Consider the following 144179-nt stretch of genomic DNA (forward strand, 5'->3'; position numbering starts at 1 on the left):
TGGCCAGGCTTGCCCCCCCCCAAAAATGCCAAATGGACACTAATTCCAAATGGCTATGAATTATCACACACTGTCACTGCACCCTACTCCCAGTATAGTGCTGCAGGGTCGCTTTTTCTTTTTACTTGTTTTTTTTATTGTACCCCACTACCATCTAATGGAAGTGGGGGACACCCCCATAACTCCCGACCCTCATTACACCAAGCGGAGCGGGGTTCTCCCCCGCAACCTCCGGTCTCCTTAGTCGGCATAATGATAGTCAGGATTTTTGTTCTGTGCAAGGCACAGTATTTGTAATGTTGCCACAATAATGGTGACATTTTGGTACGTTCTGGCTCGGACTGGCCTATAGGGAATTAGGGCAATGCCCAAACCAAAAACACAAAATGCTAGTGTGAGCTAGTTTTTTTGGTTAAAGTGGGCCACTTTTTCAGTTTGATAAATCACTTCACCATTCAGCTTGTAGTTTTGACCCGTGTTACTGAATAAATATTCTTTACAATGCACAATTTGCATCACGTTTCATCAAAAACCTCCCCTTTTCCCCCTTCCCCTTGCGTACTACTCAAACAGTCTGTCAGAAAAGGAATTAATTGCCATTTGCAGTTGTGGGACACTTTTTCACTTGTGCCCGAGACACTTTTATGCCCCAGTCCGACCCTGGGTACATTTCCCTTTTCCTTTAAAAAACATTTTTTAAACCTTTCTTTTTTTTTACATTTCAGGCTGGGGTTACGCGCCACCCCCACCCTCCGGGAATGCGGCCGTGCCCTCCCCCATCCCCGGGGGTAGGTGCGTCCCACCGTTTGAAAGACCCTGCCCCACAGTTTGCAGACCTTTGCCCTGAGCCATGTTTTTTTTTAGGAGGCCGAGCAGCAAGCATCGTAAGAGCTGGATTCATGAGCTTTGTTGGTGCTGGAGCCATGGACCGCCATGTTTTTTTAGGAGGCCCGAGCAGCAAGCATCGTAAGAGCTGGATTCATGAGCTTTGTGGTGCTGGAGCCATGACCGCCATGTTTTTTAGGAGGCCGAGCAGCAAGCATCGTAAGAGCTGGATTCATGAGCTTTGTTGGTGCTGGAGCCATGGACAGCCATGTTTTTTTAGGAGATCGAGCACCAAGCATCGTAAGAGCTGGATTCATGAGCTTTGTTGGTGCTGGAGCCATGGACCGCCATGTTTTTTTAGGAGGCCGAGCAGCAAGCATCGTAAGAGCTGGATTCATGAGCTTTGTTGGTGCTGGAGCCATGGACCGCCATGTTTTTTTAGGAGGCCGAGCAGCAAGCATCGTAAGAGCTGGATTCATGAGCTTTGTGGTGCTGGAGCCATGACCGCCATGTTTTTTAGGAGTCCGAGCAGCAAGCATCGAAAGAGCTGGATTCATGAGCTTTGTTGGTGCTGGAGCCATGGACAGCCATGTTTTTTTAGGAGGCCGAACAGCAAGCATCGTAAGAGCTGGATTCATGAGCTTTGTTGGTGCTGGAGCCACGGACCGCCATGTTTTTTTAGGAGGCCGAGCAGCAAGCATCGTAAGAGCTGGATTCATGAGCTTTGTTGGTGCTGGAGCCATGGACCCTGGCATTGTAAGCGAGTGTGTGGTGCGGGAGGTTGGGACATGCATATGAGGCAGCACCTGCAGATGTGATGTTGCACCTCATATATGGTGACGTGAGCAGGCACATGAGGCATTCACTGCCCAACAGCGTTTTTGTGGCATTTGCAACTTGGTGTATGTCGTCAGCACCTGCACAACGGAGCCCACACATTATATAAGGCAGTGTCGAAGTGTACGAAAAGAAGTAGTGGAACCATGTTCCCTGCTGGTCTGTCTCGCTCCCCACAAACCCCATCCCTGCTCCCCTCCCATACACAATCCAAACACCCAAACAAACCCACCTGCTATTTATGGGAATGTGCAGTGCAGTGCACTGAAGTGCAAGCTTCAACTTCTTCCTACACTTTTATTTTAAAACTAAACCATTCCAGAACGGTTTCATTTTAAAATAAAAGTATAGGAACAGTGAAACTTTTTCTTAAAAAATGTAGGGGAGCAGCACTCCCGACCGCTCCCGCCCACTTCGACCTCTGATATATGGTGACTTTACAATGCATGTGAGGCAATAACTAGCAGTGGACCACAGCACTGGAACATTTGAGGATTGGCATGTGATGGGCACATGTACCTCTGTCCTTTACATAAAGCGGCATATGCACATACAAAGCATTGGTAAGATAGCTCAGCGGGTTGAGCTCTCACTGCTGCGATCTAAGAGTGAGCTACAGGTCGCAGGTTCAAATCCCGGCAAGGCCAACTCAGCCTTTCATCCTTCCGAGGTCAGTAAATCAGTACCAATTTCGGTTGGGTGATATTGTATGTAAATATGCGCTCTGTAAAGTGCTTTGGATTAAGGTGCTTTATAAATAACACATCATTACCATTATTATCATTGGATGGCAATACTTTGGCCCTGATTCATGGAATTATTTTGCGAATGGGGATTTGCGGGCAGAATGGCACTCAAATCCCCGTTTTACACGTAAATAATTCCATGAATCAGGGCCCATGTTTTTTAATGCTGCCTATGCTGCTTATGCCATGTAGTGGCAGTACCTGGGAATGTGGCACTGCGTTTGGCATATAACGCCTATACCTCATGTATGAGGCCATAAGTGATATAAGGCAGCAATAACCGGTCATCTGATATTGCCCCAGGATGTGAAGAGGGTGGTCCTTTCATTGATGGTTCTGCTGGGTGCACCTCTGTCAAAGCATGACTGCACGTGTACCACTTCAGGGAGCCCCACGTCAAAATACAAGTCTGGATTGTAGGCCTGGGCAAACTAGTTTTGGCAACGCTTGGCGGAGGTTCAAGTCCTGTGAACTCTTCAAACATTTCCAGAGATCATCCCAAAAAGTTTGAGGTCACCCGGGAGTAGGAAAACATGGCCCTACAAGGCAGCGCAAGCTACTGCCTTATAGGGGTTGACTGGGAACAAAAGAAGTCCTTGAAATAATGTTTTAAGTGGCCCCAAGTTACACATTTTCAGCAAGCCCAACTCTTTTCCTATAAGAAAATGTTAAAATATCACACAAAAGAGTTCCAGGATGCAGAGGCCTAGCAGGAAATCTCCAGAGTTCCCTAAAGGCCAGGTAACCCCCACTGCAATCCCTCTCAGGCCCCTATAACATGACCCACTGCCCTTCTGGGGTCTAGCAGCTCTCTGCATAGCGTTGGGGCAGTTCCATGTTTTCGTTTTTCAGCATTCTTGTGCACCCCTGGGGTACTACAGTAAGGGAGTAGGGGCTGAGAAAAGGAGGAAGTCCATTAGGAGCAGTGTGGGGGTTAGGGGTGGCTGGTCCGTACCACCAAAAGTGACATGTGAAATGTTAAGGTCCAAGAACTTTTGGATTAGTGACCCACAGTTAGCTTACTTGAAGGTAAATATAACAAGTGCCGGGGCTATCCGCGGCACCCGTGTATCTACATGCATATCAGTGGCCCCCACCTTTCCACAACTGTGAATATGAACAATGCTGTAGATATAAGGGTGATGTTAATGTTATTTGTACTGTGCACCGTCACCAACGAAGTTGGTCCCCAGGCGCTCAGGCGGATCTGTAAACGAGAAGGTGGGTTGGGTTAATAAGGTGAAGAGGGAGTAGGATAGTGAGAGAAGTGATGTCCTGTTGGCAGCTTCAGTTCGGTTAACACTGTGCTGTTGGTGCTGCTTATGTGTTGTTTGTTTGTTGTTGCGGTGTGGTGAAGTGCGTGCAGCTTGCTGTGCAATAGGTGGTTGTGTGGGTTTTTGTATGAGTTAAGTTTGCAGAGATTTTTAGCTTTTTGGTTAGTGGTCTATTTGTCTGGCAGCTGACCTTCGTGGTTTGGCTAAATGCCTAGATTTGAGAACCCTGTATAGTGGGGGAGAGGCCCAGGTCTCACTGTACACTGCGTTTCACCATACAGTAGACAAAGATATAGGCCTCACCTAGATTTTAGTGTCCTGTAACGTGGTGTGGAAGCCTAGGTTTCATGGTATATTACATTTAACCATACATTTAACCATAGACTTTCATAATACATTACATTTAACCATACAGAAGACAAGGATGGAGGCTATACCTAGATTTGAGAGTCCTGCAAAGTGGGAGAAAGACTAAGTTCCCGCCACACACTACGTTTCACCATACAATAGACAAAAGTGGAGGTTACCCCTAGAGTGGACAGTCCTGCAGAGTGGATGCCATGCAGGCTGATGTTCACAATTCTAAGTGTGGCACTTGCTAACATTCTCAGTTCTATCTAAGTGTGGCACTTGCTAACATTCTCAGTTCTATCTAAGTGTGGCACCTGCTAACATTCACAGTTCAATCCAGGTGTGACATTTGCTAACATCATAGTTCTGTCTGGGTGTGGTGCAGGCTAATGCTCATAGTTCTAAGTGTGGCATCTGCAAACACTCACAGTTCTATCCAGGTGTGGCATTTGCTAACGTTCACGATTCTGTCTGGGTGCCGCGCAGGCTGATGTTCAAAGTTCTATCTAAGTGTGGCACTTTCTAACACTCACAATTCTATTGAGGTGTAGCACTTGCTAACACTCACAGTTCTATCCGGGTGTGGCATTTGCTAACGTTCACGATTCTTTCTGGGTGCCGCGCAGGCTGATGTTCAAAGTTCTATCTAAGTGTGGCACTTTCTAACACTCACAATTCTATTCAGGTGTAGCACTTGCTAACACTCACAGTTCTATCCGGGTGTGGCATTTGCTAACGTCATAGTTCTGTCTGGGTGCCGCGCAGGCTGATGTTCAAAGTTCTATCTAAGTGTGGCACTTTCTAACACTCACAATTCTATTCAGGTGTAGCACTTGCTAACACTCACAGTTCTATCCGGGTGTGGCATTTGCTAACGTCATAGTTCTGTCTGGGTGCCGCGCAGGCTGATGTTCAAAGTTCTATCTAAGTGTGGCACTTTCTAACACTCACAATTCTATTCAGGTGTAGCACTTGCTAACACTCACAGTTCTATCCGGGTGTGGCATTTGCTAACGTCATAGTTCTGTCTGGGTGCCGCGCAGGCTGATGTTCAAAGTTCTATCTAAGTGTGGCACTTTCTAACACTCACAATTCTATTCAGGTGTAGCACTTGCTAACACTCACAGTTCTATCCGGGTGTGGCATTTGCTAACGTTCACGATTCTTTCTGGGTGCCGCGCAGGCTGATGTTCAAAGTTCTATCTAAGTGTGGCACTTTCTAACACTCACAATTCTATTCAGGTGTAGCACTTGCTAACACTCACAGTTCTATCCGGGTGTGGCATTTGCTAACGTCATAGTTCTGTCTGGGTGCTGCGCAGGCTGATGTTCATAGTTCTAAGTGTGGCACTTTCTAACACTCACAGTTTTATCCCGATGCTTAGCTGTGTTGCCTCTCAAATGCCAGGCGTGCCAGAAAATGTACAGTTCTGAGATATATTAATTTAAGCAGGAATGTTGTTTGTTGATGACTTTAGTTGGTTAGATCCTAGCCAAAACGAAAAAAGTACGTTTATTTTGTTTAACAAGGGTGACATCCGGTCCTGTGACGCCATCAGAGCTAAAGGTCATGCAACGCCACTTCCTGTAACTTCATCGGAGTTAAAGGTAATGCTCAGTCATCCGCCTTTTGATGTTTATTCAGCTACCCTTTGGCATTTTGTGGAATTGATGTCTCTACCTACAAACACATTCGAAAGGTAACTTATTCCCGCTGGGCTGCGTGCAGGATTCTCTTGCTGAAAGACAGGAAACGATTCTTTATTGTATGCAAGCCGCTTGATGACTACTCGGGAGGATAGCTCAGGGGCAACGCACTCGTCTTCCAAGCAAGATGATGCGGAGGTTTGGGCTTAGAAACCCCTGAACTATCCCAAAACAAAAAAAAATAAAAAATAAAAAATAAAAAAAGAAACCCCTGGGTATTAAGCGCGTTATAAATGACCAATTACAATTATAAATTAAGTTCTGCTGTCATGTAATCTTGAAAACTGATGCAAATCGATTTCTTTTTTAAAACGAAACAAGCCACACTCGTGTTCTCATATTCGTAAAAAGTTATGCAATCCATGTATTCAACAATAAATATAAAAAGTACACCAGAAGTTAAAAAAATTGGTTTTGTTTTCCAACTTTTCCTACCAGAGAGGCTGGTTCTTCTTTTATTGTCTGCCCTCCCTACACTCGTTCCGTATAAAACGCCCTTTATAGCGCCTGGAGACCATGCACATGGCAGCGGCGCGTCGTCTAATCCCTGAAACACACCCACAGCAATACTGCAGCATCCATCGGATGTGCACAGGATTATGAAGTGGGGCTCGAGCCTCTCCTTAGAGCGCAGGCTACCTTCTTCTTTCTGCCCCATGGCACTACCCTTATGCGGTTTGAACTTATGCATTTGCTCTGAGTTGTTCGCTGCAAGTCAACAGAGTCAGATCCACAGTTCAGTCTTTGACGTGTTGCTTTGAGCTGTGTGCCCTGAGGTGTGTCACAAATCAGGCCCCTATCAATTGCCTTCAAGTTTCGGGTGACACCGACAAACAAAATCACTTGCCAAAGGCTAATGACTTTTGAACGTTGCGGCCCTTTGCTAGATTTGAACCGATGACCTGCGGGTGAAAGGTCACCACTGAAACGTAATCACGGCTGTGGATGGCTGGGGCTTGGACTGAGGTTAACTTTGTCCCCCGGGGTTCGTGAGATTCGAGGGAGCTTTGGCTGCGTTCACTGGGTGCAATTTGAGACCATCAGAACAGTTCAGTAAGGCGATCTGTGCTTTTTTGGGGGAGTACAGTATTAAGCAGAAACAACTGAGCTTTTGTCACTGGAAAGCGAACAAAAAAGCTCGACTGCAGACAATGCACTGGGGTGTATATACATTGTATAGCACACGCACTTTTGGAAGGTTTGTACACCATAATGAAATCATCAAGAAGTTGTAAACTCAGGCAATAATTAGCCTGCTCGTCTTACTGTATACACTCTGTACCCTAACACTGCAGCCATACCCCCCGACCGCAGCAGCATTACACGTTTGCTCTCAAGTTACTGTTTCTGCGTTGTACTTCCAGACACATGCACTGGATTTAAAAGCACGTTTTAAAATAACACATACTTCTCATGCATGCGATTTAAACTCCTTTTTCCATGACAGAACTTCAGTGTCAATGTAGGAAAATTGCAGACAGGCTTTCGCGCTTATAGACAGTAATCCTTCTGCCCCCTTGGGGAGCTGCTATCCAGATGTGCCTGCGTTTTACATGGGAACGCCGCAGGGCGCCGTACCGCTTCTCTCGGGCACACCAGACAATTGCAACTTATGTTTTGTTCAGCAGTAGCAGCGCTGCACAGCCTCATTTCAAAGTAAGGGTGAATAGCTAGCGCGTGAGTGCTCTGGGGTCCTCTGCATGCAGTTTGACACAATCAGGAGTCAGAGGGGCGACAGAAGAGTAAAACGAAGGACAACGTGAACAAGTAAACACCGCCTGCACATGCGCTTTGCTGGTGGAGTTTACTCATGGATTCCTATGGAACCCATCTGGTCTTGACCAGGTGCAAAACCAAGGCGGAATCCATTTGTTGTATGCCTGAATGAACACCTCATGGGGGCGTGCAATAAAGCACACTGAATAGACTCAGGAGGGATGCACTCCTTACCTCCACTCCTTACGCCTCCCCTGCCTCGTGGCTGCTGGAAGATGGGCAGAGAATCAAATGGAGGCTTAAAAGCAATATGTCTTATGTCTGCAAATCCATTTCTTTATTTATTTTTGACATTTGTGAAGAGCACACAACCCTGAGGCATCCGAGCACAGTGGTTTTCTTTTTTTTCGACAATACAGCATAAGGTACATATATAGATACGTAACGATTCTTAGTGATATATACCGTTAGCAGTTCCGTGGACAGTTCAAAGTAATGGATACAGTTAGCAGTATTAGTCATAGTACATATTTCAAGCAGAATATAAGAGAGAACTACTTTAGCAGTTCTTGTGTGAAAAGCGAGGTTTTCAAGCTTTTGCAGAAGGACCAATAGGAAGATTCAGATCTTAGTGGTGGTGGAAGAGCGTTCCAGTGTTTGGCAGCTACCACTGAGATGCTGAGAGCCCCCACTTTCTGTCGTTTGAATCTGGGTATGGCGAGTAAGTGCGAGTGGGCGGAGTGAGTGGGTCTCTTGGATTGGTTTTTAGTGAATTTGTTGGATAAGTACTGGGGGCTGAGTTGGATAGACATTGTGTGTCAAAGAGAGGGTTTTGAACAAGATTTGTTTGTGGACCGTCAACCAGCGATCATTCCGTCTTGCCAAGCTAATGTGTTTGTTTTTTGGGATGCTGAGTGCTGCTCTTAGGGCATTGTTTTGAATCACCTGGAGTTTATTTTTTATATTGCGGTTGTTTGAGCTTGCCTAGAGGGCGTTACAATGGTCTATTCTGGATAATATGAGAGCTTTAGCAAGCGTGATACAGCTGTCAGAAGGCAGAAAAGGTCTACAGGCATTGATGAGTTTAGAGATGTAAGCTGCCGCCGCCGAGGCCTTGGCATTAACTTGTCCGGTTAGGGTGAGTGATGAGTCGAGGTAAAAAGCCCAGGGTTTTTACTTCCTTAGAGACGTTGATCATAATCGCATCAATAACAAAGGATTTGAAGGAGTCACACAGTTTGTTTAGACCGTTTAGTGAGCCTATGTGGAGTAACTCTGTTTTTCACCATTTAAGCAAAGGCCATGCTGTGCCATAAAGCACACCAGCCATTTGAGGGTGATCGGGACAAAAAACGTCAGCTATCAGTAATCAGTCATTTCCAATCAACTACATTTTGGATGCAAATGAAGGGGTGCATAAGAGAGCTCTTAGAACGATAGAATGCCATGCTGAAAGCTCTCTTTTAATATGAGCTTTTAAATAAGCAGTTTTTTTTGCCTATCATTATGGTGTAGGCCGGTGACCTTGCCTGGTCCGGTAACAAATATGCATTTTGAAGATGCACCGTTTACACCTTTAAGGAAAATTAATGAAGAATGTTTATCACATTTTAATTTCATTTTATTTATATTTTTAGTGTCGCAATCAAACCTATGGGCAGGCAGATTTTAAGAGTCAAAGTTGGTAGCAGGGACAAAGAGTGGGCACAATAAATGGAGGATTGGGGCTAGAGGAGCAAGAGAATAAGCGTGATACCTGTAAACACATGATTTCATTGTCAGTTTTCCCTACTAAAAGGGGGCTCGTTTGCAGCAGACACACACTCTTGTGCCACATTAATATAATATTCAATGGGCCAATAGAAGAAAGGAAGAAGGCCCAAGTGGGTTTGGGAAAGTGAAGGGAACATACCCTGGGTATGTTTTGTTTTGTTGTGTTTTACTACTTGTATTGCGCACCAGACCCGTGGGTAACAGGGCGCATTTTTATGACCACTTACAGCTTAGTTACAAACACATGGTAAGTAAAGGTACATGAAACATATACAAAATATACATAGAATATACACAAGAGGCAGAAAAAGTGGTACACGTATTTACAGCCCTACTCAGACAGGCAGTAACTGCTGGGAAGTAGGTGTGTGCAAAAATGCAGGAGGTGGAGAGACATGCGGGATAGGTACAGGCAAATAAGTGGTCTGTTATTTGTCTGCGTCTTTGATCCACCTAGTGATGTTGTGTCGGAAGGAAGGGTATGGTTGATCTGTCCGCAGGGTGTATGGTAGGGAGTTCCAAAGTTGCACTGCTTTAACCTGAAAGCTACAGCCGCCGACTCTGGACAGTTTAAATCTAGGTGTAGAAATATTGTTACAGTTAGCGGATCTGGTGAGTCTTGTTGCTTTTGTTCTCATGAATCTCGCAGAAAGGTAACGTGGCGCGGCATTGTTTAGACATTTGTGAACAAGTGAGGCTACTTTTAGCTGGATTTTTTCCTGAGTAGAAAGCCAGTTATTGGCTCTTCTAAGTTCGGTGATGTGGGCTCTCCTAGGAATGCCTACTGCTTCTCTAAGCGAGTTATTCTGCAAGATTTGAATTCTTTTGATAATTTCCTTATTGGCCCCTATGCAGAGCGAGTTGCAATAGTCCAACTTTGATAGCACGAGCACTCTCGCAAGTGTGATGCAACTATTGTTGGATAGGAAAGGTTTGCCTGCTTTTATCAATTTACAGGTGTAGGCGGTGGCAGAAGCCATCGCATTGACCTGCTTGTTGAAGGAGAGGGTGGAGTCCAGGTAAAAACCCAAAGTTTTTACCGCGTGAGCGGTTGTGATTTGGTTATTGTCGATGTTAAAAGAGGAGTAGTTGGGGCCCAGTTTTTTGAGGGTAGAGGATGTGCCCAGGATAATGATTTCTGTTTTGTCATCATTCAGGCATAGTCTGCGAGTGGCCATCCATGCCTGGATGATGAGATACACCCTATTCACCAAGGCCAAATCCTTGTTGTAATCACTAGTAAGTGGTAGGAGAAAATGAGTATCATCTGCATAGTTAGTGTAGGTGATACCAAGAAGGTCCAGATCATCGAAAAGGGGCTTCGTGAAGGTGTTATAGAGTGTAGGAGAAACGCACGATCCCTGGGGCACGCCGCATGTAATGGGGATAGAGTCTGCTGCCGCAGTGGTGGAGAAGACTCTCATGGTCCTATTATTGAGGAAGGATTGGATCCAATCTGTGGCTTCTTCAGAAAAGTGTGCTACCATGTCCAGATGCCTACGAAGGACCTTGTGGTCAACAAGGTCAAATGCAGCTGATAGCTCCAGAAGGAGGAGTAAGGCTAATTTTCCTTGATCCCTTAGCTCGTCGATTTGCGCTTTTAGGTCTAAGAGTGCTGTTTTGGTCCCGTGCTGAGGACGGAAGCCAGACTGCCGTACTCCTAACAAGTTGTTGGTTTCAAGGTGTTTCTGAATTTGTGAATACGCCACCTTATCTATGATTATTAGGAGGAATGGCATGGTGGTGATTGGGCAGTAATTCGTAGGTATGGCTGGGTCTAGCGTCTGTTTTTTAAGCAGTGGGAGTACCCAGGATTCTTTTAGATTACTTGGTATAGACCCTGTTGTGGATGAGGCGTTGATGAGTTTTGAGATAAAGGGAGCCAAGTCTCTAGCTGCGTCCTTTATCAGTTGTGCTGGACATTGGTCCCCCTGGCAATTTGAAGGTTTGAGTGACAGTATGATTTTTTCAGTCTCAATAATAGATACTTTGGAGAACTTGAAGCGAGGAGTGTCAGTGTTATTTTTAGGAGAGGTGGTAGTAATTTTGGGCTGAATGTCCAGGGTAAGTGAAGATTTCTTCTTGGCAATTTTGGATTGGAGAGTTGTCACTTTGTTGGCTAGGGCTTGCTGAATGTTGGTGCACCATAGTTTATCTTTGACACAGTTGTCTGGCACTGGGATGGGAGATTTTATTTCCTTTAGGATAATGAAGAGTTCCTTCATGCTAGAGTTGGCTTGGGCTATTCTAGCGTTATAGGTTTCCCGTTTAGCCGACAGTATTTCCTTTTTGGAGGGTGGATATATCCCTTAGAGTACTTTTATTTTCTTCTGAAGGTTGTAGTTTCCATGCGACCTCACATTGTCTTTTTTTGGTACGAAGTGTTTTCAAGTAGGGGGTGTACCAGGAATTGAGGTGGGCTTTGGGTTTGCTTTGTCTCATTTTGAGCGGAGCAATTGAGTCCAGTGCAGAAGATATAGTTTTGTTATACTCATTCACTAAAGTTTCAGGGTTCAAGTTGTCTGGTAGTGAATTAAGAGTAGGGAGGATGATTGGGAGTAAGTTACCTGGGGTAATGTTTTTCTTATTTCTTGTCGGGATGGACAGAGCTGGCTGGGCTAGGGTAGGAGTAGGTCTGTCCGTTTCTAGAACAAATGTTATAAGGTGGTGGTCTGTCCAATCTGAAACCCTGTGTCAAATGATGCTGTATGGTTGGAGTTTGCTGGGAATTCGATCGTAAGGTAGACTTTTTTGATAAACAGAGAAGCAAGAGAGTCTGTCAAACAGGAGAGCACCGCATTCGGATTCCATCTGAATTTAGAGGATAGGGAAATCTCTTTAAAAGGGCCTTATATGATCGCTGGAATTAATGAAAAGGCCTTTCCCAAAAGCAAGACCAGATTGCTTGCGATGTTTGGAGCAGGTGGACAGATTGGAGGGAAAGCTGACCTGACTGAGCTGCCTGAGACCAGTCGGTGCCCTTACCGGTCCTGGCCATTTGAAAGGGAAGCTAAAAGTGAGTACCCATGACCTGAGGTTATTTAGACTTTATTCATAAGAATTAATTCAATCCCAGATAGCATTTTAAAGTATTTTGGAAACAGTGTTTACAAGTGTGTCACTGAACAAGGGAATATAGCGCAAGATATGTGTGCTTTGTGATGTATGAAACACATTGAAAGCCTGGCATCATCGTCATAATCGGAGGTTTTTCCTGGAATTTAGGGTATCTGGAAGATGTGGAAGTCTCAAATGGGAATGTTGAATAACACATTGTTTATGGGTGTTGGTTGTAGTCAATAACTTATTTGAAATCTATTCCTTAATGAACATATGGAACTGGGGTGCTAAGTTGTTGAACCGGATTCCTTGAAAGCAATGGGTTGCACTCCACTTTCCCTGCATTCCAAAGGCAACAGAAATTCTGAGAATCCAAGCCTTTGCAATTGTTTGGATCAAATCCAACATCCTAAAAGATTATACCAAACAGTGTCTAACCCCGAGCTAGGTAGCAATAGTTTGTCAGAGATACTGTCCGACATTTTAGATTTAAATCAGGCCAAGAATTGGAGAACCATGTTTGAATGTAAGCATATATCTCTGATGCCAATACTTGTAAATTGTTTCAGGTAAAGTTAAGTAAGTGATTTGTTTTCAACTTTATTCTGAGAATGGCTTCATTGTTTGCTTTTACGGGGAAGTAGGTGTAAGGTAGATCTAATTCTCTACTGTAACGTGCTTGTTTTTGTGTGGAAACCGCCAACATCAAGATGCGTGTGAACATGTACTAATGTATCGAGCCCATTTTATAAAACACTTGTTCATATTTGTTTTTATATGTATGGATGTCTGTGCAAAGATGCAAAGTAGACAAATATGTAGGACTTAAGTCGGTTGTTCCATACAGCCGTGCTAAGGCTCATACAAACAGCACAGCAGCCCAAACAGCTGCGATCTTTGCCACAGGTTTTGCCGCAGGTGGGGTAAGACGTTCATTTGTTTGGATGGTCCTAGAGGGTTCAAGTTTGAAAATGCAGACTCCCTCTGGGGTGCAGAGCTCCAGGAAAACACAAATAATGTGGCAGCCCAAATAGCCTTTGCTTTACTGAATTGGGTCGACTACAGAGCCCACAATGCGCCTTCTGCCATTTATGAAAACCTTGAAAAACACTATACAAACTATTTACTAAAAAGGACACACGGGCTTACCCCCCTTTCAATTTCCAAGACTCAAATGGATGTTGAATGCTGAGTTACTCTGCAGACATTTTCTTGTCTTTTGCATGCAGTCAATTGAGACATAGTGAAAGCTAATTGTTAACAGTGTAGTGGTTGCTGTTTTTTAAGAAGCATCCATTGCTGTGTTTCTTCTGGACCCCCATACCGTCTGCTAGTTCTTGAGCATTTCTTCTAAGTGCTCTCGGGTCCAGCAAACCACTCTGCACCTTTTCACCCTTTGGTGTATACTCCCAATGAAATCCCAACATGTTTCTTTTTTTTGTAATTCCTTACTATGTTTTAAACTGACTTGGGTCTTGTCTGTGCTTACTGCATATTCTCTTGAGTCTGCAAGAATGTTTTTGTCTACTACTTACCCCACCTCCCTCCCCTCCCACACACACACCCAGCATTGGGAGCCCTCCCCCCTGAGCCACTGACAGGCTAACTGTGTTTAATTTAAAGCAGCTCTGTTGGAGCATCTAGTGAATTGAATGCCATCGCCTTTCCAAAAAAGCATTTGGATTGGGGAGGGAACGGTCTGCAAAACGATTTCTATAAGGACAGTAACCACAACTTGTGCCCTATATCATAAAATCTACATGTATGGTCTTGGATCCCCCTAACTCAGAACCACTGAGCATTTTTTTATCCAGGTGTATATGATGGAAGCACAAGATAATTCACAAGATAATCTATTTTCAGCGATGAAAACAAACTCAGCATATCTTACACTGCAGGAATTCTACCGCCATAAACCAATGCAGTGCAATGCAATACGATCAGGCCGGGTCAATGTCATGCAATTATAGTGCATGGAGCAAGTCTATTGCAATTATATGTTGCGTGTCCAGGAGTCAAAAAGGGAAATATGCAAGGTTCCTTTCTCTAATAGAAAGCGGCGAGTGATGTTAGCGACAGAATAAGGGAGAGAGGCCATAGTTAGAAGGATTATAGTATGACATACACAGTTATAGGCGGGGAACTATCAATCACAGGAATGTATTTCACCGAGGGGTCCCGAGTGACATCTGAAATTGAGAGCCAAGCTTGTGTTATCTTTGATGCCACTCAGAGCTCTGAGTTGGAATGCACCATTTAGTTGAAAGCTTACTATCTGTTGTTATTATATTTACACAGCACAAACGTACCTCTGAAGCAGCGGAGCACTGTACTGAAGGATCAGGGTAACATTAAACGGTAAGAGTGTTGAGGGTCATGCAGTAATGCAATACTGTGTGTGTACACACAGTTCACATGGTAGCACTGTGTTGAGTAGCAGTTTGTCGCACTGTGGCTGCTGAGTAGCCTCAGGGTCTAGGTCATGACAAGGTGTGACTGAAATAGGTACGTTTTCAGCTCTTTCTGGAACAGTCTGGATTGCTACTGGGATGGAATTCTGTAGTACCGGAGCATAGCCGGAGAATGACTGTTTCCTAGTTTTCTCCTTGCTGGCCTGCCTTCTCTTGGGTCTAGCAATGGCCCTATTGTGTTTATCTCACAATCCTTCCTGTGGTATTTCATTTAGCCACCAGGTAAGGTGGTGTTTTGGCTGAGGTAGCGTGGTAGGTGATTGATGCATTTTGAACAGGTTCCTAGTTGATAAAGGTGACCAGTGCAGCTCCCGCAGGGCAGAGAGGTAGTCGAACTTGCGTGCCTCGGCGATGAGGCACACCGCCGCGTGATGTGCCACTGTGTGTGGCACCCACACTGCATCTCTTTTGCACCCACGACGCTGTCCCTTATGGACCAGAAGCGCAGGGGGGTGTAGATTGCAGTATTCGTGCCAAGTTCCCTCTCCCGTCACCCCACAGGAAACAAAAAACGAAACTAAAATTGCTAGCAGGGAAAATAATGTAGTCCCCTGCTGTGATGTCATAGGGATCGATTATACATTCAAAATCCTATTCTCTAACGTCACAGGAGGAGGGAGGGAGGGTATGGCTCCCAGAACGGGAAATACCTGCTAATGGGTACCTATGAAGGCTGCAGTGGGAATGATTCCTGCTTTTATATAAATAGATCACTTGTAACCCATTGCTTTGTTTTCCAAACGATTCCTTAAAAACACATTTGGCAAATACGGTAACAGTCAATGGAAGTAAACGCAAGGGGGTAGGCGGGCTTGTATGTGTGAGCAGTGCTGGAATTGTGCTGGATTTCCCCAGATTAGGAAAAATACAAAAATTGTCTCCCCAAGTTGTCTGAGGGAATGTAATATCTGTGCCCAGGTGCACCAGCGGTGATCAGCTGTTCCCGGCACCCAGAGATGGAGTGTGGAGCTCATGAGCGCTCTGCCCAGTTTGCCTCTATTTAGTATTCAGGTACATTAAAGTGCTGTTAACCTTAGATGGCTGCAGACACAGCATGGAGTGGGTAATTGGGAGTGGGAAATGGCCCTTAAGAGGTGCCAATGGTGGGCATTTACAATGAGGAGGGTGGCATGCCTGTTCCTTCAGTGTGTTTCTTTCAACAATTGATGGTGGGCCCCAGCTCTGAATTGGGCTGGGATGTTGGTGACACGTGGTGGTGGCTGGGAGTCTTACGTTCTCAGTATAGAGGGGTGGGGCATGTACGGTATATGGGCAAATATGGAATGGATTCCCAATGGAGAGGTTAGTACCTCACGGGTAAGTACTGGGATGAGGCAGAGGTACACAGTAGAGCAACTTTGCTGAAAATGTTGGGGGTGAGGGGGTACATGACGTGAAGAAAAGGCGCCCCAGCCAAATGAATGGGGACGCAATGGTGTGCCATGAGGGTTGGGGGGGGTACAAACACCCCTATCCCCCCTAAAATTACGCCCATGGAGGTACGCGCAAGTGATATTTGATTTAAGATATGTCTTTTTACACTTTTTGGCAAGCCTGTCAATTACTACCATGACTCTACTCTAGGACTGTCTCCCGAAACACCCCCGCGCCCCCCTCCCACGGAAACCAAGAGTATGTTTTGCATTTCCCGCAGTGTGTGTGAGAGAGGAGTGCTGCTGCATTTGATAAACTGCTACTCGTCACTGTCGTCCAGGCCAGTACCCTGGCAACGAGGCCTGAAGCAATGGCTTATTAAAGTGCGGCACTGCGGCCGCGGCTCACTTCTCCCCACAGGCCAGGGCAAGGAGTGAGACCACGGTCTTCTAGGCTGTGACTCTTGCGATATCTAAATAAGGTTTTCTTCTATCGGTATAAACATCAGACTGCCAGCCCCGGTCCACTGCCGCAGAAACGTCTTTTAGAGGTTCAGGCAACCTTTGTTTGCTCTGGGGCCAGGCGAGCTGCCTGGATTCGCACACACCGCGGCCTATCTTACTCCCATGTGCCTCCCGGTGACCTTTTTTTCTCTGCTTCCCATTTATAGGTCATCCGTCTGCTTCAGACCCCGTCCAGCTGCCAGGAACACAGGTCGGTTTTCAGCAAAGTGGCTGGCTCCTGGCCAGGCCCTGTTCACAGAGGGCCTGCTTTACTGCCTGTCTGGGCCATTCAGCGCGCGATATGATCTACGAGGCAGCAGAGATGGATTTCAAATCCATCTTTACAAGGGTTTCGGATTTCTTTCATCTAATTGCAGTTTTTTTTTTGTTGCAGTAATGGAACTTTTTTCTAGGCCACTTTTTTCTTCTTTATGAATGTCTTTACAAAGGAGACAAAGGGAAACGGTCACTTGTCAGGGTTGCATAGACATCTGCACCTTCATGTTATTAAAACAATATGCCTGTTTTATGTTGTGTATTTTTTACACTCCGTAGACTCAGCCCAGCTACTGGGATAATTATGCTGGTCGTGCAGGCCGGGTTTGCTTTTTTTTTTTCTGAGCCATGGTTATTAAGCTACACAGTCTGGCATTGTTTAATGCCATGTCAAGCACTTGCTTCCGCACTCTCAATCTGGGCTGTGGATATAGCTCTGACGCTGCAGGAAAGCAGCCCCCCCACAAGTCTGTAACAAGAAGGTGGGTTGACATCAAACTATGCAGCTCAATGCACCGTGGCCCCAACATCAAGAAAGATAAACAAACCACTAGAATGGACCTTTGGCTTCGCCTCGAAAGTTCCTCTTTTTTTTTAATAGCGCGTAAATAATTTAAAACCTATAGAAGTTTTAAGTTAATAAAACTGGCTGCACAACTGACAGATGTGGGTTTAACTTTGGGGCCCCAGAGAAGTGACTACAGAGGGTGCCAATAAACTTCCAGATCTCAATAAGAGGAAATATTCTAAAGAGAGATACCTCTCCAATCAGAACAAAATTGAATTTTCACTATCTATGAAAAAAAACTCATAAACATATTAGAACCTAATCAACAAAGAATGAGATTTTTTCCAGAATATGTACACATTCAAATAACAATTAAAAATAAAGTTCATTTTTTGTCGGTTAGATTCAAAATATGTTTATGGTCCACATTCCAAGTATGGCGGCCTGGAAATAAGGGTGCCGGTGGCAACGTACCAGCACCCTTTCCGGACGGCCATACTACAACGATGCCGGTAGGGGCCACGGATCTGCCGTCAGGCCTGACCTGCCAGGAGTTCAGGGCCCTACGGGCATGATTGTCATGCAAGCACCACATTCCAAGTATGGCGGCATGGAAATAAGGGTGCCGGTGGCAACGTAGCAGCACCCTTTCCGGACGGCCATACTACAACGATGCCGGTAGGGGCCACGGATCCGCCGTCAGGCCTGACCTGCCAGGAGTTCAGGTCCCTACGGGCATGATTGTGATGCAAGCACCACATTCCAAGTATGGCGGCCTGGAAATAAGGGTGCCGGTGGCAACGTAGCAGCAGCCTTTCCGGACGGCCATACTACAACGATGCCAGTAGGGGCCACGGATCCGCCGTCAGGCCTGACCTGCCAGGAGTTCATGTCCCTACGGGCATGATTGTCATGCAAGCACCACATTCCAAGTATGGCGGCCTGGAAATAAGGGTGCCGGTGGCAACGTAGCAGCACCCTTTCCGGACAGCCATACTACAACGATGCCGGTAGGGGCCACGGATCTGCCGTCAGGCCTGACCTGCCAGGAGTTCAGGTCCCTACGGGCATGATTTTCATGCAAGCACCACATTCCAAGTATGGCGGCCTGGAAATAAGGGTGCCGGTGGCAACGTAGCAGCACCCTTTCCGGACGGCCATACTACAACGATGCCGGTAGGGGCCACGGATCTGCCGTCAGGCCTGACCTGCCAGGAGTTCAGGGCCCTATGGGCATGATTGTCATGGAAGCACCACATTCCAAGTATGGCGGCCTGGAAATAAGGGTGCCGGTGGCAACGTAGCAGCACCCTTTCCTGACGGCCATACTACAACGATGCCGGTAGGGGCCACGGATCCGCCGTCAGGCCTGACCTGCCAGGAGTTCAGGTCCCTACGGGCACGATTGTCATGCAAGCACCGTGCCGGTAGCATAGGTGCCGGTGCTTCTGTGTCCCCATCTCCATGGAGTCCTATAGGACTCCATGGAGATGGGGACAAATCCTTACCACCGCCGCTTGTACTATCCCAGTGGCACTGGGATTTCAGGTCGGCAGTAAGGGTGTTACGGGGATGGCAGCAACCCGCCGGTAGCACGGGCATGTTACCCCCAACCTCATAATGAGGCCCAATGTGTTTTTGTTAATGTATAGTGGTGGAAATGAATTTGGATGCTCAGTGGATGGTCAAATGCTCACTGGGATTCCTTTGCTAGCCCAGCATCTAACACAGACCGCGACAAGATCATGTTGAGGGAGACTCATGTCTCCACTATACTTAAGTGTGTACTTGGGATTGCAGTCTCAGAGTTTCCGATTGGCAGAAGGAACAGAGTTACATGTTAGATGTCCCCGAGTTTGCATGGTGGTTGTAGCCATTCCAATGTTGCCAGTATGTCCGGTGGTGGTGGATAGTTACCTGAATGCCTTCACTCAGATGCTAGGTTTTTTTGTCGGAATTGCAGTGCGATACATGATGCTTTGGTCTTCATTAGGGAGAGGTACAGCTTTGCCTTGTGTGTGCAGGGGCTCACAGTTACCAAGAGGGGATAATCTTCCCTTTCCCCCTTCGAGGGATGCATTTACGGACCTGCAAAAACTCTGTAAACTGTAGTTGTGGGAGACATTTCATACAAGATATCCCGTTCCTTTAATAGAAGGATTCGTTTAATGTAGTATGCAATGCGAGTTGGACATAAGAATGTCTGCGCAAGTGCATCTTGCCAAAATCTGACATATAGTTCATTAGTACCCGGCGAGGGGGTTGTGGTGGCATTTCCAGCCAATGAGAAGGCTCAGAATGCGGGTGTTACCAGATGGTAATCCCGCTGCCCTAGCCTCCTCAGGGCTGACGGCCACCATCTCCCCTCACCAGGGAATGAGGTAACTCTTCCCTTTCCCCCACCCCCATCCACAGAATTCCCTCCCCGTCCACCCACCCCCACGTACTTTTCTTTGTACCATTTAGTGAACGGACACGCTGGGAACACTTGTGTCTCCAGCACGTTCGCTCCCGATCTGCGGCAGGCCATCATGGAAAGGAAGAAGGGACTACCGTAGTCCATTCTCTCCTTTCCATGGTGGTCCTTTTTTTTAGTGGCACTACTGAAAGAGAGAGGGATTACGCGTAGTTCCTTCTCCCGATTCCATGGCGACGATTTTTTTTGTTTACTTTTTTAAACATATTTTCAATGGCCATCATAGAGAGGGAAAACGGGCTTTGTTTTCCCTTCCCTGGCAGCCATTTTTGTACCATTTTTTTGTTCTGTTTCGAAAGGCTCTGGTGTTTCTGAACAGAAAAAAAATGCTTTTAGTACCCCAGTCTTATGGCTGGGGGACTAATATCAATAGTCCCCTCACAGGGGGTGCTTTACCACTTCAGGTAATGCACCCCCTGCTCAAGGTCTATTGCTTAATTAAGTCAGTTTTGGTTTCTCCGGTGAAAGGCTTGCTGAAGTAGCGTGTCCATATTGTGCAGGGCTCGGTTGCAGAATGGTACCAGGCTAGAGGAAGCCAGTAAATATGTGTTTAACGTTGAGGCTTGTAACTACACCACCAGCAGTTAGATTTTCCCTCAAACATACCTTGATGGGAGAACAAGTGTCAGCAGTGTAAGAGCTTTATTTGGCTGAGTTTCAATCTACCTTCAGGGATACTTTGGCTATGGATCAGTAGAACACTTGGTCACTGCTGGTCCGAAGCAAAGTATTGGAGGACTCCATCCCATTTGACTTCGAGCACTTTGGAAATGGGATCATGATAACATGGTTGGGGTTTAGTTGGTGCCTCACTCAGCAAAGCTATCTGACAAGAGCCAGGGGCTTGCCTAGAAACAAGAGGTTTTTCCATGTGACTTTGAGGGTTTTACCCCAAAGCATGTGATTGAGGGCATTGATGCGTTGTGCATTAATTATGTCACTGTGGTAGTTTCTCCGGTAAGAGCAAAGTTAAGTTTTCATTTTCATGAGTATGTACCATGCAGTCGATCCTCACACTATATGTAACACCCCACTCTGAGAGTTACAAGGAATGCTAAGTAAAATTACACAAAATGTAAAGCATTTAATCTACCTCGAGGGCACTTTGTGCAGAAATAAGGATCTGAATTTCTCCGTGTATAAAGGGTTAATTGTGTTCGAGCTGGTGTTTGGCCTTCCAATGACTTTCACAGGCACAGTTTATGCTTTTCTCCCAATACAACTGTCAGAGTGGCCTTATTAACACTTTGTAAAGAGGTTTTGGATGAAAAGATGGGAATTGCGAACCTAGAACAAGAAACAGTCCCCACTGCATGTCTATCCAAGCTGCAAAAAGAAGAAATGCAAACCCAAGAATACTCTGAGAGTAATGTTAGTTTTCTTACAATGATGATTTGGTGATACAAGATCAAACTCAACCAGGATCTGTATACTACGGTCCAGGAAAATATGTCCAAACACTAGTATCAGGTCCATAGATCGATCCTCAAGTTGGCTGCACACACCACCGCAATAAGTCCAGGGAAATCAGTTTGCAGAGCCATAGCCCGATGGTACAAAGATGCTCCAATTCTCCAAAAGGCTCCACAACGTGAGTAGGAGGGCACAACTTTAGGAGGTCAATGTGAGAAGTAGGGCAGAAAAGATGGTTCCAATCATATTCCCAAAAAACAACCATTACAAAAGGATGAGGCATTGGTAGTCCAAGATACCAAGCCAGAGTCAGAAAACCTTGTACACCGGAGATCGCCAAAACAGGACAGGATAGGCAGAAATAGTCAGTAGAACAGGCTGTTGTCAGGAAAGAACCAGGACCGAATGAGTAAGCAACACAGGAAATTCACAATAGACAAGAGAAACGTAAAAAAACGAGCAACTCCAGTTGGTACAGGACAAAAAATACCTGGATTGAGAAGCGCTGATCACGAGTGTCTGAATGTACTTATTTCCTGATGACTGGAAAAGAACTCTTGTCATTCACTAAAGTCAGTCGGGCGCGTTGACGTAGCGCACTGTTCTCTGGCATTTGATTGCGTGTCGCTGTATTCCATTGGAGTGGTGAAGTTTCCAAGGCAACTGCTAACTCTGACACCAGGCATCCACACACGGGCGACGACGAGTGGTCTGTGTTGGAATCCGCATGCTGCAGCGCTGGCGGAACCTGATACCTGTTTTGTTTTTGCTCGGATATGGATCCAATTTTATTTCCCCAATTCCAGACTGACTGAACTGTAAACCAGACTTGTCCATTCTGTTAACATGAATAGAACCCAAAACCCCCAAAACAATCAACTAAAGCAAGTTTCTTCACATGTGATACAAATTATTCAAATGGATGGAGAAATGCTGCATGATAAAAGAAGGGACGAGGGGCTTCCTTATGTAATGGACAACACGTAACACAAGACATGCAGACTTCCTCAATGTTAAGCAAAAGGCACCAGAAAATGGCATTGTTTTATTCATTAACAGTTTCACCAGTTAATTGCTTACATGAGAGACAACACCTGACAAATGGTGCAGAGTTTGCCAGACACCAAGAACATTTGAAAATAACACTACATTAGGGGCCATAGTGTTGAAAACATTAATAAGTACACTTGTCTGTGTCACACTCGAACAATGCTTTCAAAGCTAAAGAAAGCCCACACCAATCACAGACCAGGAAAACATTAATATGGAAGACAATACTAGCATATGTTTTTAAGTGGTAACAGAATTACTATCTGTTTTCTACTGCACCAAATTATGGCTTTGGCACCCAAAAGGAGGAAATACCACCAGCACTTGCATGGAGGTATTTGCTCCTGAAAGATGGTACCATTACATTTTTACATTTAGTGGAATTACACAGGCAGTATTTTCTCCAATCACCAATGAACTGGTGTGAGATACCACAGCAGGGGCTAAGCACTTGCAATGTTGCGGATTTACTGCAAAATGGGGCAGCAATATCCATAAATGAGTTTGGTGATATTAGCAAGGTGGCTGTCAGTCTTTTCTATTTACATGGCCCACACTGCAAGGCAATTGAATGTGGCTTACCACTACTGTGTTAAATGAGATATAGCGCCACATACCGACAATCCACAATTGAAACACTACCTTGAGTAATATTCCACCTATAGGGTGATGGATAGAGCTTTTATCCTATTTCCAGATTTTATGCCGAATAGCTCAACTAACACTCACTCTAGCAATGGGTAATTTGTCTGTCTTTGAAAATAGCTACAATGTATTGATCATATTTCATCTTTCAATGACCTCTAACTGGGGGAGGGGCTACAGCCGAGTATCCATCCACCTCTATGTTTGCTGTGTTCTGACCTTGATCTTGGCAGGTGAGCCAGAGTGCCTTGAATCTAAAAAAATAAATGATAAAACAATTACCTGTAAAAAGCTGTAATTAACAAATATAGATTGTCAAACTCAAACCTGGGAAGTTGGTGAAACTCATATGCATACAAATATTGAATACACAGAATTTAAGGAAACTCATGTTATGTTAATGTGATTTAACAGCACACCGCTGCCATTTTTATTGTCTCCAGGTGCTCTGGCGGATCTGAAAAAAATTATGGAGAGGGGAGGGTTTGTTAGTGGTAGAAGACGGAGAGCGCAAGAGTGCTTTTGCTATTCTGATGGTAGTTTCAATTCAGAAAAGGCGGTAATCATCTGTATAACTATGTAAAATCTAAGAGAATATTAACACTATAAATTTAATACCTCTTTCATAACTGTAACAGTGTTAGAGGTAATAAAATGTAGCAATAGTCAAATGTAACACTGCTTCATTCATTCCACTAGGGAACATAGAGTGCAGTCTACTGATCTAGAATGCTTCTCTCTGTTCTACTTTAGTAGTCATGCACATATTGAGTACTTTTTGCCATAATCAAATGGGTACAGCATATGAAATATTCCGATGTTATGTCAAGGCAACATTTAACATTAGAGTCACTATGCCATCACCAAGAAAGGGTTGTGTTTGTTGTTACTGAGACTGTATCCCGATAATGTGAAAAACCTGAAGGTGTTTCACCCGCTAGTCCCTGGGAATCTGTCATCCAGGTGGCCAGAAACGGGCCATTGCTTTTGGATCCAGTTCCTGGGGGTGGACCAGTGCAGGAGGATCACCTGGATGAGGGGTCTTCAGGGAGTGGACGTGGGACACCGGACGGCGAGACGAGGTATCCCCATCCCTGTAACACCTTTTCCCCAGAATACTTAGGAACTCAACCCCACTACCCCCCTGTTTCCCAACATGAGCACTTTCCCACGGACAGCTCACTGTGAGAGAAAACAGACTAACACCGGAGCTGTATACCTGAAATGTCCCAACACAATGGTCTGGCAACTACTGATAATTACACACACCTGCAGCTTTTTAACATGGCCCAGGTGTATAAAGATAGGGTGCATAAGTATTTATGGGGTATCTAGGTTCGGAATGTACAGAGGCTAGACATATATTTGAATGCCTGTAACAAAATAGTATGACGTTGACAGCCGCGATTAAAGTGGAACTCAAAGGCTACCACAGCTGATGACAATTATGATAAGAGTGCACTAGCTCCACATATACACGCTATTCCATAAGTATACTCATAGAAACAGTTTTAACTTCAATGAAATTATTTTTTTAATATGTAAACAATTAAAACTGTCAATTCTGATGATACTGCGATTGCCAACACGTGTTTCGACTTGATAGGACTTCCTCAAGGCACAGTATCTAATAAAATTTAATTCACAATTAATCATATTCCATATGTCATTTCAACAAACCAGTGCCATTTGTGTATAATCAAAACCCAAAAATATTGAGAGAACAACAAGAGGTAAAGAGGAGAAGGGAGACAAAAAAGAGAAAAATAAGAAAAATAAGAATGAGTGTTCTTTTACACTCGTTAAATCCATATGTTATGTTCCAATTCATTATGGTCAATTATAAGTCAAAACTCCAACTAGTTCATCTTGTATCCTATTTGATACAGAACTCATTCACAATACTCATGTAAAGTCAGTACGTTAAATTACACCTTATTCATAAACAAATCTGGTCATCCTCACTCGAGATCCTGGCAAATAGCTACTACAATTTAGTGACGATCATGATAATCACATAATCGCATATAGTGTGAACAATTACGTATATTTCATCAACATTCCTCTTAACACATCAGAACTAGAGTCTGCCATCTTCAAGGGGTCAGGACATTGTATACACCCATGTTATCATATTAGGAATTAGGTTACCCCTAAGGCCCATCTGTACTGTAAGTCACCCAACAGACTTGGTGAAAGCGTTCATCGTATTGGTGTGTACAGTGAAGCTGAAGTTAGTATGCTCCTAAAGCAATATTCTATGGTGCATAATTAGTAAACACTAAAGTCAAAATTGGTTGGTTTGCTGTTACCTGATTCAATTCCTGTATTATGTATAGCTCGCCTCTCATAGGCATTTTACTCGAAAATTCATGCTGTTTCCGTGAATGAATCAAATCTTAAAGAAAATAAAGACACAAGATTTAGCCATGTGTTCATTCTTGAGTCTAAGGCCCAATAAAGCATAATATTGACATAATATTGAATTACCTCATCAAATTACCTCTTTTCTGGTCAATGATGCATCTATTCAGAGAGGATTACATACAAATAGCAATGAACACTTACAAACACCAGGATGTTATAAGAAATTGACTGGCATCCCTACCAAACAAACAGTTCAAGCATTGTCAGATGCGGTACAAGAATGGTATGCTACGGGCATGTTAACAGACAATGAAAGAGCATTTCTTAGAACATCTAATCCAGTGATGCCTATGACGTTCTTTCTGCCTAAGGTACACAAACACTATGACCGCCTCCTTGTGGTCCGTCCCATAATGAGTGGCCTAGGTTGGGCAACGGAAGGCTTGTCACAATATATTGATTCAGCAATTAAAGATTTGGTACCTACACTACCAGCTTATTTGAAAGACTCAACTCAAACTCTCAATTTATTACATAACATTTCTTGGCAACCTCATTTCTATTTGGCAACACTGGATGGAAAATCCCTGTATACGTCTATTCAGCATAAACTACAAATGACCAAATCTTATTAGAATTTACCCTCAATCACAATTATTTTCTCTTCAAAAAACATTATTTTCTTCAGACAAGTGGTGTAGCTATGGGTGCAAAGAACGCGCCGTTCCTTGCAAATCCGTTTATGGGTTTCTTTGAGCACATGTACATCTACAATAAGCATGAATTTTCCAAAGAAATCAATTTATGGAAATGGTACATTGACGACATTTTTTAAATACGGAATAGATCTAGTGAAGGATTTGCCTCTTTTGTTTAATATCTTAATGCACATACCTTTGGTATTGAATTTACCGATCAATTGGATGCATCAACCATTGACTTTCTTGAACTTCATATTTTTATAGATAACAATATTTTGCATATAAGGACACACAGGAAATCAACAGCAGTCAATTCAATCTTACATGCCACTAGTTGCCATAAAAAATCAGTCATTAACAACATCCCAATGGGTGAATTCCGTTGTGCTAGACGAAATTGTAGCTTGGAACAAGCATTTCATCAAGAATGTCAACTGCTCGGACAAAGGTTCAAGGAACAAGGTTACCCTCCCAAATGTATTGAAAATGCTTGGTTTCAATAAAGTCTTCTAAATGGAGATTCTCTGTTGAGTAAAGAACCTTTACAGTGGGCAGGATAACCAGAAGAGGTTAGTTTCATCACAAGGTACTCACAGAATAGCAATCACATCTATAGGTTACTAAATAAACATTGGCATCTCCCGAAGCTAGATAAAAATTTGGCACTTTATATCACTGTCACACACCTGCCTTCCTGGCGCTTGTGGCATTCCTGGAGGCTTCACCGCCATTGACTGTCCCTTTACGTTTCTCACATTTCTGCCTCGCTCGCTCTAGCTTCTGAGTACGGGTGCCTGCTTTCCCTTCTTAGCCCCGCCTTCCATTCCGGGCTTCGCGTTGCAACCCCACTGTGTTTTGCTTTCGCTTTGGGTCTGATGCTAGCAAGTGTTTTTCCTCTTGCGGCTGCTGCCGCCTACTTTCCTGTCTTCCTTTCTCCTGGGTGCTTTCTTGTCCTTCTTGCCCTTCTTCCAGTCTCAGCCGGTCTTCCTCGTCCTTGCTTCCCAGCCAGCGTATGCTGCGGTATCCGTTCGGTACCACAGAGTTCTTTTCTTTCTGTCTTTGTCTTCTCTGACTTTCTCCCCTTCGCCTCTCTGCTTTCTGGTGTTCGTCTGGACACTGTTTCTCTCTCAGCGGTCCCCTCTTTACGATTCTGCTGGTCTTTTCCTCCTCTCCTTCATTCTAGTTTTCTCTCTCTTACCACGGACTTCCGCGGTATTCGTTTTTCTCTTGTTGTTGTGCGCTCGCACGCTTTACTTGTACAGCATCTTCCTGTACTTACCTGCAGGCTCTTGCCTCCCCTTAACAGCAACTTGAGGATTGTTTTGTACCTTGAAGCCTCCACGTACCTGAGGGTCCTTCGGAATCACCATACCTGTTCCACTGAACTCCAGCTTCCACAATCCTTCAACTTCTACACCTACCATCAATCAACTGGATACCTACAAGAGGTTTGTTAGCCTTTGGCTTTTTCCTCTTTTCCCAGGCGCTCATGGGAGGGGGTCCTCTGTCAACTGTGCTTTGTACAGTGACATTGTGGCTTCCATCCGAGGGAGGCCGTATCTCTTCCAAAAGAAGAGGGTATCACGAAGAAGAAAAGAAAGGAAACCCTCATCGACTTCGGAAGAATCAGGTGAGGAGAAGGAGGAAGGGGTACCAATTGGGCAAAGTGAATCTACAGAGGACATTTATGACAATCACACAGCCTCCGAAAATAATCTTTACCAAAACACAGACTTTGAAAAAAAATGAAGTCCCTTGTTTCTTGAACCTAAACCCGATAGCAGGAGGGTTCTCATTTAGCTAAGTAGCCAAGTTGTGGGTTTTCACAAATGTGGAAACTGCAACTTTTGTCAATTTGCACTTTCACTCACAAGACATTTTGTATGTCATGGTGGTCTACACATTGAAATACAGGAATTCATGAATCTCAAGACTAAATACGTTGTATATGCGGTGGTATGTGTGTGCAAGAAAATCTATGTTAGATGTACCATCCGTGAATTACGGATTAGAATACGAAAACACTTAGCAAATCTTAACAGTCAGGATCCTAAGCTTCCTTTTGCCTCCCATTTGCAACCCCCTCACCAATTTGATAATAAGAAAGATATTCAGTTTGTGGGCCTACAACATGCACAAGCCCACACACAAGCAGGTGATCGACAACTGCATCTTCGTCAATTGGAAGCACTGATGATTTGTAAATTGCAATGCACTAAACTTGGACTCAATAAGGAACATGAACTGAACATATTTTTATAAAATATTTGTGATAGGCCCCAGAGGTTTTTCTTTGTGTGTACTCCTGGTGTGAAACGGGATAATGATGGCATTGGGCATTTTGTCCCATCAAAATTTGTTTTCAATCATGTGCACATTAAGGTGTATATGTGCTGTGAGAGCTGTCAGATTGAAGGGAGCAACAGACATTGAACAACCTTTCAGTGGCATTTGGTGACTGCCATACAAGCAGGAGCTGCACAAATTTGTTACCACTAGCACGGTTCTGGTAATTCTTAGCCAGCCGTGCTAATTATTATTAATTGTGAATGAGAAATTGGGGTTGGGACTCTTTGTTGACTAATTAGAATCAGCGATTCCACCCTGAAAATTTTTAACCGGATGTCTTATCTAATAATAATTTGGAATAAGCAAAAAGCAAAAGGATTTTGCACTAAAAAATGTGTTACAATAAGTTCTGTTTTTCAATTCCAATTATAGTTTTAGCCAAGACAAGGTGTACACAGTAAAACAATGGAATTCAATAATGTATTATTTCAGAATTAATCAGACGTGTTAATTCAGGTAGCGTGCACTTTAAATAGGACAGCGTCCTTTAGTGGTCTCATGACAGGCACTTTTCAATGTAAAATCGCGTGACACATGAGTTATCACGTGACTGACCGCCGAGTCTATATCAAAAAGGAAGTAGCTAAAGACAAGCAGTTGCCCCTGTTACCTGGGGAACTAGGATGCAAAACGCGTGAACATGCTGTTTCTGGAATGAATATCAGTAAGAATGCTTAATCGAATGGATACTTTGTATGAGTATCATGGACCATTACTCGTGGTCATAAGTCTAATGCAGGCTCCATGTGTTTTTTTACAGCACTTTCATGATATCGTTCATTAAGAGATGAGGCAAACACGCAGTCAGGGTAACAGTGCCAGTGACTTTGACTAAGAAAAAGAAAAGATTTGAATTATACACCGCAAGTTTATGCAATCTTGAATAGATGCATCATTGACCAGGAAAGAGGTAATTTGATGAATTAATTCAATATTATGTCAATATTATACTTTATTGGGCCTTAGACTCGGGAATAAACAAACGGGTAAATCTTGTATCTGTTTATTTTAAGATTTGATTCATTCACTGAAACAACATGAGTTTTCGAGTAAGATGCCTATGACAGACGAGATATATATAGTACAGGAATTGAATCAGGTAACAGCAAACCAGCCAATTTTGACTTCAGTGTTTACTAATTATGCACAGTAGAATATGGCTTTAGGATCATACATAACTTCAATTTCACTGTACACACCAATAGGATGGACGCTTTCACCAAGTCTGTTGGGTGAATTACAGTACCGATGGGCCACCGACTCTCATGCTGGAAAGGCATCAGAGAGACAGGGCCTCTGAATCCTTGTCCTTTATTGCTTTATCATGTATGTTCTGTCTTGTTTTCTGCGCAGGAGTTAATGTGGGACTCCTGGTGGTGTGGCTCTTCCTATTTCTGGTTCAGTGATCAGATGCTTGGGATACCCTTATGACATCCATGGGTGGGAGTACAACCCTGTACTCCTAGTGTATGTTTTTGGTCACCTGTGTGTGGCCCACCGAGCAGGGTAAGGGCTGGTGACAGCTCTGTGCTGAACTGACAGGTTACCCTGGGCCTCCTCCATTTTGGGATGTCCAGACCCTGTCATTGAAACCAGTGGATTCCTGATAGGAAACAAGATGGCCCCTGTGGCCTCTTGCTTTCGATTGCCTGTTACCTTACTTTTCCAGAAGTGTTGGAAAGCCCTGACTCTGTCCCTTCCCCCTGACTGGCTGTTGGGTGGAAGTTCCATATATGGTGTTGTGGGGAAGCCCAGGCCAGACTGGCTGGAGCCTTCCCAATGACTGTGTGTTGTGGGTACGCCCGTGGGGTGGGACCTTGGTGAATGGAGTGTGTGATGAATATGCATTCTGTGTTATGGGTGTCTAGTATCTGGAGTTTGACACAATGACTGAGACAGCCCTGCCCGAAACTGGTATGAATGCAGTGTGTAGTGCTGAATGGCAGAGTGCTTGTCCGAATCCACATTCTGTGTTGTGATTGTCTGAATTTAGAAGAATGGCTTGAATGCACTGTGCGCCTGATTGGCTGCCTGACTGCTTGAATGCCCTTCTGAATGATTGGTTGCCTGAGTGTGATCCAGCAGAGTGAATGGGAAATCAACAGTATATCTGGGGGCCTCTCACTGCTAGAAATCGTTCAGAAGCTAAAGTTGTAACCGATGCTTAACTTTGAATCCCACTTGAAGAATGGAGAACTGCTGCCGCTGTCCTTCGCTAATTTGAAAGCTGCTGTGCCTTCAAGGAACTGATCCAAGAGAGGACCTTGCTAGGAGACCTCTTCCCGAGCTACGAGGGAATATCATGCACCAGCTGATCTTTGCCAAAACTCCCTGGTGGACAGACCTATGAAAGGCTGCCGACCGGAGAAGGGGACCGCCGAAGAGAATGAAGGGAAGCCCCGGACAGCTGTACACCGTCGCTGACCGCCGTCGCCGACAGGAGCCGCAGTGCTCCCTTTGCCTAAGAACATTTGATCCAAGGACTCCCTTGTTCACCCTTGTCGACCGCTTTTGTCCTGCCAGCAAAAGTCAAGGCTGCTGACGACCGAGGAGAATCCGCTGGTGGGTTTCCCACCACCCGAAGACCTCAGAGACGCAGACTAAGCTACTGAAGCCAGCCATGGTCACGTCCCGTTGGCCGACGCCAGATGCCTACGACTCAATGCCCTTGCTGGGCCAAAGTTCTTCATTGACTCTTTGCAGCAACGAACACTCGTCGTCAAGGTGCACTACACACACCTTCTTCACAGGACGTTCACAAGCTTTCGTCAACGAGCACCGCGAAGATCGAAGTAGCTCCCTCTACGACAATGTTCACCTCTTTCTTCACTGAATCTCGATGACCCGCAGGTCCTGCCTGAAAGGGAGTGCGCTCAAGAAGGGCCTGTCGATGACTCACCGAAGAACTCTACGAAACCAGGCACTTTGGGGCAGTAGAACTTTTATAGAAGGAAATAATACTCTAATAGACAATATCTGGACTGGGCTTGTGTGCATCTTCATTTACATGTTGCCCAGGTGGGGAGATCCTCATACGGACGTGTGCCTAGGGGTAGGGGCCAGTATTCTGCCAATTGTCGAACCCACTTTTTTTCCTCCTCAGTCTATGGTTGATATCGTTTTGATGTGTTGATTTGTATGCTATTTGAACTGAGTACAGGTGATGCATTTTAATGGAATCAGAGTAATCGTGGTACCACCTAGAACTGTATATATTTACCATTTTAGAATTGTCGGAGCACAAAGTGTGTTATTGTGATTGTGTATATAACGTGAACCTTATTTATATAAAGAGCTGTGTTTTAACTAACATAGTGTGTGGACATTCCTTTGTGGCTGCTTGGGAACTACACTGTACTTAAGTACCAGCCCACATCACCTCCTGAGAAGCTAGGCCTTGATTGCTCGACCATAGCTACCATGATAGAGAATCTTGGCTGGGGTCCTCTGTGCCTCTCCTCTATCATATAGAGAGCAGGAGTACAGACACCCCCCTCTGGTTTTTACACCGACCCTTAGGGGTAACCTACTTCCCAATATGATAACGTGGGTGTATGCAATGTCCTGACCCCTTCAAGATGGCAGACTCCAGTTCTGATGTGTTAAGAGGAATGTTGATGAAATATACGTAATACTGAGTATTGTGAATGAGTTCTGTATCAAATAAGATACAAGATGAAGTAATTGGAGTTTTGAACTTATAAATGACCATAATGATTTGGAACATGACATATGGATTTAACAAGTGTAAAATAATACTCATTCTTATTTTTCTTATTTTTCTCTTTTTTGTCTCCCTTTTCCTCTTAACCTCTTGTTGTTCTCTCAATATTTTGGGGTTTTAATCATACACAAATGGCACTGGTTCATTGTAATGACATATGGAATATGATTAATTTTGAATAAAATTTGATTAGATACTGTGCCTTGAGGAAGACTGTAACGCTCACCTGGTATCCACGGGGACATCACTCAGCCTGTTCTGACCTCTTACGATCTTGAACCCTTCCCTGGAGTCTACTCGACTGGAGACTGGGTCTGAAACCCAGGATTGGTAGAGTTTAACTCCATATTGTCTCTGTGTGCTTGAACCCCTTGTTCCCCCAGAGCGGCTGGGATTCAGGTAAGCGTTTGAAGCTCGTACAGTCTTTAAAAATAAGCAAAGATTTGCTGAATGCTTACTAATGCCTTTTTTCTGTTCTTTTCCCTTTTCCTTAGGAAGCGGCGTGCCGGGATAGGAATGACACTTCCGAAGATGCCTGCAGAACAGAAAAAGCGATGAATGATGGGCAGAAGTGCCATAAGGTAAGGCTGTTCCTAATGGTGTTCTTGTTCTTGCAGGAGCTGAGCGCAGAAGAAAGATGCAGGCCTACTGGAGACCGATCCGAACAGGGTGAGTGTCACGCTGCAGGTGCAGAAAACACAAAGCATGTTTCTCAGCCTGGGTGTGGCTTAAATAGTCTCTGGGTATCCGAGGTGTCTCTGGGCTGAAACACACCCAAAAGACTAGACTGCACATGCAGTTCTGGGAATCAAAATATGTGGGGGCATCCATCTTGTCCCCATCAATGCACTACAAGTCCAATCCCCAATGTTATCCTATGGGAGTGAGTGAGTCTGGTGCCACAAGCGCCAAGTCTGACTCCAAGTGGGTCTTTGGAGGGATGGAGAGGCCCTTGAGGGCCATGTAGATGATTGTGGCCTGGCTCCAGCCTGACATCTTGGAGGGCTGGGGACATGAGGGGCAGGAATTAAGACAAAGACCTAACAGGTCGGAACACCTGTCAGCAATCGCAGTATCATCGGAATTGGCAATTTTAATTGTTTACATAGTAAATGTGTTTTGCATTGAAGTTAAACTGTTTCTATCAGTATAAAGATAGGGGGCTGCTACGAAGGAGGAGGAGGAAGGCGCTGAACAAGCAAGGCAAAGCACATGAGGAAGCAGCAGTTCCAAGATGGCAGTTTAATACGAGGAGAAAGACGGCGAGACCGGAGAGGATTGCAAGGAGAGAAGTGCCCTTGAACTTTGCAGAGAAAGACCGTTACTTTCATGAGCTTTTGCGAATAATAAACATAAGACCTGGGATTAAAGCTGAACAAACCTGCAAATCGCCTGGGGACCAATTCCACTGGTGACGGTGCGCTATATAAGTACCTTTAACATAACATAACATTGTGTGTCGGCGGTACCTGGGGCTCTCCTGCATCGATAGCTACGGTGGGCAGAAGCGTTCGCCGCTGTCATACAGTCCTTGGCTCCTACAACAAAGCAGTAGCAGTAAAGTCAACACAGCCGCTGAGTTAGTGAAACTGATACCAGACCTGGCTGTGTTAGAGCCAAGGATGCAAGCGGCAACATTGTATTGAGAAATCTGAAGAGAACAGGGGGTGAATCGTATGTGACAAGCGATATGAATAATTAAACAGCAGATGAGTGACTGAACCTTTGCAGTTAAGAGAGATACCGTAAATAGAGTGGTCCGGCAGCTCCTGGGTGCTCATTCGAAGGTCTCTGTTAGGTATCCAACTGAGAGGTGCCAAATGTAAAAAGGAATTGTGAAATCGAAGTGGTCCTGCAATGGGTCAAGCTAAACCCTCTGCACATTCGAAAGTCTTCGATTGGTGATACTAAATGAAATTGATCCGAATCCGGATGACAGAGACTAATTGTGTAAGAGGAAGGATCTGATCCTGTCTGAGGGGAATCCGGGGTGAACTATGTGTCACCTGAGAAAGAATATTCTATGAACATTAAAAAAGGGGATCTGAGCCCAGCTGAGGGGGATCCAGGGTGAAGAGTGAATCACCTGAATTGAGTACTTGTAAGAGGAAACCAACTTTTCATTCGTTTTGGTACATCATGTCCTCTGAATCAAGTTACTTTGATAAGTAAAGAGATTGGGTACAGAAGGCCCTGATGCTAGTGATTGAACTGTATCATCATGCGGAAGAAGCCAGAGATTTTGTTACGCTCGCGTGAACCGCCATGTCCCATGCTGAAAACGTGGAGAAGGGAAGCCAATGGCCTGAACTTCCTGACATGTCATTTTTGTTAACACTTTTTCCTTTTTCATAAACGCTACCTCCACACTATTTGTATTTGGAGGTAAGGATCGGCAATCATTTTATTTTAGTATAGGCCCTTTTATTTTGACAAGACACCACTAGGACTGCATTATTATAACTTGATGGTCATAGCTTTCTCCCATCTGTAGATTTAGGATTAGATAGGCGTTTATCATACCCTTTTTGAAGTTCAATAAACACCATTGAACTGTGGTCACTTGTGTCTGTCTTACTGTTGATACCATGCCTTCCTTACAATATGTAGAAGCTTTTTATCACTAAGGTATATTGATGTTTATGAAAATTACTAATGATAGATCTTTGAGATGTCTATTTAGAATTGCATTTAAAAGGGTATTGCCCATTAGCACATTAAATATTTTCACGTCATGCTAAGGCTATGTGCAATGTTAGGTTAAGATAACTCACAAAACTGTGGACCTTATAATGTTGTGATTACTTCCAGTATTTTATTACTATACCGTTTATATTAGTACATGTAGAGATGCATACTGTATATGTTTACACAGATGTTTTAGGACTACATGTCACAGTTTTGTAAAAACCTGATGCAAAATGATGCTTGTCAGGGATTGGTTTAAACAGTACACATTTTGAATACACATTTTTTATATTTGTTAGCTATGTCTTTTATGTAACCCAAGAGTCTAAACATTTTGTCTTCATTATATTTAATTGAAATTCATATAATAGACACAGATTTCATTGTAATATACTGTACAGTGCACATGAATTAAAGAGTAATAAGGTACGGTGGAACTATCCTTGGGCTACACAGGCTCATACAATAACATTGGATGTGATGCCCTCATCACACTATGATGTCATTGCGTGATTACGTGCACTATGTCTCTGTAGATCGGGATCATCAATTTACTAACATAAGCATAACAGAAAGGCGAGGAAGTTTTGGGGGAAAATTCGTTCACAAAGCAGTAATGTTACCAACAGATGGATTTTGGGACAGAATTTTAAATGGAAGACAGAAGTCCTTGATCATTGGTACTATGGAATTTGTTAATTCTATCCTGGATACTAATGAACTAACTTGGCTTTTTTCATTCGCATTGTGCTCAGAGGAGTTGAAAAACAGTAATCACTAGAATTACAAAGTCTGTACTGAGGTGGTACTGAGCTTAGAATATTCATTATTAATCGGTTTGTTTAACACAGGAAATATGTGTGCTCTGAATGTGTTCTATTTTATCTTTGATATGATTAAAACAAATAATTGAGAGTAATTTGTATATGATGGATATATTTATTTTTATATTAACCATAACTTGTTGTTTCCAACAGATAATCCCAGTGTATTGCAAAAATCCGAAAAATAATCTTTTATAAAAATGCCCAATTGTCAATATTCATTTTCTGCACAAACTAAAAACTGTCATGTATTATAGGAAATCCAGATGAGCCAACAACCATTAGTGGGCATACGTTTTTAAATGCTGTAATTTGTATTATTGATGTCTTGTCTCTGTCTATTATTGCTTTCGGTTCTTTTTGTGAAGGTTTGAACCATATACCCTAAAAATGAAATACAAATGTCCTAACATATAAGGTGCTTATCTAACTACGTTCTTTTGTGGCACTCGCTTTGGGGAAGGAGCCATGACTCTTTTCTGCTAAGTTCCAACACATAGAATTTGGTTAGGATGAATGTCAAACTGGGCATATGGTTAGTTACTTTTCTTCTCTTCTCTTTCACTTTGCAAATCTAGCACAATTAAGCCAAAGTGAATTCATTGCTTACCTTTGTCCACTGTGAGAACAGGTATGCTAAGTTTGAGAACATTGATCTAAATTAGGTTTGCATATGGATACAAACAAACATGATCCTTGTAAGAACATGCTTTATTGGCTGGACCTCATTCTAAGTGTGACATTGCTTTTCAATCACTGTTGGCTTGTTTAATCATCCTTAGATTTCATCCTAGAAGATCATGCTCTTTAACATGTCTCACTGAGATGTGTTACATTTCTGCTAAAAGACAGGTATGAAGTTGATATGGGATGTTAGGTTTTCAGGTATGTATATTTTCTTGTTGATGTAACTCCACTCAAGGGTCAAATCTTAATTATAGATATTATACCATTTACAGTTGGATGTCCTGAAGATTGACTATATAGCTCAACATGCATTGGCCAACACTGCCAGCCTCACCAGTTTTTAAGGAATGGAAAGATATCAATAAAGATGTTTTAGAATTGCGATGAAGTGAAGAATCTTTATTGAACAACATATACATGTTACGAAGTAGTGTTTGAGCTATAAAGGTGCAACCAGAGCTCTGGTAGGTTCCCTCGCTTTTGTCCTTTTGTTCTATTTCTCCACAAATGTGTACATGTGTACTGTTGATCTGGTATGCATCAAATACTGATTGAAGACTTTCCTATAAAACATATAAGTGTTATAACATATAAGATATTTTATTGTTATAGGGTGCTGCTCACTTCTCCAAATTTGAATATCCACGGACAACATGTTCATTAGCAATCCAGTCTAATTAGCAATTAAAGGAACACCGATTTGTAAACCTTCCAAATTTCAGCAGAATTACCATTAGCACTGGAAAGCTGAAGGAATTACCAGACAGTAATTCTGCCAGCGGAATTACTGACAGACGGAAATATTGTAATTTCGCAAATGGGAAGCTCTGCGGTGGTCATCTTCAAGAACTCAATCACTTCAGAAGGAACACCAAACATGACTGTTGACTCGGGCATGGCAAGGGGCCTGATTTGTGGGTGGGAGGAACCAAAATTGGGAGGCATAGCTGCAGGTTCTTGTGCACAAGATAGTAAGCCAAACTAAGGAGCTACCTGGGACACAACAAAGGAAAACCTCAGCCCAGAGGAAGAATCCCACATCAAAAGAGGTATGGGAGAAGGATCTAGTAGTTGGCACAGTAGCATGAGACGAAGAGGATTGTCAAAAGCAGTGGAATGACCTGAAGGCCATGATATGCAGCCTACTCTCCACCCATGGTGGGAGACAGCTGCCACAGGAGGTGGTGCAGTGGAGCCACTCCCCAAACCCCCAATTGGAGGAAAAGGCCAGTAGTGTCCACTACATGAGAGGCATTGTGGGAATTGGAGGAGCAGCAGATGGAGCAGCCAGTCAACGTTAGGCTGGTGAGTAGGAATGTCACCTCCCTAATGTGAATGTATGACCTGAATCCCTAATGCATGTGCCAGGCTGAGGATTCAGATGGCCACAATGTTGAGGGCAATGACCTGCCAAAAGGCAATGGGGACAATGCTAGGGCCACACCATGCATGTGCTATCAATAGTGGGACACAGTATTCACATGACTTTGACAATAGAAACGTAACATTGCATATATGGGCATGTCACCTCATGCAATCTGGAAATGCACCTATCAGGGCAGCCGAAGGCCATGCATTCAGTTGTCACCCCGTTTGCCCACATCTATCCCTGAAATGCCCAAATACCAATTGACCCACATTAATCTGTGATAATAACTGACCTGACAAATGTAAATATCACATGAGTACGGCCTCTACCAATAAGAGCCTACATACATGGCGGGCCGAGTCCCCATGCCTCTATGCCTTAGTCCAATATTGCAAGTGCTGTGTGCAGGACCTCACAAAATACCCTGTACATGATGGCACAGTCCCACGCTGACTCCAAAGATCAATCCACAAGGTGGACACCACAAAAAAACAACATGTCACATGAAAGTCAACTCTGTCTCCCAGCAAGGAGTGTGCACCTCTGAGACAATATGAACCAATGATTGGGTAGACATCCTCCCGTACATGAACCCACCCTAATTCCATTAGCTTTGGCCAGCATCTTCCAAAATGCATGAGTGCCTTGCTGTGCCATGTACCAGTCCGCATGATGAGGGACCTAGGGAGATGAAACCGGGCCAAGTACATAAGAATCAACAGGACATGCCACTTAGAGGACAGAGGGGGCAATACCAATTGTTAGCACCTCTGCTTTCAACCCTGTACCCATCAGTCCTGGCACCCACTGTAATATGTCCTGCCCAGAGAGCATCTAGCTCCAGCACGCCAGTTGCACACACCAGTCATATTACCTCCATTCAAGAAGTTATAGCCGCTAACACCACCTCCATTGGCACTGCTGCCGATGCTGCACCACTGAAACCTACACTGCTGCCAATGCAGCTGCCCTTACCACCAGCCTGCACGACCCTGTGGAGACCAGTGTCCATTCTGAAAGCACACACCGGCCACACATGGGGTGACACTTGCAACCACTCTCCTTGAACCCTAACTCCTTCTCCTCAGTTGTTCCATAGATTCAATGCCACAAGCATCAGGACGAAGCCACAGGAGCTGATGATTATGTCCTAAGACCATTGGTAGAAAGGGTTGGGGGAATCATTTTGAGCGGGAAACCTAGCCATGTCCACACACCTGACAGTATTCCCTAGTACATCCCCAAATATAGAGCAGTGCAATAAGCACATAGAAGATATTGAGCAGCAGCAACTGCTATACCTGCCGGCAATCAGGGCCACCACCTTTCAATGGCATCGAGCACAGCCGTAGGCCAGAGGGTCAGAGTGCTGACAGAGGCATCTCAACTGGTGCAGAGACCATCCGGAGTGCCCTTCTCACCTTGAAACAGACCTGATGCCAGGAGACACTGCCTTCAACCACAATCACCCCCACAGAAGGCTCCCTTCCTTGCAGCCCAGGACGTGTGTCATAATGCAATGTGGCATGCCCGTAGGCTCCGCAAGCTGCCCTGCCATGAACATCATGCAAATGAGGCCGCACATTATGTGACACCCATGCCGGGCACGGGGGATGTGAGCATGCAAGTGTGTTGGGGATGAGGGAGGTGGGAGGGCAAGGGAGTTGGCGAGGTAGGAGGGCAAGGGAGTTGGGGATGGTCAAAGGTGTTGGGGATGAGTGTGGTGGGAGGGCACAGGTTTTGAGAATGGGGAGGTGAGAGGGCAAAGGTGTTGGGGATGAGTGTGGTGGGAGGGCACAGGTTTTGAGAATGGGGAGGTGAGAGGGCAAAGGTGTTGGGGATGAGTGTGGTGGGAGGGCACAGGTTTTGAGAATGGGGAGGTGAGAGGGCAAAGGTGTTGGGGATGAGTGTGGTGGGAGGGCACAGGTTTTGAGAATGGGGAGGTGAGAGGGCACGGGTGTTTGGGATGAGTGTGGTGGGAGGGCACAGGTTTTGAGAATGGGGAGGTGAGAGGGCACGGGTGTTGGGGATGAGTGTGGTGGGAGGGCACAGGTTTTGAGAATGGGGAGGTGAGAGGGCACGGGTGTTGGGGATGAGTGAGGTGGGACGGCACAGGTGTTTTTTGGAACCCAAATAAAATCACCAGCACATTTGAACAGATGTGAGCATAGTCATCTTTGAGTGGGTGTCACACATTTGCTTTGTGACTATTTACAATTATGTGATGTATGTGAAATCACATATCCTTAAAAGCTATTCTCAATCAGTTCTTGCAACACAAGATATCTGTCCCTGCCTTCACCACAGTCATTGCATGGTGGCGATTGGCCCAAGGCAGTGTGTCATCTTCCTCCTCCTCTGGAGGTGCCATGTCGACATCCAGGGGCAGGGGGAGATGTCTCCTAATGCACATGTGCCGCATGGCACACACATCAAAATGTTTGCCCACCTTGTCTGGCTTGTACATTAGGATGCCTCCTGTCTGATGGAGGCACTGGAACCCTCTCTTCAGCAGGCCAAATTAACAGTCTGTGCAGAACCTTGTCCTACTACATGCCCCGTTTTACCCCTCCTCCTGTGCTGTCCGTGGGTTCTGGACTGGTGCCATCAGCCACAGGAGCTAGGGGGAGCCAGAGTCACCTGCAAAATCAACGAGGGTAGGTGTTGGCTACAGAACTATAAATAAGTGTAACAATCGGTAATGACATGATGGTCAAAATATCAGCTACTGCATGTATAGCACATTTGAGATTCATAAGTTGGTTCTCTCTGCATTACATAATGCCTCAGGGGGGAAATGGGAAATGGTTAATGTGAATGTGACATTCCATATTGTAGACATCCCTGAACCACCAGAGGGAACCTGGGCTTGGATGGCAACATACCTTGGGTGATGCTGAATGAATCGAGTTTTTAAAGATGGCCACTACGGAGCTTCCTGTTTGTGAAATGTCTACTTAGTGGTAATTCCACCATCGGAATTACTGTTCGGTAATTCCGCCGACTTTCCAGCGGTAACGATAATTCTGCTGAAAATTGTAGGATGTATCCTTCAGAAGGTCTTTTTCGGCACTACTTGTAACTGAATTGCCGATTAACATTTTGCCTGTGGATGGATGTTGTTGTGGGTACTCATGCATGCGTTCTGATAAGGTTGTTGGTAAAACCAACACCAGAATTACCTTTACCTCCGATGGTTGGTATGTGCAGCCATCAACTTATAAGTGTGGCACTAATTTCAGCAGACACCCCGGTAACGGTAAGTCCGTCCGGTGGAATAAGCACTGGCTTCCCCACCCAACCCGTAATGAGTCCCATTGCATTGCCTTGCTTTGGAAGTGAGTTAATCAGACACTGTATCAGGATGACGTCAGTGCCACCATAATAGAAATACAAGTCTTTTCTGAGGCTTGCTACCCTTTCCCCATCACTCATCTCATCAAGTCACTTCTTTCTTCTCAGCAAAGTACCCTCCGCATGTCACCACTTCCTGTACGCCCTGTGAAGGCAGGAAGTGGTGCTAATGGTCTGGGTCAGCTCGCCCACAGCAATCCAATGTCTGCACGACGCAACACTTATTATTCTCCCTTAATGTTGCTCAACTGTGATTGCTTGGGAAAGGAAAATGTTGAACATATGGTAGATGTAGTAGCAACCAGGTCTAGTAGTACCACATGAGCATTGTAGGTAGGAAGTTAATTTTAGCCAGTTACCTGATTCCCTCCTGGATGACAAACATCTACATGAATCACCAAAGGCCAATCGGCTACGACATTAGCAGAGCTCTGGGAATACGCAAGAGCGTTTAATAATTACGTAGCGCGCTGCCTTCGGAGAAAAGGAAGCCCTCATGAATTGAACTCCCTCAAGTCGTTAGACTTGCGCAGGCTTCTTTTAAGATGGGGCGGATCTGCTCGAAAATGACGTGTTGTTAATGCTCTTTGTAGCTATCCCATTACCGACCGTTTCTGGCGGATCCAGAGCCCAACTTAGGCACAAGAGATATACACGCCTAGCATGAATTTCTTAGTTGTTTTTTGATGTGTAAAGCAGGGGTGGACTCGCTTGTAGAAAACCCTGGAGATTTCGTGGTTGGCCTCTGCACCCTGGGCCTCTTTTGTGCGGTAACCGTTGTGCGGTAACCTGTTATTTCCAAATGTTCTCATAGGAAAAGGTTTGGGCTTGCTGAAAATGTGTAATGTGGGGCCACTTTGAAGAGTATTTCCATGGCCTCTTTGGGTTCTCAGTCCACCCCTGGTGGGAAGACATTTGTGGTATGTATGCTTCGTTTTTGCTAATTTTCATAATCCTATTGCATGTATTAAAAACAGCGACAGCTCCTGCGTAACTGGAAATACATTCTCACCAGGTCTTATTTGCCCGTTTTTGGAAGGGTTTCTACTGTGATTAACCACATTTTTTGTTGGAGTATTTTGATGGTAATTCCTTCAAACAAACATGGTTTGCTGTGATTTGACAAACAGTTGGCCTCATTACAAGTGTGGCGGTCCAGAATTAAGTGTGCCGGTAGCCCCGTACCGGTACCCTTTTCGGACTGCCACACTACAACTCTGTGGGCGGGGACCGTTGCACCCGATAGGTCTGACCTGCCTGGCTTAACAGCAATTGCCCGCAGAGTTTTCACGGAAACACTGGCAGTGCTTCCAAATCCCCATTCCCATGGAATTCAAAGGGACTCTTTGGGAATGGGGACTTACACTTTCTGCCGCCTGATATCCTGGTCTGCCGGGACTTGTAATTTCCTGGTGGCACCAGGAGCTCAGGCGGCGGAAACAGTGTTAGAGTCTAGCGGACTTGTAATGAGGCCCATTGTAGTGGAGTTGCGCAGTACAGAGCTCTCAGGTTTCCCCATGCCATGCGTGAGAAAGGCTCTGACTCCTGTTTTACCCTTGGAATTCTGGGACATGTAGTCCTAAATTTAAAAAGATGATTTCCCTTATGCACGTCAGCGTGAGAAGCATATCTGCCTCACGTGCAGAGGCAGGCGTTGGAACTGCTCTGTGTAAAGCAGATCTCCACAGGTCACAAAGTGAAAATGATCTCGAAGCTGCCACTAGTGAAAATGTGGATGAGTTCTGAAGCATTTTCAGTTAACACTGCATGTTTGCAAAAAGAGCTATAGAGCTAAAAGCCATGCAGAACTGGTTCTAAAGGAAAGAAAGTAAAAAAGCACAGGTGATTCAAAAATAAATATGCAAATAAATAAATAAGGTGTCAATGCTACCATCAAAATGGAGCACACAACTCCGGCCTGATTTAAATGTTCATTTATCAGTAGGTATCAGTAAACAACACAAAAGAATGCTTCCACCATATGTGGCCATCAGTATTTGCTGTAACCAGCCCACTTTTAAGTTGGATGTTATGGTCAGTGTAACATTAGCTTGGTTTAATGCTCCTGCCAACGTCCATGAGACATAACATGTTCAAAGCGGGCGATTGGTGAAAGGAGCCCAGCAGCAGTAACACGCAGTTCATGTGGCTCCAGAAATAGACATCCATACCCACTTTCACTTCTATCTATCACAGGAACCTGGATAGCCCTTCGTGACTCTGATCTCTCCTCACTGACACTGCTACCTTCTCCCACTCTCCCTGACATGTTGGGAAAGGTGGAAGTGTGGAGTTCCTTATCAGTAAATCCCTAACTACTACCCCCTTGTGACTTCACCTCTTCCCCTTTGGAATATGCCACTATTCAACTCCTCCCGCCAAGTCCTCTCGCTGTTCTAGCTCTTTATCGACCCCCTGATCCTCTCACCCCCTTCCCTGATCTGGCCCTTCTTCCTGTGTCACTTCCTACTGAGATCTCCACTGTCATGGTAGGGACTTTAACCGCAAGCCCTCTGCAGCCACCTGCCTTCAACTTAAATCCATCATATCTGATCACTCCCTCTACTCTCTCCCCAACTAGCTTTCGCACTCTGATGGGAACTCTCTTAACCTTATCGTTTGCTCTAATTCACTCTCCTCCTGAACTGACCTTTCATTTATCCCACTCCTGATCCCTCCATTGTTCACATTAACATCTCTGTACCTCAACCATCTACTCCTCCACTCCCCTATTTGATAAGCAAGCATGAATCATTTGCCTCTTACCTTGATGATGTGAGGATCTCTCTCATGTCATTCACCCCTATTTATGCCTCTTCAATTGACAGAGCTTTTTTTGACTTTCACTATGCAGTTTTGACTCCCTTTACCAACAATATACTGCTCACACATTCACGCGTTCCTATCCACATCCTCAACTATAGATCACCTCTGAAATTCAGACCCTCAAAGCAAACGTGTGTCATGGCCTACAACACTGGTGCAAATCACCGACCATCACTCTCTTTCTAGCCTACAAAACTTCCATCTACCCTCAAAGCTTTGATCACACCTCCCAGGGCAATTTCCATCACCACCTCCTTTTCTGCTAGTGATTTTACTCACCACTTTAGCTCTAAGATTTCTAAATGTTCTGACATTTTCACAGCCCTTCCCTGCTCCCTCCCCCACCCTCCTTTCCACCACATCTCCTAAACCCCCTCTACTCTCAATTACTTATCTCCTATTCATTCACAACATTGGACTTCTTGTCCACCTACCGTCAGACCGGATTATGAGAGTGACCTAGCCCACTTGAATGATTCATAGGCCTAATGTAACTGTTTCAAAACAGGTGGCTGCCTTTTGGATTCTCAATGAACTTGTTGGAGGGATGTATGGGGTTTACTTTGACATTCTCATCACAGGGTAGTGTGGAAAAATAAAACAGTGCATAATTGGAAGGAGTGTTGAGTATCTGCAGGGCAAAGGGCTGCACACTAAAGTTAGAAAAGTATCTTAGAGGGTTTGGGATTGAACCTAAAAGGAACATCTGGGGTACAAACCTGGAAGTTGAGCCACCAAAGGCAAATATCCCTTTTGGAAATAGCAGAATATTATCCCAAATGCATCACAAATGTTGCCATCAAAGAGACACACATGTTGCAATTGTTGAACAAGAATGCCATGTTTGAGTGGATGGAGGACATCCAGGAGGAATTTTCCAAATTGAAAAAAAGACATCAGTAGAGCACCAGTCTTAAAGATGTTCAAGACTACTTCGCACACAGTGATCACACTGGATGCTTGTGACAAAGAACTAGGAAGAGTGCCAAGTCAAATTGAAGAAGGGAAGGAGGTGACTATAGCATTTACATCAAGAGCACTTTGGGGTCAGAAGTGAACCAATAAACCTGGCATGAGAGGGAAGCCTAGAGGCTAGCTTGGTGTGGGAGGCATTTCAAGACATTGGCCTTTCAGTAAGAATCAGAACCTATCACAAACCCTTAATCCATATGATCAGCCCAAAGAGCATGGCCACTGAATCCCAAAGGATTGGCTGTTGGGTGGAGGAAATAATGACTTACATCTCAAGATAACATAGATGCCAGTAAGAAAAACATGGTAGCTGACTGGGTATCTAGTCTACCAGTAATCACCCCAAAATAGAATGATAGCTGCACACCATCTGGGGAGGTGGAGGAAGAGTCCATGGTGGAGGTCTTATTGCCAGAGATTAGCATAAGGGAGTGGACAGCGGCTAGTTGTGACAATCGAGAAGGCACCTCGCTAAGGAAATGTCTCAACGAAGGTTGGGGTAGTATCACATATGATGTTCTGGAACATCCTCAAGTGTTCCTTGAGCTATCCTGTGGTCAATGTGGAATCATATGGGGACAGTGCATTGTGCCTTCGGCGTGTTTATGTCAAGAAATCGTGGCATTAGCACACAAGGAACACCTCAGTGGCGATATGACCAAAAAGCATCTCAGAGGAAAGTCCTACTGACCAAGAACATTATCAGAAGTGAGAGAGCTGGTCCGAGACAGACACCCATGCGTAGTGAGTGCCAAGCAGCGATAAATCAATTGTGTAACACAGCGGCAACCGGTCGAAGTTTCCCATGCAGTGTAGAGGAAGTTGGGTTTAGACAGTGTAAGCCCAGTCAAGACCTTGGTGCTCATGACACTGCACATGTTAGCGCTAACAGACTACTCCTACAGGTGGCTAGTGTAGGGTGTGGTGGCTAGGGAAGTCTTTCTTCACCAGGAGGGTTGTCAACTTCCTCACCTCAAACCTTGGCAGTGAAGGCATCCGAAAGGAGATAATAGCGATACATTGTAGGCTTTCTTGAAAGATCATAAGATCGGCCAGCAATGCAATGAACTAGAGCACCCAAAAACCGAGTTAGTCAAGCACAGGAGCAGGTTTGTGAAGCAGTGCATTCAACTGGCAGTAACCAGGTCCGTAGCCTGGAGAGAGGCTCTCAAAGAAGAATTCAGTGCATATAGGCCACTCCCCACTCAAGCACGGGAGTTGAAACTTTCTTACTTATGAGAGGTGGGAAAGTGGCCAGTTGATGTGAATATGGTGGAAGTTCTAGATGGAGTGAGGTGGACTCGGGATGCATGCTAAAAAATACTACGATCACATGGAGATGGCTGAAGAAACCAGGTTTTAACCCGGACATTGTGTGAGGGTGAGAGAACCCAGGCACGTGCCAAAGGGATATCCACATTCTGTTCCCTAGAGTGGATCACGTCCACCACAAGGATCAGCATCACTCTTGCAAGTAGAGAGAGTGTGTCTCGCAATGAGGCGGTGAAAACTAGAGTCATAGGCTAAGATCACTCGGCAAACTCCAGGGCTACTGGTCCCACTGGTTCAAGCCAGCATATGGCAACTCCTTCAGCTGACGCCCACGAGACACAGAATGTTTGAAAGTTGTAGAGTGGTGAATGGAGTTCAACTTCAGCAAACAGTGAGTGGGGCTCAGAAATAAACCATAAACCCCCCTTCCTATCTAGAGTTCTGTTGTCACTTCTCTACATCTGTCTAGAGAGGGCTACGGTTCTCTGCGAGAGCTCTTGAAGGTACATATCAGATCAGTTGTGGTGTCAATCCGCTGCTCCTTAATTCATACTGAGTGCATTGTGATAGATGTTCTGTGTGGCAGCCATTGTATAGAACCAAATGAGACTGTTTGAAGAGAGAAGAGAGTTGGTAAATGTTGTTTGCTTTGTTTCCATGATGCTTGACACATTCATGTGTTCCCCATCTTTGCCCAGCATTACATTGTTTTATATATGTGCTGTGGTCATTAGTATGCCAAATGTTTACTTTCAAATTTCAGTAACAGCCATTTGACTATTGTACAATCAGATGAAATGTATGTAAACGGTGCTTAAAAATGCACGTCCTTTTTTTATTTCTTTAGCAAAGTCATATTTTACTTTTAATACACAAACATGCTTTTCAGAACTTCTGGTGGTCTGACTTGGTGGCCTTCCTATGAGACCCCTCCTGGTATTTATTAATTGACTGGCTGAGAAAGCTAGCACTCCCAGTCTAGACACACCTAAAAAGGGGTGCAAGTTGAAGCTGGCCAGATAGAAAATGCTGTGCTACATAGGTTTTGGGAACATTTGATGTAGGGACTGAACTCTGGCAGCTCAATGTGACAAAGTTCAATCCATGCTGGCATACTACAGCTAGTGCTAATAATGTATGTATCACAAACGACACACACGAAGGAGCTCACCTAGAGTGTGGTGTTAAAACCACCATACTTCCAACAGTGCAGGCTTCTGCTGCCTGGCAACCGAGTCCATCAGAGAACTGCTGGATCATGACCAATGTGCTTCAGCGGCAAAAAAACGTTGGCAAATGATACGATGGCAGAGCAGTGTCGATGGCAGACAAACTGATGTCAAGTACGGTCCACTCGCCACTACCAGCGAAACTGATCTCAAGCACCTTGCAGGGTCAGTCTGACTGCCGAGTGATATGACGTCTAACACCTTCCAGTGTTGTACCTAGTCCTGGAGGAAGTTATGTCAAACACCTTCTGGTGTCGGTCCGCCCACTGGTGGAAGTCTTGCCACCACAAGCATCACAAGGGTCCACAACAATAGCCCTGAGGGCAAAGACGGAGGTCATCCAAACACCAGAAGGTACAGGAAGGAAATTCTCAGGTGAAAATTGATCGACCTCTCTGACTCATTCAAGAAGTATGAAGGGGGTGAGGGCTCCATGATTTACAGACACAGACCAGAAGGTTCTGGTTGACAACCTGATGCCAGTGCAGACACAACACCTGAGAGCTGAGATGGATACACCCTTTGGCATCTTAAAGAGAGACATGTGGGCGAAACTGGCGAGGGCTGTAAATGCTCTAGTCACTGCGCCACGTGAGAAAGATGTCATATATAAGAGGTTGAAAGGCTTTAAGTGTGCCATGCGGAAAACAATATCCAAGGAGCAGGAAGCGAAAGAGAGCACAGTTTATGAGGACCAGAGACTAACCTAGAGGAGGGACATGACATGGGTGAGTGAGACAACAAAAACACCACAAAATGCTCCACTGTACAAATGCCATTCACCTAGGCACACATACACATGTTCTATGCTTCAACAGCCGATACACCAACACATGACAAACAATCCATTCCCCACACTCACCACATTGTCCATTGTGGATTTGCTGGCAGGTGACTGACTACCACTCCCCTCTGCAACCCAACCACATGGGCACACAGATGACTGTGATGCTAGAAATGCATTAGAGGGACAGGGCCTCCATGTCCTTGTACTGTAGTCCTTTATCATGTGTGTTCTGTGTTATTTTCTGCACAGGAGTCCATGTGGGACTCCTGGCAGTTCAGCGCTTCCTCTTTTTGGTCATGGTGAACAGACCATTGGGATACCCTTATGGCACCGATTGGTGGGGGTACTACCCTGTACCCCTAGTGTATGTTTCTGGGCACCTTATTTGGCCTGTGTGTGGCCCACAGAGCAGGGTACGGGCTGGTGGCAGCTCCATGCTGAATTCGACAGGTGCTCTGAGTGTCCTTCATTTTGGGATACCCAGGCCCTGCTATTGGAATCAGTTGATTCCTGATAGAAGACAAGATGGGCCCTGTGGCCTCTTGCTTTCTATTGCCTGTTACTTTGTTTTCCCAAAGTCCTGGGAAGCCCTGACTCTGTCCCTTCCCCTGACTGGCTGTTGGGTGGAAGTTCCATATGTGGTATTGTGGGGAAGTCCAGGCCAGACTGCCTGGAGCCTTCCCAATGACTGTATGTTGTGGGCATGCCCTTGGGGTGGGACCTTGGTGAATGGAGTGTGTGACCATTATGCATTTCATGTTATGGGTGTCTGGTTTCTGGTATATGACCCAAAGACTGAGGCAGCCCTGCCTGTAACTGGTATGAATGCAGTGTGTAGTGCTGAATGGCAGAGTGCTTGTCCCAATCCACATTCCTTGTTGTGAGTGTCTGGATGGATAAGAATGGCCTGAATGCACTGTGAGCCCGATTGGCTGCCTGACTGCATGAATGCCCTTCTGAATGATTGGTTGCCTGAGTGTGACCCAGCAGAGTGAATGAGAGACCTAACAGTATATCTAGGGGCCTCTCGCTGAAGGAAATAGTTCAGAAGCTGAAGTCGAATCTTGATGCTTACTATCAAAGCCGAGCCGGAAGAAGAAGGTTAAGTGCTGTTTCCCTTCGACGCAATCTGAAAGCTGCTGTGCCGTCAAGAAACTGATCCAAGAGAGGACCTGGCTAGGAGACCTCTTCCTGAGCTATTAGGGACCATCGTGTATCAGCTAACCTTAACTGTGGCTCCCTGGAAGTCAGCCATTCGAAAGACTGTCGAACGAAGACGGGGACCCGCCGAGGAAACTGAAGACAAGCGCCCGGACATTCTGTCTGCCATCGTCGATCAGGGTGCAGAGGATTGCCATAACCGCTGGAGGCCCGTCGAAGCCGTGTTGCCCAGAGGTGGTGACGGTGTGACGCCGTGCCGCCGACAACCGGAGCCGCAATGCTCCATTACCTAAGAACACTTTGAATCAAGGACTCCCTTGCACACCACTATTGACCGCTTTGTCCTGCCAGAGAAAGTCAAGGTCGCAGACGAACCGAGGAGAATCCACTGGTGGGTTTCCCACCACCCAAAGTCCACAAAGACGCTGACGACCTGACGCCCTTGCTGGGCCTACGTTCTTCATTGCCTCTTTGCAGCAACAAACTATCATCATCGTGGTACACCACATGCCTCATCTTCGCAGGACGTCCACGACCTATCGTCGATGAGCACCGCCAGGACCAAAGCGGCTGCCTCAACTCCTTTGTTCACCTTTTTCTTTGAGGGATCTCAACAATCCGTGGCTCCTGCCTTAAAGGGAGTTCACTCAAGAAGGATCCATCAATGACCCGATGTCGAGCTCTGCTAAACCAGGTACACTGGGGTGGTAGAACATGGACTGGGCTTGTTTTATATTCTTTACAGGTTGCCCAGGTGGGGGGATCATCACATAGAACTGTGTCTAGGTAACGAGACCAGTATTCTGCCAATTGTTTAACCACTTGTTTTCCTCCTATGTTTATTGTTGGTTAACTTTATTAATTGATCTGAATGCCATTTGAAACTGTCTGCAGTTGATGCATTTTAATGGAGTCAAAGAGTAATTGTGGCACCACATAGAAATTGTGCATTTATCATTATAGTATTGCCTGAGCACAAAGTGTGTTATTGTGTGTATATAACTTGAACCTTACTTATATAGAGAATTATGTTTTCATAACATAGTGTGTGGACATTCCTTTGCGCAGGCTTGGGGACTACACTGTACTTAAGAACCAGCCTACATCACCTCATGAAAGCTTAAGCCTTGGTTGCTCATCCAAGCTACCAAATAGAGCTCTGTGCTTGTACTCTGCCATATAGGGAGCAGGAGTACAGATACCCCTCTCCAGTCTTTTCAGTTACCATAGTCAATATGAGAGTATTGCAACAAATGGCATACCAGAGTGCACTTGAAAAACATGCATTTCAGAAACAATGACATTTTTCCACAATACACTCTGCACAGTTTTCTACTACACTCAAAAGACATGCAAGTGCTGTACAGTGTAGGCGAATACACTGACACCAACAGTATACATTCTGTTTAAGATAACATATCATAACATATATTAATCATCAAATTCTCTGTCACAGATTCTGAGAATGTCGTCTGGTTGTGAGGATACTAGTTGTTCACAACGCGTCCTTGTTTCACTGAGACCCTTTATCCCAATTCAGTACAACAGTACGACTGGTCCTTCAGTTTGAAGACGCCATTTAAGAGATGCTTACTCTGTGTTACCTGTGTGAAAAACCAAAGGGTTTTTCCGTAACTACTCCCCGGGTAGGGCCATCACCTTTAGATCCCAACCCTGGGGATGTACTAGCGTGGCAGGATCACCTGGATGGGCGTTCCCCAGTGATTGGGGAGGGAATACACAAAGGGTGAGGCATTGTATCCCCCCTTTTTGGACATTCCCCTACCCGATATCCCCTCAAACTTCATGGGCTATTGTAAGTCCCAAAACACCCTGTCCCCACAGCCTCATCCAAGTACTGAGATGAAGAAGACGAAGACGAGGGAGCTAGGAGTCATGCATGCTTCCTATGGGAAACACCATTATAGTACTGGGAAGAGGAAGATGCAAGCAAAGGCACTCCCATGTTCTCAATACATTGGGAGGAGAGAGCGCCAGAGCCAGCCAGGACCATCAGCAGGAGAATGGGACACGGAGGCACTGAAGGTCTACAGGGTGAAGCAGAGGACAACTCTGTGGCGAGGGAGCCGTGTCTCCAAGGAGCCTGGAGGGTCCATGAGAGAAAGCTGGAAGGTGTACAGTCCTCTGAGAAGCAAACAGAATAACTTGCTCATTCCCCTGGGCCCGCAAGCCAGCCCGGGAGTGTCTGAGGGACAGGTGGTGAGACCCTGACCTCAGAACGAAGAACCATCAAAGCTGAGCACAACCGGTGAGTCTGAATGCAAAGAACGGCCTGGTTTGTGAAAGCATAAGTGAATACAAAGTTGCAAAGCCAGCGCGTATGGAGAGAGACGCGCTCACTGAAGTATGAACTACTACTGTGAAATATACAACAATGAAGAGATACTAAGTAACAGAGCGGTCGCGTGTATGTTTACACGTTCTCGAAAGCCTCTGTATGAATGGAAGATGCTTCTTAAAGGGAAGGGGAGCTGTGTGCGAACTGAAAACTGAGCAAAAGCATTCGATGATCTAATGTGAACTTTTGAACTTAATAGAACATTTTGGTAAACCTGAGTGTCTTGAACTTGGGGAAGGGAGCTGTGGAAAAGCTCCAGTACCAGCCTGCCTTACATTTTGCACACTATTTAGTTTGTCCACTGTCCTGCACATTGTTATTCTTTTTTTTTTTAAAACTTGTTTTTATTAGAGATTATGTTAAACAAAATCAACGATCATCAGAAAAAGAAAGGGTATTGTCGTTAAACAAAATCAAATACAATCTAATTCCGCATTACAACAATACTCTTGTGAACTTTCCATTCGTATTTAACTTCCATTTAGAATGTCAAAGAACGTTGACAGTTTCTCTCTTTCTTCCCCTCCCACCTCTCCCTCCCCCCACCCTACAAGACTTTGTTGAGTTCCGCTGAGGATTGTGTTTTCTGATGTGTGGTGAGTTGCTTGAAAGATTAGATAGGTTTCAGGGACCACTTTGTTTGGGAGGTAATCATGGTGTTTCTTTGTCTTGGGTAATGTGTTCTGTTGACATGTGTTCTTTCGTAGCGTGGAGCTTTGGGCCTGCGCAGCCTCTAGATGTCAGTGTATCATTCTCGGCATGTGTTTGTTAAGAAACTCCATCCAGAGGATGTCGCATTGTGTGGATTTCCCATGTATGGATGATGTAATCTTTTCCATGGTGCACATATTGGAGGCCACATTGACCCATTCTTTTTCGGTCGGGGGTATAGGGGATTTCCATTTCGTGGCTAAGAGAGCCCTTGCGGCTGGTAGCAGTGGTGCAGCGATATCTCTGACCCTCCTCCACTCATCTTCAATTTTTTCAAAACCGAATAGTACTAGGTAGGCGTCTGAAATCCTGTCTAGATCTCTAATCCACCCTAGGACTTCATTCCAGTATACTTTGATTCAAGGGCAACCCCACCACATATGCCAATAATCTGCTGTGGATCCACAACCCCTCCAACACATTGGACTGGATGATTGATACATTTTGGAGAGCACATCTCTGGATCAATATTTTCCCCAATGTCCCTCTCCCATTTTAGTCTATGGGGTTCCGTTGAGCCCTTTCCTGCCTCTATTAACGTTCTATATAGGACCGAGATCAGTCCCTTAGTTTCAGTCCTGGAGTCTAATATGGTCTCAAATGGGGTTAGGTCCCTTTTCAACTTGTCCATCCATTCAGGTCTCGTCAGGACCCCTTTCATCTGCAAGAAGTGAAATGCAGACAGTACACCTATACCGAGTGCTTTCTCCAGCTGGGGGAGTGTGATGAATGAGTCTTTTTTCAGGAGTTGTCCCACGCTTTCCAGGCCCGCTTGATACCATATTGAAATCTCTCTACGTTAGGAATCTGGTAATTGATGCCAGGGGACCATAGGTGACTTAGTGGTGACGGCCATGTAGTGATATTTTTCATTTCCCTGCCTTCTCGCCATATGTCCCATATGGTTTCGAAGATCGGGTGTGCTTTAGATTTCTTCAATACCCTCCTTCTAGGGGACCATAGCCACTCAGAAATTGTCGCCGAGGATAGGTAGTGATTGTCCATGGCGATCCACTGGGGGTTTTTCTGGTCACGGAGATTGGGAATGAGGACTCGTAATTGAGCCGCTTCGTAATATTTTTGGATATCCAGGAGGCCCACCCCACCTTTATCTTTTGGTAATGTCTAGTTTGAGTATGCAATTCTGGGTTTTTTCCCCTTCCATAGGAACTTTGGGATCACCTTCTTGACTTCTGCGAAGAATTGGCGTGGCATCTGGATGGGAAGCATTTCAAAGGGGTATACAAATCTCGGGAGACAGGTCATTTTTATTGCGTTTAAGCATCCCAACCAGGATATGGTTAGTTTGTCCCACCGGGTAAGGTCTGCATGAAATTTTTGGTGAAGCGCTGGGAAGTTAGCCTCATATAGATCTCGTAGCGATCTTGTGACATGTATTCCTAAGTATTTCAATTTCTCGTGTTCTATCGTAAGACCCAAGGAAGAATATCTTTCAATGTTCGCTTCCGTCGATCCCTGCAGGGGGAAGATTATTGACTTGGATTTTTTAATTTTAAACCCCGATATGTGGCCATATTCGTCCAATAGGTCCAGTGCCCTGGGGATGGATGTGTGGGGATTTGTCAGATGGAGGAGTAAATCGTCAGCGTACAGGCTACCTTATATTCCATCTGCCCTAATCGCAGTCCCTCTACTTGGGTGTCGGTCCTCATTTTTTGGGCCAGGGGTTCTACAGAGAGGACGAAGAGAATAGCCGATAGGGGGCATCCTTGCCGGGTGCCGCATTTTAACTCGAACCATCTTGAGTACACCCCGTTGACCGATACTGAGGCTCTAGGTGCTGTGTAAACTGCTTTTATCCCTCTCCTGAATCTTGGGCCTATACCTATGGCACGAAGGACTGCAGCAAGGAATTCCCATTCCACCCTATCAAAGGCTTTTTCAGCGTCAATGGAGAGTAAAGCGGGTTCCCCGATCATAGCTTGGGAGGCCGCAACCAAATGGAGAGTTTTTCTCATGGTGTCTGCTCCTTGTCGCCCGATTATGAATCCGACCTGATCGGGGTGGACTAGATGGGGCATGTGAATCTCTAATCTGGCTACAAGTACCCTCGTGTAAAGTTTGGCATCAAGATTGAGTAAATATATAGGGCGATACAACCCGCAGCATTTAGGGTCCCTTCCCTCCTTGGGGATGACCGATATGAGTGCACAAACGAAGGAGTCGGGCGCGATTCCCGTGTCGAGGACCTCATTAAATAATCCGGTCAGAAATGGGGCTAGGAGGGCGGTAAAGGTTTTATAGAAGCCGGCTGTGTATCCGTCTTATCCCAGGGATTTGCCCAATGTTAGCCTTTTGATCGCTTGGCGTATTTCCTCCTCAGTTATGGGGGACTCGAGTTGGGCTGAGTCTGTGTCTGTTACTTTTGGGAGAGCGATGTCAGCAAGGAAAATATCTATCTCTTGCGAGTTTGAGTCTATTTCTGATCAGTATAGGGATTCATAAAAGTCTGCGAACAGTTCGGGGATAGATGGTTTATTCTGTTCTTGGTCGGGGGTGTTATCTATTATCGCTTTAACCTTCCGTTCCGCCTGTTGCATCCTAAGTCTAGCCGCTAACAGTGCGTCAGCCTTATCTCCTTTTTCGTAGAATTTTTGTTTTAAAAAATGCAACCTGCGTGCTATCTGGCCACAGGTGACAAAGTTATTCCTGTTTCTTTCTAGCCTCTTGGATCTTATCGGGGTCTGCAATGTCCCCTTCCCCAGCTTCTCTATCCAGTTGACATATTTCTCTCAGAAGTTTATTTTCAATAAGGGTTCTTTCTTTTTTCTTCTTTGCTCCCTCCCGTATAAGGATCCCCCTCAGGTCGCTTTGGCCGCTTCCCACACTCCCTGTTTGGAGACCTCCCCGGTGTCGTTGGCTTTGAAATATTCTCTGTTCTCTGTTTCGAGTTCCTCTCTAAAGACAAGGTCTATCCATAGGACCTCATTGCACCTCCATTTCCCACCTCTGGTCGGCAAGTGTTCCCACAGTATATCAGCTGTGACCATGTCATGATCGGACCATGTTATTGGTGTGATCTCAGAGTGTGATGTGATGTCGTACAGCTCCAGTGAGAGGTAAATATAGTCTATTTGAGTGAAGGTATTGTGTGGAGGAGAGTAGAACGTGTATCCTCTTTCATCTGGGTGCATTGCCCTCCATGTATCAATCAGCGCCCATACTTGCATCATTCATCACAATCCCCTCTCATCCCAGTATCAACGGTTGGGTGTCCGTTTTCCGATCTAAGTTGTGGTCTGCCCACAGGTTAAACTCCCCACCCAGCACAATATGGCCAGTGGTCTCTAACATTATTTTGGGGATGGTTCTAGAGAGAAATCTGAACTGTCCCACATTCGGGGAGTAGATTGTGGCAATAGTTACATCAACCTTCCCGATGGTTCCAGCTACTAGCAAGGCTCGCCCTTCCGTGTCCGACCAAGTTCTGGAAACAAGAAATTCAATTCCCTTTTTGATAAGGATACCCACCCCCGCTTTACGCAATGCCCCAGAGCCCCAAAATTCCATGCCAAAACGTTTCCCCAGGATGGGTCTCTCTTCCCGCTTCATGTATTTGGTTTCCTGTAGGAGTAGGATGTCAAGCTTGGCCCTTCGAAACTCCCTTAGTACTAGTGATCTCTTGGTTGGTGAGTTAAGCCCCTTCACATTAAGCGTCCCCACTTTCAAGGGGCCCCGTATGTTAACTTCAAGGGTGGCCATCTATATGTGACAGTACAGAATTCGCAAATGATATCACGCCATTCCTCGTTTTTCATGCCCTCAACCAACATCAGTATTGTCTCCTCTCAGCGATAAGTAAAAAATCCATCCCAGACATTCCCTCTTCCATGTCTTGCGGTCCCTCCCCCCTCCCCCCTCCCTCCCTCACCCCCTTCCTCCGTCGAATAGCGGCATCCGAGCAGGTCCAATTAACCTCACTGAACCAGCAACGAACCACCAGCAGGGACCATTATCACGCGATCCTTTCGCTAATGATAACTACCACATAACTGTGAGCCCCAACTCTATCCCCCCCTTCAATTTCAACTCTCAACCGTCCAGTGTGGATTTTATGCCAAGCCGAAAAACTATCCCCACCATGGTTGCTTACGTAACGAAGAGTCAATTGTCATTGGCCCAGTTCACCTGCCCCCCTCCGGGGAGGCGTTACCTCTACGAAATGTTCTCGATCCTTTGACTCTCTGTCTCTTAGGGTCTTGAAGTTTCCATTCTCTCCCATCGCTTCTTGGTGCATCTCCATCAGTCCTTCGTTCACTTGTCTCAACGAGTTCGGATATGCATGCCTTTATTTCTCTCTCTGATTGTAGTCTAATCCTCGTGCCATTGTGTTCGAAAGAGAGGGAGAAGGGATAACCCCACCTGTATCGGGTATCACGCTCCTTCAACCATTTCGTCAGAGGCCCACACATCCTCCTTAGAGCCAGTGTCATGGCGGATAGGTCCTGATATATGGTTATCTGAGCCCCATTAAGGGTGAGCACCCCTCCACGCCTTGCTTTCTCAAGGATCTTGGCCTTGTCTTGGTATCTGTGGAAGCGAGCTAAGACCGATCTCGGAACACCCGGTGGGCCTCCCGCCCTGTGGATCCTCTGTTCTTGGTTCGTCAGTCTCATCGTCGGCTGCTAGGATCTTGATGATGTCATGAAGTGTCATTTTTAGGCTCTCCTCAGTCTCCCTTTCCTGCTCCGGGGTTCCAAAAAAGTGCAGAATATTTCATCTCTCTCGATTTTCCAAATCATCCATTTTTAATCTGTATTCTTCCTCTCGCTGCTCCAGATCTGTGATTCTGTGTTCCAGTTGCGTCTCTAAAGTGTCTATTGAAGCTTGGTTATTCTCAACTCCCTCTAACCTGTCCTCAATCTTGTCTATGTGTTGGGTGATCTTGTCAATTTTGCCACCTATATTGGCCCCCATATTCTTTATCTCAGCTAGCAGGGCTGCTATGTCCCCTTTTGTGGCAGCTGTCTCACCATGTGCCGCTGTTTCGGTAGCCATCCTGGAGGGGGCGGTTGTGAGGCAGGTGGCAGCGTAGGCGTAAGTGGCTTGTTTCGCTTTTGCTAGCATATATTCGGGAGCCTGTCACATATCTTCGGATTCCGGGTTAGCATGGGTAAGGTGTGGGGGATTCGCTCTAGGGCTACTCCATGTGCTCCCAGGTCTCTTGCCCGCTTTCATGCACAAGTTGGTCTGTTTGATCACAGGGAACGGACATGTCAAGTTCTCCCTATGACGCGTATTTCGTGCCACCTGGAGGGTCCTTGATGTAAAGGGGAGGTTGTGGGGTATCCCCTTAATAGCAGTCCTGTTCTAGGCTGGGTCACCTAAGGAGGCACACACCCCTGTTATGGGGGCCCTACCCTCCGTTTCGGCGGCCTTTCATTGGTTTCGATGGCTTCTGTGTGAGGTTTTTCCACTTCGGGTGCGTAGGGGTGCACTATGGGGGACGTCCCCTCATGGAAGGCGTAGGAGCACCCAAATAGATCTGTGTAGTTTCCCTGCATTTAACCCGGGGGGGGAGGCCACAGTTCTGAGTGGGTGCTCTGCGATCAACGTCCCTTAATGGTGGTTGCCCCTTTTCTTAATACCATTTGGGGGGCGTATGGATTGTGGGATTCAGGAGCTCTGCCTTGCTGATTCCGAGTGCCTGTGTAGTGAGGTGCACCATAGGGCGTGGAGATAAGGTCTTCAGGTTTCTGCTGTATTTTTTAGTGCTACCTGGCCAGAGGTAGGGGAGGCAGTGGTTCAAAGTGCGGTGTTTATAATCAATACTTTCAGGTGCTAGCTGGGGAGAGCAGTCCTTCTTTTCCCTTAGTTCCTCCTCCCTCTCCTCTCCATCCTCCCTGCCCTCCTTCCCTCTTCTCCTTCTCCTCCGGGCTTCGTGAGCTGGGCGTAGTGCCAATCCCTTGATCCGGGTTGCTCTGCTCTGCCTTGATGTGTTCACTGAGGAAGCTCCGGGTGGAGATCTACTGCACGCTCGAACGAGCAGGCCCCAGCCAGGCCCCTGTGTCTCCCCTAAGCCAGGGGGGGGCAGCGTGTCGGAGGCCTGGTTTTATTAGATGTTCGCGGCTCCGCTTCTCATCACAGTGCTCCGTCGGGCGGTGTGTGCAGTGACATGCACCCCGCTGTCGCAGGCAGCCTCTTCCCACCTGATCACAGATGCCAGGGCCTCCGCACCGTGCGACTCTGATTTGTCTTGCATGGAGCGAATGCTGGCAGTGGGGGACTTGTGAGCCACCCCGTATGTTGAGAGGGCCTGCTGTAATCTCCGACGGGGCTCGGAGGGGAGGAGTACGCACATATGGGGCCTCCAGGTGGCCGTTATCGAGTCCTCTGCTCCGCAGTTCAGAAGTCCCGGAGGGCGCGGGACGGGTGCGGGGAGGTGCGGGGGGCAGGCCGCCCCACACCCCTTCAGGACACCCTGGGCGCGAGGGATTCGTCCTCTCCGCTGCTTCGGGGCCAAACCGTGGAAGCTGTGCTTCTCTCCTTAGCCTCGCTTCCCCCTTCACCAACTGGAAACTTTGTTCGCGGTTTTCTCCCAATTTCCTTCACCAATTTTCATTGGGTTTTCTTATGGAATGGTGGGGGGTCTTCAGATGCTCGATCCTCCGCTTTGCTTTCAGGGCGGGGCGTAATGTGGGGGCTCAGCTCACATTACGGACGCGTGAGAACGGATTTTACACGGGAAAGCTGGTCATCCGTGCACCCCTTGGTGGCCGACCATTGTTATTCTTTAAACATGAAGGCAAGCATAGGGTTGACACATACAGCCTTTTTGTTTTGACTGACGGACTTAGACTACCCTTTTTATTTTACTTCATGGTTGAGACTACTCCCACCTTAGAGTTAGGGCCAGTTAGGTATTATCCCAACCCTTCCAACCAAATAAAGGTTTTGTAAACTGTATCTTTTGTATCAGCGTCTATCTCGTGAGGCTCAAGTATGGTGTCAGGAGTAGGATGCAGCTCAGCCGAAACAGGTTGAGGGACCCTAAAATACGAAAAGTGGGTATTATTAGAGCATGAAGTTTGACTGTGGCCATGAAAGGGTCCATCGGATTCGATATCTATAGTAGCAGGGAGACCATCATATCTCCATGGGACAAAGGGCTAGTTCCCACCGATCTATTCCTGATATGCCCCTCAGGGTGTTACATCAGACTTGCACCTAAGTCAGGACTTTCCTGAATATTTGGTCCAGACATCCTGGCTGAGACTACTCCCACCTAAGAGATAGGGCCAGTTAGGTATTATCCCAACACGTATAACCAAACAAAGGTTTTGCCAACTTTATCATTTGTGTCTGTGTCTATCTCTTGATACCATGACTGTCTCACACCTGCCAACTCAAGAGTGCAAAATGAAAACATTCTGATAAAACCTAACCACGACCAGCTCTGGCAATTGCCCTGTCGCCCCCTCTAGTATATGTATATTTATTTGTACCGCACTGTTCTCAAGCAGTTGTACGGCACGTTGTAAGGTATTTTCTTTTTCATTATTTGTGTAATCAGCTGTTCTTTCCCGACCTTAGACAATAAAATGAAAAAAACAAATTACATAACTATTCCTAGAAATCATCATATAAATTTCACCTTAACAATCAATCTATTTCATTCCTTATTAAAAAGAACATATCCAAGGAACAAAAACAAAGATACATTAAAAAATACTTCAATCAAATGCATATAGTAAACGAGAAAGCAATTACATTTCTCAGACCCAAGTGAAAGGAAATAATTTTCCCTGCTATTAACCAAGGAACATCATGGAGTACTTCAAGTCACTGCCTTAGTTTTACTATGCCCGCTTCATGCAGCATTTTAAAAACTGGTGACAACTGTTTCTTCCCCACTTGATATTCGAGTGAAAAAGCTTGCCGCATCCAACACAGCCAAATTATATATGCATTTCCCCAGCAAGAATGTCTGCTGTTCTTTTAAAGCCTGACAATCCATAAGAACATGTTCCCTGGTCTGTACTATATTTGAATCCTTGCACAAATCACAACCTGTCATCCCACCAACTTCTTTTGACGAGATCTGATGAATCTCGCCTGTGTGCAATAAATTCAATCTGTAGTGCAGAAAGTGGGATGACCAATAACCATTTTGATTTTTTTTTAAATATTGTGAGAGTAGTTCCATAGGTCTGTCCAATGGTGACAAGCTCTAATATAACCTATAGTCTCCCATTCTGGAAATGGTTTTTATCCAATGATCCCTAAATAGGAATTTGTTTACCTCGTTTGGATGGTTAACAATGTCTTCTATGGTCATCTCAATTCTGCTTAAGACCAGATGAACTCTTCTTTTATACTTGGCCACTGACCCTAAGGTAGCAGACTTCATATTGGAAGACAGATCTTCATACAGTGTACCCAGCACTGGGATCAACATTTATCGATACTAGCCCAAGATTCTCGACTCTAATTTGCAGCCCAATGATACTAATCCTAACTCAAATTGTAATGCTGGCATTGGGACGCAATCAGGGAGGAACAGTGCAAGTTTCCAGGTGTGGGATTCGATCTTTTCATAGGCTAAAGCCCTCAGATTTACTGCAATCTCTGTTCCATATAACAATTTAGGAATAACTTTCATATTACAGAAGGTTATCAAAGGAGAGATTGAATATCTACAGAAACAGGATTTAATTGTTCTCATTTGATCAGCGGCCTGATTTGCTTTTTCTATGATATGAGATGTCACTAGATTCACATTATCCGCAGCACCCATACTAGAACCCAAGTACATGACTGTTTGGGTGGGTATTAAATATATTTTTCCCATCTGCCTGCTATAGCCAATACTTTTTTAAGGTGTGCTTATGAACCTTACAATGGCGGTCTTATTCTCATGTATACAACGTTCATTAAGCAATGAATATTCCCATATGGCATCTAGTTTCCGTGGGAGACCAACCTGGGTTCCATCAAGTAACAGAACATAATCCGCATATGTCAAGTACGGGACAAAAAGGGTAGCAATTCTGGATGGTGCAAAAGCCGACCCTCCCAGAAAATCACCCAGATCTGATCAAGATTGAAGAGGCAGGGCGCCAGGCAGGGGGCCTGACGGAGTCAACCTCTTCACCAGAAAACTCTCTGTCAAGGCTCCATTCCCATTCAATCTCACCTTTAATGCAGTATAGTTGTGTACTCTGCCCAATATTGATAGTAAGTGCCCAGGTTTACTCTAGACTCTGAGCTTGCACCACAGCAGATTTCTATTTATACTGTCAAAAGCCTGTGAGCAGTCCACCGCAGCCATAAAAAGCAGTAGACTACCTGGCCTTACAGACTTTTCTTTCAGCCAGCCCACTACAATACCATTCAACTCCATACCCATTCCCTTATGAAAACCGGCTTGGTATTTCTGTAGGTGACTTGTTGCAATAGCCCATTCAGCCAGTTCTCCTAACACTAGACCGGCAAAGATCTTACTAATGCTGTCTAGGAGGGAGATATGCTGATAGTTATTAGGACTAGCTCTATCTCCCTTCTTATCAATAGGGACTACCACTGCTTTAGTCCAAGAAACTTCAATTTCACAGGCTCCCAATATGAAGCCAAAAAGAATAAACAGAATCAAGGACCAAATCTCTGGGGATTGCTTAAACATCCCATTTGATAGAGCATTTGTTCCCGCTGCGCTCGAGCTAGATGACCTCCTAATCAATTTCCCAATAGATTCTATCGAGATTAGCAGGTCCCAAGATGATTCCTCAAATTCAAATTGGACCTCTATCGAGGGTGGCCTGTAGGCCTGCTGAAAATGAGAAACCCACTTACCCTCTGAGGTCGGATTACTTTGTTGGCTGGCGTGAGATTTATTAATTCTGTTTATAAGCTCCCAAAAATTCCTTGAGCCATATTGCGTCCACATTTCCAGCATTCTTGTGCCTTCTTTGTCGAGTTGCGTGTACTTATAGCCCCTGACCCAGTTCTTATAGGTTAACTTACATTTTTTCAATGTTGTAAAATATGCCATAGGTCTATAATTACACCTACTCAGTGCACGTATCTCCCTTCTTAGAGCTTTCTTTTTATTTTTATGATGACATCAAAGGGATTTTTTTTTAGGGGCTCTGAGGTTAATTGTTGATCTTAGTTTGTTGTCGGATCCATCCAGGAATGCCTGGAATAGGGCTGGCTTGATGTTTGCATTGTTAGGTATCCAAAGACACAATCACAGGAAGTAAAAGAGCCACAGCACGTGACGTGTCCGATACCTGCTAGGATGGGTTTTGGTGCCAGTGTTTGCCTGGAATGCCAGCAGTGGATTGTGAGGAAGGAGGAATGCATGACCCATAGGGAATAAACGTATGCATAAAGGGACCCCAAGAGTTTCCATGCTCCCCATAAACCAGGGCAGAACCTTTGAACTGATGGAAGACCAGCTTGCAGACATAAGATTGACTTCATTACTGCATTTTTTTTAGATATAATATTTCATGGCTTAAAATAGGAAACGGTCCAACTCACACAGGTGGCTTTGTGGAGTCATTCTCCCCCCTTTTGGGCTGTTCGAGTACTAGTATCCAGACATAGATTAAGCGCAATTAATGCTGTGTCTATTATTAGTTCGAATTTCAGTGGTAGCTTAATTCCATAATAACACTGTCTGCACTGTTGGCAATGCTAATTATTTATATCTTCAATAAGCTCTCAGTTCATTAATTCTTTTAATAAAAGCAGGAAAGCTCTATCGCGTCTGGACATTTTTCTATTTGTTGTCGCTTTTAGAATAATTTAGCAGACAGTTCTTTGTTTGTCCTCAAATAGCCTTATTCTGAGCTGACCTGTTTGCTTCCAGTGGTTAGGTTTAAGACAGGCTGTGTTATTAACTTTACGTATAACAAATGGTGATTTATTCGGCACTGTACAGAATAATACAAAATAAAGTCACATTAAATAACTTCATCATGAAATATATGTATTTCTTGCCTCTTAAAAGATCTAAAAAATCAAGTATAAGTTATGAGGTCCTGGAGTCCCCTGCCCTTGACAAATTATTGGAAATATGGCTGTGATCAGAAGAGCCACAAGAGCCATCATTGGGAGGTGGAGGGTGGGAGAAGACGTGAGGATGCCTACACGGGTTATGTAAGGTCCCTAAATGGTACTGCTGCAAGGTAATTCATTGCTGTCTTACAAAAGGTGACACTGCGAGATGTGATTTAAAGGTGACAAATGATTATGCTCTAATGAATATAAAAAGTCGGACAGTGTATTCACTTGGCAAAATATCCTTATCATAGAATAGGAAGAAAAATCATCCAGAATGCATAAAAGTTGATACACAAAATGAAAAACAAGTGAAAACATAATTAACAATGCATCATACATTAATACTGATTTTCCATACTATCGTTTTAGAAAGTCAACATTCCATTAAAGACACGGAGGCATGACTGCCCATCTAGACGAGGAAGCCTCTAAACCGTTGAGCCCCGTAGGCTTCGATATCGATGCCCACCTGAAGCATACTCCATTTTACTCACTGTTGGGCAGCGGGGGCGGAAGTCCCATGACCCTCAGCGATTCAGGACGAGGCAATTGTAGAAGGAGATGTTGTAGGGGAGCAGGGAGAATGGAGAGGGATCACTCATAGATGCGGGATTGTAGTGGAAATGTAGTGAATCCCGGTACTAGCATCCAATGTATAATGAGACTTCATTTTAGAAGATAGATGCCATCTTGAAATTGAGGCCTAGAGCCATAGTTAAGTCAGCATGCCTAATCCATTCTCGAGGGGTAGAGGGGTGCGTGTGTGCCTTCTGCTTGCAGCCCTGGCGGCCGTGTAGAAATATAATGTACTGAAGACACATAGTTCTTCGTTGTGTCTTATCATTAGTGCATGTAACCCAGAAGGAATGTACCCTGCAAGGAAAAGAGAGGTCCGGAATCGATATTTCGAGAGCTATCTCACTAGAAGGGGGCAATGGCTTGAGGCTTTCGCTCGTCCAGATCTTTAAGTTATAGTGGCCTCGGACCCCCGAGTTGGGACTGACGTACCCAAAGGCCATACAACTGTAAATTGGCCAATAGATCAAGAAGATCAGAGAGCAGTGACGGGCTGCCCACATCATCAGTTCATGTGATTTTTTCTCCCAGGTGCCAGGGGACAAGGTAACAAATTTAGGCTGCGGTGGGAAAGTTGTCGAGGTGCTGGCTTTTCTGGGATGGATCAGGGATTCACGTAGTTCTAAGAAGTTATCACGGTCATGAAAGTATCTGTCTCGCTCATGTCCTTGGTACCAGGTGCACCGCAGAGCTATGAAATAATGAATTGTGTAACTAAACTGCCAATTAGAGCATATGTACCCGATGATGGAAGACGAAGATCCCCACGTGGAAGAAGATGGACAGAAGATGCTGTGACCAATCGCCTGGCATCCCGTATGCAGGAGGCTATATGTGTATAGGGTTGCACCAAGCAGCTACATGGATTTGCAACCCATGTAATGTACATCACTTGTGTTGTTATGTACCTTTAAAACCTCTTGCTTACGCTGTTTGTGTCAGAGCGCTTCGTGACGGCAGCGTTTTTTGCTGGCACGGACTTGTATTTTTGTGAGATTAAGGGGTCGATTCATGGAGCAAGCGTGCGCCGAAAATCCCAGCGCAAGCAGGCGCAAGGTGGCGCAAGCGTGAGAAACCCAGCGCACGCGCACGTGTGTGATTCAAGGAAGACGCTGCGCGTTTCCCGCTGTACGTGCGCCAAATCCTGCCATGGCGCACGCGGGCACTCACGGCGTGCGCTACGCGCACAGCAAAAGTGCACATAGCGCGCCGCACACAACCAAAGTGGGCGGAACAGTGGGCGTAACACGCAGAATGGGGAATAACGCATGAAAAAGAAGGCGTAACTGGGGAAGTACTGCAGGGAACTACACGGAATGCCCACACGCACGCAAACAACCCGTATTCATGGATTCAAATACAGGAAACCCGCGCACGGCAAAAGACGCACACAGGCGTCAACGCGTCCGCCACACGAAGGCAGGCGGAAGCGTCCCCGCGCACAGTATAAAAGTGCGCGCAAACAACAAACACGTATATACAGCTATGATGAATGCCCCATTTGTCGCAGCACTGATCGTGGGACACCGCAGGAGGAGGAGAATAGCCAGGGCATGCATTTTCGCACCACGGACAAGCCTTTTTGGGATGCCTGACGACCAGGTCTACGGCAGGTATAGGTTTTACACCCCATATCATCCTAGACCTGGTCAGGGATTGGGAAGATGACCTTACATCCCCCACCATTTGCTCCCAAGCATTGAGCCCCTTGGAGAAGGTGCTCAATGTCCTGCATTTCTTGGCCACTGGGTCATTTCAGCGGACTACTGCCATAGTGGGGGGGGGTCTCACAGGACATGCAGTCACGCTGCCTACACCAGGTACTGGCAATCATGACAGCGCGCCCCTCAGTCCGCAGGCACATATACATGCCCAGAACACCCGCAGAAAGGCAGGCCGTTGTCCTGGATTTTTACAGGGTGGCACACTTCCCCAAAGTGCTCGGTGCCATAGATTGCACCCATGTGGCCCTACGTCCACCTAGGGCCACTGAGCACATCCACCGAAACCGCAAGCACTGGCATTCCCTCAATGTACAGGTGGTATGCGATGCAAAGGGAATCATCACCTCTGTCTATGCAAACTACCCTGGCTCCACCCATGACAGTTTCATATACAGAATGTCCGCCCTGAGCCGGGCCCTGGAAGCTGGGCAGCATGGCGACACCTGGCTCCTAGGTGAGTACAAATGACCTTGCACATGCATGCATGTCACACACACAAATACACAAACCCCAATAATCACAACCATTTACACCTCCCCAGGGGGCAGTGCCTACCCTCTGAGCAACCACATGATGACGCCAATCCGGAACCCCACCACACCACCCCAGGTAAGATACAACGCCGCCCATATTGCAACCAGGGCCATAGTGGAGCGCACATTCGGAGTGCTCAAGTCACGTTTCCGCTCCCTTGACCGCTCTAGCGGGCAGCTACTCTATGCACCCCCAGTAGTGTGCAGGATCATTGTGGCAGCATGTGTCCTGCACAATGTTGCAACACGGCAGGGCGTACCGGTGGACATGGTGGTGCCCCCACATCCCCAACCACAGGCACAGGCGCTGCCCATGGGAGGGGACAGGGCACATGGCGAGGAAGCCGGGACCCAGCTTGTGGCCACATTTTTCACCTAAACTCCCACCCCTGCGGAGTGCACACAGGCCTGGCACATACCGGGTGACAATCGATGATGACAAAGAGACAGTCAACTGTCACAACCCTACCACCCTGAGATAGTTGCCATGGAAGTGCCACATTGTCTGCATCCCTAGCTACTTAAACACAAGCTATCCTGTGTGACCAAAAGGCACACATATGACATATGACATGACATGATATGGCATTTGTAACGTGCCTATACACAAGTGTTTCAAGGTGCGACGAGGCAGGGAGGGGGGAACAAGGGAAGACAGACAATGATACTACTAGGCCAGGTGTCATTTAGATTGCGCAAGTGCAGGGGTAGGAGGAAGGGAAAAGTGCAAGGGGAAAGGGAGGGGGGAGTGCAGTACAGGGTAAGTAGAATAAAAAACAAATAAATAGGCCAGCTGGTGGCAACTGCAAAGGTAAGTGCAGACAAGTGCTGGGAAGGGGGGCTGTAGGGATAGAGAGAGACAGTCCCGCAGTGCAGGGGTTGCCAGGGAGGCAGTGCAAGTGGGGAGTGGCTAGGCCAGGGACCGAGGTCGGTGAGAGTGCCCAGTTGCAGATCCAGTGCAGTTCCAGTGAAGAATTTAGCAAGGGAGAGGGAGAGAGAAAGCAGAAGCAAAGAGGAAGGTCTTGAGGTGCTTCCGGAACCGGTGATGGTTCTCCTCAAGTTCCAGTGAGGCAGGAAGGCTGTTGCAGAGGGAGGCCCCTGCCGCGGAGAGAGATCTACCCTCAGCTAGTTGCTTTGAGAAGCGGATGACCCTGACATGCAAGGTGTGAATCACACACACCTGCAAAACAGGCCATGACCATCACTGTTATGTCACTCAAACCCTCCCAAACCACAACATGACATGGCAAGCAATAGCCATACACCAACACAGTACCAATAAGGTACACCTTGCCATGTCAAAAATGTACAGTGGCATCAGACAATGATGCCTGACATGGAATCAGATGAAATGACTGACCAACAACCTCCCACCCAAAATAAGTCATTCCCAAATGCATTACAAAAGTTGTAGACGTAACATAACAATGAATGCCTGTCTACATGTACATTGTGCATTGCAAAATCAACACTGCAGCTTCTGTGTGCTGTGTCCAACTCCTGCAACACACTGCTCAGCGCACAGCACAGTGAACAGCTATTGTGTGTGATGCACACCTTGAGCATCACATCTAAGCGACAAACCACATCAAAAAGCAAATTAGGCATGTACAGGATCCATAATTGGTCACAGAACATGTGCTGCAGGGACACAGTGGGCACCAGAAGGCAAACAGAGTGTACACGTGGATATCCAAGGGTGGTTGTACATGTAGTGCATCATAGTGCAAGTGTGTGGGTCAGTAAGGACATGCACTCAACATATGCATGTGCAATCAAGTGACCATCAGTGTCCTTTACACATCACATGTGAACATTCACCATGTGTACACCCCAGCATGTCAAACCACAACTATCCCCTCACACCTGAAAGGTAAACACAACACATGAACAGGCACTGATCAGCAGAACACAACATGTACATAGGATACCACAATTACAATCTCAGCGTTCCCATCACACTGCAGGGCAAGGCAACTATCAACAACAAAACACCCCCCCTCCCTCACAAATGACCATGACCCACTGAACAACTGAACCTGGGTCATGGAGCCTTCAACCCTCAATTTCACCTGGCCGCAGGATCACCCTTCCTCTTCGTCACCATCTCCCACCTTTTGTGTAAAAAGGTGCCTGCACCCTCAGAGTCTACCCTCATTTGCAAAATCACAAAATCCAAGCCAGAAAAACGAACCAGAACAACCTCCAGTAGATGACTTGACGTAGCAGTACCTCACAAAGGCCAAGTACTACCATAATGATGTAACAACCAAGGTAGCACAGTAAAACAAGTCACAACAGGATGTGAACCATGTGTGGTACATAACATAGAATGATGCACCATGAACGGATGTGTACTGTCACAGGTCCCGTGTACAGGCGCAGGAGTGGCACGAACCAACCATCCCCTCTAGGGTTTGGCGCCTGCAAGTTTGGGGCTTACACAGGCATCCCCAACCCCAGCGGGAAAGAGGGTTAGGGAACGTTGCTTGGATAGGTACGGGAAGCAGGAACACCGGGTAGAGGGTACAGGGTTTAAAATTGGATAGGACTCCGGGTGATTAGGGGAAAACAAACATAACAAATTGAATTACACATTCATCCATGCATTAGTGCAACCCCCAGCAAGCCTATGCAGAGCAGTTTGAAAGAAAAACAACAAGACACTTAGCTCTGGTTTTGTGTGCTGGCCTCCTGCCTGCGCACTCTCAGGTCCGGTTACAGGAGCACTCCAATACAGCAAAGAGAGCCAGAGTTAATAATCTGTCCGTGCCGATAACACAAAAACACACCACCATATATGCCCCATAGCAACAAACGACTCTACAAACAGACAATCTGGTGTAGATGCTTCGTACCCATATGTAACATTACCCGTGTGATGGGTCATACACAGTCAATGCAGTGAGTCAGCCACCGGTGGGTGCGTGGCAAATGGAACACCAATGTGTCACAATTCACACAACATGCAATGTTCCCTAGGTAAGCAGACAGACCCATATAGCAAGGCATGACTTCAGAACAAGTCGTGTTCCACCATGACCAAAACAAAGTAGGCAGTGCATGTTTCAAAATGTACATGGAAATGAAATGCACTGCACCCGAGTATGTCCCTTGCTGTATGTCCCTGTGAGCTGCCCCTTTCCATGTCTCGGAAGGCTACATAGTTGATACAAGTGCCTCAATGGACCTTGGTGTACCGGAGGGTATGTGCCACTGCCCCTGCAGGTGCCCCAGACAACCTTACAATCAACAGCCATCAGTCCACCAACACATCTGAGCTGTATTGTGTGCTTCAACACCAATATTCGTCCAAGCTCACCCTCAGTGCTGTTACTAAGCCTGCATGTGCAACTCGCCTGGTGCAAGCTTTGCTGTGTTGTGGCCCCCCTGTGCTGCTCACCTTGCCTGGAGTTCCTTGGAACACGTCAGCAGTTCTAGGATGTAGGTCTGCAATCCCTGTGCCTCTGCTTGTGCACACATGTGCATGTGGGCACCAACAAACATGTCCAGAATTCAGACGTCCAATGGGCCATGTCTGCTGGCAAAGGTGGTCTGGAGGCTCATCCTCCCGCAGAAAGGGCATGAAACACATGATTAATGCTTTAAAGTCATCTGTGTGTGTCTCTTCAGGCATCTCATTACTGGACCATGTCAGAGACTTACATCAGAAATCACACCATCAGTCCGTCTTTCACATCCAAAGTGTGGAACACACTATCTACGGCATGAATTGCAACAAGCACGTGTACAGTAAAGATAAGAAACATACTACACAATGCATAGCAATGATTGTACACATTAATCATGAAACACCCCATCTAGCAAAAGCTGAACAGTGGACAATAACACCGCAATCATCCCCACTAGGGGTGTCAACACAAGTTACACAGCACCAGACATGCCGCAGATATGACAGTCCAAAGCCCTTGTGTAATAGGCTGTCATACCGAACCATCCTAGTGAGCCCATGGATAAGGGAGGCAGGAGTGGCATATGTGAGTCAAGGACCCCAAGCAGCAAACACATGCACAAGACAAGCCCGAAGGGCCCAGCTGGAACAGACAGTGGATGCCTTCAAAAGCCACAAAGCACCGCACGTCACATGAAAGCACAATAGACAAGCAATTTTAAACTATATTAACTAATTACACTAACTATGAAAAACCTACATTACCTAATTAAACTAACTATCAAACAGAAACTTAACTAACTAAACTAAAAGAAAAATCAAAAATGCCCACATACGACCCGGGGGGAGGGGAGGCACCCAGGAGGGGGCAGGTACAGGGTGCTGCTCAACACCCACATGCAATGATGCTGAACCAAAAAAAAAACCTCCATGGGCTCAACGCCTGCACAGCCGACCTATGTGGGAAATAGATGGTCGTCCGAGTCTGGCTCATCCTGGAAAGGAGGACGTGGCACAGTAACCTGGCCACGCCTAGCCGCAGCTTACCCCTCGTCAGCAGCAAGTCTGCCGGACGGGTGAGCCTGGTTCTGTGTGGCGATGTGACGTAGGTCTGCATGCAGAACCTCACGTGATACACGTGCTTCCTCTTGCAAGGTAGCATGTGTAACACGGAGTTCCTCCTGCAAGGCCTGGCTGGACAACCGCTGCACCTCCCGGCAAGCCTGTAGCTCAGCCAAGATGGTACGCTCAAGCTGTGCAAACCTCTCCTCTGCCCGCTGCCTCTGGGAGATCATAAGGACACCCAGAGTGGATTTGAGGGAAGCATACTCCTCCCTCAGGGCATCCATGTGCACCTCTGCGTGAGCAGCAATTGCTTGACGCAGAGATATTTCAGCCTGGCGTGCCCTGTCTGAGGCCGCCATGCCCAGCCTGAGCGAGCGGCCCGTGGACCGTGCCGCCTGCTGCTGGAGAAGCACCTGCCTAGCAGGGGGGAGCACAGATCGGGCCACACGCTCCATGCTCTCAGCGATATTCTCCATTGCTGCCCCCTGCTGTTCTGAATTAGCAGTCATGTCTTGCTCCCACTCAGTATACTGCGGTTGCGCGCGGTGACCACGTTCCTGGGCTTCACCCCTGCGGGACCCAAGGACCGGGTGTCCTCGCTGTGTTGGCACCGCCCGCGCTGCACGACTACATGCCCCCATCGACGTGATGTCCCAGGCACATCAGTGACTGCTGTGGAGGGTGACCCTGCGTCCTGATCCACCACGGGCGGAGGAACCAAGACTGTCTGATCCCTCAGTGCAGGTGTCGCGGACAGAGGAGTGTCCACATCAGAATCACTCACCCCTGACACATGGACTTGATGCTCATCCAACTCGACATGGACGTCAGAGTCGTCATCAAGGCTGGACTCCTAGGCAGCCAGAGACAAGATGGACTGTAGCACTTGGGGGTTTTCGTGGCCTACCACCCCACGACCCCCACTTGTGCCGGGTTGATGTAGTGGTAACAACCGTGTGTCTGGCATGACAAGACCATCCTCTGCCTCCATTGCGTCATCACCTGAAAAATAGAGAGAAAAAAGGTCACTACACATGTCAGAAGCACACAACACACACACACACCGACAACAAACACATCAGGCAGACATGTGACACACAACATGTAACCTGGCATGCATGCTGGGTGAACTTTGAATTGCTTCTGTGATCAGACCTGTTGAAAGGTGGCAGTTTCCATGGAAGTGGGTCTATGCAGTGCAGAAAATGTGTACGCCACTCACTACCTACATGTACAAGGACTCCATGGTGTGTGTCAGGAAATGTGAAGGCAGTGCAAGGTCAAATTCAGGCATCACATGCATTGTGCATTCAATGTGTAGCATATCTAGAAGCCAAGCACCCCTCCACCCAAGTACAAAAGCAGGGATGCCTAGCATGGTATCAAAAGGCTGACCATAGACCTGTGTATTGACAGGCAGTGTTGACTGGCATCAACAGCTTACTGTGATTCAAGTGACAACACTGCAAATGATGATGGGACAGTAAGCAGGACATATGATGAAAACTCTGGAGGCCGCCCACGTATGAAGAAGACACTACAACAGTTGGACAGAGTCATTGGCCATTAAACAGGCTGAGGCCTGTGAGCCACACAGATTGTCAGACCCTAAACATGTGTGCAACGCAGTACTGACCCACAGTTGACATGGGAAGGCTGATGAGATGCCATGCAATGTATGTCACCCAGGACTTGTATTACAGTGATCATCCAGTCAAGGACACATAGGGGCATGCGTGCAATGCACATGGAGCATGAATGGGCACTCATGTCCCTGCGGGACATCTGACCTATGCACAGTACAAGTGAGATACCCTGCATCAAGTACTAAGGCTGTACCACACGGCATATGTCTGGCAGATTGTACGCTGGAAGTTAGCATCTACACAGGATGCATGAACAGGAAAGTACACATTGGCAAGATTGAAGCAGACCAGTGCAAAGGTGGAACTGGGGTGCAGAGTGGCGGAGGAGGGGCAAGGGAGCATGCCTACATAGAGTCCCCGCATGCAGGCAGAGGAGATAGGCACGTCAGTCATGGAATGACATTGTGCCTGGGCTGAGAGGAAGGTCACCCCACGCCACATGCAGAAGGGCCAGTGAGCTGGAACATGGACCGGAGGGGCATACTTGTAACCAGCATGTCAGTAGGGTGCAATAGTGGTGATGCGGACAGTCCCCGTCTGCTCCACATGTCCACCATCCAGCAGAGCAGACATGCATCACGGAAGCATTGCATTACTTACACATCAGAACCATGTACACGTCACATGTAGTGGCAATCATGCACAACACATCCCACAAGTGAAACACACACGTCCTCAACAAACACGCATCAACACTCACTGGACTGGGCATCAAAGTCCAGCATCTCTCCCACTCCTTCGAACAATTCAGGTGGTATGAACTCCGCAACGAGTGCCTCATGCGGAGTGAGCTCTTCCTCCTCTGGTGCAGGCCCACCGCCAGTCACCAGAGTCAAGTTGTAATTAGAGGCACGCTTAGCCTTTGTGCTGCGTTTAAGGTCATTCCAACGCTTTTTGCACTCTTGCGCCGTGCGCACTTCATGGCCGAATGAACTGACATGTTCCGCAACATGCTTCCAGTGGGTGTCACAGTGCGCAGCCGTAGTCTGACTATTGGCACCCACGAGCATGTCACGGCTGTGGCCCCGCACGTAGTCCATGAGGAAGTCCAGTTCCTGCTTGCAGAAAGGCTTCTTCCTCGATGTGCAGGAGGTCGTGGCTGTGTGTGGGGTCCCAGCCTGTGCTGCAGGTGCAACCTTCCTCCTCTTGGACTGTGGCGCAGACCCTGGCTGGCTAATGCCGCCCTGACCAGTATAGCCAGTGGGTTCGGTGGATTGAGCCAAGGGAGTGGCAGGTGGAGGGATGACCAAAGGCCTGACTTGTGTCAGTGGCATCTGGGTGCCCTCTAATGGACCCTGTGCAGCAACATCCGCTGTGGCAGGGTCATTGACCGCAACGGTCCTGGTTGGCAGACTCACAACCGGGGTGTTGTTGGGTGCATCTGCCCCTACACTTGCCAACACCCGGCTGTTCGGGGCAGCAGATGACATAACTGCCCCAGGGACACGTGTCTTGGTCTGAGCAGCCCTGCCTGCCCCTATGGTTTCCCTGCTGGCCTGTTGGAAATCTACCAAGGGCTCCTCAAGTGCCAACGCAGCCTGCGCTGGCAGACCCTGAGCCTGGGTGGCGGTGTCCACAGCTGCACCTGCAGCTACCACTACCCTTAGGCCTGTGGCAGTCGATGGAACGGACTGCCGGGTCACACGGGCGCCAGTGCCAGATGCAGAAGCTGCATCCCCGGAACCACAGGGGGTGGTGGCATGACTGCACCGACACATGGCACAACATTGTGCTCAAGTGGCGCACCCCTGCCTCTTCCCCCTCTGTGGCCGCCCTGGACACCCTGGAGTCCCCCTACTCCCTGGTCACCACGGCCACGTCCCCGACCACACCCGCCACGAGGAGTACGCCCAGCTGAGGCGCCCCTCGCCTTTGGTGTCCTCCCAACCATGGCACAGATGTAGTAGTGCCGGCACAGATGGAGTAGTGCCAATGGGAGGTGTACACCACAATTGACCTGGGCAATTGGGGTGAAGGGGGTGGGAAGCAAGATGTTAACAGCCCCCGTGCACCTGCAAGGCTGTATGTGACCCCGGTGATGTAGTGACGGGTCACGCAATGTTCAGGCACCCCAAAACTGCAGTAAAACCGTTCACGCAACCCTGCAGCCTACGTGCGTGGAATCAAACTCCCGCAGTACTCGGTGGCACCCAGTAACAGGAATAACGCGTACGCGTGGGACACGCAGGCTACTATGATCTCGAAAATGGGTGCGATACACAGGGGCACCCGCAGTGGGAAAAATAGCGTGTGCGACTTACCGTCTGACTAGCGCGATGCAGAAAAACACGCATAGCCAATACCCCCGTCTAAAGAAGAGATACTTCCTTGATAGCTGTGAAGTTGTGATGGCGCGCGAAACAACAGGAAGCAGCAACACACGTCGGTCTCCACGAAAGGCACGTACAGCGAACTGCTGCCCCCGCTCACCTTTAACCCGTGCTGAGGGAATCGCCCGCGCGCGTCACATCACTTACGCGCATGGGCCCTTTCCTCGGATTACACGCATTCCCATGCGGACGTTCAGTTTTTCATGCGCGCTGAAACGCCCATGCACGCCTGCGCGCTTCACGTCACAGAGGCGTTTGCGCTTGAAGGGCCTTCTGTCCAATTAAATCGCGTATGCGTGCAGACGCGCTTACGCGCTAAGGGCCTTTCCTCGAATTACACGCTGACGTGCAGAATTTTCACGTGCCAAATCACTCCGTATCAAGCTGGCCACGCGTAAGCACACGGAAGACCACGCTCCTTCCCAAAAGGCAGAATTACTGCCCCCGAGAGCCCCGAGCAGCCTCCCACGAGCCATCTGCTGCTGCCTGCCTGCCTGCCTGCTGCCACCGTGCCCTGCCATTTGGTGCCTGTACATCAGCCATCTGCAGGGGTCCAGTTGCTGTGTCCACCCCTGCTGGAACAGAAGACTCCCGACTGGGATACCATCGCTCCACAGCCCAGCCCCAGGACCCAGTTGCCCACCCACGCCTGCCTCGGGGGTCGCCATGTCGGGGCAAACACCATCCGAAACCACTGGCGACCCCAGCCAGAGGGGCAGAGGCCACCAGCTTCAGTCAGAAGGAAGTTGGTGTCCTGGTGGAGCATGTCCTGGGGCATTATGATGCCCTCTTCGGATCATCACGCGCCGAAAAGGATGGACGGGACAGGATCTGGACGGACATCGTGACTGCCATCAACGCGGAGGGGGTGGCAGTCCGACTATTACATCATGTCAAGAACCGCTGGGAGGACTTCAGGTCCAGGACCCTCAACAAGGCCCAGCGCCTCTTGAAGGCAGCGGATGCTAAGGGGCGCCGGGGCCACTTGTCGGAAGATCAGATGAGGGTCCTGGAACGCGTATCCCCAGCGCTCCACGTCCAGGTCCTTGAGAGGCAGACCCGTCTGGAGTCGAGCGGTAAGTGGCCAGGCATTGCTGTGTGAGACAGGGCATGTTGCAGTGTGCTGGTTGTCTGATACTTATATGTATGTGTGACATAGGCCATGTACGCGTGTGTGTGTGCAGGGACATCATGGTCATGCATGTGAGACCAGTAATGTGTGAAGCACACGGTTGGTGTATGTGTTTAAATGCTACATGGGGAGCCCTATGCGGAATGGACACATGAGAGCATGCCAGTCTCTGTTCCTGGACATGGGTGGGGGTGAGGGATGGGTGATGATGCCATGCGATGTATGGTTTCCATGTCTGTGTGTCTGACCTGCGTGTCTGTGACTTGTGAATGCCATGGATGCATGACACATGTCTGTGTCAATGTTCAGATCCACTGATGCAGCCTAGCTATCCTTGCATCCACTGTGTCTGGGGTGTACGAGTCCAGATGGATGAAAGTACGGTGAAGTGTGTGAATGTGATAGGCATGACCCATGATGCATGTGAGTTCAAAAACAACATTGTATGTTTCAAGAGTCCCTTGGACATGTTTGCTTATGTCCATAGCATGCCCCATGCCTGTTACTGCATGTGTTTTGCCTGCACTGACCCATGTGTTGTGGAGGGACATGATGGAAGTGATCTTTGACAGTGCCACTCATCTGCTATTGCTTCCTGTCTAGGGGACCATTGTACAGTACCCTGATGCTTGTGTTCTATGTCTCCCTCTACACAGCGCAAAGTGAAGAAGAGGGCGGAGACGGCGCTGTGGAGCAAAGCGGTGGGGATGCCCCCACGGCTGCAGCGGAAGGGGTGGGTGAGCTCCCACAGGGGCTTGCAACGGCGGAAGACGGTGTGGAGCCATCCAGGTTGGTGGTTTCCACAGAGGAGGAGGAGGCCGCTACTGAGCCGCACATGGGGCCTGGTGGAGGCATCCCTGCTGGTGCAAGTGGTGCAGTCCAGGGGTAGGAGGCAGCACAGGTCGCCGTGGAGGTGCCTGTGCATGTCACTGTCCCTGACACTGTGACTGCACCACCATGCACCAGCAGGGATGCCCCATCCCAGGCCCGTCCGCAGGTAGGGGGATGTCCATGTCATCTGACTCCCCTCCACCTGCGGACGAGGGGACCCCTGGCCGTATGGAGAAGGTCCTGATTGGTGTCGCGTTGCGCACGGGTGTCATTCGTGATGAGGTGCGTGCTTCCCGGGGGGGGGGAAGCACGTCATCACGAAGAGCACCGTGCCAACGTGGCCCAGTTGGGAGTGGTCGTGGTGGGGGGTCTCGTACATGTGTCGGGCACTTTGGCGACCCTCTCCTCCTCTGTGGAGGCTATGCGCCAGTCGTTCTCCATGCCGTCTTCCGGCCCAGATTCCACCAGGGCCCCCTGTGGACCTGTCCCGACCAATGCAGCCAACTCGGTGGGGATCCCATCCCTGGCACAGTCGGGAGTCGGAGGTCCAGCAGGGGTGGACACACCAGCAACTGCACCCCAGCAGATGGAGGATGTGACGGCATCATCGGGCAGGGCATGTGCACGACGGCGTCGGTGGATTCCATCAGCCTGGATGCCGTCATGCTGGCACAGGCAGTTGCATCAGAGGCAGCGGCAAGCTCGACGTGGGAGGCATCATGGCTCGGGGCCATCAACTTCAGGGGTGCAGGCATCGGCCGCAGGGCAGGAGAACCCTGGAATGGGAGTGGCTTCCGTGTGGCAGAGGTTGGGCCAGCAGATAGGTGCGGAGCGGCAGCGGGCAGAGAAGGAACGGCTCACAATGGTCAGGGCGGAGAACTCCATGCGGAGGGCGCTGAGGCGGGCTGAGTGCCTCGAGGGTCTTCGGAGGGAGTTGGAGCTGGACACTGCTTTTTCCCTGCGAGACCTCGGGGCCAGGGAACATGCCCGCATCCAAGCCATTGAACAGGAGTTCGATGATGCCCTGGCCCATGACAACATCAGTGAGCCGTTGGACTAGCCCGCTGCCCTTGCAAATAGTTATGTAGTTAGTGTTAGGTTTCCTTTGCTTTTTTCTTGATTTTGGACCTTTTGGACAATGGCCAACATTTTTGTGTATAGTTTTTTTATTACGTAGTATTTTTAGATAGGTTTCAATTCATCAGTTGGGATCATGGACCCTGGATTGTTTATCTGTATATAGTTGACTGTTGGATTATGTTTTTTTATTTTTTTATTTACCCATGGAGCAATGGTTTTTGGTTATGTTTTTCCCTTGGATGTACTTTTTTGAACTGTGACTTTCGACACCTTTCCTTTGGATTATGATTTGTGGTTTTTCATTATTTTACGGACATGCTGCTTTTTTGTTTTTAATTCCCATTGTCGTTTGTTTATTTTTAATCCCATTTATGTTGCTTTTAATACATTTTTTTCATCAAACTTCAATGTGTAGTATCATATCATTGGTTTCATGCATGTCATGATATGGGTTTTGACATTCACTTACACCCATTGTGTGTATGTGAGGGACATGTGTTCATTTACATACTTGCCATTGGGGTTGTATCATGTAATTGGCAATTCTGAGTGGGTGGATGCAATACTTGGGTGGGTGTTTGGCATGTGGAGGCTGCCCATAAGGGCCAGGGATCTAGATTGTGATGACGTGTTGGCTGGGGGACATGTGTCAGGTCCTGCTGGCAGGTGCCCCACAATGCTGGGGGGTGGGGGTGCAGGGGAACATGAGTGGGACATGAGTGGGGGCCTGCTGGCAGGTGCCTCGCAATGCTGGGGGGTGGGGGTGCAGGGGGACATGAGTGGGACATGAGTGGGGGCCTGCTGGCAGGTGCCTCGCAATGCTGGGGGGTGGGAGTGCAGGGGCACATGATTTGGACATGAGTGGGGGCCTGTTGGCAGGTGCCTCGCAACGCTGGTGGGTGGGAGTGCAGCGGCACATGAGTGGGACATGAGTGGGGGCCTGCTGGCAGATGCCTCGCAATGCTGGGGGGTGGGGGCGCAGGGGGACATGAGTGGGACATGAGTGGGGGCCTGCTGGCAGGTGCCTCGCAATGCTGGGGGGTGGGGTTGCAGGGTGACATGAGTGGGACATGAGTGTGGGCCTGCTGGCAGGTGCCTCGCAATGCTGGGGGGTGGGGGTGCAGGGGGACATGAGTGGGACATGAGTGGGGGCCTGCTGGCAGGTGCCTCGCAATGCTGGGGGGTGGGGGTGCAGGGGGACATGAGTGGGACATGAGTGGGGGCCTGCTGGCAGGTGCCTCGCAATGCTGGGGGTGGGGGTGCAGGAGGACATGAGTGGGACATGAGTGGGGGCCTGCTGGCAGGTGCCTCGCAATGCTGGGGGGTGGGGGTGCAGGGGGACATGAGTGGGACATGAGTGGGGGCCTGCTGGCAGGTGCCTCGCAATGCTGGGGGGTGGTGGTGCAAGGGGACATGAGTTGGTGTTCAGTAGTGCAAGGAGACAGGTGCCTTTGCTGGGGGGCATGGCCATGTTGGGTGGGCTGCCTGTGGGACATGACCAGGGATGCAGGGAAGTCCCCTGTGGTGTGGGCTGCCTGCAGGGGCCATGGAGGGTGTACAGGGAACACCTGGGAGGACCCACACTGCCAAATCACGTGTGGGACTCCCCGGCACCCCAGTACTACACGTACCCAGCTGAAATCGCGTGTGAAACTTCCCGCCCACCCCAGTAATACACGTACCCAGCTGAAATTGCGTGTGAAACTTCCCGCGCACCCCAGTAATACACGTACCCCGCTCGCACAGGGCCAATCGCGTGTGGAACTTCCCGCGCACCCCAGTAATACACGTACCCCGCTCGCACAGGGCCAATCACGTGTGAAACTTCCCGCGCACCCCAGTAATACACGTACCCCGCTCGCACAGGGCCAATCGCGTGTGAAACTTCCCGCGCACCCCAGTAATACACGTACCCAGCTGAAATCTTGTGTGAAACTTCCCACGCACCCCAGTAATACACGTACCCAGCTGAAATCGCGTGTGAAACGTCCCGCACACCCCAGTAATACACGTACCCCGCTCGCACAGGGCCAATCGCATGTGAAACTTCCCGCGCACCCCAGTAATACACGTACCCCGCTCGCACAGGCCCAATCGCGTGTGAAACTTCCCGCGCACCCCAGTAATACACGTACCCAGCTGAAATCGCATGTGAAACTTCCCGCACACCCCAGTAATACACGTACCCCGCTCGCACAGGGCCAATCACATGTGAAACTTCCCGCGCACCCCAGTAATACACGTACCCAGCTGAAATTGCGAGTGAAACTTCCTGCGCACCCCAGTAATACACGTACCCTGCTCGCACAGGGCCAATCGCGTGTGAAACTTCCCGCGCACCCCAGTAATACACGTACCCAGCTGAAATCACGTGAGAAACTTCCCACGCACCCCAGTGATACACGTACCCCGCTTGCCTGCTGGTACAGGGTTAACGCAGCCCTTTGCGCTGGATTGGGGATTTTGATGGCTTTTCCCTGCGCAAGGGGCGTTCTTGGGGGCGTAACTGGCGCTGCTGCAGGGTCGCTGCACCACTGTGCGCCACGGCTGGTTTTGGTGGCTGGAATCCATGAATACGCTGTGCGCGGAAATGTATTTTAGCGCACGCGGCTGGCGCAAGGATTCGCACCCGCACACTGTGCACCAGCCGAGTGCGCCACTTGTGCGCTGAATTCTATGAATTACCCCCTAAACCTTGTTCTCCTTGCAAGAGGTGTTCTGGGCCTTTTCCCCTAGTCGGTTGTATTTTTTTCTGGTGTATGCATTGGATGGGTAGCCTACGCCACCTAGCTAAGGTTGCCACAGATACTGCTGCAAATGTTCTTTTCAATGCGATCAACAGTTGAGTCACCCCTGGCAGTCTAAAACTAGCTGTCATTGATTCATAAGTCTCAGATAACACACTGGGAATAGCCTGGGTTGATATGCAAATGCTGTGTATGAAACCTATTTAACACCCGTCTTAGTTCTCTCAATAACTTGAAATGTGACCCCCCAAGGAAGTAAAGGATTTCCGGTCCACTTCTAACACTCTAACATCTGAAACCCTTTTACAGAATATAAGGCAAAGCAATGTAGTGAGCTTCGCCGATAATGCTTTCCTCGAAACCTGTTAATTGTCTGTCCAATTATTAAATAGACTCAACGCAAAATGTACGTCCCACGTCTGAGAATACTTGGGCATTGCTGGCCGCAGAAGCCTTACTCCATTAAGAAGTCTACAAAACGAATGGGTGCTCCCTGTCAGTTTCAGAGGACTCCTCCCACCAACTCTCCTCACCTGAAGTCTCTGAAGCTCTGCCTGGAGGATCAACCCTCTTCTTTCTTCTTGTCCTTTTAGAGTCTTTCTCTTCCACTTCCTCTTCTTCTTTCTTCTTAGTTCTCCTCTCTCTTTTCTTTTCGTGTAGGTGGGGACGGGCCCCCCCAGAAGCCATCTTGACTGTAAAGGAACACAGCCAAAGGGCTATCCAGAGGAGCCAGCCCCCTAACAGGGAAAAAGCCGAAATAGGCAGAAAAAACCCTGTTCCGCCACCTTCTAGGACGCCGTACCGCAGGCAGTTAGTAAGGAGGTAAGTAGAGGCGGTAGAACCAATGTAGAGCTCTGGTCCAAAGTGGGGTTCATAGGAGAAGTGCAGGACTCAAGGACCGGAGGTAAAAAGGGAACAGTGGAAAAAAAGGAGTTCAGGTGTACTGGGTTGATGCGGTAAGGACACAGAGAAATATGCCTGTGTAAAGGAGAAGGGCTGCCGGAAAGACTAGGGAAAAAGAAGGGGAAGGAGAGAGCGAGCAAGAGAGAAAGAAGGAAAGAGGGAGAGAGAGAGAGATCTGGCATAGAAAATAATAACAAAAAGGAAAAACCAGAATGGGAACTAAGGAAAATCAGTAAGCACCCAATGGAGAGAAATGCAGTTCACAAACTGCCTGTTGAAAGGAGCCGACACAGAGAAAGCCTAGAATACAATGTATCCACCCAGGAGGGACACGCCAGAAGGAGAAACCGCAGGTCGGCTCTGAAAACAAAAGTGGACAAAAGCAGAGCACTCTGCGGGGCCATGGCAGAAGAGAAACAAAGGGCAAAAGGGAGCCACAAAGGGCAAATAGAAAACAAAGAGGGAGGACAGGCAGAAACAAATGAGGAACAGGAACGGAATCTCACGAACCAGCGGGATACCGCTCGAGCGTCGGTAACTGAAAAGCTACGAGCAGGGGGCGTGGCTACAGTATGTAAGGCTGGATCACGGACATCTAGTCCGTTAACGAGAGGTTGAAGGTGATCTACTTCCGACCCTCCATCTTGCCCACAGCTTCCAGGGTAGCATCATGACACTCCCCTACTGGCATGCTCTCTATCTTACGGTGTCCCTCTGATGTAGAGGAGCAGCTACATGCCTCCGCAGGAAGTCTCACCCCCCCTACCTCCTATATGTTGGAAAGCGGAGATCGTGCCATGTTTGACACCAGCAGTTGTGCCAATATTGCAGCGTATATTCGAAAGAAGAAACCCATTGAGACAGCCCTATGGAATGTATTCCCGAAGAGACGACAATCTGAGGGAGGAACTGAAAAAGCCGGTGGGGGGTGTCTGTACTTCCGCTCTCTATATGGAAGAGAAGAGGCACAGAGGACCCCAGCCAAGATTCTCTATTATTGGTATGTGGTCGAGCAATCAAGGCCTAGCTTCTCAGGAGGTGATGCAGGCTGGTTCTTAAGTACAGTGCAGTCCCCAAGCACCCACGAAGGAATGTCCATACACTGTATCGGTTACAACACAGTCTTTATATAATTAATATTCAACGGAATATACAATATCACGATAACTTACTTTGTACTCCGAAAATCATCAATGGTAAATATATACAGTTCTAAAGTGGTACCACTAACGTTATCGGATCTCATTAAAGTGCATGCAATTAGAATGACACACAGATCAGAATAAAGAGGAAACCAGCAGTAGAGAGAGGAAGGAAAGCAAGATGGTTGAACAATTGGCAGAATATTGGTCCCACTACCTAGACACAGTTCTGTGTGGAGATCCCCCCACCTGGACAACCTGTAGAAGAAAGATATAAGCCCAGTCCATATATTATTCCCACTAGACTTCCCAATAGTTCTGCAACCCCAAACTACCTTGGCGTTGTAGCGTTCCTCGTTGGGGAATCGATGGCCCTTCTTGAGTGTCCTCCCTTTCAAGCAGGAGTCACGGGTGGAGCTACGACAGTGAAGTGGCCGTGTCGTTCCTAGCGGGGCTCCTTGACGGGGAAGCATAAACGTCCTGCAAGCAAGAGGCGTGCGGGGCACCTCAGTGTCGATAGTTCTGGACCGCAAAGAGTTTGAAGAACTGTGGCCCAGCAAGGGCGTCGAGTCGTTGAGTCATCGGCGTCTCTGTGGTCTTTGGGTGGTGGGAAACCCACCGGTGGATGCTCCTCGGCACGTCGACCGTCAGGCCCTCTCCAGCAGGATACAGCGGCGACGATGCAGATGAGAGCATCCTTGGATCAATGATGTTCTTAGGCAAACGGGAGCATGGCAGTTGCAGTCGGCGACGGCGGTCATGGACAGTGTCGAAGGTCTGTCTACCAGGGAGCTTTGGCAAAGGTCAGCTGGTGCACAATGGTCCCTCTTAGCTCGGGAAGAGGGCGCCTTACCAGCTCCTCTCTGGGTCAGTCCTTGGAGACACAGCAGCTTTCAGATTGTGAAGGAGAGCAACAGCAATTCTTATCTTCCAGCAGGGCTTCAAGGTCAAGTGTCAGTTTCACTCCAGTAGTTTGGACTTCAGCTCTGAACACTTCTGAACATGATTCCTAGCAGTGAGAGGTCCCCAGATATACTGTTGATCTCCCATTCATTCCGCTTGGTCACACTGAAGCATCCAATCACTACAAAGGGCATTCATGGAGGCAGGCAACCAATCAGGCACACAGTGCATTCAGGCAATTCACTTCTCTCCAGACACTCACAACAAGTTATGTGTATTGGGACAAGTACCGAGCCATTCAACACTTCATACTGCATTCATACCGGTTTCGGGCAGGGCTGTCTCTGTCAACCACCAGATACTAGACACCCACAACATAGAATGCGTATTCGTCACACACTCCATTCACCCAGGTCCCACCCACAGGCTTACCCACAGCATACGGTCGTTGAGAAGGCTCCAGCCTGTCTGGTCGGTACTTCCCCACACTACCATATATGGGACTTCCACCCAACAGCCAGTCAGGGGGAAGAGACAGAGTCAGGGCTTCCCGGGACTTCGGGAAGATCAAGGTAACAGGCGGTGGAAGGCAAGAGGCCATGGGGGTCATTTTGTCTCCATCAGGAATCTACCTATTCCAATGACAGGGCCTGGGCATCCCAAAATGGAGGACGCTCAGGGCACCTGTCATTTCAGCACAGAGCTGCCACCAGCCCATACCCTGCTCTGTGGGCCACCCAGAGGTGCCCAAAAACATACACTACGGGCACAGGGTTGCACCCCTACCCATGGGTGCCATAAGATTATCCCATGGGTCTGTTCACCAAACCAAAAGAGAGAGCTGCACCGCCAGGAGTCCCACACAAACTCTTGCGTGGAAAACACGACAGAACACACGTTAAAAAGCAGTAAAGGACAAGGATACGGAGGCCCTGTCCCTCCGATGCATTTCCAGCATCACAGTCGCCCCCCCCCAGACTGAGGTTAGGCTGCCTAATCTCCCACGAGATAGACACCCTCATCCAGAGGGTCAACATACCTTCTGGAAAGGCCATCTGCATTATCGTGACTTTTCCCTGGTCTGTGCTCTATGGTGAAGTCTAGCCCTTGCAGACTAATGGACCACCTGAGCAGTTTTGGGTTTTCACCCTTTATCTGCATAAGCCACTTAAGAGGCTTATGATCTGTTTGGACCTTGAAGGTAGACCCGATAAGGTAGGGTCTAAAACGCCTAAGGCTCCAAACTATACTAAAACATTCCTTTTCAACAGTACCCACCTAAGTTCCCTACCCTTAAGTTGTCTACTGATTAATATGATCGGATGTTCTCTTCCTTTGTCATCTAACTGGGACAAGACAGCTCCAATTCCGGTGTTGCAGGCATCAGTTTGAACGATAAAGGGCTTGCTGTAATCGGGCACACACAACACTGGGGCCCTACACAGACTTCCTTTCAAGCCATCAAAGGCCCTCTGACAGTCTTCAGTCCAATTAACCTTCCTAGGCTGTTAGGGTGAAGTCAGAGCTGTCAGGGGTGCAGCTATGGTTCCATAGTCTGCCATGAAATTGCGATAATACCGAGTGAGACCCAAAAAGCTTCTCACCTGGGTTTGAGTAGTGGGAGTCTCCCAGTCCTGTACATCCTGTACCTTACTGGGGAGAGGTTGGATTCAACCCCCTCCTACCTCATGACCAAGATACGTGACTTTCCCCTGAGCTATCTGCCATTTGTTGACCTTGATAGTGAGGTTAGCCCTCTTTAAGGCCTGCAACACTTTATACAGATGCGTCAAATGCTCTTCCCAGGAGGAACTGTAGACGGCAATGTCGTCTAGGTAAGCCACACAAAAGGCTTCCAGCCCACTGAGCGCATGGTTGACCAATCTCTGGAAAGTGGCAGGAGCATTCTTCAGCCCAAAAGCCATGACCCTAAACTGGTAGAGTCCCTCTGGTTTTGAGAACGCCGTCTTTTCCTTGGCATGGTCCGTCAGAGCTATTTGCCAATAGCCTGAGGTAAGGTCAAAGGTGCTCACAAATTTGGCAGCACCTATGGTGTCCACGAGCTCATCAGCCCTGGGCAATGGGTGCGCGTCAGTTTTGGTGACGACATTGACTCCTCGGTAGTCCACACAGAACCTCCAATCCTTGGTACCGGCCTCGGAACTTGCCTTGGGGACAAAAACCACGGGACTGGACCAGGGAATGGTTGAGGGTTCAATAACACCCAGATCCAACATCTTGGCGACCTCAGCCTGGATGGGGGTCTATACAGTATCTGACATACGGTAGCACCTGCTTTTGACTGGCACACTGCCACCAGTGTCAATCTCGTGCCTACACCACGGTGTAAGGCCTGGTGTCAGTGAGAACAGAGAGGCGTACTGCCGGAGCAAAGTCCTGCAGGCTTTCTGCTGCTCTGTCGTAAGATCAGGAGAGAGATGTACTCCCTCCACTGAGCCATCCTGAGGGTTGCTATGCAGAAAATCAGGAAGGGGCTCACTCTCATCTTCTTCTTGCTCTGAAGCTAGCAAGAGACATGAGACTTCGGTTCGTCGGTGGAAAGGCTTGAGCCTATTAACATGAAATACCTGAGGGGCTACCCCCGAGGCTCCCATGTCAACCACATAACTGACCTCACCCATCTTGGAGATTATACTGAAGGGTCCAGTCCACTTATCTGCCAAAGCCTGAGGCTTGGTAGGCTCCATCACAAGGACCTCCTGTCCCGGAGTCCAGTCCACTTGCGATGCTTTAAGGTCATGCCAGTACTTATTCAATTCCTGGCTGGCCTTAAGATTCTCTGTTGCCTGACCCATCATCTGTGTCATCCTCCGTCGGAGGCCTAACACATAGTCACCCACTTGCTTGGCGGGACCTGGAGGGGTGGCCTCCCAACCTTCTCTGATTAAGGCAATGGGCCCCCTCACGGGATGTCCAAAGAGTAACTCAAAGGGGCAGAAACCAACACCCTCTTGAGGTACCTCTCTGTAGGCAAACAGCAGGCATGGCAGGAGAAGATACCACTTCTTCCTCAGGGGCTCTTCCAAAGCACCTAGCATGCCTTTGAGAGTTTTATGAAATCTCTCAACCAGACCATTGGTCTGGGGATGTTAAGAGGTGGAGAACTTATAGGTTACCCTGAACTCTTTCCACGTGGTTTTCATGTAACTCAACATGAAGTTGGACCCTCTGTGTGAGCCAACCTCCTTAGGGAATCCAACATGGGTGAACATGCCCAGTAGAGCCCTGGCAACCACCTTGACAGTTACAGTCCCAAGGGGTATAGCCTCAGGGTACATGGTGGCATGATCTACCAAGACCAGGATGAAACAATGTCCACCTGGCGTGGGAGGGTCAAGGGGACGGACGATGTCGATGCCCCCTCTCAAACGGTGTGCCAACCAATGGCAACGGCTGCAGTGGGGCAATGACAACGCCTCCAGTCTTGCCAGACAACTGACAAGTTGGGCAGATCCTGCAGTGGGACTCCACTTCTACTCCCATCCAGGGCCAGTAGAAATGGGCAGAGAGCCTCTGCTTAGTCTTCTTGGTACCAAGATGACCAGCCAAGAGCACCTCATGCGCCAACTGCAGCAAGAAGGGCCTGTAAACCTGGGGTACCACCAACCTCTTGAGGTCACCAAGTTCAGGCTTAGTGGGCTCACTAACAAGGAGCTCACCCTTCCAATAAATCCAGAATGTCGAGGCACTTCTCCTTGCGCCTGAGACAGGGCCTGTTTCCTCAGACCCTCGAGAAAGTGACACCATCTCCGTCCCTTACAGAAGTCCGTCCGGGAGGGTCCCCCTTCAGCTAACAAGCATTGAAGGTCGGGATGATCTTCCGGGTTTAGAGCCTCTCCCGCAGGAAAGTCTTCTGGCTCTTCTTCCACAGGAGTTGAGACGGGATTCAGCACTGGACCCAGCCTGTCCGGAGCATGGATCTCAATGGGTGCTGTCGGAACAGCAGGAAGAGCAGAGGCTCCCTCCATAGAGGTGGCTTCTTACTTTTCCGTTTCCTTTGTGCCTTGGGTTTCACCGTCGGCAAGGATACTGGGCTCGCAGCCGGACCCTGTTTGCCTTCGATCGGGTGACCGCCACAGCAGCCATAGGCAGACCATCCGTGATCATCCCCAACTCGACCAAATCGTTTCCCAACAAAATGTTTGCAGGCACGTTGTCCTGAACCAGGACTGGAAGCTTTGCTGTCTTGTCTCCAATCGTAATGTTGACTAAGGCTACAGGCGATAATTTGGGAGGCCCACCAGCTAACCTGGTCTTTCTCAGAGGAGCACCTACATAGTCTTCTGGCTTGAGCAGGGTCATGTCCACCACTGTCGTGCTTGCCCCAGTGTCTCTCAAACCAGCAGAAGGCTGGCCATTCAAGAGGACACTTCTAAAAACCTACGAGTGTTCTGTGGGATAGTGGCTAGTACTTCTGCGTACTGGTACCAGGCCCCAAGGGACACTAAGGAAATCTCTACGGGAGCACCAAAGGTGATCCCAGTGGAGGAGGGGAGGACAGTTGTCTCCACCTCAGGTACGGCGTAGGGATAGGTCAGGCTGACAACCTGGACTCCAAGTTCCTTACCCTTACACTTGGGGTCACCCCTTCGGTGATCCAGAGCCCCACAATCCCAACAAGTGCCAGGAGTGCAGGGTACGGTACTGGAAGCACTGGGACCCTGCTTTGCAGCAGGTGGACCACTATTCTTACTCTCACCCACAACAGACTTATCCCCACTAGGTTTTTGGGTCTTCGGAGAGGAAGGTTTTAGTTTACCCGACTGCAACTGCTTTTGGGACTCCTCAACTTTCGGAGAGGCCCCCTTTTCTTTGTCCTTGTCCTTCCCACTGGAGTCCTTAGGGGACACCCGGTGGGAGACCCACTTGTCAGCCAACCTAGCCAGCTTAAAGGGATCCAAAATGTTTTGGTCAGCAACATACTGACGCAGCTCCTATGAACAGGCTTCCGAAAAATGCTCAAAAAACAAGAGGTGGGACAATTCAAAAAACGTTTTCACTTTGTAACCATCGATCCACCACATGATGTTCATTTGCACAGCACTCACCCAGTCAATCCAAGACACATTCTCTCGTTTCTTAAAATTCCTGAACCGTTTAAGGTATTGGGCAGGCGTTTTGCCAAACTTGGCGATTAAGGCAGACTTCATGCACTCATACTGACCCCTTTCTTCCACACTCAGTTTCAGAATACAGTCATATCCAGTTTGAGGCCCTCTGCTTAACAAACACTTAGCCCAATCTCTCTTATCAACATCATGAATTGCACAAGCCATCTCAAACACTTCAATCCATTGGAGGATATCAGAACCCTCTGCATACACATCAACCAAATCTTTCATAAACTTGGTTGCTGGGCACCTGACACTCTCAACTGGTTTAGCTGAAGTCTCCACTCGAGCTTTCTCTAGCTGGATTCGCTGACATTCATTGTCCTTGTCTTTGAGTTCAAGATCCCTATTCTTGAGTTCCACTTGCTGTGCCAACTCCTCTTTCTTAAGATCAGCATCTATTTCCAACTTGCGATATTCAAAGGCCAATTTCATCCTTAATAACTCAAGCTCTAAGGAACTGCTGGGGTTTGGAACAGAGGCAGCAGGAATGGTGGCATTCCCAGAATCAGTTTCGACGACAACACCCGGGTAGAGTCCTCATTGGTTGCATCCCCCCATTCAAGAGTTTCACAATCGATCTGGTAGTCCACAAGGGCAGCTATCAGCTCAGCCCTAGACTTATCCACAAAGTCTAATTCCCTGGCTTCACAAGCACCCTAGTGAGCCTCTAAGCCAGGGGTGCACAACTGATTTTGACAGAGGGCCGAAAGTACCTTACATGAGGGCTATAGTGGGCCGAAAAGTAAATGTGGGTAGGGCGGTAGGCGGGGCGTGGCAGGAGGCTTTTTAAACCCCCAATTTGTACTAAACACATGGAAAAATAATGTTTTTGAGGGGTAACGATTTTTATTTGCATTTCAAGCTTACATTTTGTACTACACATTTCCATTGTTATAATTTATTTCTTATTTAGTTATTGTATCTCGCCTGTTTAATTAACTTATATATTTTTTATTGACCCTAGATTGGACATGCCGTTATTTTGGACTGCTACAGTTTGCTCTTTGGGTTGCCCAAGAGGAGTATGGCCTTCGTTGAGTCAGGTTTCCTCAAAAAGCCAAAGATGAACATCTTCTAACTGTGCCTGTTTTAGCTTTATTATTGGGTTCACTCTTGGAGTGCAACACTATGCCCCATGGCCGCCTCACCCCCAACCAAACACTATGCCCCAGGGCACCCTCACCCCCAACCAAACACTGTGCCCCAGGGCCCCCTTACCCCCAACCAAACACTATGCCCCATGGCCCCCTCACCCCCAACCAAACACTATGCCCCGTGTCCCTCACCCCCAACCAAACACTATGCCCCATGGCCCCCTCACACCCAACCAAACATTATGCCCCATGGCACCCTCACCCCCAACCAAACACTATGCCCCATGCCCCTCACCCCCAACCAAACACTATGCCCCATGGCCCCCTCACCCCCAACCAAACACTATGCCCCATGGCCCCCTCACCCCCAACCAAACACTATGCCCCAGGGCCCCCTTACCCCCAACCAAACACAATGCCCCATGGCCCCCTCACCCCCAACCAAACACTATGCCCCATGGCCCCCTGACCCCCAACCAAACACTATGCCCCATGTCCCTCACCCCCAACCAAACACTATGTCCCAGGGCCCCCTTACCCCCAACCAAACACTATGCCCCAGGGCCCCCTTACTCCCAACCAAACACTATGCCCCATGGCCCCCTCACACCCAACCAAACACTATGCCCCATGGCACCCTCACCCCCAACCAAACACTATGACAGTTGGAAAAAAACATCTTTTTGGAGGTGTACCGTTTTATTTGTATTTAAAACTTACATTTTGTACTATGCATTTCCCCAAATCATACAGGATGAAACAGTGAACCAGACATAGTTGATCAGTGAGAAACATTGCAGCGTTTCTCAGCTGTCAGTTTCTGGATCTCGGGCTCTAGTGAGGTTGTTCCTACTCTCAGGATAGCATGGAGATGGTGGTCAGTTAGTCTTGTCCTTAGGCTGGATTTATGTAGTTTCATTTGTGAAAAAACTTGCTCACAAATGTAAGTACTGCCAAACATAGATGCCATCTTTAATGCTTCCCGTGACAGATTGGGGAATTGAGCAGTGTCCAGAGACTGATAGAAGACTAATAAAGGCATCTCTCTGTGCTTATTTTTGAGGGCACTACAGCACTGAAGTTCAATCAGTTCCAGTTGCAGTTCAGGTTGCACACTGTCAACATCAGCTGAGAAAGGGTCTGCAAAAAGTTTAAAAGAGGCTCGCTGGGATTTGAATTGTGAGAAACGTTTCTCAAAAACATTTTGCAGTTCCTTCAGGACCTTCACATGCCGATACCACCCTACATACTTGTCATGGAGGAAAACCTGTGCACATGCAGGGTAGTGTACCAGCATCCCTTTCTCCAGTTGGGCTGTCAGAAGCCTTAACTTTATTTCAAAGGCACAAACTGCCTCAAACAGATCCGATATGAGTCAGCTACCCAGTCAATATCTTGCATGACAGAAGTGTCCATTCCCTTTTCATCAAGGAATGCTTTTATTTCGTGCCGTAAAGCAAAGAATCGCTTCAGCACATTGCCACGACTAAGCCATCGAACATCGGTGTGATATAGGACATCACCATAATCCGCCTTTACCTCTTCTAAAAACGCCTGAAACAATCAGTGATTTAAAGAGCGTGCACGGACAAAATTAACCGTTTTCACAACAAAGTCCATCACTTGAGTGAATTTCAAATGTTTTGCACATAATGCCTCCTGGTGGATGATGCAGTGATAATTTTTTAAATGGACAGCCTTCTCGCCCAAGTGCCTTTTCAAGCAGCCAATAAACCCATTTTGCTCCCCAACCATGGTTGGCGCCCCATCAGTCGTCACGCTTACCAACGCATCCCATGGCAAATTTAAATCATCAATGACTTTTTGAAAGGCATTAGAAATGTCAGCACCAGTAGTCCTGCCATGCAAAGATACCAGGGAAGCCAGTTCCTGAAATACTTTGCATTGATTATCGACCCCCGAATGAAAATTAAGAGTTGGGCTGTGTCACTTACATCTGTGCTCTCATCAAGGGCAGCTGAAAAGAACTTGACATCCTTACACTGCATTTTCAGTTGGCTGTAACAATTGTCAGCCATATCTACAATACGCCACTGGATACTCATACGTGAAAGGGGAACATTTGTAAAAGCATCTTTTTTTTCTTTACACATTGCCTCGCAAATCTCCATCAGGCAGTCTTTAACGAAATCCCCATCTGTGAAAGGACGTGCTGACCTTGCAATAAGCTGTGAAACCTTATAACTCGCAAAGGTGGCACATTCAGATTGTTTTTTTTCTGGGCAAAAACACCCTGTTGCTTAGCCAGCTGTGTTTTTAGCTCCCCAGCTTTCTTAATTCTCGCTTCCCCCTGCAAATCCTTATATTGTGAATGTTTTGTTTCACAATGGCGGCAGATATTATATTCCTTGGGGACTACTATGCGTTCGAGACAAATGAGGCACGAGTACACATTAGGTTTGGACTCGATGAAAAAAAACTTCTCAGTCCACTCATCCTTAAATTGACGGTGCTCCTGGTCAATCTTTCTTTTTTTTACTGCACTGAACATTGGCAGGGACATCTTTGGATAAAGATACGAACTCCACTGTTATGCTCCCACTACGACGGTCCAAGTCTAGAGTATATGCAAATTATATACTTTTTTGAGAATCCTAGAAGCGACAAAAGAACAAGATCAGATAAAGAACATAGCCTTGCCAGCATACCTTTTCATGCACTTATTGATGGATACTTTCAGGAATAGCAGGCTGCATAGCATATCAACCTGCTATGTTTGAGATTAAGGTGGAAATTGAGGACATACTTTAAAAAAAAAATAACATTTCAAATCACAAGCTGTTGCCAAAATATGAGCTTTTGAAATGAATTATCACAGGATGACCAATTACTTTAGTGAACATACAAAGAAACTGATCTCAGTTTCTTCCTGGGCAGGGCAAAACTGACAGGAGCTCTACCATATTGCGCCAGAGAAATAGTTTCTGCTTGTGCTTCTATCCCCCTGAACAATGCTTGATGGGGTTGTAGAAAGGTAACAATTACCCACACTCAATGGGTCTCAAACGCTTGATCAAGGTTTAGTTGTAAAATTACAGGAGCAGACATCATCCAGGACATACTAGAAAAGGCTGCAGCCGATTTTGAAAGCTTTAGGAATGTACAAATAAGCCACACCCACTTCTGACCCTTGACACTCTGGCCCAACATCTCTAATGATATGCTATGATGACACCTATACACAATGTGTTTCAAAGCGCTTCTCGACAAGGGAGGGAACAAGGGAAATACAAAACATTCTTACAGGCCATGAACAACAAGAATGCGAAATAACTATCGTGCTCGGCCTAGCGACACAGATAGGAAGGAAATGGCAACATACAGGCGACTACCGTCCTAGGCCTGACAACATTTCTGGTAGAGCCGGAGAATTACACAAGGTGAGGGAGAGGGGAGGAGAAAGGAGGGAGAGGAACAAAACAATCTTTTATCGTACTAGGCCTGACGACATTTCAGATAGTGCTGGAGAGGGAGATGGGATAGTAAGTGGGGGTGGGGGGCAAACATTTGTTACTATCATACTATGTCCAGGGACAATTCTGGACCTAGGAGTATGATCTTTAGGGGACTGCAGCTAATGCCAAAGAGCATCATTAAATGGGAACAGATCTACGTGGTGATGCCGATTTGGGTTTGGCCCGGGATTTATACACTGGTTGCAGTTGCTATACATCAGGCCAGTGGCCAGGGTTCGCACTGGCAAACACATTTTACCTGCCTGGGTGATCCTACGGGGCACCAGGCAAGGCTGCCCGCTGTCTCTGATGTTATTCATCCTGGCACCCCCCACCCCCCAACTCAGCACACACACTCTCAAACAAGCACCCATACAGACCCAAACCCCCACCCCCCAAATCAGCACACACACAGACCTGCACCCCCCACCCCTAACTCAGCACACACACAAACATGCACCCATACAGACCCGAACCCCCATCCCCAACTCACCACACAAAATACATTCAAATCCAAACATTCATACACATCCGACACCCCCCCACCCCAGCATCTCAACATACACACAAAAAACATTCAAATCCAAACATTCATACACATCCGACACCCCCCCTACACCCCCCATCGCAACATACACACAAAGTACATTCAAATCCAAACATTCATACACACCCCACCCCTGCATCTCAACATACACACAAAAAACATTCAAATCCAAACATTCATACACATCCGACACCCCCCACCCCACCATCGCAACATACACACAAAATACATTCAAATCCAAACATTCATACACATCCGACACACATCTGACCCCCGCATCTCAACATACACACAAAAAACATTCAAATCCAAACATTCATACACATCCGACACCCCCCATCTCAACATACACACAAAAAACATTCAAATCCAAACATTCATACACATCCGACACCCCCCCACCCCCGCATCTCAACATACACACAAAAAACATTAAAATCCAAACATTCATACACATCCGACACCCCCCCCCCCCCTTCGCAACATACACACAAAATACATTAAAATCCAAACATTCATACACATCCGACACACATCCGACCCCCCCATTGCAACATACACACACAAACATAAAGCAAAACAGACCCAACACACAAACACAAACAGACCACTTACCGGAGACGTGTTGGAAGGCAGGTAAGCGGCAGGTAAGCTGGAACACTGGAATTGTACTACGGCTGGCATGGTCCAAGGCTGAAATGCCTTCCGGCATCAAGCCTTATGGACCACGCCAGCCGTATTGCTGGCCCTCCATTGGTGCAGCACACACGCATTACGTGGCTCGTAGGAGCGACGTGGTGCGTGTGTGTGCTGAGCCAATGAGGGCCAGTTTTTTCTCCGGCCCGGAAGAAAACAAAGACTTTCCTAATGGAGGGCGGCCGCGGGCCGCCCTCCATTAGGAAAGTCTTTGTGCCTCACGGGCCGGACAAAAGAGCATGGCGGGCCGCAACTGGCCCGCGGGCTGTATGTTGTGCACCCATGCTCTAAGCTCATCCAAGAAAATTTACCATTTGCAATAGATTCCATTGCTTGTAATGCAGTTATCTTGTACCCGACTAACCCTTAAATTAATAAAGTGCAGATATCCTTTGTAAGTGGCACGGTTATACACTGATTCTTAAAACCATAAGCATCCCACCGCTGCCACCAGTGTAAAGACACCGGTGGGGGGTGTCTGTACATCCGCTCTCTATATGGTAGAGGCACAGAGGACCCCAGCCAAGATTCTCTATTATTTGCATGTGGTCGAGCAATCAAGGCCTAGCTTTTCACGAGGTGATGCGGGCTGGTTCTTAAGTACAGTGTAGTCCCCAAGCACCCACAAAGGAATGTCCACACACTGTATCGGTTACAACACAGTCTTTATATAATTAATATTCAACGGTATATACAATATCACGATAACTCACTTTGTACTCCGAAAATCAGCAATGGTAAATATATACAGTTCTAAAGTGGTACCACTAACGTTATCAGATCTCATTAAAGTGCATATGGTTAGAATGACACACAGATCAGAATAAAGAGGAAGCCAGCAGTAGAGAGAGGAAGGAAAGCAAGATGGTTGAACAATTGGGAGAATACGGGTCCCGCTACCTAGACACAGTTCTGTGTGGAGATCCCCCCACCTGGGCAACCTGCAGAAGAAAGATACAAGGACAGTCCATATATTGTTCCCACTAGATTTCCCAAAAGTTCTGCAACCCCAAACTACCTTGGCGTTTTAGCGTTCCTCGTCGGGGAATCGATGGCCCTTCTTGAGTGTCCTCCCTTTCAGGTAGGAGTCACGGGTCCTCAATTGTCTGATGAAGAACAGGTTGAGCTACGACAGTGAAGGGGCCGCGTCGTTCCTAGCGGTGCTCATTGACGGGGAAGCGTAAACGTCCTGCAAGGAAGAGGCATGCGGGGCACCTCGGTGTCAATAGTTCTGGACCGCAAAAAGAGTTTGAAGAACTGTGGCCCAGCAAGGGCGTCGAGTCGTCGGCTTCTCTGTGGTCTTTGGGTAGTGGGAAACCCACCAGTGGATGCTCCTCGGCGCCTCGACGGTCAGGCCTTCTCCAGCAGGATACAGCGGCGGCGATGCAGACGAGAGCTTCCTTGGATCAATGACGTTCTTGGGCAAACGCGTTCCGCAGCATTCCCCATGTCGGGTCGGCAGCCTGTCGAAGGTCTGTCTACCAGGGAGCTTTGGCAAAGGTCATCTGGTGCAGGATGGTCCCTCGTAGCTCGGGAAGAGGGCACCTTACTAGGTCCTCTCTGGGTCAGTCCTTGGAGACACAGCAGCTTTCAGATTGTGAAGGAGAGCAACAGCAATTCTTCTCTTCCAGCAGGGCTTCAAGGTCAAGCGTCAGTTTCATTCCAGTTACTTGTCGTAATTTGGACTTCAGCTCTGAACACTTCTGAACACGATACCTAGCAGTGAGAGATCCCCAGATATACTGTTGATCTCCCATTCATTCCGCTGGGTCACACTGAAGCATCCAATCACTACGAAGGGCATTCATGCAGGCAGGCAACCAATCAGGCACACAGTGAATTCAGGCCATTCACTTCTCTCCAGACACTCACAACAAGTTATTTGTATTGGGACAAGTACCGAGCCATTCAACACTTCATACTGCATTCATACCAGTTTCGGGCAGGGCTGTCTCAGTCATTGTGTCAACCACCAGATACTAGACACCCACAACATAGAATGCGTATTCGTCACACACTCCATTCACCCAGGTCCCACCCACAGGCGTACCCACAGCATACGGTCGTTGAGAAGGCTCCAGCCAGTCTGGTCGGGACTTCCCCACACTACCATATATGGGACTTCCACCCAACAGCAAGTCAGGGGGAAGGGACAGAGTCAGGGCTTCCCAGGACTTCAGGCCATTTTTTCTCCATCAGGAATCTACCGATTCCAATGACAGGGCCAGGGAATCCCAAAATGGAGGACACTCAGGCCACCAGTCATTTCAGCACAGAGCTGCCACCAGCCCATACCCTGCTCTGTGGGCCACCCACAGGTGCCCAAAAACATACACTAGGGACACGGGGTTGCACCCCTACCCATGGCTGCCATAAGGGTATCCCATGGGTCTGTTCACCAAACCAAAAGAGAGAGCTGCACCACCAGGAGTCCCACACAAACTCCTGCGCGGAAAACACGACCGAACACACAATAAAAAGCAGTAAAGGACAAGGATACGGAGGCCCTGTCCCTCCGATGCATTTCCAGCATCACAGGAACTCCCTGAAGGAATATGAAAAAGAGCAAAGAGAGGAGCTAGTGATACCAAAAGAGACATATGTAACGTGCCAAGATGCTGGCCAAAGAGAGTGCATGGTTCCTACAGAAGCTAATGACAAAGTTAAGAATCGAGTAAACTTTCATATGCGAAAAAAAGATTGCATGCACACGAAGTGCTGCAGAGAATCAACCGTTCAATAATTGTACAGATGCTGGAACGCAAGGTAGATTAAGTTATCATAGAAGCTGGCTATACGTGGGGAATAGAATGCAGGTGAAGCCGCCATTGTATATAAGCGGGACAACAGTGTCATGAATTTTAGTAAGCCAGGACCCATGTAGAGAAAAGGCGAGAATTGTGTTGCAGCAACTATAAACTGAAAAGTGTGGAGTTGCATGGCAAGGCTGTCTGGGCTGGTATAAAAAATGAAGCAGCCAAGGTTGGTTATCTATTCTTGAAAGGAGTGAACATACAAAGGATGAATCATCTCTTGTTAAGGTGCAAAGAAAGAACACAGAGAGTGCCAAGTTTTATTCAATTAGGACATTTAAAAACCTGTGAAATTGACCAAATCATGGTTTCCTGTCACGTGAGCCAAGGATGAAAATAGAGTTGAACTTGGAGTCCTAGAACAACGATAGTGAGTGCCTGCACTCCCACATATTCCAAGAGACAAGGATACTTTGCAAGGCCAAGTTCAAATACAATCGTCATGTCAGAAGGCTTGGGTGATGAGAGATGATGGGCTAATTGGTTGGGGAGGTAGAGTCGAGTCCACCTCCTTGCACCTGGGTCTGGGCTTACGTGCTGCTAAGTGAACCGAATGTTCCAGACATGGCACAAGCGTGCCAACCAATTGTAGAGGGCCACATAACGTAGGTCCTTATAGTTTGAAGACCAATTGAAAACCGTGTATTTAATGATTTTTATAATGACATGTTTTAGAAGTAGGCATATATTGTGAACCTGACAGTGGGCAGCCAATTACAATCCAAGCTCCTATACTTAGATATTCCCCTTGAACCAATTACAATCCCTCGTAAGTTTTTCATTATTTGGCACGTAGTATGATGTCATCTCCGATGTATTTTTAAGATAAAGTTTGTGTTTTGTGAAGAAATCAATGTGAGGCTGAGCAAACGTCTGTTGATGATCGTTGTAAACTCCCTGTTTTAGTACCTTTGCCATCTTCCTGAGTTGGTCCGGTAATTTGGATTCAGAATTATTCGGCGATCCAATCCATTGCATACTTGTTACTTAAGGCCATAAACTCACATGGTAGCGGTGTGGATGGTTGAATAAGATCCAAACTAGTTCTGCTCCAGTGTTTTGGACGATCAAGTGTCCTCCGTCATTTGCCAGAAGATCGCTGGGTTTCCTGTGGAGAGCGGCTGATATAAATAAACTTGCAATAAGAGAGAATAGATATATCAAGTAAGAGAATAGTTAAGCTATCGAAATTAGAGGCTTGTGCAGCGATTGATGGTGCGTGTCCATATTTGTTTTTAAGACATCAAAAAGTAGCGATTCAAGCAAAGGTATAACATTTATTTTAAACAGCCTGGTAAGTATTGACAGTCAATGAAGACTTGTCATTATGGGAGACACTCCTCTCATGCACCTATGTAAAACACTACCAAAACATATGCCCAAGCTCAAACAGTATAGCTCGGAATGGGTAAAAAGCACAGCAGATAAAATGTTCATGCCTTGGCCACAAGGGGGATCATTGTCAAAGGCGGTATTGCGACATGTCACTACATACTTGCACTCTGCGTACACGGGGAACAAATTAGAGAGACAAGGCTAGCGATTCTAAAGCTCTGGAAAATGTGCCAAGAAGAAAGAGAAGACCCATTAACTGAGGAGTGGATGCTTAGTCAGCTTAAGGAGCAAGGTGTTGAGCCCTCAGATCCCCTTACCTCACCTGAAGCGAAGGGTGTTGCCACAGAAGAAATAGGGGTGTATCCTTTAAAGTAGTTGAAAGCAGCAACGCAGTATAATAATCCAACATATGAACCCGCCGCTTACAGTAGTGACGATTGTCCAGATGAGAATAAGAGAAAGGAAGAGATTTATAAAATCATACAAGACAAAGACAAGAAGAGTGAACAGTCAACATTGCTAACTGAAATAGACAGGGAGATTAAGAGATGGAAAGGAAAGAAGGATAAGTCTGATGAGATAGCGCTCTTACAGAACAAATGGATGGGAGGACAGATATTACTCAAGATAGATGAGAAATGTAGCAAGGAAGTTAGGCAAAAAGAAGACAAGAAAGAAGAGATTGAGAGAAGACGAGCAGAAAAAGAAGAGCACGGAGGGACGAGAGCAGATCTATCAGGAGGAACAAGAGTGAAAAGTAGAACGGGCAGAAGAACAAAAAAAGTATGATAATAGACACAGAGCGATAGAAGAGAGGGACAGACAGGAAAGAAAGAGGGAAGAGGGAGAGGCACAACGATTAAGGGATAAAAGATTACAGAGGCAAAGGGAAGAAGAGAAGGAGTGAGGAGAGGAGAAGAACGAAGTCAAGAGGAAGAAAGAGTTAGAAGGGATGCAAGAAAGCAAAGAGAAGTAGACGAAGAAATAGAACGGAAAAGGAAACAACAAGGTCTTGATGACAGTCTCCATCGTTAGGAACCAGTAGGGCCAAGCCCAGAAATACAATGGGATAGAATAGAAGAGTTTCTTCTGATAAAGGAAGCAATGCCAGCGGCATCTAGAGTAGCGTTGGAAGAAGAAAGATTTGATGTGGAAGGCATTGGTGAAAGGATCGACAAGGTCTATCAACAGCTAAAGCAAGGTAGCAAGTATGGAATTCGAGGGATTCAATCCCCAGTATTTCAATTATGAAGCAAAGAAGAAAATATGTTCAGTAATGGACATAGAGCATTGTCTTTAAGTAGAATGAATTTGGATATGGGTGAAGGGGATGATAGTCACACTAGTTGGGGACAAGACATGTCAGACGAGGAAAGAGTCCGGTCTCGGGGTAGAAGGAGGGAGCGTGCCTGCCCCTGAAGGATGCCTGCAATTGGATAAAGAAGTAAGATGGTCTGATCCGGAACAACCTAAAGATATAACACCAGATCCTATAGCGTATCCTGAGTGTCCATGATGATGATCGCACAGTGAGATGGGAGAATCGCCACCATATGTGAGCAGGTTAAGGTCATTACCCACAAGGAGGCAAACAGGGACGATCACCCCTGCCATGGATAGACTAATAGTGGGCTACAACTATGGGGCAGGGTTTACTCAATTTCCTTTGTTAGAAAAAGGGGGAGCAAGATGGCCACAGATGGACAAGGATAACTTAAGGTGCAAGCTCCATAGTTTGACTTCGGGCGCTGGGAAATGGATATATGAAATAGAAAAAATAACAGGGGGAAATAGGCTGGCCATAGGGGACATAAAAGATCTCCTGGGAGCTATTTTTGGAGAAAGGGCTGATGACATATGGAGGAGAACAAGGATATTCAAGTGTGAGCGCACAAAACACAGCACATGATGTAGAACCATTTAATAATTGTAGAGCAGATGTTTGGAGGGCACTCAGGGTACAGTATCCTGACACATCAGATATTGGGTGCAATTATGATGCGTAAGATGAAGGAAGATGAAGACCCAATTGCTTACATTCAGGATATTCAGGCGGAATGGCATCTTGAAACTCACGAGCCATGGGAAAAGACAGTGGCATTATTTTACCATATTTTATGTCAGGGGTTGCCTGAGCCAGTTCCAATGGCAGATGAAAAAACAAATCGGAATGTAAGAAAAACCATGGGCTGAGATACAGCTGACGATAGTACACCATTGTCGGTTTTTACAAGAGAAGAACAAAATGAAAGATGAGAATAGGAAAATAGAGGAAGTCAAGTTAGTACAGAAAAAATTGTCAACATTTGCCATAGAAGGGGCGGTATTGACAAGTGGAGAAAGACTGGGAGTGCAGGAAGCAATGGGTACATCACAGGCGAGCAACCTGCGCTCTTTGGAGCAAGGAGGATACAGGTTCATACCACAATGTAGAGGTATGGGTTACAGAGGAAAAGGAGGCAGATTTCAAAATAATCAAGGTGGGTTTCAGGGTACACAGAAAGAGAACCAGAGTACCCAGCGAGGATATAAAGAAAGGGGGCTTGTTAGGAGGACGCCCCCAGTATGTTGGACTTGTGAGATGACAGGACACATTGCACGCACATGTGGGAGCCAAGGGAAAGTACAAAATGGGCAATTTTCAAGATGGGGGACAGCCTATCCTCACCATATATAACACAAACTAGAGAGAGCTTTGCCCATGATCATACATCTTATCAGACACAAGGGCAGCAAGTACAACAGCAAGAACAAGAACAAATGAATCCACCACAAAGGCAGTCGCAACAAGCCCCTATGTAGACACAGCAATATGCAAACACAGGACAAGTACTGACTTGATGTGTTCGGTACTATCGGTGACACCAGACCCCCAAGAGGAACCAATGGTTGATGTGACGATAGGAGGCAAATCATTTTCTTTTCTTGTAGACATTGGTGCAACTTGTTTGTGTATATGAGAGGGAAAATATCCAATGTCAGGAATTGCCATGAATGTAGAAGGGCTCTCTGGAGCTATGAGTCGAGTTCCTTTTTACTGATAAATGACCAGTCTCTAAAGGTGAGTGTGGCATGTCTGTTCCCTTGTTATATTCACAACAGACATTGGGCAAAATTCTGGGAAGAGACTTACTGACAAAACTTAACATGACAATTTAATTTACTGATCAAGGGTTAGTGTGCTCCACTGTGGGAATACACTATTTAAACATGGAAGAGTTTATATTAGCATTCACAGGGCAAGTGGCTCTGCGAGGTGTTCCGGTAGATCCTGAGATGTTTCTATATGCAGTGAGGATTTTATTGACGTGGCTACCTGGCTTGGTGGGTTGTTTAGGCTTCAAATACCTATGGATGAGGAGGGTGGACAAACCATTCCTATAGAATTCGAGGCAGCCATAGAATGAAGGAGTAGATGATGAGGGTAGACCATGGAGGACAGTGATAGCTATTGAGGAAGGGTATATATTGACTGACATAACCGATGATGATATGTTCAGGGAGGACAAAACAGTTGATGAAGTAGCATTCTTCATGAGCATTACATACTGGATACGGATAGAGAAAAGGGAAGTCCCAAAGCGAATGGCGATAATGCAGCAAACGCCAGCATTTTTTCAGGAAGACTTGGAAAAAGTGCCAACTGCCCTATGGACCACAGGCCCTTATGATAATTGATTATTAAAAGGAATAGGAGAAGTTAAAGTAAAGCTTAAACCATGAGAGATTTTTTCTCGACCAACAGTACCCCATGTCTTGAGAAGCTGATATGGGTATATTCCAGACTATTTCAGCACTGATGAAACAAGGGATTCTGGTGCCATCAAAATCATTGTTCAATACTGCGGTGTATCCGATCAAAAAAATCTAAAGGAAGATCATAGAGATGTCTGATTTATACAAGATATGAGACCGATTAAACAGATTTTATATGCAGAGTTTCCCATAGTTCCTAATCCGGCGACAATACTATTTAGTATCACAGGGAAGCTCAATATTTTATGGTGATTGATTTGAAAAAGGCATTTTTCTCAATCCCGTTGCACAAGGACTCACAAGACTTGATGCCATTAACGTTTCGCCAAACCCGACTGAAACATACTTGTTTGCCTCAAGGGTACTGCGAGTCCCCATCAATCTTTAATAGAGTCCTACAGGTGGATCTAGGCAATATTGATCTCAAAAGTGCGGTGATACAATACGTAGATGATATTTTAATTTGTAGCACTACAGAATATTAGTGCAGACAGGATTCTGTTCAGTTGATGACTATTCTAACAGACAAGGGATACAAAGTAGACAAGGAGAAGTTACAATATTGTCAAAAAGAAATTTTATATATAGGTCAATTGATTTGACATAAAGGAAAAATAGTGACACCTGAAAGACCTGAGGCGATTATGAAACCTAAAAGCCAAACACAGTGAAGCAGATGCAACAGAGTTTGGGTTTATGCAACTATGTTAGAGTCTGGGTTAGATTATAACACATACACAAGACCACTTCTGCAAGAGGTAAAGAAAGTGCAAGTGGGTAAAACTAAAACAGAATGGACTGAAGAAATGGAGGAAGGATTTGATGAATTGAAAAAAGCAATCTGTACAGTCCCTGCTTTAGGAATTCCCAATTATGGAATTTTATTTGTTTTTGGACACAAATGGGACAGTCATGACAGCAGTGCTTACACAGAGAACCACATTGGGGTACAAACCTTTGGTGTATTACAGTGGGAATTTAGACCCAGATATGAGAGGACACTTCCCCTGTGAACAGTCTTTGGCAGCTGCCGCATTCGCAATTGAGAAATCTACAAGTATTGTCATGGGCTGCTCTATGACTCTCTTCGTGGAGCATGCTCTATTTGCTATTTTAGAGAAACCCAACGGCACATTGACATCTCAGAGAGCTTCAGTTTATAAGGTAATGATTTCTAACCCAGCAATTAAAATTGTAAGATGTAAAATAGTGAATCCTGCCATGTTTATAGCTGAGCCAGTAGAAGAAGATCATGTGCATGACTCTGCTAACTATGTTGAATTTTATGATGATATACCCTATGTGAAGGACAATGCTTTAGCGGGAGGGGAGATTCTCTTTATTGATGGTTCTTCGAAAATTGATCAGACTAGTGGGGAAAGGCATTCAGGCGCTGCAGTGATAAGGCACAGATTAAATGGAGAATTTGAAATAGTAGCGAGTGCAAAACTACAGTCTCACTTTTCAGCACAAGCAGCAGAATTAGTAGCGCTCATTGTTGTGCTCCAGAAACATGAAGGACAGGAAGTGACAGTGTACAGTGACTCCACCTATGTGACGTCAAACGTACACGCAGAGTTAGCATGTTGGAAAAGGATGGGCTACCTCTGCGTAGATGGGACACCGGGTGCAACACGCATCGAGTTTCGATACTGAGAGTGTTAAAGAAAAGGTAGTTACAACCATGTTAGTGCAAGAGGGGTTTAATAAGTTGTTGATAACACAACTAATAGAGATTCAAGGACGTACACCACGGGAAGAATAGGAATTATGGAAACAAAGAGGGTGTTCTTAATCCCCCACAGAAGCATCATGACGAGAAGACAGCACTGGAAAGCCAGTGATGGCAGCAACATTATTGAAGGTCACTCTTGAACAGCTGCATTACCCTGCACATATAACTAGAGAGAGTCTTGCTGCTACAATTGCAGAAGACGGATTCATTCCCAATTTGTTAGAACACGTTGCACTATTTATGGTAAACTGCATTGTGTGTCAAAGGTTTACTGCTGGGCATACACTGAGAATGATCAGAAGGGTAATACCTTGATTGAATGGTGCATTTCAGCATTTACTTATTAACTATGTCGATATGCTGCAAGAGTGTAATGGATATAGGTACCTATTAGTGGTGGTGTGTCCCTTCTCTAGGTGGATTGAGGCAGGTCTGTGTACACACCCTGATGCCACTTGCGCAGCAAAGTTTTGAGTGCACAAAGTTTTCCCGAAGTGGGGTGTGTGTGAAATGCTGAGATCCAACAATGGGCCGCATTTCGACAATGAACTACTGAAACAGATTAGGCTTCTATTGAGTATAAAGCACACGTTTTCTTCTGCTCATCACCCGCAATCGAATGGGATATTTGAGAGACTCAACGGCCTCCTCAAGGAAAGGATTGCCAAGATTAAATTGACTTTGAAGAAGGGATGGCTGTATTGCCTACCCCTAGCTTTATATGGTCTTCGGAATCAGCCAGAATCACACCACCAACTCACCCTCTATGTGCTAGTTACAGGGCATCGTATGAGAATGCCCCTTGCACTTCCGTCTAGGAGTATGAGTGATGCCAGAGCATATCAAAAACTTTAGGTGATGAGTTGCACGACTATTTGACATGTATAACCTCTAGCATTTCATTAATTTCAGATCAAGTCAAGTGTCAGGGGGGTCGGTCTAAGAATACAGAAGAAGATAATTTGACAATCAATCTGAATGAACTATTAGCACCATCTAAGATATATGTTGGGGACCTAGTCCTAGTAGAATTTTTCCAAGAAAGTGGCATGACCCATGTTTCAATGGCCCTTTCTGTGTTGAGGAAGTGTCCCCTTCCGCTGTTGAAATATCAGGTAGAAGAGCTTGGCTGCACCTGGGTGATGTGAAGATCTATAAAGGACAGGCCTGCCCTCGCAATGCTGCTGATCCAGAAGCAAGACAAGAAGAATTTCAGCGTGTGCAGACTTGATTGATGGTCGATAAAGCCCAGATTGATTGATATAGATTCTATATTCGACTGGAATTCAATGAACACTCCTTATAGATATTTTAGCAGAGAGTGAAAAGACTTGCAGAGAATTCCAGTAATTTGAATTGAACTTTTAGACATACATATTGAAGCATCAGAGTTATGTCTAAATGTCAGTTTTCGATCAGAACTTGGAAACGAGATCAGTATCCGGATTCATTTCATGGAGAATTCCTGTTTTGAGTGGTTAAACATATGGTACTTACCAATAGTGACATTCATTGGCTTGTGCTAGCTGTCTTTGTGTCCATTCTTCAATCTTACCCTGCTCTTGTTAGAAGAGAAGTTAATAGTCACACTTTTTTGCAGGATCCTAGAAATGGCCCTATGATAAGAAGGTTTCTTACTGCTATACTTGAGCAGATTTTACAGTTACAAACATAAAGATATTTGATTTTTGTATTAAGAATGATTAAAGAAGGAAATTGCATGTTTCTAGAAGAGGAATACGTGTAACGAGCAGTAGAATGGCACGAGAAATGGATGCATATGTTCTTATGCATTATATATGCTTGCATGATTGTTCCCTTTGTCTTTTTGTGCCTCACATTTCGCAGTCTTTATCATGTTAGTACTTCAGCTGAAGGAGAAGTCCCTATGGTCCTTCGCACTATGGGAACTTCTTTTGATATAATTCATTAATGGTACATGGCTTTAAAAAAACAAAAGAGATGCAGAGGAAGATAGTGGAGGGATAAATAGCTATATAGCCAAAACAGCACATTTAGTGAATAGAATGTGGTACCAGCATATGCAAAAGGTGGGGGAGAAAGAATCTAAGGAGGGTTGCTATGTCTGCTCTGTCATATCCTATGCCATGAATACAGTACAAACTTTAATTGGCAGTGAAGTTCCAGAGCACGAAGCAAGGTGCCTCATTCATCTTGCCACCTGTACAACCCGAGGACAATTCCAGGGAAGTTGGGCAACCTTGCAGTGGAAATCAAAATGATAATTTCCATACCAGGATGATAATATCAAGACCACACAAATGGAGAAGGAGCCTGGATGGAAGAGCAAGATGCTTGTGTATCCTGCTGCAGGACAGGACGAGGTGGTCATTGAAGAGATGAAGCGAATGAATTGCTCTGATATAAGAGAAATAGCTGGATCACCTGGATGTTAGAAACAAACTCAGTTTCTGATCTATGGATGAGTGAAGTCCAAGAAAGAATGAAAGAATGGGAAGACGGAATGGTGTCCAGTGCAACTCACCTGCTGAAGACTGAATATGTACAAGAAGTACAGAGGGTGAATGATGGGTGATTGAAGTCATGGGCTAAACACGCCAAACTACTAATGTGGGTAGAAGATGAATCAGGCCCAGTGGTTGTAATCCCATTGGCTAATGCAACACTGTGTTTCCGAAGACATGGAAAGAATAACGTGGGGTACAACAAAGGATGCAGAACTACAATTGATGTTACAAGGATGGGGAAAGGGACAGCCGTCCTCATGGACCTACATTGGGCTTGTACATCTAGAGCATATCTAAGATTGCCCAAGGACTGGGGCAGAGTATGTTCTTTAGTGCTCATCCATGTTTCAGCATTAGTGATTCCACAAAGCTACCGAACATTGGCGAATTTCCAAAGGTGGATACCCATTTGAGAAAAAGAAGATCGCTCGAACTTCTCAATCGTACCAGAGGAGAGAATTACTTCTCAGACAAATCGATAACAGCATATGACTCCATTCCTGATGAAAACAGGTTTTTCATCAAGACTGCCTCAATATTTACAACTATATTGATGCATGGGATCCAAACGATGGCCAATGCCAAGTGGCTTCAGATTACGAGATGGGAGCTTCTGAAGGCAATTAATGCTACCATAAAGGGATTCAACGAGATCAAGGAAGAGCTGAGGGCCATATGACTAATGACCATGCAGAACAGATATGTCCTTGACATAATCACAGCAATAGAAGAAGGAGTATGTGCCAAAATCGGGCCATCATGTTGCACATTCATACCTTCTCATGATGAACAAAATGGGACACTGGCAGAGGCTATAACGTTGTTGACAGACCTGCATAACAAGATGGAGGATGAGACAGATGAAATTGAAGATGACAGTTGGTTCACCTGGATTCCTCAGTGGTTGGCAAATATATTCAAGATTCTTGGAGCTGTATTAGTGATTTTCGGATTCTGTGTAATCAAGCTAGTGGTTGCCCAATGCAAGAAAACAGATAAAAGGCAGTAGGAATGAAGATCATGATTGATGTCTAATCAGGATTCAAACCCGAGGAGCTGACTGATGAAGCTGTCAAAAAATACATAGAGACCAGCATCGTAGCACCTGGAGGAACAAAGTTCCTGTATTCAAAGAATCACAAGAAGTATGTGGGGTGATGGGCCTATTGTAATCCAAATGGGCAATGCAACTACATGACCTGGAGTGTAGATGAACATGTCAAATCAGCCGGCACCCTGAGGGAGGCGTTGAAGATATGGACACCAAAGAAGCACTTCTTCAAGAGAAAATACCAGAATGTAGATACAATTGAGGAGGTGGTCAAGGACTCGACCAGAGACAGGGAATGTAGAGGAGCAGCCGCATGCCTCTGCAGGAAGTCACACCCCCCCTACCTCCTATATGTTGGAAAGCAGAGATCGTGCCATGTTTGACACCAGCAGTTGTGCCAATACTGCAGTGTATATTCGAAAGAAGATACCCATTGAGACAGCCCTAAAAAATGTATCCCCAAAGAGACGACAATCTGAGGGAGAAACTCTATGAAGGAATATGAAAAAGAGCAAAGAGAGGAGCTAGTGATGTCACAAGAGACATGTGCAACGTCCTGAGATGCTGGCTAAAGAGAATGCATGGATCCAGCTAACGGCGAAGTTAAGAATTGAGTAAACTTTCATATGCGAAAAGAAGATTGCATGTGCACGAAGTACTGCAGAGAATCAACCGTTCAATAATTGCACAGATGCTGGAACGCAAGGTAGATTAAGTTATCATAGAAGCTGGCTATACGTAGTGAATAGAATGCAGGCAAGGCCGCCATTGTAAAGAAGCTGGCCATCACTGTCATGAATTTTAGTAAGCCAGAAGCCATGTAGAGAAAAGGTGAGAATTGTGTCGCAGCAAGAATAAGCTGAAAATCGTGGAGTTGCATGGCAAGGCTGTCTGGCCTGGTATCAAAACTGAAGCAGCCAATGTCGGTTATCTATTCTTGAAAGGAGTGAACATACAAAGGATGAATCATCTCTTGTTAAGGTGCAAAGAAAGAACACAGAGTGCCAAGTTTTATTCATTTAAGACATTTAAAAACCTGCAAAATGGACCAAATCGTGGTCTCCTGTCACGTGAGCCAAGGATGCTTAGAGTTCGAGAACAATGATAGTGAGTGCCTGCACTGCCATATATTCCCAGAGACAAGAATACCTTGCAAGGCCAAGTTCAAAGACAATCTTCATGGCAGAAGGCTTGGGTGATGAGAGATGATTGGCTAATTGGGTGGGGAGGCAGAGTCAAGTCCATCTCCTTGCACCTTGGTCTGGGCGTATGTGCTGCTAAGTGAACAGAAAGTTCCAGACATGGCACAAGCGAGCCAAAAAAATTTAGACGGCTGCATACCGAAGGTACTTGTAGTTTGAAGACCAATTGAAAACCGTGTACTTAATGCTTTTATGATTACATGTTTTAGAGGTAGGCATAGGTTGTCCACCTGACAGTGTGCATCCAATTACAATCCTAGCTCCTATATAAAGTATACTTAGTTGTTCCCCTTGAACCAATTACAATCCCTCATACGTTTTTTATTATTTGCCATGTAGTATGAAATCATCTCTGACATATTTTTAGTATCAAGTTTATTTTTTGTGAAGAAATCATTGAGAGGCTCAGCGAAAGTCTGGTGATGATTGTTGTGAACTTCCTGTTTTAGATATTTGTTAATAAAACAGTACCTTTGGCACCTCCCTGAGTTGGTTCAGTTATTTGGAATCAGAATTATTCTGCGATCCCATCCATTGCATGAACGTTACTTAAGGGCCATAGGCTCACTGATATAATTGATCTACAGGTGTTCACTGTCCTGAATGCTTTAGCCTGGGCCACCAAAGGCACCAGAAAATTCACTACCTGAATTATATTTGCTCCAGCAGGATGTATGTCCTGTGCCACACATCATCTACTCCATCTAGACCAAGCTGACCTGTAAGAATTCCTGGTACCTGGTGCCATTACCTCTTCAATTAATTTCTCAGTGTCTCGCAAAAGACCTGACCTCTACCAGGCTCCCCGGAAATCTCCCATGCTATCAGTCTCAGGTTGCCCTCTATCAGATGATGAATCCTGCCCACTGGACCATGAATTATCATTCTGAATTGTGGGAGTATCAGCAGTCTGGCATCACCAGCACTACAATTACCTGTTGTCTTCTTACCTGTGCTAACATTCTCAGAATCATTCTGAATGGCAGAAAGGTGCTCTCTCTCTCTCTCTCCGGACCCCATTTTTGTAGAAACGCGTCAGTCACTTCCACTGCTGGATCTGTTCTCCAGCTGAAAGAATCAGACAGCTGTGTAAAGGAAGGAGTCCCCATCTCTCTCAAACTGAATGTAATGAAGATAGACCAACTCCCCCTCAAACCAAACGTAGATAACTTGGTGGGGTGATCAATGACTCTAAATGTTGTAGAAAACAGAAATGTAGTGCCTTACAGTAAAGCGCTTTGGAGGACGATCTATTTTATGGAGTCAGAATGTCATGTGCAATAGAGAATGTGTTAGGTAGTACATGTTATGATACATTATCAAAGAATCTAGGTTTAAAACTAAGCAGACCTGAAGTTATGGGTAAAAATAGGTTGGACAGGCATTTCTTAATTGGTCATCCATTTTGGAGTTCGAGACAAAGTCAGGCACTCTAAGATGGATGCTGGGCATCCAAATAAGTGCATTTCTGTAGAACCATGTTAAAAGGATAAAATAATTACCATATGGTAGTTCAGTGAAAGTTCAGTAGTCAAGGACATGGTGTCTGGGCTTCCTATCTCTAATCTTAACAGGGATGAGCCGTGGGAGTGAGGAAGCAGTCAAGGGAAGATAGTGGGTGTTGCATTCAGCTGGTTCAATTAGCAGAGAGGATGCAGCTGATGCCCATATTTGGGCCTCTGAGACAGGAAACCATGATGCAGTTGCTAAAAGTAGAAGAAATAAAACTGATGACTTTTTGAAATCAGTCTGAGTGTCCTGCTTTGCTCCAGAGTGTCTTCTTTGCCCAGAGGTGCCAAAGCCCAGGAGAGAGGGTGATGGGACCCTCCTCTACATTTGGCGAGCCACTGCTAGGAGGCTTAGGATGATAATTCTTCAAGCCTAAAGAATCAGGTACATGCATGCTATTTGGGTCTGGCAGAAAAGAGGGGGCTGGTGGGGCCAAACTGCAGATGCTCACACCTCATTAAGGGAAGGAATATCTCAGACCTGGTAGCATGGGTGGGGGCCTCGGCACGTGGGGGTTGGAGAAGGCAATTTATTTTAAATTAGGGATTTTTTGATGGTCTTCAAAAAATAAATATGTAATAAATTATTTATTTTCCCATTTTTGGGAGACACTTTTGGAAAAATTCGGATTTTACAAAAACAGAGGAATGCATGCATCCACAGTAGGACAGCCTCATAGGGTGACTTGACGCATCCAGAATTGTTAGTGGCACTATGTCTTAAAGAGTGCAGAGAATTAACATGACAACAGAAGAACAATTTTTGTTCTAGTGGTAGACATTGGGGCTGTATGTCCATGCAGCAAAGACAGAAAAATGGTGAATGAATATTAGAAGGTTAAGGATGTTTATTGAAGACTATAAATGTCGTTTTTGTGAGAAAGTAGCAGTCTATAGAGGAGAGTGTGTTATGGCAAATTCTTGGTATATTTGTAAAAGGCACTTGCCAATGGTTTAAGGGAGGGAGTGCATAATACAAGCCTAAGCATGATGATGTTGTTTAGGTGACCAAGGAAAATCAAGTTTTGTTTTGTTCTGAGAATGCACCATTTGAATGTGGGGCATCCATAGGGGCATGAATTGGGCAAAACACCGATTAGACGTTTCTGGTAGAGACCAAAGGTTTTTATTATTGTAGCAAAAACACAGTGGGCCTCATTACGACCCTGGCGGAAGTCTATGGTGCTATTAGCACCATGGTCCATGCCGGTAAGTTACCGACTCCGCCATGGAGAAAGGGGGAATTACCACCCCATTACAAGGTTGGCGGGGTGGTAATTCCCCCTTCCTCCATGGCCCTTCCCCATTCCCATTTTTGCCCCATAGGGCTCAATGGGAATGGGGAAGGCGCTAAGTACGGTGCCGCAAATTGCAGCACCGTAATTAGCACCAAGGTCCCTTTGCGGGTCCCTACTTTATCGGCTGGTCTACACCAGCCATTAAGGTCGGGTCCGCAAAGGGACCTCGTAATTAGGCGCTAATAGGTTAATGGCGCCGCAGCCTTTTACGGCGCCGTTAACCCATTAGCGCCTGGGTCGTAATGAGGCCCAGTATTATAGATAACTCTGTGACCTAGTGGAAAAGTAGTGAGACTAATTGGTGAATTCAGTCTCAGACCATGGATAATAATGAACAAAGAGGGGGGACAGATGTCCTCCACAAAATTAGAAACAACCATAGAGAAAGGAAACATGGCAAATGATTAAGAAATGAATAGTACAAATGGATCATGGAGGACAGTTATGGTTCTCATAACAAGGGTTAGGTTAAGTAACATCACGGATGGCGATATATCTAGACAGGGTTTAATGGAGTACGAAGTGGTGCTTTCTTCATCAGACATTAAAAAGAAAGGAAAGGAAACAGTTTAGTATATATGTCTATAATGTAGCAACATCCAGCATAAATCAAAGAACATTGGAAAGAGTGTCAAAACCGATAGGTGGAATTTGGGCCTTTTGGCATGGGCCCAGAAAAATGAAGTAGGAGAAAATAAAAATAAATAATTTACCTTAAACAGTATAGGAATGAAGAGCTCAGTTTAAAAAAATAGACGTCATTTGGTCAAAATAAACAAATAAATAAATAATAAATAAAAGAGAAATCTGTATGAAGAAATTATTGGATGAATGGATAGAGAACTAAACAGGGGATATAAAATGGACCAAAAAAATAGAAAATAAATGGCATCAATGAGGGTTAAAGGCCAGCATTGAAAGAATTGTGCAGAACAATAAAAAAGCATTAGGGAGTAAAGGAGAACAAAAAGCGGTATGGTTGACCAAAATTGGGTTAACCAGACAAGGACAATTTTGTACATGAGCCAATCCAAGGAGAAAATACAAGTGTAAGTAAACTATAATTTTTTAAGTGCATGTTATGATATTGGTTTATGTTACAGATGAAAATCATGGACCTTGCGTGAACATAAGAGGAATGCCTACATGGCCTTAAATAAGGGCAGAGACAGAATATCATGAAGCAGATAAGAAACGGTTCACACCACAGGGTGTGGACACACTGTTGATCAATATCAAAAGTAAGAGGACCCAGCTAAGTAACAGAAAAAGAGGCAGACAGAGACACAGTGGGCCTCATTACGATTTTGGCAGTAGCCATGCTGCCAAAATCGGGTCCAGGGTTCCCAGAATGGGGAATTACCGGGCCAATCCGAGTTCGGAGGGCCCGGTAATTCCTCCCTCTGGGAACCCGGGCCCGGACCTTCCCCATTCCCATTTGAGCCCCCATAGGGCTGAATGGGAATGGGGGAAGGAGCAGACAATAGGCCGATTATGAGCGGCCCGTTGTTTGCTCCCTCCTCCCCTCGCGGGACCCGCTCTGCAAGTCTGGTGAAACAAGACGTGCAGAGCGGGTCCCGCGAGTGGTCTCGTAATGAGGCGGTATGGGGTTAACGGCGCCGCCACCTTTACCGGTGCCGTTAACCCCTTACCGCCTCACTTATAATGAGGCCCAGTATCTTCAATTATGTAGCCATTTTTTCCTAAGATAGGTGCAATCAGGTGAATAGAGTAGCAAATAAATGCAAGCATGCCCACTTCAGACAAACGACATAGGAGACGTCAGATGACAGTTGGGTAACCTTTTATAAATTTCAATAGTTGGCAGAACACCAACAAGGGCAGAGTTTAAACATATTTAGTAAAATGGTTAAAATAGGCAAATAATGTAGTTTTATGATATAATATGAAGGCACATAGTAAGAATTGGTGCCATAGTCTAGAAAAACAGGGGTAGGGTAGATTAAGCGTAGTGGGGTAAAGAGGAGATAATTTGCAGTGAAACATTTTATTTTGTCTCAACAGGATGAAAACAAAGCACAGATGAAAAAGACCATGGTCCAACACGATTGGGAGAAAGATGGTGAAGCAAGGCAGAATGAAACATTTTCAGCTAAGCGGCAAGCATTTACAGCTGAGCGGCAAGCATTTACAGCTAAGCGGGAAGTATTTACAGCAAAGCAGAGAAAAAGACTTAAGTACTAGCCCTAGCATTGAACAGGGCTAGTGAAAAGTGTTATTGTTTGTGCACCAACAAATTAGGGAAAGTCTGTGAGTTACATGGGCAGCAAAAAGATATAGAAGTAGATTTCTTTGTTAGCAGCAAGGAGACAGAACCTAGGTTAGGAAGTAACTTGACTTCCTTACCAGTACCCAAATGACTTTTGTCTCTATTTCGATTCTGAACAGAGAACAGGGATCCCTAACACAAGATATCCTCGTCTGCTACGGATGCACCTAGGAGATGGAGAAGACGAGGAGATGGAGAAGACGACGACATGCCTTTTTCTATTTATGTATAAAATGTATTATTTTAAGTGACTCTACATTTCAAAATGTCAATGTAAGAAAAGGATAAGTATTTCCCCTGAAGGGATATACTATTCTTGTAAATGGAAAAAAAGAGAAAGCCCAGAAAACATAAGGGCAAAGAAAATGAGACAGGCAAATGTATTTATTGCCTAAAAATATATGTTCATTGTAAACAAATCGGGTCCCAGCAGGCTGACCATATACACTAAAAACAAATGTGAATATGCACAAAAAAGGGGAGAGAATTAGTAGCTTTTGTATACACAGAATGTCATTGTCTGATAGCTTTTTCTAAGAGGCAGGGATGTCCAGAACATTTTCAAATATAGTTTTTCCAGGAGGCAGGGATGTTCAAAAAGGAAAAAATATCATCCTACATTAAGTTTGTTTAGGCAGGAGAATTTTGACAGGACAATTTAAGGTTTTTAAGGGGAGGGTTTGACAGAAAATGTATTGAGAATAAAGAAAACTCATTCAGTTTTATATTACAGATGGCCAACAGGGGACCTGTATGCCTCAGGAGATTGAAAGCATCTAACCACGTGAGGAGGCAGAAGTCACTGAGGAACCCAACCACATGCCCAATTTTAAAGTACATTTGTTCAAAGCTTTCTGCAAAAGACTCCCCCATCCTTGTGTTCCCTTGCTAAACAATGCCCCCTTTTACTGACTTTTACGAGTGCTCTATGGAAAAAAGAGACACTCAAATGTGAAAGGACTGGCCTTTGGATTAAAGGGCTAAGGACTTGCTGCAAGGCAGCCCAAAAAAGAGGACAAAATCAACAGGACGCAGGCGGTCTGCAGAGGCTAAACTGAGGTGAGTCGGGTGGAAGATGTACCAGTGAAAAGATAAACAGAACTTTAAAAAACTGAAGATTGGCATGTGGAAGGGAATGGGAGCAAGGCAGGAAAATGTCATGGGGTGAGAGTGGCAGAAAGGATGTGGAATATGAGCCACGGTATGGACAAAATGTGTGCAGATGATGGGCTAATGTGTTACCTCAAAGCTTGAGTATCTCTTGAGTCTCATAGTGGCTGTAAAATTATCTGAGGCATATAGTTAGTTTAAAGTACATTGGGGAATGGAGGTGGAGCTCAGATAAAAGTCAATAAAAGTAGTTTTTAGGGACACATACATGTTTAGACTAGGAGAGTATAATGTGTTAGTACTGACGTTGTAGAAATGTGTTAGGATATCTCTCAGGTTAAAGTAAATTGTCTATAGAAAAGGTGATTAGGTAAGAAATGTGTGGGTACATTGAAAATTGAGGAGGGTGGACATGGGTGAAGTTGTATTGTATTGAGAAGATCACTAAATACTATACAGAGGGGAGGGTTAAAGGAATGAGTCCCCCCTGCCTCTCAAACTGAATGTAATGAATATAGACCCACTCCCCCTCAAACCGAACGTAGATAACTTGTTGGGGTGATCAATGACTCTAAATGCTGTAGAAATCAGAAATGTAGTGCCTTACAGAAAAGCACTTTGGAGGGCGATCTATTTTATGGAGTCAGAATGTCATGTGCAATAGAGAATGTGTTAGGTAGTACATGTTATGATACATTATCAAAGAATCTAGGTTTAAAACTAAGCAGACCTGAAGTTATGGGTAAAAATAGGTTGGTCAGGCATTTCTTAATTGGTCAGCCCTTTTGGGGTTCAGGACAAAGTCAGACACTCTAAGATGGATGCTGGGCATACAAGTGAATTTCTTAGCAGAGAGGATGCTGCTGATGCCCATATATGGGCCTCTGAGACAGGAAACCATGATGCAGTTGCTAAAAGTATCTTAGTACTGACGTCAGTAATGTTGCCATTTCAAAGGTTAGGTACAGCACACACAATTTTAATCAGTAACAGATGTAAGTATGACATGGGAGCTGTTGTGAACTGGCAGCCTAGTCAGCCAACCCTAGAGGAGGAAGAGGCTGGTCTTGGAGTGCCTGAACCAATGAGAGTGTTCTGCATTATAAATAAGGAACTGATCCAACCAAGAAGTGCATAAAAGGCAGGGTCTTACTCAGAGATTTTAGCAGAGTCCCAGAGATGTCCTGTAAACTGTATGATGTGCCTGCTGGAAAAAATAAGCCTGATGACTTTTTTAAACCAGTCTGAGTGTCCTGCTATGCTCCAGAGTGTCTTCTTTGCCCAGAGGTGCCAAAGCCCAGGAGAGAGGGTGATGGGACCCTCCTCTACAGCTGAGTGTTGAGCCAGGATGTGAACAGATCCATCCTGCATGGACCCCTCAGATTCATTAGGGTTTTGAAATACTGTCCTATTCAGCTGCCAATCACTCATGTCGCTCAAATGTCTCAAATTCCAGTCTGCCGCCTGGTTCTGCAGACCTGGGACATACTCTGCCGTACCACTGACTATGTTCTAAAGGCACATGTGTCAAAAATCTTTTGCTAGCTATGCTAGCATCCTGGACTTCATCCCCCCTAGCCACGTTAAATATCTTACTGCAGAAACATTGTCCATTTTCAATAATATGTAACAATTTGTTCAGTTTTGGGTCCAACATTTCACAGCGAAGGACCCCGCCATTAGCTCTAGACAGTGGATATGGAGCTCAAGCTAATTCTCTGACCACCTGCCTCTCGTTGTCATGTCCCCACAACAGACTCCTCAGTCCCATCGGCTGGCACCCAATTCTTTTATGAGGTCCGGGGATGAGCCAAATATTGCTTTCCCGTTCCAGGCCTCCATATGTCTGAACCACCACCACAGTTCAGTCTTTCCCTCCGTGGAGATTGGTATTCTCTGTTCGTAAGATAAGCCTTTTCAGAGGAGCAGGATTTTTAGTTGTTGCAGCACCCTGTAATGCAGAGGCCCTGGAAAGATCACCTGAATGGATGAGGTCAGTTTCCCTACCAACCTAGCTAGTTCCCTCAGCGAGATGACTTCCCTCCCTAGAACTGTCCTGATCTCTTTCTTGATCAGATTCACCTTTACTATGGGTAAGCTGAGAGTAGCCGCACTCGTGCCTATCATGAAACCTAGGAACTCTAATGACTGAGCAGGCGCCAACTCAGACTTTCCCCAGTTTATTAGGAATTCCAAGCTCTGTAACAGTTTGGTTGTTGTTTTCACCTATTGCTCTAATATGCCCTTGTCCTGTCCCATCAGACAGAAGTCATCTAAGTATGCTAGCAAAATGATGCCCTGCTCTCTCAGGTGACTGACAACAGTGCTCGTCAGTTTTGTTAAACACCAAGGCGCTGATGCCAGACCAAACGGGAGACAGGTGAACTTCCACTTCGGACCTCTCCAGAAGAATTGAAGGAATCACTGATGTTCTCCTGTGACTGGAATCTTTAAAAAGGCATCTTTGAGGTCTATACTCGACAACCAATCTCCTGTCTGTAAGACGTCTCTTATAAAATGGATAGCCTCCATCTTGAAATGTCTGTAAATAATAAATGTGTTTAGCACTGGTCTAGTTTTCCATCTGCCCTCTACCAAGAACATATTGATTATAAAACAGACCGAGGAGTTTGATGCCTGTATGATGGGCTTTTTCCGCTTTAGATCTAAGATCTCTTTGTCTAACATTTCTTTGTCTTCTTTGGTGAACACGATCGGTCTTGGCCAATCTGTTTGTACTGGGTCCTGACAGAACTCTAGCTGGAAGCCCCGTACTGTCTGTTTGACCCATGCATCTCCTGATAATTCTTTCCACTTCTCTAAGAACAATGCTGTCCTCCCCCTACCTGCGAGGTCCCTGGCACTGGCCGCCGTATTGGCACCCTCAGGCCCATTCTCAACTGTATTTGTTTGCTGGCCTCTGTTGCTGCCTCTCCAACCTCTTCCTCTACCCCATCCTCTTGATTGAAAGAAGGGGTTTGACCTGCACTCCTCCTGCTCTCCACAGCTGCTTTTGTTATTGTTGTTGGGCCTGTATGTTGAAGAGTGGCTGGACGAACTAACCTGGCCTCTGCCAGACTTTCCGAAAACCTTCTGTCCAAAGACTCTTCAACGAGACCTGAACATTGCCTATTGCTGCGAATGTACTGGTAAATTTTGCCATCTCTTTGATGAAGGCAGCCCCGAAGAGCTTGCAATTTGCTTCTGATGCCGACTCCGAGGTAGCCAGTTGATCGACCTTCTCCTCTCTGTTGTCAATTCACTATTGGTGTTGCCGAGTAGGAATATTGCCCTCTGCGTCCACCAGCCAGGATCTCTGGGTCCACTTTCTGATCTGGCTGTTTTGCCTCCTCTGCCATTTGCCAGATCTTGGTTAAAGGGCCTTGAATATCCAAGACCTTATCCTGGCATGAACAACAGGATCTGTTGATGCTCTTCTTCATATCTCTGTCATACCTTCCCATGAATGATAGCATCGTCTTGTCTGTGTCTGGTGTCTCTGCCACCCCGTCTGGTACGTGGGGCCTTGGGCCTTCTACCCAGAGTTTGTTCCTAGCCTCCTTCAATAAAGGGTTTTGAGTCCTCATTTTAATGTAGATGCTAATCTAAGTGGGGGGCTCCACTCTGCCGACCTGGGATGGATGAGGGAGTCTGAGTCCAACACATCGTCTGACTCTTCTTCCTCCCTTTGCCTCCTCCTTTTCTTGGCAGTCTTGTTTGTTTATTTGTTTGTTTGTTTATTAATTTATAGCGCGCGCCAGACCCGGAGGTATCAGGGCGCAGAGACAAGGATATTTTAAGCTTACAAAGTTACATAATATAGTACAGTGGACATTACAGAATTACATTATACATGTTGGGTAAAAGGTTTAAACAGGTTGCATAGGAAGGTAAAGTGGAAATTACAAGTTTACATGTTATAAGTTTAGATGTTTACAACATATGTAGAGGGCTAGCAGAGTTATAATACATCCTTGCGAAGGTTGCATAGGAGGGTCCCGTAGAAATAACAGATTAACATGTTATAAGTGTAGATGTTTACAAGATAAGTAGAAGGCTTACAGAGTTACATGCAGAGGTGCAGAGGAGACATAGTCCGTGTTGGGTATAAAACGTACAGGTTCCAGTGCAGGCGTGTTGGAGTTGGCAAAAGTGTAAAAAAAAGTAATGGTGACAGTCTTGAGACGGTAGTTACCGGGAGAGGTTGGAGGCCCTACTCTCCATAGTCTAGGTTTAGATATCATTACATTTAAGCCAGTTGATAGTATTACTCCTAAAGAGTCGATATGTTTGGTTTTCCCTCAAGCGAGGAGGCAGGGAGTTCCATAGTTGGGCAGCTTTGACAGGGAAGCTATTTCCCCCAATGGTAGCTCGTGGAACTGTCAGGCAGTTGGTGTAAGTTGATCTGGTAGGTTGGAGTGTCGGTCTTCTGTTGAACCTTTTGGTAAGATAGGGAGGTGCTGCATTGTTGATGGCTTTGAAGGTAAGGGAGGCAGTTTTAAGTTTAATTTTATCAACTGTGGAGAGCCAGTTATTATTTCTCCCTGCTGGGGAGATGTGATCATCTTTAGACAATCCTAACGCCGCCCTTAAGGCGTTATTTTGGAGTAGTTGTATTTTCTTAGTGATATATTTGTTGGCACCAATGTAGAGAGCGTTACAATAGTCCAGCCTGGATAGCACAAGTGCTCTTGCCAGTGTGGTACAGCTACTTGTGCATAGGAAAGGCTTGGCTGATCTGATTAGTTTACACGTATAAGCCGTGGCGGATGCCATAACGTTTACTTGTTTTGTCAGGGTGAGACCAGAGTCCAGGTAGAAACCTAGTGTTTTTACCTCCTTCATCACGCTTTGAGTATTGCAATTCCAAAAGAGGTAGTAAAAAACATGCATTTGTCCCCAGTATCTGCATATTGTCCACTTCGATTATCGCAATAATTGGAACAACCTTAGGTAAGTTCTTATCCAATTGTAGTGTAGAAAAATACATTTAAAATATTGCATCAGTCAAACTCAAGATATTCAATTTTTAATAAAAACGAAATGTATCAGTATTTCTGTTCATCCTCAGCAGTGTCAGAGGGAGAAAATGAAATGAAAATAAACAGCGGAAATAAAAGATATGCAGAACATGGTCAAAATGAACCGTCTAATGAAAAATAAAACTGTACAACAAAACACACACTATGATCTGCCTCACTCAGCATGCCGTGTTTATTTTATTTATATAGCGTGCCTGACCCAGAGGTATCTGGGCGCTTTTAGTAACAGTTACGTGTAGAAAGCAAACAGTTTGGCAGAAGATATAGTACATATAGCCTTGAAAAATGAAAAAGCAGAATACAGACAGGTAATTGATATGGTACGACCGTAGGGTGGGGGTATATACAGTAGGTAGCAGTTATAGTAGGAGCCGTCTGGTATGACATGGGTAGTTGGGGTGCAAGGTAGGAAGGATAGACAGTAGTGGAGAAGTTACAATATGAGGAGCGGTAAGTGTGTTCCAGTCTACAGGGTAGCTGATCGTTGGAATAGTTAGAGGAACACGAGAAGTAGGGTTGCTGGAACAAAAAGAAATTACAAATATTCAGTGAAACACACAAGATCACGAGCTTCACCCAACCCACAGAAGACCACTGTATAAGCTATGTAGGGGAGGAGGGACAAAACGAAATTAAAAATCACTGCAAAATGAAAAATATTATGTGAAACGCAAAAGATGATCGGCTGCACCCAACAGAAGTAGGCCTACAGGCATACGCAGTAGGGCCCTATGGTCAAAAGAAATGGAAAACATACCACAACATGCAGACGATGATCCACTGCAAACAACATGAGTAGGACCGCTACACATGCACAGTAAGGTTGGAAGGACAAAACAAAATGAAAAATATTCAGCAAAACACTTTAAACATCTGCAGCCTCAACAAACACGCATGCACATATTTGTTGAAATCAGTAGAAACATTTTTTTTTTAAAGTTAATGTTACTACTGTGATGGCAGCCACCTCCTGTGAGACTAGGGAGGCAAGTCTGCTCCATAAAACCCTTCCTAGGGGTTTGGACAACGGAACCGTGCGGTAAGTTACTTTTCATTGTGGGACAAGGACTCCTGGTCCGAGCAAGAGCCCCTGGACCAGACCACTTTGTCAAGCGGTATGACAGCAGAAATACCTATTGTTAATGCTGACTTAACCACCACCGAATTGTGAGACACTTCTTTGTATTTTTCCCAAGGCAATCATGATTTTCATTTGGAAGATGCTGTTGATGAAGAATGCTTCCCTTTTTACTCTAACAAACAATTTAAAACCAAAAAGAACTGTGAACTGAGAGCGATCTCCTACTAAGGGAGGCTGAGTCCCACGCAGAGAAGCACCTCTGCAGAAGAGACGTCGTGGAGAGGCAGAGTTGCAACTGCTCGTGGAGCCTGTAATACTGTGGACAGCGAGCTCAACGCTAGCCGAACGCTGGAAGGTTGGTGTCCCATCCAACCAAGCAACCAAGGTTAAAGGGATTGGCTGAGATGTGGGAACACTATTTTCCTATGGTGGCATGACTGCAAGGACGAAGCAGTAGGCCGGGGGCCTGGCAACTGACGCCAAGACCAGATCACCTGGGAAGATAATACCGGGGGCCTGGCAACTGACGCCAAGACCAGATCACCTGTGAAGATAATAATCCCAGACCTTCATATCCTATGGCTGTCTACTGTCAAGAGACAGTTTGGGGGAAGCAAACGTTCCCACAGAGAGAGTATTGTTGAGGGGATCGGATACTGTGGAACAAGGTTGAGAGAACTTTTGAGGTCACGGGAACCTGAAAATCCCATACGAGCAAATACCCGGTATGTGGCTGGGAAAAGAAATTACAGACATGTTTAATTGATTGATTCTCTAAGGCTCTGGGAGCTACTATCAAGAAATGCAGTATGAGGGAGGAACTGACCATTCAACTAAGAATCAGAGATCCTACGAGGACACGGGAGCCTGAGAATCCACAATGAACAAACATCTGGTATGTAGCTGGGAATGAAAAGTTTGAATATGCTGAAGTGAGTAAAAGAGAGGGAAACACTCTTTGTATCCAAGTTGGGGAAGCCAACTAACCTATTTGTGAAGCTGAGAGAGAAAAAGAGAGAGAAAGAGAGAGGAAAAGAGACACTTGTTTATCCACGTTGGGGAAACCAACTAACCTATTAGTAAGGCTGGGAGAAAGAGACACTCCTTGTATCCAAGTTGGGGAAGCCAATTAACATATGTGTGAAACTGCAAGAAAGAGAGAAACCCTCTTTATTTCCAAGTTGGGGAAACCAACTGATTTATGAGAATCAAAGATCCAAAGAGACAAGGAAGTTGAACAGGGTAAAGGCCCTGTAGAAATAAAGTAATCGAAGAAAAACTTTGTACATCCAAGTTGGGGATGTCAACTAACGTACAAGAAACTAAGATATCGAAAGGGACAAGAACCCTGTACAAACCCGAGCAAATTGAAGAAGAAGAATTTGAATCCAAGCCATGGAAGCAGGCAAGGTTATAAGTAGCTGAGAAACCTGAATAAATAGGTATTGTATCCATAGCTAATTCCAAATCAGGAGCAAGTCTTCCAAAAAGCCACAAGACTTTGTGACGTCAGGGGGCGTGGCTAAGAAGCCATGTAAGAGGACATGTCCGACCAGGGCTCTGGCCGATCCGAACAACATCCTGTGCTAATCATGCTATATTCGCAAGATTCAGTCTACAAATAGTCGCCGTGCAGGGGAAGCAGCGGTGCAAATCCTAGGAAGATAATATGCGGACTGCCTGCGTGCAATAGACATTAGAGCCTGCATCAGAACGTGAGGGTCTTCGGCACACAAAGGGAAAATGGCCACCGCCTGAAAGGCCGAGGAACAAAGAAGAGTCTGGCCCGTGTCTGGACTGAGCCGGAGGCACGCGGGGAGAGCTGGGCACCCAGAACGGGGGCCCGCGGCTGGTCCAGTGGTGCAGAGCTGTAATCCTGTGAGTTGGGGAGCCAGCGTGTGCCTGCGGGAACCGAGTGGGGTCCACCCACGACGAGGAGCCGCGTGTGTGGATAATGAAGAAGCTGGGCCTGTCCGGAGCGCAACATTGTCTCCGCCTCATGGGCTCTGGCGAGCATACTACAAGAGACGCGTGCCGGGAGGTGAGGCCGCCGAGAGAATAGAGAAGCGGCCACTACATTAGTATCCAGGCCAACCTATTGTGATGTGAGGAACTGAGCCCCGCAGCTCAGAATCTCGACTGGAGGCAGCTGGGAGCGTTCAAGTCTATTGGAGCTGACCAAGGCAGGACCAGCTGCATACGCACAAAGAGGAATCCGGGTGGGAGCAGTGCTGGAACACCTGGGTGCAAGTGATGTGCCCAGACAAATTAGTTGGAAAGTACAGACATTTAAAATTGTCAACATGCCCCGCATGATTCAGAACAGCGCACAGTCATCATAAAGGCAGTGGAGAGGGAGACACCCCCTAGCCTGGGCAGTAGGCGTACAGGGGGGCTCGGAGAAGCGTGCCTGTCGCGGAGCTCCACAATTACTACCTAAGCGCAGGGGCAACGGTGACCTAGAGGGGCTTAGGGCTAACACACGCCGGGGCAGTGCTCGTACCCAAACAGATTTGTAGGCACTGGGGTGTGGGCCCATGGGACTGGACCAACAGCAGCTTGGCCGGGCAGCCAAGCGGACTGAATCACTGTAGAACAATTACGTGGGAGGACACAGCCCACTCCAGGAGCAAATCTGGCCGTATAAGAGATCTCCTAATACCGCTTATCAGAGCCTGTGCACCAGAAGCAGTCTAATCTTGCGAGGGCCAGAGACCTCAAGTGGCCAGGCTCGTATATGCAGCCCTGATACACCGAGATGTCCACCAAACTGCCTAGAGCGAAGGGCAAGCAACCCACGCTTGATGAATATGCCAGGACATCACCAGGTGTAGAAGGGACCAGGAGCAAAGACAAAACTCCCTCTGGAAGCATGGACACTATGGGCAGAGACCAGGAGATCCTTGCTGCGATTGCTGACTTAAAAGTGGCCTGGGAAGCCAAACGAGGACTGGCCATGAACGAGCTGAAGGCCACACTAGAGCTCAAAGTCGGGGCAGTACAAGAAGAGGTAAACCTCCTCCGGCAAGATGTCAGAGCGCTGGCTGAACGCACAGGTGATTTAGAAAAAAGAGGTAGCCCCCGAACACAGCGGTATGCACAGCTCCCAAATCTGAACTTCATGCTCTAGTACAACGAGTGGGCAATTTTGAAAGTAGGGCGGAAGAAGCGGAGGGACGTGCCCGAAGAAAAATATACTCATTGTCAGACTGCGTGAAAGAGCTGAAGGACCTAACCCTACGGAATACATCAAATCAATGTTGCTGCAGGAGATAACTGGGGGAGTGCTGTCCCAGGGGTTTGCTGTGGAAAGGGCGCACAGTTCCCTGATGAGGAAGCCACCACCGGGAACTCCCCCTAGACCGGTGATAGCTAAAATCCTGAACTACCGTGACCGGGAGAGAATCCTTGAGCACTTCCGGAAGGGCGGAATGATACAAAGGGCATCAGCACACATAATTGCATACCCGGATTACACCCTGCAGGTGCAACGCCGACGCATGAACATTGGGACCGTGAAAAGGAGGCTGCGCGAAGCAGGTCACAAATACATGCTGCTCTACCAAGCGAAACTGAAGGTGTTCCACAAGAGCAGAACTCTGTTTTTTGAAACCCCGGAAGATGCTATGGAATGGCTAGACATGCAGAGCTGCCCCCAAGAATTGGGCATCCGGGAGGAAGATGGCGCAGATAAGTAACACGTCACTGCGGCACATAGTGTAGCAGCCTAAGACATTGGGACTTGAATGTAGTAAGGGATATAGCCTGCTGGAGATGTGTGATTAGGGTGAAACATATATGCATGATCCTTCAGCACGAGGAACTTAGCTAACTGTGTAGGAGCCTAACAGAACTAGCCCTCATATCCCCACATCGAATAGATTAGTCAGGTCATCGGTAGACCGGTGACACCCTGCCGGGTCCTGCATTCGGCATTCCGAAGCTAGACCAAAAGCGGGGGAGCCTGAGATCCAGGGATGGAGCTGGGCACTTTGGGGTTGAGTAGGGTGGGGGGAGGGAAGGGGTTGTGTGCAGTGTTGGAAGTTGGGCAGGGGGAGGAGGGGTAGTTGGGGAGTTTTCTTTGTTGGGAGCGGGAGGGGAACAAGCCCAACCTTGTGTCAAATCAGGCGGGAGGGAGAAACGGGGAGTGGAGGTGGGACAACGCATAGATGGCATTGGCTAGCCTCAGGGTGGTGACCGGAATGTGAGGGGCCTCAACAGCTACTTGAAGCGAAATAAAGTAATGATGTACCTGAGAAGGCTGAAGATTGACATAGCACTACTACAGGAAACCCATCTCACTAGGGAGAAGCTGGAGGTGGTCCAGAGGAAGTGGAGAGGGTGCACCACAGGAGCCACATACTTAGCCTAGCGAGGGGGGTCATCACGTGGGTGGCCCCGCACATACCATTCCAACTGCTTCAGACCACGATAGACCCAGAAGGCAGAATGACAGTAGTGAGGGGGATGCTGGAAAACAGGGAAGTGAGCATTATAAATCTATATGCCCCCAACCAAGATACAGCGGCCTACTTTAGGACCCTGTATGGGAAAATTGGCCCCCTAATGGGCGGTGCAATCTTATGGGGAGGGGATTTTAACTGTACATTAAACCCTAACATGGATAGATCAGATGGTAAACCAGACAGACCCACTCCGGCCGCAAAGGCATTACAGGCCCTACTGAGAGACGTGGGACTTGAAGATGTCTGGAGACAGTTACACCCAACAGATAGGCAGTATTCACACTACACCGCTCCACATAACCTGCACACGAGGCTGGATTACATTTATGCTGCTTCGGAGCTGGTTGGAGAGATGACAGGTGTGGAATATAAGGCCAGAGTGCTCTCGGACCACTCCTCCTTGGTCCTGGAGTGGCGACACCAGCCCCCCAGAGCGAGAATCCCGACGTGGAAGCTCAGAGCTGAGGCACTGCAGGACTCGGGATTCCGGAAGGACTTGAGGGAGGCAATCACTGAGTATTTTGATACTAACACAGGTAGTGTCCAATCGGAGGGAACCTTGTGGAAGGCATTCAAAGTAGTAATATGGGGAGTGCCATATCAAAATCTAGAGGGCTCCAGGGGGACGTGGAGTGGGAGTTGCAAGAAACAGAGAGGAAGCTGGAAGACATAATGCGTAAGGGGGCACCTCACAGGAGGATGCAGATAGGATGAAGCTGCTACACCAGGCCAGCAGTGAGCACTGGTATAGAATATGCAAGCTGAGTTACAAGAAATACGTTGAGAGGCAACACGCGAGTGGAGACAAGCCGGGTAGGCTGTTGGCCTGGTTATATAAAAATGAAACGCCTCGGCCAGCGATCGGGGAAATTAAAGGGGATGAGGGCCAGTGCTGGGACACCCAAGAGGGAGTCAATGAGGGGTTCCGTAGATATTATAAACGACTTAAGGAGATGCAGGGGAAGGGACAGATCAAGAAATTCAGGAAACACTAGAGGACATAGGCCTGCCCAAATTAGATGATCGGGAACGAGAGGACCTGGACGCCACAATCACGCTAGAAGAACTGGAGATAGTGGTTCAGCACCTGCCCACGTGCAAGGCCCCGGGGTCGGTCGGGCTCCCCAGTGAATTCTGTAAAATGTACAAACAAGAGGTGCTCCCCCCGCTGTTGGCCATGCTTAATGAGGTGTTTGAGCACGGCAGGTTGCCAGAGTCCCTACGAGAGGCGGTGATCATCCCGCTCTTACAAACGGGTAAGGCAGGCACAGACTGCAGGTCATACAGACCCCTATCGATTCTTAATCAAGACAGCAAAATCCTCACAGCAGCGCTAGCAAACAGGCTCAAGAGAGTCATTGGCAAATTGATACACCCCTACCAAACAGGCTACGTTCCCGGCAGGAACATAACTGACAATCATAGGAGACTCCACCACATTATTGATCAAACAGAGAAGGACCCCAGCAAACTGGCAATAGTCTCGCTGGATGCCATTAAGGCCTTCGACTCAGTGAGATGGCCCTGGTTGCTGGCGACTCTGAGGGAATACGAGATGGGGCTGAGATATCTGAGGTGGGTTAAACTGTTATATAGCTCCCCAATTGCTAGGGTCTCAGACAAATGGCAACTCAGCAGGGGCACTATACAGGGCTGCCCCTGGTCGCCCATGCTGAATATCCTTGTGTTGGAGCCACTGGCAATCTGCCTCAGACAACAATACGGGGAGATAGGGATCCACACTGCGGGGAGTTCGCATCTCATATCATTGTACGTCGATGATATACTCTTATATATCCGCTTCCCAGAGGAAAATCTACAATATGTCCTGGAGGTGAAGGAACATTACGCCACCCTCTCGGGCATAGCAGTGAACCCCAAGAAATCGAGCATGTTCCCCCTGGGGAGGTACAGACACACCCTGCCTACGAACCTACCGGTCTTGCCAATACCCTGGCGGACCGATACGTTCCGGTATTTAGGAATCAACATATATCATTTGACGGAGCAGGAACACAAACATAATACACTAAAGGCAGTGGACGGCATTAAGAATAGCATGGGGTTTTGGTCCAGACTGCCCTTGGCCATGATGGGCAGAGCGGCCTTGATTAAGATGGTAGTCCTTCCCAGAGTATTACACTTTTTCGCGAACATTCCGTTTGCGATCCCCAAACGCTTTTTTGTTAAACTCCACAGCTTGTGCAGGGGCTTCTTGTGGCACAACTCCAGGAACAGGGTGGCCCTTTGGAAATTACAAAAATCGTGTGACGGGGTGTATAAATTTGCTGAACTTTTAGTTATATTATTTGGCGGGACAGCTGCAATACGTGGCCAGGTGGTTGTCTGAAAAAAAACAAAAAAAAAACAAACAAGACTTTGGGGCATCAGAGAGCCAGAGACTTGTCCGCACGAAACCTGGAAAAGTAGCAAGTGGATTAAGGAACTTTTTCTTTTGTTAAACCTGCATCTGAAGACAAAAACTGAGTTGTTTTGAGTGACTACCTTGAACTTTTAAAAGACTTACAGTATTGGGCCAAACAGAAGTCCCACCATGAGACTGTGTCCCGGTCTCCACCTTTCTGTTTAGTTTCTAAAGTGGTAGGGCCAGTTAGGAGATAGGATTTGGACCAAGGAGATTTTATTTTGATAGGGACCCTTAGTTTTAGTTTAATAGGTAGGGAATTTCCCTCTTAGAAATAGGGATTGGTAGATGTTTTTCTTTTCATTTAAATAAAACATTCTTAAACATGTCACAAAGTCGTCTGGCTCCTCCTTATGGTAGGCCACATAACCAATAACAAATTGAAATCTAAAAATGTTGGGAATGCCAATATTATATGTTTAACCAAATCTTGCTGTAGTTCATCCTCATGAAGACATTAGAGGCCTGCCAAACTAGCTGACAAGACGTGAGTACTGGCTCCCTCACGGCAGATGACTGCAAGAGATGGATATAGATATAGAAGAATGGAATACTTGTGGGGCGTTGCGAGCAGCCATGTGAAGCAGTCATGCTCACTAGAGGTTCCTGCTGATCCGCTCAATGAGACGCTACAAATAACAATATTGTCAACTAAAATGAGCTAAGCGGTAGCATAGAACATCCATGATATTTCTGCTTGAGTGGGAAGCTCTGAGCTACACTATAACCAGAGATATGTTGTGCCTGCGAGAAGCCACCACACAAGATCTAAAATGGCAGCTAAGTGAAAGTGAACATCTGCAGAGTTATCGAGTGACGGCACCCCGGGCGGTGAGCAGTGACGCCGGCAGAAGAGTGTGCATGTGACACTCATAAGCACTGCAGTACAGACCGGCCATGAGACTTCGGAGTCACAGGGACTGGGAATTCGGGTCCGACTCAGAGCACACGGACAATGGAAGACCATAGACCTGGTGCAGTGGGAAGTCCAGGCACCACACACGTAATTCGGAACAAGAAAGAGATGGCTGCTGCAACTACAGCGGGGACCAGAAGAGAGAAAGGCAACATGTACCGAGACCCAGGCAGTGCTTAGCAGCAGAGAATAAGCGGATACCTACAGGGACACAAATTAAAGCAACCGGAGCAACATTCAAGGCGGAAGCCAACTGCCACGAAGGAGCGATGGTGACCACAGTGAGAGAGACCAGAACAGCACCACGTAAGGAGTGAAGGTCTGCACACTCCAGAAGGTGGTAAAGAGTAGAGGGAGCGGGGGGCCAGGGGGACCTGCACAAATGCCAGTAAAGTTTATTAGACTGAAGAGGGCTCCATCCCGCTGACCCCAGAACTGTAGCGATACGCTACGTGAGCACCACCAAGTGCGAACTGCTGCAGATACCCCCTCTCTGGGGTGCAGGCCACCCCTCTCCACAGAAGTGATAGGAAGAAGGGAGCAGATAGTGAGCCGGCCCCACGTGTTTTATCCTCAGGCACGGATGGCCACTTGGAGGCTGCCGACAGACTTCGGATAAGAAGCGCCCCTAGTACAAGAGTCCCACATGTGGCAGAGTGTAAAAAAGAATGCAAAAGGAAACAACGCTGATTTTGGCAACAAAGACAGCCGCAAGGCAGCCATTGATTAAGTGGGCCACGATAAGAATACATAACTGGAACTCCTCCTGCAGCGTAACACTGGGCACACGCGGGAGCAAAGTAATACCCACAGGCGTTCAGTAATGCAGGCAGATGCAGAAGACCAACTAAGCAGCTAGCTGGGGATAGAAGCTGACCGCTTGTCCACCACGCATATTGCTAGTCAGCACGAAAAGGCTGATGCAGTGCAAGCCTGCTAACAGAGCATACCATAAAGATCTGCCTCTGGCTCTCCTCAGGTCCCAGCATCTAGAAGCTCGGACTATACACACTAAAACTGGGGCACTATCAAATGCATCATACAAAAGCAACGGAAGCTGGGCCAGTCAAAGCCAAAAACAGTGGCCTAGACACAAGCTAGCAGGCACCAAAGGAGAACAAATCGCCAAACACCTGAGAACTAATAGGATACTCCATATACTGAGTCTGACGCCCCAACAAAGCGTGCAACAAAGAAGTAGAACAGGGCTGATGGAACGCAGCATGCCCACCGACAAGGGTGGCCCTGTGCCCTAGGGAAACACAAGTACACAAACATAGAAGTGGGACCAAATACCACGGAAAGTGACCATAAGCGGAGACAGCCCCCTCAGAAGGGACAGATAAGACAGCCAGAACACGGCACATTTGCGAAAAATGACAACCAAGGGAAACAAATCTAAAAACAGGCAGACTACAATGGAAACCTCTACAAAAGGCCAAGTGCATTGTCAAGAAGTGGACAGTGGAGAAATGGAGAAGGGACAGGCATCAACCCAGGCGGGCATTGCAGAGGTGGGGAACCAACAGATCTTGGCAGCAATTCTGGCGCTGCAAGCAATGTCGGAAGTTAAGATAGACGCTGTGGGCATTGGTGTTTGGCTACTACGACAGGAGGTCAGGGCCATAGAAGAATGTACTGGGAAGATGGAGTAACAAGTCAAAGAAAACACAGAGGTCAGAGCGCAGGCAACTAAAGACATTGATGTCCTTCTACTGAAAGTGAAAATGTTAGAAGACAGAGCTGAGGGCTCAGAGGGTCAAGTCCCACAGAACAACATAAGAATTATTGGACTACCCGAGGGAATGGAAGGGTCCAACCCCATCACATATGTGGAGAACTTACTGTTACAGGAAATAGGAGCTGGGGAACTTACACAAGGGTTCACAAAGGAGAGAGGAGCGCATCCTTCCCTCATCAGAAGGCCACCTATGGCAGCACCACGCAGGCCCATAATTGCTAAAGTTCGCAATTACAAAGATAGGGATAGAGAATCCTCACCTTCATTAGGACTGTCCGAATGATACAAATTGCCTCGGTGAAGATTTCAGTATTCCTGGACTATACTTTCCAAGTGCAGAAGAGAAGGGCCCAATCCATCACAACAAAGGCAAGACTCTGAAAGGCGCGCTTAAAGTACATGTTAATATACCCGGCGAAATTTAAAGTAATCCATAACAGCAAGGCACCTTTCTTCGAGACTGAACGGAGGCACAGGAATGGATGGACAGTATGCAGTTCCCAGAGACTACTGAGCAAAGTCAATGCACCTAGATATCAGCTGCAGGACCCTGGGCCGCCCAGCACAGCGAGACAGACTATGCACTGCTGCATTTGTTAGTGTAATGATATGAGTGAACTTCATTGTAAAAGCTGCAAACAAGAAAAAGAGAAGCGTTACATAATATAAAGAAATAGCAAGAGCAGCACAGTGTTTTCACAGAAACCCGGTAAGGGGAACGCTAAGTGCAGACCCACTACTCCCACTAAAGTTTGTTTAGGGTTACTGAACAGTGCCTGCCCGTTGGGCACCAGGAGACTAGTCTGTTGACCAGGTCGAATGGAGTGGAAACGGGGTAGTCCTAGCGTGCCAAGCACAGCTGGACGAGTTTGGTTCAAGTTTGAGTTGTGGTGGGGGAGTCTGGCATATTCGTGAAATCACTGCATACAATCCTTACTAAAGCTTGCACTAGACTTAAGGCCCTAAAGATACCTTGGTTGAATGGACCCAATGGCTGAAACGGTCAAGATAATCACATGGAATGTTCAGGGACTAAATAATTCTGTTAAACGCCGAAGAGCAAACATGTATATAAAGAGAAATAAGGTTGGGATTGTGCAGTTGCAAGAAACACAAAATAGATGCACAAAAAAAAAAGAACCTGGAGGGAGCATGGGGAGGAGTGTTGGTGGGCTCCACATATTCAAAATACGCTAGAGGGGTCTTAATTTGGATAGACCTGACAATACCAATCAAAGTGCTGTCCACCAAAACTGATAATGAACGTAGAAGGGCTATGATACATGGCATGTTGGAGAACCGGGAAGTATGTATACTTACGCACCAAATCATGATGCTACAGTCTTTTTTAGATTGCTATACTCAAGGTTGGGCCCTTATAGAGATGGAATTGTGATATGGGGTGGAGACTTCAATTGTACCTTGAATCCCACTATAGACAGGTCAGACACCAAGCATAAATGACTGCCCCCCGCCCCCCCAGCTAAAGTGTTGGGCTCGCTTTTGACGCATTTCCAGTTGAGAGATGTATGGAGAACACAACATGCTGATAGCAGGGAGTACTCCCATTAGTCAGCACCACATAACGTATATACAAGAATAGATTATTTGTTCGCGGAGGAGGAACGTGCAATGGAGTTCTTAGAGGCGGAATACTTAGCTCGGGTCCTGTCAGATCACACTCCACTAGCAGTAAAATGTAGGGCGTCCGCCCCAAGACCACCCATACCCACCTGGAGATTGCGTGGTGAAGCATTATCAGACAAGGCATTTCACGAGCACATTAGGAAAAGTACGGCAGATTTTATTGCTGTAAACGAGGGAAGTGTACAACAAGTGAGTTACAAAGTTGCCATCAGGGGAGAAATTATAGCGATGTCGGGGGGAGTCCAGAAATCCATTATAAATGACCTCAAAAACATAGAAGAGATATCATGGAAACTGGAGAAGAACATGGGAAAGAGGTAGTAGCGTTGAGGCAAAAATGCCTGGTGCGATGGGACAGGCTTGGGAAATGTAGGGTGATAAACCTGGTGGAATGCTGGCCTGGCTGTATAAACAAAAAGATAAAAGATCCCCAATATGTTCCATCCAAAATGCAGACCAAGAGGAGGTAAACACGCAGATAGGCATAAATGGTGTCTTCTCAGAGTACTCTGAGGCATTGTACAGAGTCCCCCAATTGGTAGAGGAGAGTGAAATACAAGATGCTCTAGACCTGATAGTTCTGCCACATTTTGATGCACCACAATCAGAAACGCTGGAAGAACCCATTACCCCCTAAGAGGTCCTAGCCACCATTAGAATGTTGCCCTCCGGGAAAGCCCCTGGTACTGATGGGCTACCAGGTGAATTATGGACAAGTTGGGGCCGCTCCTCGCTAAAGTAAATGATGAAGCTCACAAAGTAGGAATCCTGCTAGATAGCATGAGAGAAGCCATGATAATCCTGTCACTAAAACCTAACAAGGTAGACACAGACTGCGGGTCCTACAGACCACTGTCTTTGTTGAATCGAGACAGTAAGATCCTCACAGTGGTCTTGGCAAGTCGACTTTGTAAGGTAATCCCCACACTGATCAAACAGGACCAAACAGGGTACGTACCAGGGAGGAATACTGCAGAGAATTTGCGCAGATTACACCATGTCATTTATAATACAAAAGACAGCACAGATCAGTGTGCTGTAGCTTCACTAGACATGACTAAGGCATTCGATTCTGTATACTGGAATTGGTTGAATGCCACCATGGTCAGGATGGGAATAGGGCCGCAATACATGAGGGGGGTACAGTTGATATACACTGAACCGATGGCCAGGGTTAAAACAGGGAATACGTATTCAGACAAATGGCAATTACATAGAGGTACAAGAGAAGGATGCCCTCTGTCCCCCATGCTATATATTATTGCAGCTGAACCAATAGCTGCCTACCTGAGACAGGAATATAGTGACGCTGGTATTGAAATAGACGGGGTGAAGCATATAGTGTCTATGCATGCCGATGACACATTATTATACCTGAGTAACCCGGAAGTCAACCTGTCATATGTACTAGAGATGCTAGATAATTTCAGTACATTGACTGGGATTAAAATAAACAAAAGCAAGTTGTGTCTATTCCCACTGGCCAGGACAGCAACCGTAGCGGGGTGGACCTACCAGTCCTTTCACTGCCTTTGAACACAAAATCCTTTAGATACTTGGGAGTGAATATACATCACGACCTTAAAGAGGAACATGAATTCAACAAGTTACGTGCCAAAGAAGGGCTAAAGTACTCTATGGTGTTTTGGAGCAAGTTACCCCTGTCAATGGGGGGGGGGGGTGGCATTACTTAAAATGGTAGCACTGGCAAGACTCATGCATTGCTTTGCTAATGTCCCATAAAACATTCTGAGGCAATGTTTCCAGGACTTCGAAAGGAAGTGCAGGGGATTCCTAGGGCAAGGGGGAAGGCACAGAGTGGCGCTGAGCGTGTTGCAAAGGCCCTATGAGCATGGGGGCTTAAGGGGTGCCAAATTCTGAGTTGTATTTCCTGTCGTGCCAGTTGCAATATGTAGTGAAATGGATGGCGGATGATACAACTACTGAAACTGCCCTCCTCCAACCAGCCATAAAAAACGCATACCTCAGAGACTTGATTTCCTCTAACGTTATAGAACATAAAAGCCATCCTCACTCAGTGAAAATGGGTATCCAAATTTGGAGACGTGCCTGTAAAGTCATGGGACAGGAATATGCGATCTCACCACAGACCCCCCATAGCAACAATTATGACAGAGGTGCCCGCAGGTGGGAGAAAGGTGCGTTCTCAATGGGTAACAAGTGGCATAGCCGCAATCGGAGACCTACGAAATGAGAATGCATTGATGAAATTTGCAGAATTGCAAGAGGTTACGGGTATTCACAAAGGTCACTACCTATTACATAGTACAATGATAAGTGTGATAAAAATAGGTGGCCGAATATAAACGACAAGACCATTGAGAGCAAGGACATAGAGGCCTTGCTCAGTGTATCAGAGGGACGGCATGACATCTCAAGGATTGATGAGATATTGGTGTGATGCAGCACACGAGACAAGTTAAGGTGCAAGGAGAAACAGGAAATGGATTTAGGTAAAACGTTTGCAGACAAGGAATGGACAGATATAACATTATAGCATAAAAAATCTCCCGAAATGCCAGACTCCAGCTGATATAACTATACATCAGACATAGGGCATACCTCACCCCGGCTGCAATAGCAAAATTTAAGGGTGTGAGCAAACAAGAGTGTCCTAGATGTAGAGAGGAAGAAGCAGGATTGATACAAATGTTTTTGGGATGCCCAATAGTGCAGGGGCTCTGGGGGAGAGTGGCTCATAGATCGGCCCAAGGAGGTATTGATCTGGATATAAAATCCCCAGAAGCATGCATGTTGGGCCGCTACAAGAGGAGTGCAAAAAATAAATCATTAAACAAGCTCAAGGATCGCATTTATATACTAGCCAAACGCAGCAAAGCCATGAGATGGAAAGACCAGAGGGAACCGAGTATTGTCAGGTGGTGGGAAGAATTAAGAAAATGGGCGACGGCAGAAACCGGAGTATGGGAAAGGGTGCTGCTGTAACAAAAGCAGGAACCAGGTACAGACATCCAACAATGGATAGCTCTAACGGTGACCCTGTTTAATCAAGAGGAACGTGAAGTGGAGGTGCAAGATGTGTCATAGGTAATGGACTGCAGTTAAATTGTAATATGTGACATCAAGTTTTTAGGCAAGGGCTAGTTGGGTTGTTGTTTTGTCATTGTTATGTTGGTGTTTAAGAAAATAAATAAAAAAAGATATTTAAACAAGAAAACCTTCCATGCCAGAAATAAAGAAATGGCAAGTCACAGAGTGAGAGAGAATAATAAAGCAATGATTAAATACTACTGCTCAAGGAAAGTAGCAGTTTCAAGACACAAAGTAATACACTGCGAGCATGACATTGAGGGTCAGCTTAAATGTGGATAAAGGGAGCAGAACAACCATGCAGAATCTTTAGAGTTATTGACCACCTAAACCAGAAGCTAAGAGGAGAAAGTGACCCTTGAAGAATGGCTGTGCATAACATGCGCTAATCAGACAGAAACTTATACATGTATGTAGGGTTGGCTGAAATTGCAAAATTAAATTTCACCCACCGCAGAAGCGAAATCTGAAAGATTTCGATCTACTTCACTGAAGTCTGTTTTTCCACCATCCCTTGCTTATATAAAAGAGTGGCGTGAAGTTTCTTGTGCCGTCTTTGTGATGCTGGAAATGCATCGGAGGGGAAGGGCCTCCGTATCCTTGTCCTTTAGGGCTTTTTATCATGTGTTCTGAATTGTTTTCCGCACAGGACTTCATGTGGGACTCCTGGCGGTGCAGCTCTCTCCTGTGGTTTTGGTGAACAGACCCATGGGCTACCCTTATGGCACCCATGGGTAGGGGTGCAACCCTGTGCCCCTAGTGTATGTTTTTGGGCACCTGTGGGTGGCCCACAGAGCAGGGTACGGGCTGGTGGCAGCTCTGTGCTGAATTGACTGGTGCCCTGAGTGTCCTCCATTTTGGGATGCCCAGGCCCTGTCATTGGAATCAGTAGATTCCTGATGGAGACAAGATGGCCCCCGTGGCCTCTTGCCTTCCATCGCCTGTTGCCTTGATCTTCCCGAAGTCCCGGGAAGCCCTGACTCTGTCCCTTCCCCCTGACTGGCTGTTGGGTGAAAGTTCCATATATGATAGTGTGGGTAAGTGCTGACCAGACTGGCTGAAGCCTTCCCAACGACCGTATTTTGTGGGTACGCCTGTGGGTGGGACCTGGGTAAATGGAGTGTGTGACGAATACGCATTCTGTGTTGGGGGTGTCTAGTATCTGGTGTTTGACACAAGGACTGAGACAGCCCTGCCCGAAACCGGTATGAATGCAGTGTGGAGTGTTGAATGGCTGGGTACTTGTCCCACTACACATAACTTGTTGTGAGTGTCTGGAGAGAAGTGAATGGCCTGAATGCACTGTGTGCCTGATTGGCTGCCTGCCTGCATGAATGCCCTTCGTCATGTCTGGATGCTTGAGTATGACCCAGCAGAATGAATGGGAGATCAACAGTCTATCTGGGGACCTCTCACTGCTAGGAATCATGTTCAGAAGCTGAAGTCCACTACGACGAGTAACTGGAGTAACTGAAGCTTGACCTTGAAGCCCTGCTGGATGAGAAGAATTGCTGTTGCTCTCCTTCACAATCCGAAAGCTACTGTGTCTCCAAGGACTGATCCAGAGAGGACCTGGTAAGGCGCCCTCTTCCCGAGCTATGAGTGACCATCGTGCACCAGCAGATTTTTGCCAAAGCTCCCTGGTAGACAAACCTTCGACAGGCTTCTGACCCGAGATTGGGACTGCTGAGGAATCCCAAAGAGAAGCGCCCGGACTGTTGTCTGCCACTGTCGACGACTGCCGTCGCCGACTGAAGCCGCCATGCTCCCGTTTGCTTAAGAACTTCATTTGATCCAAGGACGCTCTCGTCCACATCTCCGCCATCTAATCCCGCTGGAGACGGCCTGACCTTCGACGTGCCGAGGAGCATCCACTGGTGGGTTTCCCGCCACCTGAGGACCACAGAGACGGCGACGACTCGACACCCTTGCTGGGCCACAGTTCTTCAAACTCTTTGTGGTCCAGAACTATCAACACCAAGGTGCCCTGCACGCCTCTTCCTGGCAGGACATTTACGCTTCCCCGTCAACGAGCACCGCTAGGAACGAAGCTGCCACTTCACAATCGTAGCTCACCCTGTTCTCCGTCGGACGTTCGATGACCCGTGACTCTTGTCTTAAAGGGAGGACACTCGAGAAGGGCCGTTGATTCCCCGACGAGGAACGCTACAATGGCAGGTACTTTGGGGTTGTAGAACTATTGGAAAGTCTATTGTGAACAATGTATGGACTGGGCTTGTATCTTTCTTCTCCAGGTTGCCCAGGTGGGGGAATCTCCACACAGAGCTGTGTTTAACAGTAGTGACCAGTATTTCTTCCAATTGTTCTTATCAACTGCTTTCCTCTTTCCTCTATTGTTGGTTTCCTTTACGACTTGATTTGTGTGCCATTTAACCGTACAGTTGATGCACTTTAAAAATTTCTAATAGTAATTGTGGTACCACATAGAAACTGTATATATTTGCCATTATACATAACGGAGCACAAAGTTATTTATAGTGATATTGTATATAACCTTGAATATTGATTATATAAAGACTGTGTTTTAACCGATACAGTGTGCGGACATTCTTTTGTGGGTGCATGGGGACTACACTGTACTTAGGAACCAGCCCGCATCACCTCCTGAGAAGCTAGGCCTTGATTGCTCGTCCATTGTTACCTTATTGAGAATCTTGGCTGGGGTCCTCTGTGCCTCTCCTCTACCCAATAGAGAGCGGAAGTACAGACCCCCCCTCCGGTCCCTCACACTGTTGGCAGCAGTGGGATGGTTATGGTTTTAAGAATCAGTGTATAACTGTGCCACTTACGAAGGATATCTGCACTTTGTTAAATAAGGTTTAGTTGTTTACAAGATAACTGCATTACAAGCAATGGAATCTATTGCAAATGGTAAATTGGCTCTGATGAGCTTAGAGGCTCTCCAGAGTGCTTGTGAAGCCAGGGAGTTAGACTTTGTGGATACATCTAGGGCTGAGCTGATAGCTGCTCTGTTGGACTACCAGTTCGATTGTGAAACTCTTTGAAGGGGGGATGCAACCAATGAGGACTCTACCCCGAGGGTTGTCGCCAAATCTGATTCTGGGAGTACCACCAATCCTGCTGCCTCTGTTCCAAACCCCAGCAATTCCTTGGAGCTTGAGTTATTAAGGATGAAATTGGCCTTTGAATATCGCAAGTTGGAAATAGATGCTGAGCTTAAGAAAGAGGAGTTGGCACAGCAAGAGGAGCTCAAGAATCAGGATCTTAAGCTCAGAGATAGAGATCTTGAACTTAAAGATAGAGATCTTAAACTCAAAGATAAGGACCTTGAACTCAAGAACCGGGACACTGAATGTCAGCTAATCCAGTTAGAGAAAGCTCAAGTGGCGACAGCTAAACCTGTTGAGAGTGTCAGGTCCCCAGCAACCAAGCTTATGAAAGACTTAGTTGGTGTGTATGAAGAGGGTTCTGATATTCTCGAATGGATTGAAGCGTTTGAAATGGCTTGTGCAATTCATGATGTTGATAAGAGAGATTGGGCTAAGTGTTTGTTAAGCAGAGTGCCTCAAACTGGATATGACTGTATTCTGAAATTGAGTGTGGAAGAAAGGGGTCAGTATGAGTGCAAGAAGTCTGCTTTAATTGCCAAGTTTGGTAAAACGCCTACCCAATACCTTAAACGGTTCAGGGAATTTAAGAAATGAGATAATGTGTCTTGGTTTGACAGGGTGAGTGCTGCGCACATGAACATGATGGAGTGGGTTGACGGTTACAAAGTCAAAACGTTTGTTGAATTCTCCAACCTTTGGTTTTTTGAGCATTTTTTGGAAGCCTGTTCACCAGAGCTGCGTCAGTATGTTGCTGACCAGAACATTTTGAACCCTTTTAAGCTGGCTAGGTTGGCTGACAAGTGGGTCTCCCACCGGGTGTCCCCTAAGGACTCCAGTGGGAAGGACAAGGACAAAGAAAAGGGGGCCTCTCAGAAAGTTGAGGAGTCCCAAAAGCAGTTGCAGTCGGGTAAACTAAAACCTTCCTCTCCGAAGACCCAAAAACCTAGTGGGGATAAGTCTGTTGTGGGTGGGAGTAAGAGTAGTGGTCTGCCTGCTGCAAAGCAGGGTCCCAGTGGTTCCAGTACCGTACCCCGCACTCCTGGCACTTGTTGGGATTGTGGGGCTCTGGATCACCAAAGGGGTGACCCCAAGTGTAAGGGTAAGGCACTTGGAGTCCAGGCTGTCATCCTGACCTACCCCTACTCCGTACCTGAGGTGGAGGCCACTGTCCTCCCCTCCTCTACTGGGATCACCTTCAGTGCTCCCGTAGGGATTTCCTTAGTGTCTCTTGGGGCCTGGGACCAGTACGCAGAAGTACTGGTGACTATCCCACATAACACTTGTAGGTTTTTGAGAAGTGTCCTCTTGAATGGCCAGCCTTCTACTGGTTTAAGAGACACTGGGGCAAGCATGACAGTGGTGGACAGGACTCTGCTCAGGCCAGAGGACTATGTAGGTGCTCCTCTGAGAACCACCAGGTTAGCTGCTGGGCCTCCAAAATTATCGCCTGTAGCCTTAGTCAACATTACGATTGGAGACAAGACTGCGAAGCTTCCGGTCCTGGTTCAGGACAACGTGACTGCAAACATTTTGTTAGGAAACGATTTGGTCGAGTTGGGGATGATCATGGATGGTCTACCCATGGCTGTTGTGGTGGTCACCCAATCGCAGGTCACACAGGGTCCAGCTGCGAGCCCCGTACCCTCACCGATGGGAAAACCCAAGGCGCAAAGGAAACGGAAGAGTAAAAAGGCCACATCTGTGGAGGGATCCCCTACTCTTCCTGCTGTTCCGACAGCACCCATTGGGATCCATGCTCTGGACGGGCTGGGTCCAGTGGTGAATCCCGTCTCAACTCCTGTGGGAGAAAAGCCAGAAGACTTTCCTGTGGGAGAGACTCTCAACCTGGAGGATCATCCCGACCTTCAATGCTTGTTAGCTGAAGGGGGACCCTCCCGGGCGGACTTCTGTAAGGGACAGAGAGAGTGCCACTCTCTCGAGGGTCTGAGGAAACAGGCCCTGTACCAGGCACAAGGAGACGTGCCTAGGACAATCCAGATTTATTGGGAGGGTGAGCTCCTTGTTAGTGAGCCCACTAAGCCTGAACCTGGTGTCCTCCAGAGGTTGGTGGTGCACCAGGTTTACAGGCCCTTCCTACTGCAGTTGGCGCATGAGGTGCCCTTAGCTGGTCATCTTGGTACAAAGAAGACTAAGCAGAGGCTCTCTGCCCATTTCTACTGGCCTCGGATGGGAGTAGAAGTGGAGTCCCACTGCAGGGCCACCTGCCCAACTTGTCAGTTGTCTGGCAAGACTGGAAGTAGTGTCATTGTCCACTGCAGCCATTGCCAGTGGTTGGCACACCATTTGAGAGGGTGGGCATCGACATTGTCAGTGCCCTTGACCCTTCCACGTCAGGTGGACATCGGTTCATCCTGGTCTTGGTCGATCATGCCACCAGCTACCCTGAGGCTATACCCCTTCGGACTATTACTGCCAAGGTGGTTGCCCAGGCTCTCCTGGGCATTTTCACCCATGTTGGATTCCCTAAGGAGGTTGTCTCTGATAGAGGATCCAACTTCATGTCGAGTTACATGAAAACCATGTGGAAAGAGTGCGGGGTAACCTAAAGTTCTCCACCTCTTACCACCCCCAGACCAATGGTCTGGTTGAGAGATTTAACAAAACTCTCAAGGGCATGCTAGGTGCTTTGGAAGATCCCCTAAGGAAAAAGTGGGATCTTCTCATGCCATGCCTGCTGTTCACTTACAGAGAGGTACCGCAAGAGGGTGTTGGTTTCAGCCCCTTTGAGTTACACTTTGGACATCCCGTGAGGGGGCCTCTTGCCTTAATCAGAGAAGGTTTGGAAGCCACCCCTCCAGGTCCCGCCAAGTAAGTGGGGGACTATGTGTTAGGCCTCAGACGGAGGATGACACAGATGATGGGTCAGGCAACAGCGAATCTCAAGGCCAGCCAGGAATTGAATAAGTACTGGCATGACCTTAAAGCATCGCAAGTGGATTGGACTCCGGGACAGGAGGTCCTCGTGATAGAGCCTACCAAGCCTCGGGCTTTGGCAGATAAATGGACTGGACCCTTCAGGATAATCTCCAAGATGGGCGAGGTCAATTATCTGGTTGACATAGGAGCATCTGGGGTAGCTCCTTAAGTATTCCATGTTAACAGGCTCAAGCCTGGCGAGCTGAAGTCTCATGTCTCTTGCTAGCTTCAGAGCAAGAAGAGGATGAGAGTGAGCCCCTTCCTGACTTGCGGTATAGCAACCCTCAGGATGGCTCATTGGAGGGAGTACATCTCTCTCCCGATCTGACGACAGAGCAGCAGAAGGCCTGCAGGACTTTACTCCGGCAGTATGCCTCTCTGTTCTCACTGACACCAGGCCTCACACCGTGGTGTAGGCACAAGATTGACACTGGTAAAAGTGTGCCTGTCAAAAGCAGGTGCTACCGTATGTCAGATACTGTTAAGAACCACATCCAGGATGAGGTCACCAAGATGTTGGATCTGGGTGTTATTGACCCCTCAACCAGTCCCTGGTCCAGTCCTGTGGTCCTTGTCCCCAAGGCAAGTTCCCAGACAGGTACCAAGGATTGGAGGTTCATTGTGGACTACCGAGGAGTCAATGCCGTCACCAAAACTGATGCGCACCCATTGCCCCGGGCTGATTAGCTCATGGACACCATAGGTGCTGCCAAATTTGTGAGCATCTTTGACCTTACCTCAGGCTATTGGCAAATAGCTCTGATGGACCAAGTCAAGGAAAAGACGGCATTCCCAACACCTGAGGGACTCTACCAGTTTAGGGTCATGCCTTTTGGGTTGAAGAATGCCCCTGCCACCTTCCAGAGATTGGTCAACCATGTGCTCAGTGGCCTGGAAGCCTTTTGTGTGGCGTACTTAGACGTCATTGCCATCTACAGTTCCACCTGGGAAGAGCATTTGACACATGTGGATAAGGTGTTGCAGGCCTTAAAAAGGGCTAACCTCACTATCAAGGCCACCAAGTGCCAGATAGCTCAGGGGGAAAGTCACGTATCTTGGTCATGAGGTAGGAGGGGGTCAAATCCAACCTCTCCCCAGTAAAGTACAAGATGTACAGGACTGGGAGACTCCCACTACTCAAACCCAGGTGAGAGCCTTTTTGTGCCTCACTGGGTATTATCGCAATTTCATAGCGGACTATGGAACCATAGCTGCACCACTGACAGCTCTGACTTCACCCAAACAGCCTAGGAAGATTCATTGGACGGAGGACTGTGAGAGGGTCTTTGATGGCTTGAAAGGAAGTCTGTGTAGGGCACCTGTGTTGTGTGCGCCCGATTACAGCTAGCCCTTTATCGTTCAAACTGACGCCTGAGACACCGGAATTGGAGCTGTCTTTTCCCAGTTAGATGACAAAGGAAGAGATCATCCGATCATATTCATCAGTAGACAACTTAAGGGTAGGGAACTTAGGTGTGCTACTGTTGAAAAGGAATGTTTTAGAATAGTTTGGAGCCTTAGGCGTTTTAGGCCCTACCTTACCGGGTCTAGCTTCAAGGTCCAAACCGATCATAAGCCCCTGAAGTGGCTTATGCAGATGAAGGTGAGAATCCGAAACTGCTCAGGTGGTCTATTAGCCTGTAAGGGCTAGACTTCACCATTGAACATAGACCAGGGAAGAGTCTCGATAATGCAGATGGCCTTTCCAGAAGGTATGTTGACTGTCTGGATGAGGGGGTCTATCCCGTGGGAGATTAGGCACCCTAACCACAGTCAAGGGGGGGGGCGACTGTGATGCTGGAAATGCATCGGAGGGACAGGGCCTCCGTATCCTTGTCCTTTTTTGTTTTTTATTGTGTGTTCTGTTGTATTTTCCGTGCAGGTGTTCATGTGGGACTCCTGGCGGTGCAGCTCTCTCCTTTGGTTTTGGTGAACAGACCCATGGGATACCCTTATGGCACCCATGGGTAGGGTTGCAACCCTGTGCCCCTAGTGTATGTTTCTGGGCACCTGTGGGTGGCCCACAGAGCAGGGTACGGGCTGGTGGCAGCTCTGTGCTGAATTGACTGGTGCCCTGAGCGTCCTCCATTTTGGGATGCCCAGGCCCTGTCATTGGAATCAGTAGATTCCTGATGGAGACAAGATGGCCCCGTGGTAGTGTGGGGAAGTGCTGACCAGACTGGCTGGAGCCTTCCCAATGGCCGTATGTTGTGGGTATGCCTGTGGGTGGGACCTGGGTGAATGGAGTGTGTGACGAATCTGCATTCTGCATTGGGGGTGTCTAGTATCTGGTGTTTGAAACAATAACTGAGACAGCCCTGCCCGAAACCGGTATGAATGCAGTGTGGAGTATTGAATGGCTGGGTACTTGTCCCAATACACATAACTTGTTGTGAGTGTCTGGAGAGAAGTGAATGGCCTGAATGCACTGTGTGCCTGATTGGCTGCCTGCCTGCATGAATGCCCTTCGTCGTGATTGGATGCTTGAGTATGACCCTGCAGAATGAATGGGAGATCAACAGTATATCTGGAGACCTCTCACTGCTAGGAATTGTGTTCAGAAGCAGAAGTCCACTATGACGAATAACTGGAGTAAGTGAAGCTTGACCTTGAAGTCCTGCTGGACGAGAAGAATTGCTGTTGCTCTCCTTCACAATCCGAAAGCTGCTGTGCCTCCAAGGACTGACCCAGAGAGGTCCTGGTAAGGCGCCTTCTTCCCGAGCTACGAGGGACCATCGTGCACCAGCAGATCTTTGCCAAAGCTCCCTGGTAGACAGACCTTCGA

Source organism: Ambystoma mexicanum, chromosome 11 (assembly GCF_040938575.1).
Source record: "Ambystoma mexicanum isolate Mex_15411 chromosome 11, UKY_AmexF1_1, whole genome shotgun sequence".
Classification (NCBI taxonomy): Eukaryota; Metazoa; Chordata; class Amphibia; order Caudata; family Ambystomatidae; genus Ambystoma; species Ambystoma mexicanum.